At 39.6% G+C, this 119,920-nt stretch overlaps 6 long non-coding RNA genes across 6 annotated transcripts; all 6 read left to right on the top strand.

Moving 5' to 3' along the window:
* The first annotated feature begins 640 nt into the window (after window positions 1-640).
* LOC135611770 (uncharacterized) lies at window positions 641-1,283 on the top strand. Its single transcript, XR_010486656.1, has 2 exons — window positions 641-774; window positions 852-1,283. It is a non-coding gene; the product is annotated as an uncharacterized LOC135611770 (long non-coding RNA).
* Window positions 1,284-13,204: 11,921 nt separating this feature from the next.
* On the top strand, window positions 13,205-13,956 carry LOC135611769 (uncharacterized). Its single transcript, XR_010486655.1, has 2 exons — window positions 13,205-13,447; window positions 13,525-13,956. It is a non-coding gene; the product is annotated as an uncharacterized LOC135611769 (long non-coding RNA).
* An 11,324-nt stretch (window positions 13,957-25,280) lies between these two features.
* On the top strand, window positions 25,281-26,032 carry LOC135611768 (uncharacterized). The gene is made up of 2 exons (XR_010486654.1): window positions 25,281-25,523; window positions 25,601-26,032. It is a non-coding gene; the product is annotated as an uncharacterized LOC135611768 (long non-coding RNA).
* A 16,092-nt stretch (window positions 26,033-42,124) lies between these two features.
* LOC135611931 (uncharacterized) lies at window positions 42,125-42,762 on the top strand. The gene is made up of 2 exons (XR_010486689.1): window positions 42,125-42,254; window positions 42,332-42,762. It is a non-coding gene; the product is annotated as an uncharacterized LOC135611931 (long non-coding RNA).
* Window positions 42,763-54,743: 11,981 nt separating this feature from the next.
* On the top strand, window positions 54,744-55,378 carry LOC103998218 (uncharacterized). Its single transcript, XR_010486688.1, has 2 exons — window positions 54,744-54,870; window positions 54,948-55,378. It is a non-coding gene; the product is annotated as an uncharacterized LOC103998218 (long non-coding RNA).
* A 12,012-nt stretch (window positions 55,379-67,390) lies between these two features.
* LOC135611933 (uncharacterized) lies at window positions 67,391-68,025 on the top strand. The gene is made up of 2 exons (XR_010486690.1): window positions 67,391-67,517; window positions 67,595-68,025. It is a non-coding gene; the product is annotated as an uncharacterized LOC135611933 (long non-coding RNA).
* The last annotated feature ends 51,895 nt before the right edge of the window (window positions 68,026-119,920 follow it).

The raw sequence follows: 119,920 nt of genomic DNA, 5'->3' as shown, positions 1-119,920 counted from the left end.
TCATGTTATTACATATGTAAAATATCTCTAAACAAATTAAATTTATTTTATTAATAAATTAATTTAATTGCTCATGCATCATATTGTTTTACTGTTTCTTTTTCATTTCTGCTATTGAGCGAGCATGCACATGTGGAGATTTTGGAATCGAATGAATTGTTCCTTTAAAGTCAGAGACGATTGAATTTGATTGGCCTAGATGCATGCATAGCAATTCATGTGCAGAGTATAGTTTCATCAAAACTAAAATTTTAATTTCATTCTTCCTCAAATTAGTGACTATATTATGGATATATTAGATGACATTTTGGTCTCTTTGGTGTTTATGTAGCATTTACATGATGCCTTTTGTGGAAGTTGTATGATATACTGCCATGGTTGTTTTGACCAAATACAAAGTTTAATATGCTAATGAGTTAGTTTTAGTTCCAGAGCATGCTTCTGATGATTCTTGGTGTGATGATGGGCTTCTGAATGAAATCTCAGATGCTGACTTAAACAGAGAACAGAAGAGGCGTTATGATCAATTTTATACAGTATCCTTGCAATCTATAAATGATATGCATATCCTTTGTCCAAAACTCTTCATAGTAAAACTTTTAGGGCTTTAAACTTGAGGATGTATCATATGGAACCCTTGACAAAAGTTTATATGGGTTATCGAGATGGTATATCTGCAGGAAAGGAAGCTTCTGCCCAAGAGGGCTTCAACATTGGGTTTAAGCAATCTGCAAGCAGTGGTTACAAATGGGGAATTGTTAGAGGCATCACAAGGTGAAAAGTGATAGTATTTACTGATCTCTTTCTGCAGAAGAATTTTGGTATCTTATTTTTCCTACATTATTTCGTAGTGCATTTGTAAACCTCCCAGATCAATTCAAAGAAAAGTTAGTTAAGAAGCTTGAAGACAGATGCACGTTTCAAAGTCTTTACAAGCCCGTTCAAGAGATTTCCACGGACGATGCTCTGAGAATGTATCACTTTCAACTACAACAAGAAAATAAACAATCTCATCAAAGATCAAAAGCGACAGTATCATCGGCAATCGAAGATTTTGACTGCAATAAGTTAGACTTCTTTTTCAAGGAGCTTATGTTACTTGTAAGTGAGTCTTCTGAAATCAAAGCAAGTGTTGATGTTGTAAAAGGAGAGGAAGAAGAATGACCTTGATGTTGAAGTACTTGGAGGGATCGTTCAAATTCACTTACGTCTGAATTTTCTGGACAGATTGTAATTTTTTGATGGCCTCAGATTGCAATGAAAAGAACTGAACCATTGCTCCATTGCAGCATAATATATTTTGAGATTTTGCTTCAGAAAAATAGGTTCCAAATTTCAGAGTATTGACTATTCTTCCACTGGAACTGTGCCGTCATTTTTGGGAACGTTGAAAGCACTCATGGTTTGATAATAATCTCCTTCCGAAATGCAATACTTTTTCATTGTGTTTGATGTTGAGCATGGCCTTTCTTTTTCCTCCTAGTTTTGCACACTGTAAATATAAGCATAAGATGCTTCTCCAACAATAACGATAGAATCTGATGAGAGGTTAATCAAGTAGCACTATATTGAAATGAATGAGATACTATTTTCAAACTAATACAAACAACTCTTACACTTTTTTCTTTCCTTTTTTCTGAATAAATTTCTACTTTCAGAATGCATTTACTTCAGCTTTAAATTAACATCGTATTTCATTAATTAGATTTTTTTTTACACTAAGTTAAAGTCATATGGTTGAGTTTTTCTGATCTTTCTTATGTATTTAGCAAGTCAATTCAATAGCCATAAATTTTTGATTTGCCAAATAAATCAGCAATTACCAACTTAACTCTCTTTGACCTTTAATTAATTGTAATCTTAGATGTCTAAGCATATTACAACTATGTCATGCTCCACAATATAGTATTTGTATAAATTATAAATTATAAAATATAAGTCTCATTAAATGTATTCATGTGTATAATTCTAGATTAATTATATATTATTTTTATAATTAATTATTATTTTTGAATGTGTCGGAGAATATTAAATCATATTGTCTTAGCATCTAGTAAAATCGGAGTCAGAATATCCAATGATCTTCAAATGGTCTGATCTCCCATATGATCTTTTGTTCTCTTTAAATATCTCATGACTCTTTTAGCTACATTCCAATGATTCATTCCATGATTGCTTAAGTATCTATCTAACATTCCAACAATGTACATTATATCTTGACGCGTACAAACCTGTGCATACATTAGACTCCCTAAAGCTAATGCATAGGAAATCTTCTGCATTTCTTAAGTTTCCAGATTTTTTTTAAGGCACTAATTGAGACTGAACTTGTCTCCCTTTGTGATAGGGGTGTCTCCTGGTTTACAATCCTATATGCTAAACCTTTTGAGTACTTTATCGATATAGTTCCTTTGTAATAATCCTAGAATACCTCGCGATCTATCTCGGTGTATCTTGATTCCTAATACAAAAGGGGTATCACCAAGATCTTTCATCTCAAAATTTCTAGATAAAAATCTCTTGGTTTCGTGCAATATGTCTATATCATTAGTGGCAAGCAGAATGTCATCCGTATAAAATATAAGTAAAATAAATTTGCTCCCACTGAATTTATGATACATGCAATCATCAACAACATTCATCTTAAAACCAAATGAGATAATTACTTGATGAAATTTGTGATACTACTAAAAGGATGTTTGTTTTGTTAGGATCGAAATCGGCACTAAGAGGGGGGGAGTGTGAATTAGTGCTTACGATAAAAATTACATCGATTCGAAAATTTCGTTCGATAAAATCATATTGGAAATATGTTTAACTCGAAAACGTTCATAAAAATGTAATGAGCAAGTAAAGCAGTTTGCAATAAAGGTAAACAACAAAATATAAATACAAACTAAGTTTTATAGTGGTTCGATCATCGTGACCTGCATCCACTCCTGATTCCTCTTCACTCAAGGCCATCGGCTTTCACTATCGATCTTCTTTCAACGGAGGAAGATCAACTATCCTTTTACACCCATTTTCTCCTTTTCACCGGTTTAGGAGATAACCTTTACAACCTCACCTCTCTCTTAAACTTCATATATAATACTGAGAGCTTGAGACGAGTTTTTATAATATTACTATAGCATTTTTCTTTTCTTTAACTCACAATTGATGTGTTTACTGAGTAAGGATGAGTAGGGCTTTTTTAGGCCCCAAATGAATTCAAATTTAGGGACCAAATGATCTCATCTTGGGTTTTCGGGGTACTAGCAATACCACCGCCTGCTAGTTTGAGACTAGGTGGTACCATCGCCTAACACAGTCTGGGAGATTGTATCTGAGCAATATTATCACCTAAACTGGCAGTGTCACAGCTTGGGCCAACTATGGGTCACTAATTGGGCCTTCCACTTGGCCCAAAATAACCCCAATTCAGGCCGAGTTAACCTATAATTGAGTTGGTCTAATTACATTCTAAACAATCCAATTAGAACTAAAACTACTTCGATCTAGACAAATTATTATAAGTAAGAATTCTAAGTTATCCAACATGTCATTGGTTCATCCGATGCTTCACCCGAACCTTCGGCATATCGTCCTCTCTTATGATGTATTGCCCAATCGACATGTTGATATCCGCAACACCCGATCTCCTTAGTGCAATGTCTGATCCTTTTGGCCCGATGCTCGAACTCATGGCACGAAGCCTTCTGCTGATATGTCGACCATTCCTCCGGTCCGACATCCAATCTTCTGACATGTTCCATTTTAGCCCAACTTTTGATTCCACCGCTTTAATCAATTTATCTTTCCTGATTGAATATAGTCCTACGTCACTTAAATGTACATTAGATCGTAAACTCATTAATTGATTTCATCGTCAAAATCCAAGATTCAATATGTTTTATCTCATAGATAGATTTTATCAATTTACATATTATTTTCTTTAGGTTCTTTTGATACAAAGTATTCTGGTTGTACCATATAAATTATTTCATCAATATTTCCATTGAGAATTGTTATTTTGACATCCATCTAAAAGAGCTCCAAATCAAAATGTGTGGCTAAAGCCATAATTATTCTAAAAGAGTCATTCGTTAAAACCGGAGAGGTTTATTTAAAGTCAATCCCTTCTTTTTGAGTATAGCCCTTTGCCACAAGACGTGCATTATATCTCTCCACATTACCATTAGAATCCCCTTTGGTTTTAAAAATTCATTTACAACCAATAGGTTTCACTCCTTCTAGTAATGGGACAAGTTCTCAAACTTTATTGTCTTGTATGGACTTATACTCTTGATTCATTGCTTTAATCCACTTATCAGAATTGGAATCCTCTATGGCTTGACAGAAGTTGATTGGATCATCTTCCATCATATCACTACTTTTTTCATGTTCCCAGAGAAATACCATATAATCATATGAAATGACACTCCTCCTTACCCTAATGGATCATCACAAAGGTGCTAGCTCTTGTGGCATATGTTCTTATGGATGTTGAGTTTGATCCTCATGAATAATTTTCTTATACTATATGAGAGTTGAAATAACTATATCCTTTTGAGGTATTGAATTTACCACATCAGTGGCAACTATATAAATTGGATTAAATTGAACCAATTCTTCCTCAAACGTAAAGTCTTTAACCTTATTTCTCCCCCCAAACTCAATATCCTTGTAGCAATACTCGTCTCAAAAATATTTATTGATTTGGGATTATAAAATTTGTACCCCTTAGATCGTTCAGAATAACCAATAAAATAATTGCTTATTGTTTGGGGTTCCAATTTCTTTTCGTTAGGCCTGTAAAGCCTTGTCTTAGATAGACAACCTATGAAAGTGTCTTAGACTAGGCTTTCTTCCGGTCCAAAGCTCATAAGGTGTTTTTGTAGTTGCTTTAATTGGTACTCTATAAGAATGTAAGCTATAGTTTTTATTGCTTCTCTTCAGGGTGACTCTGGCAAAGTAGATTAAAAAATCATATTTCTTACTATGTCTTTAAGTATGCAGTTTCGTCTTTCAACTACACCATTCATGTTAGGTGACCTTGGCATTTTATACAGAGGGATAATTCCACACTCCTCTAAGCATAGAGCAAATGGTCCTCGACGTTATTCACTTGAGCCGTCATTTCTGTTGTAATATTCCCCTCCACGGTTAGATCTAATGCTTTATATATATATATATATATATATATATATATATATATATATATATTCACTGTTGAATTAGATGCGGTCATCAAATTTGTGATCAAGATCGTAGGATCATGTGATCCTACGGCCCAGATTGAGATTTGGAGCTGGACCTGACGTTTGAATCGGATACAAAGCTTGACTAGAATGGAGTTACGAGTTGACTTAGAGTCGGTCGATTCAACTTAAGCAAGTTGGGATATAAATGTTTTGAAAAAGAAATAACGTGTCACGGCCTTCTTGGTGGTGCGCGATTGTAGGCGAACCCTAGTGGAAATACCAATCTCCAGCTCCGCAAACGAGATCAGGAATCACGGCCCACGCTCTCCTCTCCTCTCCTCCCTCTCTCTCCACCATCCTAAATACTTCACTCCTCCCTCTCCCGCGCAGCCAACCCCTTATTCCCAATGACTTGATTGAAGACGGCGGGTTTCAAAGTTGGTGAGGAGGTGCCGATGAAGGAGGAGGACGAGTTTATGCTTTTAAGAAATTGCTTCCTCGAGACCTCCTCGACATTAATCTCGTTGATGAAAGGTTCTGGTTCGATTCAAGTGATATGGATTGTTGTTATTTTGGTTTGCTCTTCATGGTATTGTTCTGTTATCGAGTGATGAGGGTTTGTTCATTTTTGTTTTCATATCCTCGTTGCCAAGAAAAAAGTTCTAAGACAGAGAGAGAGCGCCGACAAACATTTCAATTCGTGTCAAAACCGACGTAGACTAACTTACCAAAAATCGAAAGCTTAAAATAAATTAATTTTTTATAAATAAAATATTAATTTGATTATGTTGTTGTAAGCTCATTTACAAGATGAGTATTTGACCCTAAGGTTTTCTCCTTTGGCAAGTACCAAGAAAAATGGCGACGCACGGACGTGAGGGGATCATTAAAACGCACGGACGGACGTGAGGGGATCATTAAATCGCACGGACGTGAGGGGATCATTAAAACGCACGGACGTGAGGGGATCATTAAAACGCACGTCCGTGCGTCGCCACCAACAGCGAAATAGGAGCGGGCGAGGAACGTGAGGGGATCATTAAAACGCACGGACGTGAGGGGATCATTAAATCGCAACTACAGAGAGAAGCAGTGTAGAACGAGGAGGTCGAGGAGCAGTGACGGCCAGGACCGAAGAGCCAAGTAAGAATCCGCCATTTCCACCGTCTCTCTCTCTCACTCTCCCTGCCTCCGGGGGTAATATGGCGAGGGCGTCTCATGCTTAGTGACGCGGTTGATATCGGATTCGGGGAGTGGCCTCTGGAGCCGTCGGATCCGGGTGGGGTTGCAGCCGCCGCCGTTCTCCCTGTAGTTGCGATTTAATGATCCCCTCACGTCCGTGCGTTTTAATGATCCCCTCACGTTCCTCGCCCGCTCCTATTTCGCTGTTGGTGGCGACGCACGGACGTGCGTTTTAATGATCCCCTCACGTCCGTGCGTTTTAATGATCCCCTCACGTCCGTGCGATTTAATGATCCCCTCACGTCCGTCCGTGCGTTTTAATGATCCCCTCACGTCCGTGCGTCGCCATTTTGAGCGGAGAACGCACGGACGTGAGGGGATCATTAAAACGCACGGACGTGAGGGGATCATTAAAACGCACGTCCGTGCGTCGCCACCAACAGCGAAATAGGAGCGGGCGAGGAACGTGAGGGGATCATTAAAACGCACGGACGTGAGGGGATCATTAAATCGCAACTACAGGGAGAACGGCGGCGGCTGCAACCCCACCCGGATCCGACGGCTCCGGAGGCCACTCCCCGAATCCGATATCAATCGCGTCACTAAGCATGAGACGCCCTCGCCATATCACCCCCGGAGGCAGGGAGAGTGAGAGAGAGAGACGGTGGAAATGGCGGATTCTTACTTGGCTCTTCGGTCCTGGCCGTCACTGCTCCTCGACCTCCTCGTTCTACACTGCTTCTCTCTGTAGTTGCGATTTAATGATCCCCTCACGTCCGTGTGTCGCCACCAACAGCGAAATAGGAGCGGGCGAGGAAGACGAGATCGAGAGACGGAGCTTCACTCGTCCCACCCAGTTGTCCCGCTCGTCGAAAACCCCTACCTTTGCTCCTCAGGCGATCGATCCCGTCGTCGGGCCCTGCCCCCAGGTTTGCCTCCACTCCTTTCTCCTACCCCGTTCCTATTGCGACGCATTGATATGCTCTTGTTTCTTTTGCTATGGAGCTCGTCTCGATTTCCGTTTAATTGCTCAGGGTTGTATTTGTTCTGCGTGGATTCTCGGTTCTATTTGGATTACGCCTTTTCTTCTATGTTTCTCGTGAGGTTCATCGTGGCGGATCCTCTTGGGAAATCTCAATTAGGGTTTGGATTGTGGGGGCGTGGGGCTTTAATTTGATTAATTATGTTATTTGGATTGTTGATTGCACGAATTTGGATGGTGAATCACGGGAAGTGCCATTGTGTAACATTTATTTATGTTTTGTAGATAAGAGTTTTTGGTCCTTCCGCAGCTACTCAAGTGCTCGGCCTATTGTCAGAGCTGGAATGGAGGGCATAAATGGTATATAAACTTGGTCTTGTTTTTCATTGTTTAGCTATAAGTTGTTCTCAACTTGTTGTCAAAGCTTTGGGAGTTGAGATGCATTAAAGAGAGTTTGCAATTTTGTTACAAGCATTGATTGAAAAGGCGCTAGGTGCCAAAAGGTGCTCAGGTCCAAAAACGTTCGAGGTGCTAGGCGTTCGTCTGAGTGAAGCGAGACGCTAAAATATAAAAATATATAATATAATTAATAAATATATTTATTTAAATAAAAATATATCATTTATTCTGAAACCTAATAATAATTTTAAATAAATAAAAATTAATAGTATTAAAATCAAAATAATATATTATTAATCTAATAAATAAAAATACTATTACTAGTATATAGTTAGTAGCAAGGTCTATCATACCGAAGCGTACCATCCGTACCCGGCGGTACGTACCGATCCGATAGGTTACCGGTATGCGGATCGCCCGATACCGCTACAGTGCTACAGTATGAAAAAAGTATAAAATTGTTCGGTACGCCCTGATGTACCGCCCGGTACACCGGTACCGTACCGTACCGTACCGAGCTCGGGTCGAAACGCCTGTACGGTACGGTACGACGAACCTTGGTTAGTAGCATATTGTTAATATATTGATAACAGTATACTATTGAAGTAAGAAGAGTGTGAGTAAGAGGAAGACTGAGGCTACTGACTGAGAGCAGCGGCAGCGGTAGCAACGAGAAGCGATAGTGGCAGCGGCAGCGGTAGCGGCGAGCGATGGCAACGGGAGCGGCGACAGTGGCAACGACAGTGGTAGTAACGAGTAGCGGGAGTAGGAGCGGCGAGCGGCGATAGTGGCAGCAGCAGCAGTAGTAGCGAGCAGAGGCAGCGGGAGCGGCAACAGTGTCAACGGGAGCAGGAGTGGCGAGCGACGATAGTGGCAGCGACAGCAGTAACAGCGAGTAGTGGCAGCGGGAGCGGCGATAGTGGCAGCGGTAGCAGCGAGCAGGGGGGAGCGAGAGCGGGAGCGGCGAGCGACGACAGTGGCAGCGGCAGCGAGAGCAAGAGCGACGAGCGACGATAGTGGCAGCGATAGCGGTAGCAGTGGCAGCGGCAGTGGGAGTGGAAGTGGCGAGCGGGGTTAGAGTTGGGGAAGTCGTGAGAAGAAGGCTGATATCGGTGCTTTAGTTGGTTCGATTGGACCAACTAAAGCACCGGAGATTGAACCAGACCTAAAACGCTGGTTCGGTCGCTGGGTTTAACCCGGGTGCTCGCCCGACGCCTGGGCTCGGGCGAGCGCCCAAGCGACGCGCTTCGGGCCTCCCCTCGCTTAGGAAGATGAACTTGACTTCGATATTTTCTGTTTCTATATCACTTTATTTCAATGCTTGGCAACACTGATATATCTAAGCTTGCATGCTGCTTTACTTCACTTAAGAGGTATATCTTTTAGAAAGCTTTAATCTGATTTTGGATTCCAATTTTAGGCTGCAGTACACTAGAAACTTGTTATGGACTGCTAACAATCTTGACATGTTTATGTTTTATCAATGAAATCAACCATAAAATTGCTTTTATTTTCATATACAACAGTTCTTAACTCTGAAAATAAAAAGTATGTAATGTCAGCAGTAGGTTGACATAAAGGAAAACTTGCATATACCTCCATAGTATAATAGCAAGAAATAATGTGTGAAGAATAGGGTTTCAGTTTCCTCACCTTCTTAACCATTTGCATTTGCAAACATGGGATAATAGTGATGGACTATTCAACTCTACTATGCAACTCTAACAATTGTGACTTGTCTGTATATATTGTGCAATTGTGACTTCACGCAAGATGCACAAGATGACACAGGAGAGTTCAAGAATGAAGATATAAAGATATCTTGATGTATTTTTTTTCGAGATGATGTGGAATTTATAATTGTCTCACTTTGATATTGATTTTTGGATAAAATAAAGATTGTAATGTGAAGTTTCAAATATCAATAATTTTATCTTGAATTTATGAAAAAGTTTTGGTATGATTTTGAAATTATTAAAAATTGATAGGTAATTAATAAAATTATTATTGACAGTATAGTGACACTCAAATAATCCATTACTAATTTTTTTTATATTTTAGTGACAGGTCAAGCCATCACTAAATTATTATTATCTTTTCCATTTAATCAGTAAGAGTTAATTATATTGTCACTAAAATTGTTAGTCAATTCTTTTAGTGACAGAAGTGTTCATAACCAATTGTTGTCACAGAAATATTAATTTATCAATTTATTTATTTTTAGCGATAGAATTTAATGTTTTAGCTACAAATATAAACTATCACTAAAAACTATAATTTAATGACATATGTGTCTTTTTTTGTTACTAAAACTTTTAGCCACGAGATCTATGCTGACGGAAGCTAGTGATGGCTCATTTTGCACTAATTCTTTTAGTGACAACTTTTGTTCATGGTTAATAACTATTTTTCTTATAGTGTAGGGGGCATGTGACCTGTATGTGTGCCAATATCTCAAGGAGCAGAGGAAACCAATGGCCTCGATCGCTTCCTCGACATGGCACCACCCCACCCCCCTATTCCGATCGATTTCGATCAGCGTTGGCTTGGCTGTGCCGACGACCAATCGGGCAACGCTTCTCAACTTTAATCCATGGACCAAAGAGGTCCAGCTCTAAGTGAGAAGACCCAACCTCCCTTAGGGTAATAGAGCCATCTAAATCGGAAGGGGGTTGCTCCACACCCTTTTGGGGGTCGGCCTTGTGAGAAGAGTCCAGAAAAACAAGGGAGGAAGTCAAAGAAGTCATCGAAACTAGAGGGCAAATCCACTTTATGACCCACACAACTATACTTGAAACACACCAAAGGTAAATTCTCATATGAAACAGTTTGGAAAATTCCTTTCTTTAGGTGACCCAGTCATACTGCTTATGGGGTTTTGAAAGATCGATTTCTATACTAACCTTACATATCGACCCCTTTCAAACGAGAAAGAACATTCATCATTCTTTAGGGGACGACCTAGGAGAGAACCAAGATTAATAACACATTCTGTTCCAGTACTCCAAAGGAAGATTGACGAACTACACCTAGATAGGGACAGATGAGATCCTCTCTGTGAGAGGCTGGAAATTAGCTTTCTTGGGCATCATATACAAAACCTCCCCTCGAATGGTCCATGGTCCCTCGGTGAGGATGCGAACAACCTCCGCTTTAGAAAAAAATTGAAAGCAAATAAAAACCTTAAGCCAAATTGATCACTTGGGACACCAAAGAACATTTCCATTAGTGAGAAACCACATATTTCAAGAAATCCAAAGTCGAAGTCGGAGGAAATGATTGATCAAACTAGATATTCAAGGTTTTTGCCATTCATGAGGAGTTTTTTCGTCAAATTCGATGAAATCCTTAGAAGCATCATAGATCCGGTTAAACAAAGAAGAAGATAGTAGTGAACTTGCATCTGGCCCATATGAAGGACCAATTAACATCAATGCCTAAGAGATGCTCTTTCCAGTGAAAGGGTCATCCAATTGGCTCTTCTTGGAAGGCGGAGGGGCATTGGAAGGATCCCGATGGAGTGGCCCATTTTTCTTGGTACTTGCCAAAGGAGAAAACCTTAGGGGTCTGGCTTGGCATCACTCCAGGAACCCTAACTGAAGGGATCGACACCACAGAAGAAGATGATGACACCCTAGGGAGGGGAACAACAATGGATGCAAGGAGAGAGCCAAGTAGGGGATGTGAAGCCAGTAGTTGGGGGCGGGGGGGGGGTGGGGAAGGGTGTGGTTGGGTCGCATCAAAGGTGGAATTAAGGAGGGAGAAGGCAATGGGGTTGTCCTTATCGCCTTAGAAACCCAGAGCTTCTCTCTCTAAGGAAAGAAGAGAGTTCCCTACTCTCTCACAAATTTATTTAATGCATTACAATCGACCATATCTTGTTCAGAACTTCACGGTTAGCCCCCAATTCCCTTCTCGCACTTTTCTAGTTCGAAAACCCTAAAGAAGATGCAGTGCAAGATTCTTTTCCGCCATCAATCTGGTCCTCATGATTAATCTAGGACTATGTGTTTTTGCTGCTTATCGATCCGATTGATGTGATTCTCCCGATAAGCTCTAACTCTGATGGCTGCCCTCCCTCCGCAAGCGGACAACTTCTAGATCACCCTTGTTCTTTCCCTCAGTGAGCTTTTTTTTTCCTCATAAATTTGATACTTTTGGTCATATTTTTATATGAAAAAGGTTTACTTGGTGGAATTGGTGGCACCTGCTATTTCTATTCTTCTGTTTCTCTTTGGAACAAATTGATTTATTTGTAGGACATGCTTAGATCATCACAAGAGGATAAAGGTAAAAAGTTTGCTATGAGGTTTGTTACCAATACTAGATATTTGCAAAGTTTTTAGCATTGTGGTGAGGCACTGCGGTTATATCTCTGAGACTTATGTGATGGTATATTTAATTTTGAAGTGTTCAATATTGGTTGGCATGTAGGACGAGCAACAACAAATTACTTTCATAGTGGAGGAATAGAAAGAGAAAAGTGAAAGATAATAACTAAAAATAATAAGCAAATGTATAACTATCCAATTGGCTCAAAGATAACACTCCTAGGATAGAAGTCTTGCACCTCCGCATGCCTCACAAGGTGGGAAAGGAAAAAAACTTGATTCATGGATCCTTTTTTTATTCATACATTACAATGTTATAGCCCATTTTTATATGCTCAAGTATAAGAATAAAAAGAAAATTACAGAAATTTAAAAAATTACAATCGCATCAAATCAAATATATGATATCTTGTTCTTCGTTTCTGATTTGATTTGAGAAATAGTCTTCCTCTCTTCATGATATTTTTGATTGATAATCTTTCATCTTTATAGAGATGAATCTTTAAGATATTCAATCAAGATTTGTAATTTTCAATAATATGATTTCTTTTTTGTTGTATTTTTTCTTTCTTTTTCTCCTCGTTGAGTAGATATTTTCATGTTATTACATATGTAAAATATCTCTAAACAAATTAAATTTATTTTATTAATAAATTAATTTAATTGCTCATGCATCATATTGTTTTACTGTTTCTTTTTCATTTCTGCTATTGAGCGAGCATGCACATGTGGAGATTTTGGAATCGAATGAATTGTTCCTTTAAAGTCAGAGACGATTGAATTTGATTGGCCTAGATGCATGCATAGCAATTCATGTGCAGAGTATAGTTTCATCAAAACTAAAATTTTAATTTCATTCTTCCTCAAATTAGTGACTATATTATGGATATATTAGATGACATTTTGGTCTCTTTGGTGTTTATGTAGCATTTACATGATGCCTTTTGTGGAAGTTGTATGATATACTGCCATGGTTGTTTTGACCAAATACAAAGTTTAATATGCTAATGAGTTAGTTTTAGTTCCAGAGCATGCTTCTGATGATTCTTGGTGTGATGATGGGCTTCTGAATGAAATCTCAGATGCTGACTTAAACAGAGAACAGAAGAGGCGTTATGATCAATTTTATACAGTATCCTTGCAATCTATAAATGATATGCATATCCTTTGTCCAAAACTCTTCATAGTAAAACTTTTAGGGCTTTAAACTTGAGGATGTATCATATGGAACCCTTGACAAAAGTTTATATGGGTTATCGAGATGGTATATCTGCAGGAAAGGAAGCTTCTGCCCAAGAGGGCTTCAACATTGGGTTTAAGCAATCTGCAAGCAGTGGTTACAAATGGGGAATTGTTAGAGGCATCACAAGGTGAAAAGTGATAGTATTTACTGATCTCTTTCTGCAGAAGAATTTTGGTATCTTATTTTTCCTACATTATTTCGTAGTGCATTTGTAAACCTCCCAGATCAATTCAAAGAAAAGTTAGTTAAGAAGCTTGAAGACAGATGCACGTTTCAAAGTCTTTACAAGCCCGTTCAAGAGATTTCCACGGACGATGCTCTGAGAATGTATCACTTTCAACTACAACAAGAAAATAAACAATCTCATCAAAGATCAAAAGCGACAGTATCATCGGCAATCGAAGATTTTGACTGCAATAAGTTAGACTTCTTTTTCAAGGAGCTTATGTTACTTGTAAGTGAGTCTTCTGAAATCAAAGCAAGTGTTGATGTTGTAAAAGGAGAGGAAGAAGAATGACCTTGATGTTGAAGTACTTGGAGGGATCGTTCAAATTCACTTACGTCTGAATTTTCTGGACAGATTGTAATTTTTTGATGGCCTCAGATTGCAATGAAAAGAACTGAACCATTGCTCCATTGCAGCATAATATATTTTGAGATTTTGCTTCAGAAAAATAGGTTCCAAATTTCAGAGTATTGACTATTCTTCCACTGGAACTGTGCCGTCATTTTTGGGAACGTTGAAAGCACTCATGGTTTGATAATAATCTCCTTCCGAAATGCAATACTTTTTCATTGTGTTTGATGTTGAGCATGGCCTTTCTTTTTCCTCCTAGTTTTGCACACTGTAAATATAAGCATAAGATGCTTCTCCAACAATAACGATAGAATCTGATGAGAGGTTAATCAAGTAGCACTATATTGAAATGAATGAGATACTATTTTCAAACTAATACAAACAACTCTTACACTTTTTTCTTTCCTTTTTTCTGAATAAATTTCTACTTTCAGAATGCATTTACTTCAGCTTTAAATTAACATCGTATTTCATTAATTAGATTTTTTTTTACACTAAGTTAAAGTCATATGGTTGAGTTTTTCTGATCTTTCTTATGTATTTAGCAAGTCAATTCAATAGCCATAAATTTTTGATTTGCCAAATAAATCAGCAATTACCAACTTAACTCTCTTTGACCTTTAATTAATTGTAATCTTAGATGTCTAAGCATATTACAACTATGTCATGCTCCACAATATAGTATTTGTATAAATTATAAATTATAAATTATAAAATATAAGTCTCATTAAATGTATTCATGTGTATAATTCTAGATTAATTATATATTATTTTTATAATTAATTATTATTTTTGAATGTGTCGGAGAATATTAAATCATATTGTCTTAGCATCTAGTAAAATCGGAGTCAGAATATCCAATGATCTTCAAATGGTCTGATCTCCCATATGATCTTTTGTTCTCTTTAAATATCTCATGACTCTTTTAGCTACATTCCAATGATTCATTCCATGATTGCTTAAGTATCTATCTAACATTCCAACAATGTACATTATATCTTGACGCGTACAAACCTGTGCATACATTAGACTCCCTAAAGCTAATGCATAGGAAATCTTCTGCATTTCTTAAGTTTCCAGATTTTTTTTAAGGCACTAATTGAGACTGAACTTGTCTCCCTTTGTGATAGGGGTGTCTCCTGGTTTACAATCCTATATGCTAAACCTTTTGAGTACTTTATCGATATAGTTCCTTTGTAATAATCCTAGAATACCTCGCGATCTATCTCGGTGTATCTTGATTCCTAATACAAAAGGGGTATCACCAAGATCTTTCATCTCAAAATTTCTAGATAAAAATCTCTTGGTTTCGTGCAATATGTCTATATCATTAGTGGCAAGCAGAATGTCATCCATATAAAATATAAGTAAAATAAATTTGCTCCCACTGAATTTATGATACATGCAATCATCAACAACATTCATCTTAAAACCAAATGAGATAATTACTTGATGAAATTTGTGATACTACTAAAAGGATGTTTGTTTTGTTAGGATCGAAATCGGCACTAAGAGGGGGGGAGTGTGAATTAGTGCTTACGATAAAAATTACATCGATTCGAAAATTTCGTTCGATAAAATCATATTGGAAATATGTTTAACTCGAAAACGTTCATAAAAATGTAATGAGCAAGTAAAGCAGTTTGCAATAAAGGTAAACAACAAAATATAAATACAAACTAAGTTTTATAGTGGTTCGATCATCGTGACCTGCATCCACTCCTGATTCCTCTTCACTCAAGGCCATCGGCTTTCACTATCGATCTTCTTTCAACGGAGGAAGATCAACTATCCTTTTACACCCATTTTCTCCTTTTCACCGGTTTAGGAGATAACCTTTACAACCTCACCTCTCTCTTAAACTTCATATATAATACTGAGAGCTTGAGACGAGTTTTTATAATATTACTATAGCATTTTTCTTTTCTTTAACTCACAATTGATGTGTTTACTGAGTAAGGATGAGTAGGGCTTTTTTAGGCCCCAAATGAATTCAAATTTAGGGACCAAATGATCTCATCTTGGGTTTTCGGGGTACTAGCAATACCACCGCCTGCTAGTTTGAGACTAGGTGGTACCATCGCCTAACACAGTCTGGGAGATTGTATCTGAGCAATATTATCACCTAAACTGGCAGTGTCACAGCTTGGGCCAACTATGGGTCACTAATTGGGCCTTCCACTTGGCCCAAAATAACCCCAATTCAGGCCGAGTTAACCCATAATTGAGTTGGTCTAATTACATTCTAAACAATCCAATTAGAACTAAAACTACTTCGATCTAGACAAATTATTATAAGTAAGAATTCTAAGTTATCCAACATGTCATTGGTTCATCCGATGCTTCACCCGAACCTTCGGCATATCGTCCTCTCTTATGATGTATTGCCCAATCGACATGTTGATATCCGCAACACCCGATCTCCTTAGTGCAATGTCTGATCCTTTTGGCCCGATGCTCGAACTCATGGCACGAAGCCTTCTGCTGATATGTCGACCATTCCTCCGGTCCGACATCCAATCTTCTGACATGTTCCATTTTAGCCCAACTTTTGATTCCACCGCTTTAATCAATTTATCTTTCCTGATTGAATATAGTCCTACGTCACTTAAATGTACATTAGATCGTAAACTCATTAATTGATTTCATCGTCAAAATCCAAGATTCAATATGTTTTATCTCATAGATAGATTTTATCAATTTACATATTATTTTCTTTAGGTTCTTTTGATACAAAGTATTCTGGTTGTACCATATAAATTATTTCATCAATATTTCCATTGAGAATTGTTATTTTGACATCCATCTAAAAGAGCTCCAAATCAAAATGTGTGGCTAAAGCCATAATTATTCTAAAAGAGTCATTCGTTAAAACCGGAGAGGTTTATTTAAAGTCAATCCCTTCTTTTTGAGTATAGCCCTTTGCCACAAGACGTGCATTATATCTCTCCACATTACCATTAGAATCCCCTTTGGTTTTAAAAATTCATTTACAACCAATAAGTTTCACTCCTTCTAGTAATGGGACAAGTTCTCAAACTTTATTGTCTTGTATGGACTTATACTCTTGATTCATTGCTTTAATCCACTTATCAGAATTGGAATCCTCTATGGCTTGACAGAAGTTGATTGGATCATCTTCCATCATATCACTACTTTTTTCATGTTCCCAGAGAAATACCATATAATCATATGAAATGACACTCCTCCTTACCCTAATGGATCATCACAAAGGTGCTAGCTCTTGTGGCATATGTTCTTATGGATGTTGAGTTTGATCCTCATGAATAATTTTCTTATACTATATGAGAGTTGAAATAACTATATCCTTTTGAGGTATTGAATTTACCACATCAGTGGCAACTATATAAATTGGATTAAATTGAACCAATTCTTCCTCAAACGTAAAGTCTTTAACCTTATTTCTCCCCCCAAACTCAATATCCTTGTAGCAATACTCGTCTCAAAAATATTTATTGATTTGGGATTATAAAATTTGTACCCCTTAGATCGTTCAGAATAACCAATAAAATAATTGCTTATTGTTTGGGGTTCCAATTTCTTTTCGTTAGGCCTGTAAAGCCTTGTCTTAGATAGACAACCTATGAAAGTGTCTTAGACTAGGCTTTCTTCCGGTCCAAAGCTCATAAGGTGTTTTTGTAGTTGCTTTAATTGGTACTCTATAAGAATGTAAGCTATAGTTTTTATTGCTTCTCTTCAGGGTGACTCTGGCAAAGTAGATTAAAAAATCATATTTCTTACTATGTCTTTAAGTATGCAGTTTCGTCTTTCAACTACACCATTCATGTTAGGTGACATTGGCATTTTATACAGAGGGATAATTCCACACTCCTCTAAGCATAGAGCAAATGGTCCTCGACGTTATTCACTTGAGCCGTCATTTCTGTTGTAATATTCCCCTCCACGGTTAGATCTAATGCTTTATATATATATATATATATATATATATATATATATATATATATATATATATATAAATATATATATATATTCACTGTTGAATTAGATGCGGTCATCAAATTTGTGATCAAGATCGTAGGATCATGTGATCCTACGGCCCAGATTGAGATTTGGAGCTGGACCTGACGTTTGAATCGGATACAAAGCTTGACTAGAATGGAGTTACGAGTTGACTTAGAGTCGGTCGATTCAACTTAAGCAAGTTGGGATATAAATGTTTTGAAAAAGAAATAACGTGTCACGGCCTTCTTGGTGGTGCACGATTGTAGGCGAACCCTAGTGGAAATACCATTCTCCAGCTCCGCAAACGAGATCAGGAATCACGGCCCACGCTCTCCTCTCCTCTCCTCCCTCTCTCTCCACCATCCTAAATACTTCACTCCTCCCTCTCCCGCGCAGCCAACCCCTTATTCCCAATGACTTGATTGAAGACGGCGGGTTTCAAAGTTGGTGAGGAGGTGCCGATGAAGGAGGAGGACGAGTTTATGCTTTTAAGAAATTGCTTCCTCGAGACCTCCTCGACATTAATCTCGTTGATGAAAGGTTCTGGTTCGATTCAAGTGATATGGATTGTTGTTATTTTGGTTTGCTCTTCATGGTATTGTTCTGTTATCGAGTGATGAGGGTTTGTTCATTTTTGTTTTCATATTCTCGTTGCCAAGAAAATAGTTATAAGACAGAGAGAGAGCGCCGACAAACATTTCAATTCGTGTCAAAACCGACGTAGACTAACTTACCAAAAATCGAAAGCTTAAAATAAATTAATTTTTTATAAATAAAATATTAATTTGATTATGTTGTTGTAAGCTCATTTACAAGATGAGTATTTGACCCTAAGGTTTTCTCCTTTGGCAAGTACCAAGAAAAATGGCGACGCACGGACGTGAGGGGATCATTAAAACGCACGGACGGACGTGAGGGGATCATTAAATCGCACGGACGTGAGGGGATCATTAAAACGCACGGACGTGAGGGGATCATTAAAACGCACGTCCGTGCGTCGCCACCAACAGCGAAATAGGAGCGGGCGAGGAACGTGAGGGGATCATTAAAACGCACGGACGTGAGGGGATCATTAAATCGCAACTACAGAGAGAAGCAGTGTAGAACGAGGAGGTCGAGGAGCAGTGACGGCCAGGACCGAAGAGCCAAGTAAGAATCCGCCATTTCCACCGTCTCTCTCTCTCACTCTCCCTGCCTCCGGGGGTGATATGGCGAGGGCGTCTCATGCTTAGTGACGCGGTTGATATCGGATTCGGGGAGTGGCCTCCGGAGCCGTCGGATCCGGGTGGGGTTGCAGCCGCCGCCGTTCTCCCTGTAGTTGCGATTTAATGATCCCCTCACGTCCGTGCGTCGCCACCAACAGCGAAATAGGAGCGGGCGAGGAAGACGAGATCGAGAGACGGAGCTTCACTCGTCCCACCCAGTTGTCCCGCTCGTCGAAAACCCCTACCTTTGCTCCTCAGGCGATCGATCCCGTCGTCGGGCCCTGCCCCCAGGTTTGCCTCCACTCCTTTCTCCTACCCCGTTCCTATTGCGACGCATTGATATGCTCTTGTTTCTTTTGCTATGGAGCTCGTCTCGATTTCCGTTTAATTGCTCAGGGTTGTATTTGTTCTGCGTGGATTCTCGGTTCTGTTTGGATTACGCCTTTTCTTCTATGTTTCTCGTGAGGTTCATCGTGGCGGATCCTCTTGGGAAATCTCAATTAGGGTTTGGATTGTGGGGGCGTGGGGCTTTAATTTGATTAATTATGTTATTTGGATTGTTAATTGCTCGAATTTGGATGGTGAATCACGGGAAGTGCCATTGTGTAACATTTATTTATGTTTTGTAGATAAGAGTTTTTGGTCCTTCCGCAGCTACTCAAGTGCTCGGCCTATTGTCAGAGCTGGAATGGAGGGCATAAATGGTATATAAACTTGGTCTTGTTTTTCATTGTTTAGCTATAAGTTGTTGTGTTGTCAAAGCTTTGGGAGTTGAGATGCATTAAAGAGAGTTTGCAATTTTGTTACAAGCATTGATTGAAAAGGCGCTAGGTGCCAAAAGGTGCTAAGGTCCAAAAACGTCCGAGGTGCTAGGCGTTCGTCTGAGTGAAGCGAGACGCTAAAATATAAAAATATATAATATAATTAATAAATATATTTATTTAAATAAAAATATATCATTTATTTTGAAACCTAATAATAATTTTAAATAAATAAAAATTAATAGTATTAAAATCAAAATAATATATTATTAATCTAATAAATAAAAATACTATTACTAGTATATAGTTAGTAGCAAGGTCTATCATACCGAAGCGTACCATCCGTACCCGGCGGTATGTACCGATCCGATAGGTTACCGGTATGCGGATCGCCCGATACCGCTACAGTGCTACAGTATGAAAAAAGTATAAAATTGTTCGGTACGCCCTGATGTACCGCCCGGTACACCGGTACCGTACCGTACCGTACCGAGCTCGGGTCGAAACGCCTGTACGGTACGATACGACGAACCTTGGTTAGTAGCATATTGTTAATATATTGATAACAGTATACTATTGAAGTAAGAAGAGTGTGAGTAAGAGGAAGACTGAGGCTACTGACTGAGAGCAGCGGCAGCGGTAGCAACGAGAAGCGATAGTGGCAGCGGCAGCGGTAGCGGCGAGCGATGGCAACGGGAGCGGCGACAGTGGCAACGACAGTGGTAGTAACGAGTAGCGGGAGTAGGAGCGGCGAGCGGCGATAGTGGCAGCAGCAGCAGTAGTAGCGAGCAGAGGCAGCGGGAGCGGCAACAGTGTCAACGGGAGCAGGAGTGGCGAGCGACGATAGTGGCAGCGACAGCAGTAACAGCGAGTAGTGGCAGCGGGAGCGGCGATAGTGGCAGCGGTAGCAGCGAGCAGGGGGGAGCGAGAGCGGGAGCGGCGAGCGACGACAGTGGCAGCGGCAGCGAGAGCAAGAGCGACGAGCGACGATAGTGGCAGCGATAGCGGTAGGAGTGGCAGCGGCAGTGGGAGTGGAAGTGGCGAGCGGGGTTAGAGTTGAGGAAGTCGTGAGAAGAAGGCTGATATCGGTGCTTTAGTTGGTTCGATTGGACCAACTAAAGCACCGGAGATTGAACCAGACCTAAAACGCTGGTTCGGTCGCTGGGTTTAACCCGGGTGCTCGCCCGACGCCTGGGCTCGGGCGAGCGCCCAAGCGACGCGCTTCGGGCCTCCCCTCGCTTAGGAAGATGAACTTGACTTCGATATTTTCTGTTTCTATATCACTTTATTTCAATGCTTGGCAACACTGATATATCTAAGCTTGCATGCTGCTTTACTTCACTTAAGAGGTATATCTTTTAGAAAGCTTTAATCTGATTTTGGATTCCAATTTTAGGCTGCAGTACACTAGAAACTTGTTATGGACTGCTAACAATCTTGACATGTTTATGTTTTATCAATGAAATCAACCATAAAATTGCTTTTATTTTCATATACAACAGTTCTTAACTCTGAAAATAAAAAGTATGTAATGTCAGCAGTAGGTTGACATAAAGGAAAACTTGCATATACCTCCATAGTATAATAGCAAGAAATAATGTGTGAAGAATAGGGTTTCAGTTTCCTCACCTTCTTAACCATTTGCATTTGCAAACATGGGATAATAGTGATGGACTATTCAACTCTACTATGCAACTCTAACAATTGTGACTTGTCTGTATATATTGTGCAATTGTGACTTCACGCAAGATGCACAAGATGACACAGGAGAGTTCAAGAATGAAGATATAAAGATATCTTGATGTATTTTTTTTCGAGATGATGTGGAATTTATAATTGTCTCACTTTGATATTGATTTTTGGATAAAATAAAGATTGTAATGTGAAGTTTCAAATATCAATAATTTTATCTTGAATTTATGAAAAAGTTTTGGTATGATTTTGAAATTATTAAAAATTGATAGGTAATTAATAAAATTATTATTGACAGTATAGTGACACTCAAATAATCCATTACTAATTTTTTTTATATTTTAGTGACAGGTCAAGCCATCACTAAATTATTATTATCTTTTCCATTTAATCAGTAAGAGTTAATTATATTGTCACTAAAATTGTTAGTCAATTCTTTTAGTGACAGAAGTGTTCATAACCAATTGTTGTCACAGAAATATTAATTTATCAATTTATTTATTTTTAGCGATAGAATTTAATGTTTTAGCTACAAATATAAACTATCACTAAAAACTATAATTTAATGACATATGTGTCTTTTTTTGTTACTAAAACTTTTAGCCACGAGATCTATGCTGACGGAAGCTAGTGATGGCTCATTTTGCACTAATTCTTTTAGTGACAACTTTTGTTCATGGTTAATAACTATTTTTCTTATAGTGTAGGGGGCATGTGACCTGTATGTGTGCCAATATCTCAAGGAGCAGAGGAAACCAATGGCCTCGATCGCTTCCTCGACATGGCACCACCCCACCCCCCTATTCCGATCGATTTCGATCAGCGTTGGCTTGGCTGTGCCGACGACCAATCGGGCAACGCTTCTCAACTTTAATCCATGGACCAAAGAGGTCCAGCTCTAAGTGAGAAGACCCAACCTCCCTTAGGGTAATAGAGCCATCTAAATCGGAAGGGGGTTGCTCCACACCCTTTTGGGGGTCGGCCTTGTGAGAAGAGTCCAGAAAAACAAGGGAGGAAGTCAAAGAAGTCATCGAAACTAGAGGGCAAATCCACTTTATGACCCACACAACTATACTTGAAACACACCAAAGGTAAATTCTCATATGAAACAGTTTGGAAAATTCCTTTCTTTAGCTGACCCAGTCATACTGCTTATGGGGTTTTGAAAGATCGATTTCTATACTAACCTTACATATCGACCCCTTTCAAACGAGAAAGAACATTCATCATTCTTTAGGGGACGACCTAGGAGAGAACCAAGATTAATAACACATTCTGTTCCAGTACTCCAAAGGAAGATTGACGAACTACACCTAGATAGGGACAGATGAGATCCTCTCTGTGAGAGGCTGGAAATTAGCTTTCTTGGGCATCAGATACAAAACCTCCCCTCGAATGGTCCATGGTCCCTCGGTGAGGATGCGAACAACCTCCGCTTTAGAAAAAAATTGAAAGCAAATAAAAACCTTAAGCCAAATTGATCACTTGGGACACCAAAGAACATTTCCATTAGTGAGAAACCACATATTTCAGGAAATCCAAAGTCGAAGTCCGAGGAAATGATTGATCAAACTAGATATTCAAGGTTTTTGCCATTCATGAGGAGTTTTTTCGTCAAATTCGATGAAATCCTTAGAAGCATCATAGATCCGGTTAAACAAAGAAGAAGATAGTAGTGAACTTGCATCTGGCCCATATGAAGGACCAATTAACATCAATGCCTAAGAGATGCTCTTTCCAGTGAAAGGGCCATCCAATTGGCTCTTCTTGGAAGGCGGAGGGGCATTGGAAGGATCCCGATGGAGTGGCCCATTTTTCTTGGTACTTGCCAAAGGAGAAAACCTTAGGGGTCTGGCTTGGCATCACTCCAGGAACCCTAACTGAAGGGATCGACACCACAGAAGAAGATGATGACACCCTAGGGAGGGGAACAACAATGGATGCAAGGAGAGAGCCAAGTAGGGGATGTGAAGCCAGTAGTTGGGGGCGGGGGGGGGTGGGGAAGGGTGTGGTTGGGTCGCATCAAAGGTGGAATTAAGGAGGGAGAAGGCAATGGGGTTGTCCTTATCGCCTTAGAAACCCAGAGCTTCTCTCTCTAAGGAAAGAAGAGAGTTCCCTACTCTCTCACAAATTTATTTAATGCATTACAATCGACCATATCTTGTTCAGAACTTCACGGTTAGCCCCCAATTCCCTTCTCGCACTTTTCTAGTTCGAAAACCCTAAAGAAGATGCAGTGCAAGATTCTTTTCCGCCATCAATCTGGTCCTCATGATTAATCTAGGACTATGTGTTTTTGCTGCTTATCGATCCGATTGATGTGATTCTCCCGATAAGCTCTAACTCTGATGGCTGCCCTCCCTCCGCAAGCGGACAACTTCTAGATCACCCTTGTTCTTTCCCTCAGTGAGCTTTTTTTTTCCTCATAAATTTGATACTTTTGGTCATATTTTTATATGAAAAAGGTTTACTTGGTGGAATTGGTGGCACCTGCTATTTCTATTCTTCTGTTTCTCTTTGGAACAAATTGATTTATTTGTAGGACATGCTTAGATCATCACAAGAGGATGAAGGTAAAAAGTTTGCTATGAGGTTTGTTACCAATACTAGATATTTGCAAAGTTTTTAGCATTGTGGTGAGGCACTGCGGTTATATCTCTGAGACTTATGTGATGGTATATTTAATTTTGAAGTGTTCAATATTGGTTGGCATGTAGGACGAGCAACAACAAATTACTTTCATAGTGGAGGAATAGAAAGAGAAAAGTGAAAGATAATAACTAAAAATAATAAGCAAATGTATAACTATCCAATTGGCTCAAAGATAACACTCCTAGGATAGAAGTCTTGCACCTCCGCATGCCTCACAAGGTGGGAAAGGAAAAAAACTTGATTCATGGATCCTTTTTTTATTCATACATTACAATGTTATAGCCCATTTTTATATGCTCAAGTATAAGAATAAAAAGAAAATTACAGAAATTTAAAAAATTACAATCGCATCAAATCAAATATATGATATCTTGTTCTTCGTTTCTGATTTGATTTGAGAAATAGTCTTCCTCTCTTCATGATATTTTTGATTGATAATCTTTCATCTTTATAGAGATGAATCTTTAAGATATTCAATCAAGATTTGTAATTTTCAATAATATGATTTCTTTTTTGTTGTATTTTTTCTTTCTTTTTCTCCTCGTTGAGTAGATATTTTCATGTTATTACATATGTAAAATATCTCTAAACAAATTAAATTTATTTTATTAATAAATTAATTTAATTGCTCATGCATCATATTGTTTTACTGTTTCTTTTTCATTTCTGCTATTGAGCGAGCATGCACATGTGGAGATTTTGGAATCGAATGAATTGTTCCTTTAAAGTCAGAGACGATTGAATTTGATTGGCCTAGATGCATGCATAGCAATTCATGTGCAGAGTATAGTTTCATCAAAACTAAAATTTTAATTTCATTCTTCCTCAAATTAGTGACTATATTATGGATATATTAGATGACATTTTGGTCTCTTTGGTGTTTATGTAGCATTTACATGATGCCTTTTGTGGAAGTTGTATGATATACTGCCATGGTTGTTTTGACCAAATACAAAGTTTAATATGCTAATGAGTTAGTTTTAGTTCCAGAGCATGCTTCTGATGATTCTTGGTGTGATGATGGGCTTCTGAATGAAATCTCAGATGCTGACTTAAACAGAGAACAGAAGAGGCGTTATGATCAATTTTATACAGTATCCTTGCAATCTATAAATGATATGCATATCCTTTGTCCAAAACTCTTCATAGTAAAACTTTTAGGGCTTTAAACTTGAGGATGTATCATATGGAACCCTTGACAAAAGTTTATATGGGTTATCGAGATGGTATATCTGCAGGAAAGGAAGCTTCTGCCCAAGAGGGCTTCAACATTGGGTTTAAGCAATCTGCAAGCAGTGGTTACAAATGGGGAATTGTTAGAGGCATCACAAGGTGAAAAGTGATAGTATTTACTGATCTCTTTCTGCAGAAGAATTTTGGTATCTTATTTTTCCTACATTATTTCGTAGTGCATTTGTAAACCTCCCAGATCAATTCAAAGAAAAGTTAGTTAAGAAGCTTGAAGACAGATGCACGTTTCAAAGTCTTTACAAGCCCGTTCAAGAGATTTCCACGGACGATGCTCTGAGAATGTATCACTTTCAACTACAACAAGAAAATAAACAATCTCATCAAAGATCAAAAGCGACAGTATCATCGGCAATCGAAGATTTTGACTGCAATAAGTTAGACTTCTTTTTCAAGGAGCTTATGTTACTTGTAAGTGAGTCTTCTGAAATCAAAGCAAGTGTTGATGTTGTAAAAGGAGAGGAAGAAGAATGACCTTGATGTTGAAGTACTTGGAGGGATCGTTCAAATTCACTTACGTCTGAATTTTCTGGACAGATTGTAATTTTTTGATGGCCTCAGATTGCAATGAAAAGAACTGAACCATTGCTCCATTGCAGCATAATATATTTTGAGATTTTGCTTCAGAAAAATAGGTTCCAAATTTCAGAGTATTGACTATTCTTCCACTGGAACTGTGCCGTCATTTTTGGGAACGTTGAAAGCACTCATGGTTTGATAATAATCTCCTTCCGAAATGCAATACTTTTTCATTGTGTTTGATGTTGAGCATGGCCTTTCTTTTTCCTCCTAGTTTTGCACACTGTAAATATAAGCATAAGATGCTTCTCCAACAATAACGATAGAATCTGATGAGAGGTTAATCAAGTAGCACTATATTGAAATGAATGAGATACTATTTTCAAACTAATACAAACAACTCTTACACTTTTTTCTTTCCTTTTTTCTGAATAAATTTCTACTTTCAGAATGCATTTACTTCAGCTTTAAATTAACATCGTATTTCATTAATTAGATTTTTTTTTACACTAAGTTAAAGTCATATGGTTGAGTTTTTCTGATCTTTCTTATGTATTTAGCAAGTCAATTCAATAGCCATAAATTTTTGATTTGCCAAATAAATCAGCAATTACCAACTTAACTCTCTTTGACCTTTAATTAATTGTAATCTTAGATGTCTAAGCATATTACAACTATGTCATGCTCCACAATATAGTATTTGTATAAATTATAAATTATAAATTATAAAATATAAGTCTCATTAAATGTATTCATGTGTATAATTCTAGATTAATTATATATTATTTTTATAATTAATTATTATTTTTGAATGTGTCGGAGAATATTAAATCATATTGTCTTAGCATCTAGTAAAATCGGAGTTAGAATATCCAATGATCTTCAAATGGTCTGATCTCCCATATGATCTTTTGTTCTCTTTAAATATCTCATGACTCTTTTAGCTACATTCCAATGATTCATTCCATGATTGCTTAAGTATCTATCTAACATTCCAACAATGTACATTATATCTTGACGCGTACAAACCTGTGCATACATTAGACTCCCTAAAGCTAATGCATAGGAAATCTTCTGCATTTCTTAAGTTTCCAGATTTTTTTTAAGGCACTAATTGAGACTGAACTTGTCTCTCTTTGTGATAGGGGTGTCTCCTGGTTTACAATCCTATATGCTAAACCTTTTGAGTACTTTATCGATATAGTTCCTTTGTAATAATCCTAGAATACCTCGCGATCTATCTCGGTGTATCTGGATTCCTAATACAAAAGGGGCATCACCAAGATCTTTCATCTCAAAATTTCTAGATAAAAATCTCTTGGTTTCGTGCAATATGTCTATATCATTAGTGGCAAGCAGAATGTCATCCATATAAAATATTAGTAAAATAAATTTGCTCCCACTGAATTTATGATACATGCAATCATCAACAACATTCATCTTAAAACCAAATGAGATAATTACTTGATGAAATTTGTGATACTACTAAAAGGATGTTTGTTTTGTTAGGATCGAAATCGGCACTAAGAGGGGGGGAGTGTGAATTAGTGCTTACGATAAAAATTACATCGATTCGAAAATTTCGTTCGATAAAATCATATTGGAAATATGTTTAACTCGAAAACGTTCATAAAAATGTAATGAGCAAGTAAAGCAGTTTGCAATAAAGGTAAAAAACAAAATATAAATACAAACTAAGTTTTATAGTGGTTCGATCATCGTGACCTGCATCCACTCCTGATTCCTCTTCACTCAAGGCCATCGGCTTTCACTATCGATCTTCTTTCAACGGAGGAAGATCAACTATCCTTTTACACCCATTTTCTCCTTTTCACCGGTTTAGGAGATAACCTTTACAACCTCACCTCTCTCTTAAACTTCATATATAATACTGAGAGCTTGAGACGAGTTTTTATAATATTACTATAGCATTTTTCTTTTCTTTAACTCACAATTGATGTGTTTACTGAGTAAGGATGAGTAGGGCTTTTTTAGGCCCCAAATGAATTCAAATTTAGGGACCAAATGATCTCATCTTGGGTTTTCGGGGTACTAGCAATACCACCGCCTGCTAGTTTGAGACTAGGTGGTACCATCGCCTAACACAGTCTGGGAGATTGTATCTGAGCAATATTATCACCTAAACTGGCAGTGTCACAGCTTGGGCCAACTATGGGTCACTAATTGGGCCTTCCACTTGGCCCAAAATAACCCCAATTCAGGCCGAGTTAACCCATAATTGAGTTGGTCTAATTACATTCTAAACAATCCAATTAGAACTAAAACTACTTCGATCTAGACAAATTATTATAAGTAAGAATTCTAAGTTATCCAACATGTCATTGGTTCATCCGATGCTTCACCCGAACCTTCGGCATATCGTCCTCTCTTATGATGTATTGCCCAATCGACATGTTGATATCCGCAACACCCGATCTCCTTAGTGCAATGTCTGATCCTTTTGGCCCGATGCTCGAACTCATGGCACGAAGCCTTCTGCTGATATGTCGACCATTCCTCCGGTCCGACATCCAATCTTCTGACATGTTCCATTTTAGCCCAACTTTTGATTCCACCGCTTTAATCAATTTATCTTTCCTGATTGAATATAGTCCTACGTCACTTAAATGTACATTAGATCGTAAACTCATTAATTGATTTCATCGTCAAAATCCAAGATTCAATATGTTTTATCTCATAGATAGATTTTATCAATTTACATATTATTTTCTTTAGGTTCTTTTGATACAAAGTATTCTGGTTGTACCATATAAATTATTTCATCAATATTTCCATTGAGAATTGTTATTTTGACATCCATCTAAAAGAGCTCCAAATCAAAATGTGTGGCTAAAGCCATAATTATTCTAAAAGAGTCATTCGTTAAAACCGGAGAGGTTTATTTAAAGTCAATCCCTTCTTTTTGAGTATAGCCCTTTGCCACAAGACGTGCATTATATCTCTCCACATTACCATTAGAATCCCCTTTGGTTTTAAAAATTCATTTACAACCAATAGGTTTCACTCCTTCTAGTAATGGGACAAGTTCTCAAACTTTATTGTCTTGTATGGACTTATACTCTTGATTCAATGCTTTAATCCACTTATCAGAATTGGAATCCTCTATGGCTTGACAGAAGTTGATTGGATCATCTTCCATCATATCACTACTTTTTTCATGTTCCCAGAGAAATACCATATAATCATATGAAATGACACTCCTCCTTACCCTAATGGATCATCACAAAGGTGCTAGCTCTTGTGGCATATGTTCTTATGGATGTTGAGTTTGATCCTCATGAATAATTTTCTTATACTATATGAGAGTTGAAATAACTATATCCTTTTGAGGTATTGAATTTACCACATCAGTGGCAACTATATAAATTGGATTAAATTGAACCAATTCTTCCTCAAACGTAAAGTCTTTAACCTTATTTCTCCCCCCAAACTCAATATCCTTGTAGCAATACTCGTCTCAAAAATATTTATTGATTTGGGATTATAAAATTTGTACCCCTTAGATCGTTCAGAATAACCAATAAAATAATTGCTTATTGTTTGGGGTTCCAATTTCTTTTCGTTAGGCCTGTAAAGCCTTGTCTTAGATAGACAACCTATGAAAGTGTCTTAGACTAGGCTTTCTTCCGGTCCAAAGCTCATAAGGTGTTTTTGTAGTTGCTTTAATTGGTACTCTATAAGAATGTAAGCTATAGTTTTTATTGCTTCTCTTCAGGGTGACTCTGGCAAAGTAGATTAAAAAATCATATTTCTTACTATGTCTTTAAGTATGCAGTTTCGTCTTTCAACTACACCATTCATGTTAGGTGACCTTGGCATTTTATACAGAGGGATAATTCCACACTCCTCTAAGCATAGAGCAAATGGTCCTCGACGTTATTCACTTGAGCCGTCATTTCTGTTGTAATATTCCCCTCCACGGTTAGATCTAATGCTTTATATATATATATATATATATATATATATATATATATTCACTGTTGAATTAGATGCGGTCATCAAATTTGTGATCAAGATCGTAGGATCATGTGATCCTACGGCCCAGATTGAGATTTGGAGCTGGACCTGACGTTTGAATCGGATACAAAGCTTGACTAGAATGGAGTTACGAGTTGACTTAGAGTCGGTCGATTCAACTTAAGCAAGTTGGGATATAAATGTTTTGAAAAAGAAATAACGTGTCACGGCCTTCTTGGTGGTGCGCGATTGTAGGCGAACCCTATTGGAAATACCAATCTCCAGCTCCGCAAACGAGATCAGGAATCACGGCCCACGCTCTCCTCTCCTCCCTCTCTCTCCACCATCCTAAATACTTCACTCCTCCCTCTCCCGCGCAGCCAACCCCTTATTCCCAATGACTTGATTGAAGACGGCGGGTTTCAAAGTTGGTGAGGAGGTGCCGATGAAGGAGGAGGACGAGTTTATGCTTTTAAGAAATTGCTTCCTCGAGACCTCCTCGACATTAATCTCGTTGATGAAAGGTTCTGGTTCGATTCAAGTGATATGGATTGTTGTTATTTTGGTTTGCTCTTCATGGTATTGTTCTGTTATCGAGTGATGAGGGTTTGTTCATTTTTGTTTTCATATCCTCGTTGCCAAGAAAATAGTTCTAAGACAGAGAGAGAGCGCCGACAAACATTTCAATTCGTGTCAAAACCGACGTAGACTAACTTACCAAAAATCGAAAGCTTAAAATAAATTAATTTTTTATAAATAAAATATTAATTTGATTATGTTGTTGTAAGCTCATTTACAAGATGAGTATTTGACCCTAAGGTTTTCTCCTTTGGCAAGTACCAAGAAAAATGGCGACGCACGGACGTGAGGGGATCATTAAAACGCACGGACGGACGTGAGGGGATCATTAAATCGCACGGACGTGAGGGGATCATTAAAACGCACGGACGTGAGGGGATCATTAAAACGCACGTCCGTGCGTCGCCACCAACAGCGAAATAGGAGCGGGCGAGGAACGTGAGGGGATCATTAAAACGCACGGACGTGAGGGGATCATTAAATCGCAACTACAGAGAGAAGCAGTGTAGAACGAGGAGGTCGAGGAGCAGTGACGGCCAGGACCGAAGAGCCAAGTAAGAATCCGCCATTTCCACCGTCTCTCTCTCTCACTCTCCCTGCCTCCGGGGGTGATATGGCGAGGGCATCTCATGCTTAGTGACGCGGTTGATATCGGATTCGGGGAGTGGCCTCCGGAGCCGTCGGATCCTGGTGGGGTTGCAGCCGCCGCCGTTCTCCCTGTAGTTGCGATTTAATGATCCCCTCACGTCCGTGCGTTTTAATGATCCCCTCACGTTCCTCGCCCGCTCCTATTTCGCTGTTGGTGGCGACGCACGGACGTGCGTTTTAATGATCCCCTCACGTCCGTGCGTTTTAATGATCCCCTCACGTCCGTGCGATTTAATGATCCCCTCACGTCCGTCCGTGCGTTTTAATGATCCCCTCACGTCCGTGCGTCACCATTTTGAGCGGAGAACGCACGGACGTGAGGGGATCATTAAAACGCACGGACGTGAGGGGATCATTAAAACGCACGTCCGTGCGTCGCCACCAACAGCGAAATAGGAGCGGGCGAGGAACGTGAGGGGATCATTAAAACGTACGGACGTGAGGGGATCATTAAATCGCAACTACAGGGAGAACGGCGGCGGCTGCAACCCCACCCGGATCCGACGGCTCCGGAGGCCACTCCCCGAATCCGATATCAACCGCGTCACTAAGCATGAGACGCCCTCGCCATATCACCCCCGGAGGCAGGGAGAGTGAGAGAGAGAGACGGTGGGGTTCGGATTGGGTATCGAATCGGCAATAAGGAAGGATGAGTTGTGTCGACTTTAATCGTCCCAACTAGCTAAAAGGTTGAGAAAATTTAAAACTGATCTGAGTCATGTATGAAACTAAGCAAATTAGATTTGGGTTTGGTTTGATTAGACCTGATAAGTTTTGATATATCCCATAGACAAAAATTTAGGACCTTAGTTAAGTCGATTCGAATACCTTCGTTCTAGTTATAAGACATAGTTTTGTTCTGGATTGACTCATCACGGATGACCTTTATTGGCCATCTATATAGATCAGACTGATCCAACACACATGCATATACAAATAAATATTAGGTTTGGGTATCGAATTGAGGTTGAACCCAGATTGGGTCGGTGGGGTTCGGATTGAACCCAACCGCCGCTGCAGCTCTCAGGCTTATGGTCATCCACGTCTCCCATCGACAAGAATCCACGGACGAGGTTCCCTTACCTTTGCATCTTCTATATTGACGAGACCACTCTCATATCAATTTGAGACGCGCAACGCGGTCAATTGGCGTCCACGAGGCTGTCTATAATTATCATTCTTCGGTGTGATACGATGCGCTCGAGATGGGCCATATGAAGATGCAGCCAAAATTTTTTTACCGTTAGATTTACCAATCACACGAATCTCGATGCAATCACGCTGGCTTATACCCACTTCGATAGGATGCGCTCGACCTCACTGTATTGTTCCCTGGAAATACTTTTATGCACTTTAGCCCGGTACCTTACAAGCTACTCGCATTGTTATTGAAATCTTATGAACGGGGCCATTCTGGGTGGGCCATTGATGCGCTGGTATCTGCGCGGGTAACAATTTTGCATTCATGGGAATCGCTACAGATATGCCTCTCTTGTCCTCGTCTGCCTCTCCTTTCTCCGTTTCCATTTACCTCTTTATCTGTTGGTCGGAGAGGGGACCGCGAGATCCGCTTCTTCTCCATCGCCACCGCGAGATCCGCTTCTTCTCCATCGCCGCCGCCGCCTCTCTCCTCTCTCCTCTCTCACGGGGTTTCGTCGTTGCCTTCTAATCTGAGGTAGTTGTCGTGCTTGCCCTCTTGTGTTATTGGGTTTCTTCTACTTGTTTGTCTCAGAGGATGCAACCCTAGGTGTTGAATCGTCCTCGTGTGGTTAGATTCCCTTTATTGGGTTTTTTCTGGCTATGTTCTTGGATTGTTGTTTCTGCTTGCAACATCTTGTTAGTATTTTATTTTCTTGTCCTTGATTATTTGGTTGTTTCTTGGAAATCTAGGTTTTCATTTAATTGTACGCCTTTATAGCTTGCGAGTAGAATTAGCGCATAAGTTTAGGTAATATTGAGCTGAAATTGTCGCTATGCACATGATTGCTTCCAAATCTCCTTAAATGGTATCGTAATATAATACGAGAGATTAAATGGTGTGCAAATTTATATGAAATAAGGGTAATAGTTGGTGAATAATGTTTTTGATTCAATTTGTCTTAATAAATTAATTGATGTGGGATCTTTCAAGCTTATTATTACCTACCTAATTTTCTTTTTATATCTTATTTTTTGTCTGTTAGTTCGTTTCAGAATTTTTTGCCCTGGTACATGCTGTATGAGTGATTATATTACAATGAATTAGAATATCATTGACACCTTTTCAATTTTCCTATCCATCATTTAATTTTTCGACTCTGGAACATTGATGCACCTCATTTCCTTATGCATCGATTCCTTCACAATTTAATTGTTTCTTTTTTGCTGTCTTTAACTTGCTAGAAGGTATGATCCTTTCTAGATTCAAGATTAAATAAAAAAAGCAGCAGCATTAATTTGTTGTCTTTGATTGATAGATATGCACTAGGAACTCATATTTATAATGTTTATCACAAGGGACAAGGCATTTAATTTAGATCGACTAGTAGAGGGACTCATCATAAGAATCGAAGGATATCTGAAGCTGGTCCTTTTTATGATTCAGTACTGTACTGTTAGCTACTTTATATTATTCAGAACTATTGATAATGATACGACTTTATAAGGAACTCCCATGTAATACGATTTATACATTTGTACACATGCAAGTGGATTGCTATGGAAGACGAAATTCCTATTTCGTGATAAGAATTTTTTATGATTGTGACAGATTATACTTTACTTGACAAACACTATAATGATATATATATATATGTATATATATATATATATATATATATATATATATATATATATATATATATATATATATTCACTGTTGAATTAGATGCGGTCATCAAATTTGTGATCAAGATCGTAGGATCATGTGATCCTACGGCCCAGATTGAGATTTGGAGCTGGACCTGACGTTTGAATCGGATACAAAGCTTGACTAGAATGGAGTTACGAGTTGACTTAGAGTCGGTCGATTCAACTTAAGCAAGTTGGGATATAAATGTTTTGAAAAAGAAATAACGTGTCACGGCCTTCTTGGTGGTGCGCGATTGTAGGCGAACCCTAGTGGAAATACCAATCTCCAGCTCCGCAAACGAGATCAGGAATCACGGCCCACGCTCTCCTCTCCTCTCCTCCCTCTCTCTCCACCATCCTAAATACTTCACTCCTCCCTCTCCCGCGCAGCCAACCCCTTATTCCCAATGACTTGATTGAAGACGGCGGGTTTCAAAGTTGGTGAGGAGGTGCCGATGAAGGAGGAGGACGAGTTTATGCTTTTAAGAAATTGCTTCCTTGAGACCTCCTCGACATTAATCTCGTTGATGAAAGGTTCTGGTTCGATTCAAGTGATATGGATTGTTGTTATTTTGGTTTGCTCTTCATGGTATTGTTCTGTTATCGAGTGATGAGGGTTTGTTCATTTTTGTTTTCATATCCTCGTTGCCAAGAAAATAGTTATAAGACAGAGAGAGAGCGCCGACAAACATTTCAATTCGTGTCAAAACCGACGTAGACTAACTTACCAAAAATCGAAAGCTTAAAATAAATTAATTTTTTATAAATAAAATATTAATTTGATTATGTTGTTGTAAGCTCATTTACAAGATGAGTATTTGACCCTAAGGTTTTCTCCTTTGGCAAGTACCAAGAAAAATGGCGACGCACGGACGTGAGGGGATCATTAAAACGCACGGACGGACGTGAGGGGATCATTAAATCGCACGGACGTGAGGGGATCATTAAAACGCACGGACGTGAGGGGATCATTAAAACGCACGTCCGTGCGTCGCCACCAACAGCGAAATAGGAGCGGGCGAGGAACGTGAGGGGATCATTAAAACGCACGGACGTGAGGGGATCATTAAATCGCAACTACAGAGAGAAGCAGTGTAGAACGAGGAGGTCGAGGAGCAGTGACGGCCAGGACCGAAGAGCCAAGTAAGAATCCGCCATTTCCACCGTCTCTCTCTCTCACTCTCCCTGCCTCCGGGGGTGATATGGCGAGGGCGTCTCATGCTTAGTGACGCGGTTGATATCGGATTCGGGGAGTGGCCTCCGGAGCCGTCGGATCCTGGTGGGGTTGCAGCCGCCGCCGTTCTCCCTGTAGTTGCGATTTAATGATCCCCTCACGTCCGTGCGTTTTAATGATCCCCTCACGTTCCTCGCCCGCTCCTATTTCGCTGTTGGTGGCGACGCACGGACGTGCGTTTTAATGATCCCCTCACGTCCGTGCGTTTTAATGATCCCCTCACGTCCGTGCGATTTAATGATCCCCTCACGTCCGTCCGTGCGTTTTAATGATCCCCTCACGTCCGTGCGTCGCCATTTTGAGCGGAGAACGCACGGACGTGAGGGGATCATTAAAACGCACGGACGTGAGGGGATCATTAAAACGCACGTCCGTGCGTCGCCACCAACAGCGAAATAGGAGCGGGCGAGGAACGTGAGGGGATCATTAAAACGCACGGACGTGAGGGGATCATTAAATCGCAACTACAGGGAGAACGGCGGCGGCTGCAACCCCACCCGGATCCGACGGCTCCGGAGGCCACTCCCCGAATCCGATATCAACCGCGTCACTAAGCATGAGACGCCCTCGCCATATCACCCCCGGAGGCAGGGAGAGTGAGAGAGAGAGACGGTGGAAATGGCGGATTCTTACTTGGCTCTTCGGTCCTGGCCGTCACTGCTCCTCGACCTCCTCGTTCTACACTGCTTCTCTCTGTAGTTGCGATTTAATGATCCCCTCACGTCCGTGCGTCGCCACCAACAGCGAAATAGGAGCGGGCGAGGAAGACGAGATCGAGAGACGGAGCTTCACTCGTCCCACCCAGTTGTCCCGCTCGTCGAAAACCCCTACCTTTGCTCCTCAGGCGATCGATCCCGTCGTCGAGCCCTGCCCCCAGGTTTGCCTCCACTCCTTTCTCCTACCCCGTTCCTATTGCGACGCATTGATATGCTCTTGTTTCTTTTGCTATGGAGCTCGTCTCGATTTCCGTTTAATTGCTCAGGGTTGTATTTGTTCTGCGTGGATTCTCGGTTCTATTTGGATTACGCCTTTTCTTCTATGTTTCTCGTGAGGTTCATCGTGGCGGATCCTCTTGGGAAATCTCAATTAGGGTTTGGATTGTGGGGGCGTGGGGCTTTAATTTGATTAATTATGTTATTTGGATTGTTGATTGCTCGAATTTGGATGGTGAATCACGGGAAGTGCCATTGTGTAACATTTATTTATGTTTTGTAGATAAGAGTTTTTGGTCCTTCCGCAGCTACTCAAGTGCTCGGCCTATTGTCAGAGCTGGAATGGAGGGCATAAATGGTATATAAACTTGGTCTTGTTTTTCATTGTTTAGCTATAAGTTGTTGTCAACTTGTTGTCAAAGCTTTGGGAGTTGAGATGCATTAAAGAGAGTTTGCAATTTTGTTACAAGCATTGATTGAAAAGGCACTAGGTGCCAAAAGGTGCTAAGGTCCAAAAACGTCCGAGGTGCTAGGCGTTCGTCTGAGTGAAGCGAGACGCTAAAATATAAAAAATATAATATAATTAATAAATATATTTATTTAAATAAAAATATATCATTTATTCTGAAACCTAATAATAATTTTAAATAAATAAAAATTAATAGTATTAAAATCAAAATAATATATTATTAATCTAATAAATAAAAATACTATTACTAGTATATAGTTAGTAGCAAGGTCTATCATACCGAAGCGTACCATCCGTACCCGACGGTACGTACCGATCCGATAGGTTACCGGTATGCGGATCGCCCGATACCGCTACAGTGCTACAGTATGAAAAAAGTATAAAATTGTTCGGTACGCCCTGATGTACCGCCCGGTACACCGGTACCGTACCGTACCGTACCGAGCTCGGGTCGAAACGCCTGTACGGTACGGTACGACGAACCTTGGTTAGTAGCATATTGTTAATATATTGATAACAGTATACTATTGAAGTAAGAAGAGTGTGAGTAAGAGGAAGACTGAGGCTACTGACTGAGAGCAGCGGCAGCGGTAGCAACGAGAAGCGATAGTGGCAGCGGCAGCGGTAGCGGCGAGCGATGGCAACGGGAGCGGCGACAGTGGCAACGACAGTGGTAGTAACGAGTAGCGGGAGTAGGAGCGGCGAGCGGCGATAGTGGCAGCAGCAGCAGTAGTAGCGAGCAGAGGCAGCGGGAGCGGCAACAGTGTCAACGGGAGCAGGAGTGGCGAGCGACGATAGTGGCAGCGACAGCAGTAACAGCGAGTAGTGGCAGCGGGAGCGGCGATAGTGGCAGCGGTAGCAGCGAGCAGGGGGGAGCGAGAGCGGGAGCGACGAGCGACGACAGTGGCAGCGGCAGCGAGAGCAAGAGCGACGAGCGACGATAGTGGCAGCGATAGCGGTAGCAGTGGCAGCGGCAGTGGGAGTGGAAGTGGCGAGCGGGGTTAGAGTTGGGGAAGTCGTGAGAAGAAGGCTGATATCGGTGCTTTAGTTGGTTCGATTGGACCAACTAAAGCACCGGAGATTGAACCAGACCTAAAACGCTGGTTCGGTCGCTGGGTTTAACCCGGGTGCTCGCCCGACGCCTGGGCTCGGGCGAGCGCCCAAGCGACGCGCTTCGGGCCTCCCCTCGCTTAGGAAGATGAACTTGACTTCGATATTTTCTGTTTCTATATCACTTTATTTCAATGCTTGGCAACACTGATATATCTAAGCTTGCATGCTGCTTTACTTCACTTAAGAGGTATATCTTTTAGAAAGCTTTAATCTGATTTTGGATTCCAATTTTAGGCTGCAGTACACTAGAAACTTGTTATGGACTGCTAACAATCTTGACATGTTTATGTTTTATCAATGAAATCAACCATAAAATTGCTTTTATTTTCATATACAACAGTTCTTAACTCTGAAAATAAAAAGTATGTAATGTCAGCAGTAGGTTGACATAAAGGAAAACTTGCATATACCTCCATAGTATAATAGCAAGAAATAATGTGTGAAGAATAGGGTTTCAGTTTCCTCACCTTCTTAACCATTTGCATTTGCAAACATGGGATAATAGTGATGGACTATTCAACTCTACTATGCAACTCTAACAATTGTGACTTGTCTGTATATATTGTGCAATTGTGACTTCACGCAAGATGCACAAGATGACACAGGAGAGTTCAAGAATGAAGATATAAAGATATCTTGATGTATTTTTTTTCGAGATGATGTGGAATTTATAATTGTCTCACTTTGATATTGATTTTTGGATAAAATAAAGATTGTAATGTGAAGTTTCAAATATCAATAATTTTATCTTGAATTTATGAAAAAGTTTTGGTATGATTTTGAAATTATTAAAAATTGATAGGTAATTAATAAAATTATTATTGACAGTATAGTGACACTCAAATAATCCATTACTAATTTTTTTTATATTTTAGTGACAGGTCAAGCCATCACTAAATTATTATTATCTTTTCCATTTAATCAGTAAGAGTTAATTATATTGTCACTAAAATTGTTAGTCAATTCTTTTAGTGACAGAAGTGTTCATAACCAATTGTTGTCACAGAAATATTAATTTATCAATTTATTTATTTTTAGCGATAGAATTTAATGTTTTAGCTACAAATATAAATTATCACTAAAAACTATAATTTAATGACATATGTGTCTTTTTTTGTTACTAAAACTTTTAGCCACGAGATCTATGCTGACGGAAGCTAGTGATGGCTCATTTTGCACTAATTCTTTTAGTGACAACTTTTGTTCATGGTTAATAACTATTTTTCTTATAGTGTAGGGGGCATGTGACCTGTATGTGTGCCAATATCTCAAGGAGCAGAGGAAACCAATGGCCTCGATCGCTTCCTCGACATGGCACCACCCCACCCCCCTATTCCGATCGATTTCGATCAGCGTTGGCTTGGCTGTGTCGACGACCAATCGGGCAACGCTTCTCAACTTTAATCCATGGACCAAAGAGGTCCAGCTCTAAGTGAGAAGACCCAACCTCCCTTAGGGTAATAGAGCCATCTAAATCGGAAGGGGGTTGCTCCACACCCTTTTGGGGGTCGGCCTTGTGAGAAGAGTCCAGAAAAACAAGGGAGGAAGTCAAAGAAGTCATCGAAACTAGAGGGCAAATCCACTTATGACCCACACAACTATACTTGAAACACACCAAAGGTAAATTCTCATATGAAACAGTTTGGAAAATTCCTTTCTTTAGGTGACCCAGTCATACTGCTTATGGGGTTTTGAAAGATCGATTTCTATACTAACCTTACATATCGACCCCTTTCAAACGAGAAAGAACATTCATCATTCTTTAGGGGACGACCTAGGAGAGAACCAAGATTAATAACACATTCTGTTCCAGTACTCCAAAGGAAGATTGACGAACTACACCTAGATAGGGACAGATGAGATCCTCTCTGTGAGAGGCTGGAAATTAGCTTTCTTGGGCATCAGATACAAAACCTCCCCTCGAATGGTCCATGGTCCCTCGGTGAGGATGCGAACAACCTCCGCTTTAGAAAAAAATTGAAAGCAAAAAAAAACCTTAAGCCAAATTGATCACTTGGGACACCAAAGAACATTTCCATTAGTGAGAAACCACATATTTCAGGAAATCCAAAGTCGAAGTCGGAGGAAATGATTGATCAAACTAGATATTCAAGGTTTTTGCCATTCATGAGGAGTTTTTTCGTCAAATTCGATGAAATCCTTAGAAGCATCATAGATCCGGTTAAACAAAGAAGAAGATAGTAGTGAACTTGCATCTGGCCCATATGAAGGACCAATTAACATCAATGCCTAAGAGATGCTCTTTCCAGTGAAAGGGCCATCCAATTGGCTCTTCTTGGAAGGCGGAGGGGCATTGGAAGGATCCCGATGGAGTGGCCCATTTTTCTTGGTACTTGCCAAAGGAGAAAACCTTAGGGGTCTGGCTTGGCATCACTCCAGGAACCCTAACTGAAGGGATCGACACCACAGAAGAAGATGATGACACCCTAGGGAGGGGAACAACAATGGATGCAAGGAGAGAGCCAAGTAGGGGATGTGAAGCCAGTAGTTGGGGGCGGGGGGGGGGTGGGGAAGGGTGTGGTTGGGTCGCATCAAAGGTGGAATTAAGGAGGGAGAAGGCAATGGGGTTGTCCTTATCGCCTTAGAAACCCAGAGCTTCTCTCTCTAAGGAAAGAAGAGAGTTCCCTACTCTCTCACAAATTTATTTAATGCATTACAATCGACCATATCTTGTTCAGAACTTCACGGTTAGCCCCCAATTCCCTTCTCGCACTTTTCTAGTTCGAAAACCCTAAAGAAGATGCAGTGCAAGATTCTTTTCCGCCATCAATCTGGTCCTCATGATTAATCTAGGACTATGTGTTTTTGCTGCTTATCGATCCGATTGATGTGATTCTCCCGATAAGCTCTAACTCTGATGGCTGCCCTCCCTCCGCAAGCGGACAACTTCTAGATCACCCTTGTTCTTTCCCTCAGTGAGCTTTTTTTTTCCTCATAAATTTGATACTTTTGGTCATATTTTTATATGAAAAAGGTTTACTTGGTGGAATTGGTGGCACCTGCTATTTCTATTCTTCTGTTTCTCTTTGGAACAAATTGATTTATTTGTAGGACATGCTTAGATCATCACAAGAGGATGAAGGTAAAAAGTTTGCTATGAGGTTTGTTACCAATACTAGATATTTGCAAAGTTTTTAGCATTGTGGTGAGGCACTGCGGTTATATCTCTGAGACTTATGTGATGGTATATTTAATTTTGAAGTGTTCAATATTGGTTGGCATGTAGGACGAGCAACAACAAATTACTTTCATAGTGGAGGAATAGAAAGAGAAAAGTGAAAGATAATAACTAAAAATAATAAGCAAATGTATAACTATCCAATTGGCTCAAAGATAACACTCCTAGGATAGAAGTCTTGCACCTCCGCATGCCTCACAAGGTGGGAAAGGAAAAAAACTTGATTCATGGATCCTTTTTTTATTCATACATTACAATGTTATAGCCCATTTTTATATGCTCAAGTATAAGAATAAAAAGAAAATTACAGAAATTTAAAAAATTACAATCGCATCAAATCAAATATATGATATCTTGTTCTTCGTTTCTGATTTGATTTGAGAAATAGTCTTCCTCTCTTCATGATATTTTTGATTGATAATCTTTCATCTTTATAGAGATGAATCTTTAAGATATTCAATCAAGATTTGTAATTTTCAATAATATGATTTCTTTTTTGTTGTATTTTTTCTTTCTTTTTCTCCTCGTTGAGTAGATATTTTCATGTTATTACATATGTAAAATATCTCTAAACAAATTAAATTTATTTTATTAATAAATTAATTTAATTGCTCATGCATCATATTGTTTTACTGTTTCTTTTTCATTTCTGCTATTGAGCGAGCATGCACATGTGGAGATTTTGGAATCGAATGAATTGTTCCTTTAAAGTCAGAGACGATTGAATTTGATTGGCCTAGATGCATGCATAGCAATTCATGTGCAGAGTATAGTTTCATCAAAACTAAAATTTTAATTTCATTCTTCCTCAAATTAGTGACTATATTATGGATATATTAGATGACATTTTGGTCTCTTTGGTGTTTATGTAGCATTTACATGATGCCTTTTGTGGAAGTTGTATGATATACTGCCATGGTTGTTTTGACCAAATACAAAGTTTAATATGCTAATGAGTTAGTTTTAGTTCCAGAGCATGCTTCTGATGATTCTTGGTGTGATGATGGGCTTCTGAATGAAATCTCAGATGCTGACTTAAACAGAGAACAGAAGAGGCGTTATGATCAATTTTATACAGTATCCTTGCAATCTATAAATGATATGCATATCCTTTGTCCAAAACTCTTCATAGTAAAACTTTTAGGGCTTTAAACTTGAGGATGTATCATATGGAACCCTTGACAAAAGTTTATATGGGTTATCGAGATGGTATATCTGCAGGAAAGGAAGCTTCTGCCCAAGAGGGCTTCAACATTGGGTTTAAGCAATCTGCAAGCAGTGGTTACAAATGGGGAATTGTTAGAGGCATCACAAGGTGAAAAGTGATAGTATTTACTGATCTCTTTCTGCAGAAGAATTTTGGTATCTTATTTTTCCTACATTATTTCGTAGTGCATTTGTAAACCTCCCAGATCAATTCAAAGAAAAGTTAGTTAAGAAGCTTGAAGACAGATGCACGTTTCAAAGTCTTTACAAGCCCGTTCAAGAGATTTCCACGGACGATGCTCTGAGAATGTATCACTTTCAACTACAACAAGAAAATAAACAATCTCATCAAAGATCAAAAGCGACAGTATCATCGGCAATCGAAGATTTTGACTGCAATAAGTTAGACTTCTTTTTCAAGGAGCTTATGTTACTTGTAAGTGAGTCTTCTGAAATCAAAGCAAGTGTTGATGTTGTAAAAGGAGAGGAAGAAGAATGACCTTGATGTTGAAGTACTTGGAGGGATCGTTCAAATTCACTTACGTCTGAATTTTCTGGACAGATTGTAATTTTTTGATGGCCTCAGATTGCAATGAAAAGAACTGAACCATTGCTCCATTGCAGCATAATATATTTTGAGATTTTGCTTCAGAAAAATAGGTTCCAAATTTCAGAGTATTGACTATTCTTCCACTGGAACTGTGCCGTCATTTTTGGGAACGTTGAAAGCACTCATGGTTTGATAATAATCTCCTTCCGAAATGCAATACTTTTTCATTGTGTTTGATGTTGAGCATGGCCTTTCTTTTTCCTCCTAGTTTTGCACACTGTAAATATAAGCATAAGATGCTTCTCCAACAATAACGATAGAATCTGATGAGAGGTTAATCAAGTAGCACTATATTGAAATGAATGAGATACTATTTTCAAACTAATACAAACAACTCTTACACTTTTTTCTTTCCTTTTTTCTGAATAAATTTCTACTTTCAGAATGCATTTACTTCAGCTTTAAATTAACATCGTATTTCATTAATTAGATTTTTTTTTACACTAAGTTAAAGTCATATGGTTGAGTTTTTCTGATCTTTCTTATGTATTTAGCAAGTCAATTCAATAGCCATAAATTTTTGATTTGCCAAATAAATCAGCAATTACCAACTTAACTCTCTTTGACCTTTAATTAATTGTAATCTTAGATGTCTAAGCATATTACAACTATGTCATGCTCCACAATATAGTATTTGTATAAATTATAAATTATAAAATATAAGTCTCATTAAATGTATTCATGTGTATAATTCTAGATTAATTATATATTATTTTTATAATTAATTATTATTTTTGAATGTGTCGGAGAATATTAAATCATATTGTCTTAGCATCTAGTAAAATCGGAGTCAGAATATCCAATGATCTTCAAATGGTCTGATCTCCCATATGATCTTTTGTTCTCTTTAAATATCTCATGACTCTTTTAGCTACATTCCAATGATTCATTCCATGATTGCTTAAGTATCTATCTAACATTCCAACAATGTACATTATATCTTGACGCGTACAAACCTGTGCATACATTAGACTCCCTAAAGCTAATGCATAGGAAATCTTCTGCATTTCTTAAGTTTCCAGATTTTTTTTAAGGCACTAATTGAGACTGAACTTGTCTCCCTTTGTGATAGGGGTGTCTCCTGGTTTACAATCCTATATGCTAAACCTTTTGAGTACTTTATCGATATAGTTCCTTTGTAATAATCCTAGAATACCTCGCGATCTATCTCGGTGTATCTTGATTCCTAATACAAAAGGGGCATCACCAAGATCTTTCATCTCAAAATTTCTAGATAAAAATCTCTTGGTTTCGTGCAATATGTCTATATCATTAGTGGCAAGCAGAATGTCATCCATATAAAATATTAGTAAAATAAATTTGCTCCCACTGAATTTATGATACATGCAATCATCAACAACATTCATCTTAAAACCAAATGAGATAATTACTTGATGAAATTTGTGATACTACTAAAAGGATGTTTGTTTTGTTAGGATCGAAATCGGCACTAAGAGGGGGGGAGTGTGAATTAGTGCTTACGATAAAAATTACATCGATTCGAAAATTTCGTTCGATAAAATCATATTGGAAATATGTTTAACTCGAAAACGTTCATAAAAATGTAATGAGCAAGTAAAGCAGTTTGCAATAAAGGTAAAAAACAAAATATAAATACAAACTAAGTTTTATAGTGGTTCGATCATCGTGACCTGCATCCACTCCTGATTCCTCTTCACTCAAGGCCATCGGCTTTCACTATCGATCTTCTTTCAACGGAGGAAGATCAACTATCCTTTTACACCCATTTTCTCCTTTTCACCGGTTTAGGAGATAACCTTTACAACCTCACCTCTCTCTTAAACTTCATATATAATACTGAGAGCTTGAGACGAGTTTTTATAATATTACTATAGCATTTTTCTTTTCTTTAACTCACAATTGATGTGTTTACTGAGTAAGGATGAGTAGGGCTTTTTTAGGCCCCAAATGAATTCAAATTTAGGGACCAAATGATCTCATCTTGGGTTTTCGGGGTACTAGCAATACCACCGCCTGCTAGTTTGAGACTAGGTGGTACCATCGCCTAACACAGTCTGGGAGATTGTATCTGAGCAATATTATCACCTAAACTGGCAGTGTCACAGCTTGGGCCAACTATGGGTCACTAATTGGGCCTTCCACTTGGCCCAAAATAACCCCAATTCAGGCCGAGTTAACCCATAATTGAGTTGGTCTAATTACATTCTAAACAATCCAATTAGAACTAAAACTACTTCGATCTAGACAAATTATTATAAGTAAGAATTCTAAGTTATCCAACATGTCATTGGTTCATCCGATGCTTCACCCGAACCTTCGGCATATCGTCCTCTCTTATGATGTATTGCCCAATCGACATGTTGATATCCGCAACACCCGATCTCCTTAGTGCAATGTCTGATCCTTTTGGCCCGATGCTCGAACTCATGGCACGAAGCCTTCTGCTGATATGTCGACCATTCCTCCGGTCCGACATCCAATCTTCTGACATGTTCCATTTTAGCCCAACTTTTGATTCCACCGCTTTAATCAATTTATCTTTCCTGATTGAATATAGTCCTACGTCACTTAAATGTACATTAGATCGTAAACTCATTAATTGATTTCATCGTCAAAATCCAAGATTCAATATGTTTTATCTCATAGATAGATTTTATCAATTTACATATTATTTTCTTTAGGTTCTTTTGATACAAAGTATTCTGGTTGTACCATATAAATTATTTCATCAATATTTCCATTGAGAATTGTTATTTTGACATCCATCTAAAAGAGCTCCAAATCAAAATGTGTGGCTAAAGCCATAATTATTCTAAAAGAGTCATTCGTTAAAACCGGAGAGGTTTATTTAAAGTCAATCCCTTCTTTTTGAGTATAGCCCTTTGCCACAAGACGTGCATTATATCTCTCCACATTACCATTAGAATCCCCTTTGGTTTTAAAAATTCATTTACAACCAATAGGTTTCACTCCTTCTAGTAATGGGACAAGTTCTCAAACTTTATTGTCTTGTATGGACTTATACTCTTGATTCATTGCTTTAATCCACTTATCAGAATTGGAATCCTCTATGGCTTGACAGAAGTTGATTGGATCATCTTCCATCATATCACTACTTTTTTCATGTTCCCAGAGAAATACCATATAATCATATGAAATGACACTCCTCCTTACCCTAATGGATCATCACAAAGGTGCTAGCTCTTGTGGCATATGTTCTTATGGATGTTGAGTTTGATCCTCATGAATAATTTTCTTATACTATATGAGAGTTGAAATAACTATATCCTTTTGAGGTATTGAATTTACCACATCAGTGGCAACTATATAAATTGGATTAAATTGAACCAATTCTTCCTCAAACGTAAAGTCTTTAACCTTATTTCTCCCCCCAAACTCAATATCCTTGTAGCAATACTCGTCTCAAAAATATTTATTGATTTGGGATTATAAAATTTGTACCCCTTAGATCGTTCAGAATAATCAATAAAATAATTGCTTATTGTTTGGGGTTCCAATTTCTTTTCGTTAGGCCTGTAAAGCCTTGTCTTAGATAGACAACCTATGAAAGTGTCTTAGACTAGGCTTTCTTCCGGTCCAAAGCTCATAAGGTGTTTTTGTAGTTGCTTTAATTGGTACTCTATAAGAATGTAAGCTATAGTTTTTATTGCTTCTCTTCAGGGTGACTCTGGCAAAGTAGATTAAAAAATCATATTTCTTACTATGTCTTTAAGTCTGCAGTTTCGTCTTTCAACTACACCATTCATGTTAGGTGACCTTGGCATTTTATACAGAGGGATAATTCCACACTCCTCTAAGCATAGAGCAAATGGTCCTCGACGTTATTCACTTGAGCCGTCATTTCTGTTGTAATATTCCCCTCCACGGTTAGATCTAATGCTTTATATATATATATATATATATATTCACTGTTGAATTAGATGCGGTCATCAAATTTGTGATCAAGATCGTAGGATCATGTGATCCTACGGCCCAGATTGAGATTTGGAGCTGGACCTGACGTTTGAATCGGATACAAAGCTTGACTAGAATGGAGTTACGAGTTGACTTAGAGTCGGTCGATTCAACTTAAGCAAGTTGGGATATAAATGTTTTGAAAAAGAAATAACGTGTCACGGCCTTCTTGGTGGTGCGCGATTGTAGGCGAACCCTAGTGGAAATACCAATCTCCAGCTCCGCAAACGAGATCAGGAATCACGGCCCACGCTCTCCTCTCCTCTCCTCCCTCTCTCTCCACCATCCTAAATACTTCACTCCTCCCTCTCCCGCGCAGCCAACCCCTTATTCCCAATGACTTGATTGAAGACGGCGGGTTTCAAAGTTGGTGAGGAGGTGCCGATGAAGGAGGAGGACGAGTTTATGCTTTTAAGAAATTGCTTCCTCGAGACCTCCTCGACATTAATCTCGTTGATGAATGGTTCTGGTTCGATTCAAGTGATATGGATTGTTGTTATTTTGGTTTGCTCTTCATGGTATTGTTCTGTTATCGAGTGATGAGGGTTTGTTCATTTTTGTTTTCATATCCTCGTTGCCAAGAAAATAGTTCTAAGACAGAGAGAGAGCGCCGACAAACATTTCAATTCGTGTCAAAACCGACGTAGACTAACTTACCAAAAATCGAAAGCTTAAAATAAATTAATTTTTTATAAATAAAATATTAATTTGATTATGTTGTTGTAAGCTCATTTACAAGATGAGTATTTGACCCTAAGGTTTTCTCCTTTGGCAAGTACCAAGAAAAATGGCGACGCACGGACGTGAGGGGATCATTAAAACGCACGGACGGACGTGAGGGGATCATTAAATCGCACGGACGTGAGGGGATCATTAAAACGCACGGACGTGAGGGGATCATTAAAACGCACGTCCGTGCGTCGCCACCAACAGCGAAATAGGAGCGGGCGAGGAACGTGAGGGGATCATTAAAACGCACGGACTTGAGGGGATCATTAAATCGCAACTACAGAGAGAAGCAGTGTAGAACGAGGAGGTCGAGGAGCAGTGACGGCCAGGACCGAAGAGCCAAGTAAGAATCCGCCATTTCCACCGTCTCTCTCTCTCACTCTCCCTGCCTCCGGGGGTGATATGGCGAGGGCGTCTCATGCTTAGTGACGCGGTTGATATCGGATTCGGGGAGTGGCCTCCGGAGCTGTCGGATCCGGGTGGGGTTGCAGCCGCCGCCGTTCTCCCTGTAGTTGCGATTTAATGATCCCCTCACGTCCGTGCGTTTTAATGATCCCCTCACGTTCCTCGCCCGCTCCTATTTCGCTGTTGGTGGCGACGCACGGACGTGCGTTTTAATGATCCCCTCACGTCCGTGCGTTTTAATGATCCCCTCACGTCCGTGCGATTTAATGATCCCCTCACGTCCGTCCGTGCGTTTTAATGATCCCCTCACGTCCGTGCGTCGCCATTTTGAGCGGAGAACGCACGGACGTGAGGGGATCATTAAAACGCACGGACGTGAGGGGATCATTAAAACGCACGTCCGTGCGTCGCCACCAACAGCGAAATAGGAGCGGGCGAGGAACGTGAGGGGATCATTAAAACGCACGGACGTGAGGGGATCATTAAATCGCAACTACAGGGAGAACGGCGGCGGCTGCAACCCCACCCGGATCCGACGGCTCCGGAGGCCACTCCCCGAATCCGATATCAACCGCGTCACTAAGCATGAGACGCCCTCGCCATATCACCCCCGGAGGCAGGGAGAGTGAGAGAGAGAGACGGTGGAAATGGCGGATTCTTACTTGGCTCTTCGGTCCTGGCCGTCACTGCTCCTCGACCTCCTCGTTCTACACTGCTTCTCTCTGTAGTTGCGATTTAATGATCCCCTCACGTCCGTGCGTCGCCACCAACAGCGAAATAGGAGCGGGCGAGGAAGACGAGATCGAGAGACGGAGCTTCACTCGTCCCACCCAGTTGTCCCGCTCGTCGAAAACCCCTACCTTTGCTCCTCAGGCGATCGATCCCGTCGTCGGGCCCTGCCCCCAGGTTTGCCTCCACTCCTTTCTCCTACCCCGTTCCTATTGCGACGCATTGATATGCTCTTGTTTCTTTTGCTATGGAGCTCGTCTCGATTTCCGTTTAATTGCTCAGGGTTGTATTTGTTCTGCGTGGATTCTCGGTTCTATTTGGATTACGCCTTTTCTTCTATGTTTCTCGTGAGGTTCATCGTGGCGGATCCTCTTGGGAAATCTCAATTAGGGTTTGGATTGTGGGGGCGTGGGGCTTTAATTTGATTAATTATGTTATTTGGATTGTTGATTGCTCGAATTTGGATGGTGAATCACGGGAAGTGCCATTGTGTAACATTTATTTATGTTTTGTAGATAAGAGTTTTTGGTCCTTCCGCAGCTACTCAAGTGCTCGGCCTATTGTCAGAGCTGGAATGGAGGGCATAAATGGTATATAAACTTGGTCTTGTTTTTCATTGTTTAGCTATAAGTTGTTCTCAACTTGTTGTCAAAGCTTTGGGAGTTGAGATGCATTAAAGAGAGTTTGCAATTTTGTTACAAGCATTGATTGAAAAGGCGCTAGGTGCCAAAAGGTGCTAAGGTCCAAAAACGTCCGAGGTGCTAGGCGTTCGTCTGAGTGAAGCGAGACGCTAAAATATAAAAATATATAATATAATTAATAAATATATTTATTTAAATAAAAATATATCATTTATTCTGAAACCTAATAATAATTTTAAATAAATAAAAATTAATAGTATTAAAATCAAAATAATATATTATTAATCTAATAAATAAAAATACTATTACTAGTATATAGTTAGTAGCAAGGTCTATCATACCGAAGCGTACCATCCGTACCCGGCGGTACGTACCGATCCGATAGGTTACCGGTATGCGGATCGCCCGATACCGCTACAGTGCTACAGTATGAAAAAAGTATAAAATTGTTCGGTACGCCCTGATGTACCGCCCGGTACACCGGTACCGTACCGTACCGTACCGAGCTCGGGTCGAAACGCCTGTACGGTACGGTACGACGAACCTTGGTTAGTAGCATATTGTTAATATATTGATAACAGTATACTATTGAAGTAAGAAGAGTGTGAGTAAGAGGAAGACTGAGGCTACTGACTGAGAGCAGCGGCAGCGGTAGCAACGAGAAGCGATAGTGGCAGCGGCAGCGGTAGCGGCGAGCGATGGCAACGGGAGCGGCGACAGTGGCAACGACAGTGGTAGTAACGAGTAGCGGGAGTAGGAGCGGCGAGCGGCGATAGTGGCAGCAGCAGCAGTAGTAGCGAGCAGAGGCAGCGGGAGCGGCAACAGTGTCAACGGGAGTAGGAGTGGCGAGCGACGATAGTGGCAGCGACAGCAGTAACAGCGAGTAGTGGCAGCGGGAGCGGCGATAGTGGCAGCGGTAGCAGCGAGCAGGGGGGAGCGAGAGCGGGAGCGGCGAGCGACGACAGTGGCAGCGGCAGCGAGAGCAAGAGCGACGAGCGACGATAGTGGCAGCGATAGCGGTAGCAGTGGCAGCGGCAGTGAGAGTGGAAGTGGCGAGCGGGGTTAGAGTTGGGGAAGTCGTGAGAAGAAGGCTGATATCGGTGCTTTAGTTGGTTCGATTGGACCAACTAAAGCACCGGAGATTGAACCAGACCTAAAACGCTGGTTCGGTCGCTGGGTTTAACCCGGGTGCTCGCCCGACGCCTGGGCTCGGGCGAGCGCCCAAGCGACGCGCTTCGGGCCTCCCCTCGCTTAGGAAGATGAACTTGACTTCGATATTTTCTGTTTCTATTTCACTTTATTTCATTGCTTGGCAACACTGATATATCTAAGCTTGCATGCTGCTTTACTTCACTTAAGAGGTATATCTTTTAGAAAGCTTTAATCTGATTTTGGATTCCAATTTTAGGCTGCAGTACACTAGAACTTGTTATGGACTGCTAACAATCTTGACATGTTTATGTTTTATCAGTGAAATCAACCATAAAATTGCTTTTATTTTCATATACAACATTTCTTAACTCTGAAAATAAAAAGTATGTAATGTCAGCAGTAGGTTGACATAAAGGAAAACTTGCATATACCTCCATAGTATAATAGCAAGAAATAATGTGTGAAGAATAGGGTTTCAGTTTCCTCACCTTCTTAACCATTTGCATTTGCAAACATGGGATAATAGTGATGGACTATTCAACTCTACTATGCAACTCTAACAATTGTGACTTGTCTGTATATATTGTGCAATTGTGACTTCACGCAAGATGCACAAGATGACACAGGAGAGTTCAAGAATGAAGATATAAAGATATCTTGATGTATTTTTTTTCGAGATGATGTGGAATTTATAATTGTCTCACTTTGATATTGATTTTTGGATAAAATAAAGATTGTAATGTGAAGTTTCAAATATCAATAATTTTATCTTGAATTTATGAAAAAGTTTTGGTATGATTTTGAAATTATTAAAAATTGATAGGTAATTAATAAAATTATTATTGACAGTATAGTGACACTCAAATAATCCATTACTAATTTTTTTTATATTTTAGTGACAGGTCAAGCCATCACTAAATTATTATTATCTTTTCCATTTAATCAGTAAGAGTTAATTATATTGTCACTAAAATTGTTAGTCAATTCTTTTAGTGACAGAAGTGTTCATAACCAATTGTTGTCACAGAAATATTAATTTATCAATTTATTTATTTTTAGCGATAGAATTTAATGTTTTAGCTACAAATATAAACTATCACTAAAAACTATAATTTAATGACATATGTGTCTTTTTTGTTACTAAAACTTTTAGCCACGAGATCTATGCTGACGGAAGCTAGTGATGGCTCATTTTGCACTAATTCTTTTAGTGACAACTTTTGTTCATGGTTAATAACTATTTTTCTTATAGTGTAGGGGGCATGTGACCTGTATGTGTGCCAATATCTCAAGGAGCAGAGGAAACCAATGGCCTCGATCGCTTCCTCGACATGGCACCACCCCACCCCCCTATTCCGATCGATTTCGATCAGCGTTGGCTTGGCTGTGCCGACGACCAATCGGGCAACGCTTCTCAACTTTAATCCATGGACCAAAGAGGTCCAGCTCTAAGTGAGAAGACCCAACCTCCCTTAGGGTAATAGAGCCATCTAAATCGGAAGGGGGTTGCTCCACACCCTTTTGGGGGTCGGCCTTGTGAGAAGAGTCCAGAAAAACAAGGGAGGAAGTCAAAGAAGTCATCGAAACTATACTTGAAACACACCAAAGGTAAATTCTCATATGAAACAGTTTGGAAAATTCCTTTCTTTAGCTGACCCAGTCATACTGCTTATGGGGTTTTGAAAGATCGATTTCTATACTAACCTTACATATCGACCCCTTTCAAACGAGAAAGAACATTCATCATTCTTTAGGGGACGACCTAGGAGAGAACCAAGATTAATAACACATTCTGTTCCAGTACTCCAAAGGAAGATTGACGAACTACACCTAGATAGGGACAGATGAGATCCTCTCTGTGAGAGGCTGGAAATTAGCTTTCTTGGGCATCAGATACAAAACCTCCCCTCGAATGGTCCATGGTCCCTCGGTGAGGATGCGAACAACCTCCGCTTTAGAAAAAAATTGAAAGCAAAAAAAAACCTTAAGCCAAATTGATCACTTGGGACACCAAAGAACATTTCCATTAGTGAGAAACCACATATTTCAGGAAATCCAAAGTCGAAGTCGGAGGAAATGATTGATCAAACTAGATATTCAAGGTTTTTGCCATTCATGAGGAGTTTTTTCGTCAAATTCGATGAAATCCTTAGAAGCATCATAGATCCGGTTAAACAAAGAAGAAGATAGTAGTGAACTTGCATCTGGCCCATATGAAGGACCAATTAACATCAATGCCTAAGAGATGCTCTTTCCAGTGAAAGGGCCATCCAATTGGCTCTTCTTGGAAGGCGGAGGGGCATTGGAAGGATCCCGATGGAGTGGCCCATTTTTCTTGGTACTTGCCAAAGGAGAAAACCTTAGGGGTCTGGCTTGGCATCACTCCAGGAACCCTAACTGAAGGGATCGACACCACAGAAGAAGATGATGACACCCTAGGGAGGGGAACAACAATGGATGCAAGGAGAGAGCCAAGTAGGGGATGTGAAGCCAGTAGTTGGGGGCGGGGGGGGGGTGGGGAAGGGTGTGGTTGGGTCGCATCAAAGGTGGAATTAAGGAGGGAGAAGGCAATGGGGTTGTCCTTATCGCCTTAGAAACCCAGAGCTTCTCTCTCTAAGGAAAGAAGAGAGTTCCCTACTCTCTCACAAATTTATTTAATGCATTACAATCGACCATATCTTGTTCAGAACTTCACGGTTAGCCCCCAATTCCCTTCTCGCACTTTTCTAGTTCGAAAACCCTAAAGAAGATGCAGTGCAAGATTCTTTTCCGCCATCAATCTGGTCCTCATGATTAATCTAGGACTATGTGTTTTTGCTGCTTATCGATCCGATTGATGTGATTCTCCCGATAAGCTCTAACTCTGATGGCTGCCCTCCCTCCGCAAGCGGACAACTTCTAGATCACCCTTGTTCTTTCCCTCAGTGAGCTTTTTTTTTCCTCATAAATTTGATACTTTTGGTCATATTTTTATATGAAAAAGGTTTACTTGGTGGAATTGGTGGCACCTGCTATTTCTATTCTTCTGTTTCTCTTTGGAACAAATTGATTTATTTGTAGGACATGCTTAGATCATCACAAGAGGATGAAGGTAAAAAGTTTGCTATGAGGTTTGTTACCAATACTAGATATTTGCAAAGTTTTTAGCATTGTGGTGAGGCACTGCGGTTATATCTCTGAGACTTATGTGATGGTATATTTAATTTTGAAGTGTTCAATATTGGTTGGCATGTAGGACGAGCAACAACAAATTACTTTCATAGTGGAGGAATAGAAAGAGAAAAGTGAAAGATAATAACTAAAAATAATAAGCAAATGTATAACTATCCAATTGGCTCAAAGATAACACTCCTAGGATAGAAGTCTTGCACCTCCGCATGCCTCACAAGGTGGGAAAGGAAAAAAACTTGATTCATGGATCCTTTTTTTATTCATACATTACAATGTTATAGCCCATTTTTATATGCTCAAGTATAAGAATAAAAAGAAAATTACAGAAATTTAAAAAATTACAATCGCATCAAATCAAATATATGATATCTTGTTCTTCGTTTCTGATTTGATTTGAGAAATAGTCTTCCTCTCTTCATGATATTTTTGATTGATAATCTTTCATCTTTATAGAGATGAATCTTTAAGATATTCAATCAAGATTTGTAATTTTCAATAATATGATTTCTTTTTTGTTGTATTTTTTCTTTCTTTTTCTCCTCGTTGAGTAGATATTTTCATGTTATTACATATGTAAAATATCTCTAAACAAATTAAATTTATTTTATTAATAAATTAATTTAATTGCTCATGCATCATATTGTTTTACTGTTTCTTTTTCATTTCTGCTATTGAGCGAGCATGCACATGTGGAGATTTTGGAATCGAATGAATTGTTCCTTTAAAGTCAGAGACGATTGAATTTGATTGGCCTAGATGCATGCATAGCAATTCATGTGCAGAGTATAGTTTCATCAAAACTAAAATTTTAATTTCATTCTTCCTCAAATTAGTGACTATATTATGGATATATTAGATGACATTTTGGTCTCTTTGGTGTTTATGTAGCATTTACATGATGCCTTTTGTGGAAGTTGTATGATATACTGCCATGGTTGTTTTGACCAAATACAAAGTTTAATATGCTAATGAGTTAGTTTTAGTTCCAGAGCATGCTTCTGATGATTCTTGGTGTGATGATGGGCTTCTGAATGAAATCTCAGATGCTGACTTAAACAGAGAACAGAAGAGGCGTTATGATCAATTTTATACAGTATCCTTGCAATCTATAAATGATATGCATATCCTTTGTCCAAAACTCTTCATAGTAAAACTTTTAGGGCTTTAAACTTGAGGATGTATCATATGGAACCCTTGACAAAAGTTTATATGGGTTATCGAGATGGTATATCTGCAGGAAAGGAAGCTTCTGCCCAAGAGGGCTTCAACATTGGGTTTAAGCAATCTGCAAGCAGTGGTTACAAATGGGGAATTGTTAGAGGCATCACAAGGTGAAAAGTGATAGTATTTACTGATCTCTTTCTGCAGAAGAATTTTGGTATCTTATTTTTCCTACATTATTTCGTAGTGCATTTGTAAACCTCCCAGATCAATTCAAAGAAAAGTTAGTTAAGAAGCTTGAAGACAGATGCACGTTTCAAAGTCTTTACAAGCCCGTTCAAGAGATTTCCACGGACGATGCTCTGAGAATGTATCACTTTCAACTACAACAAGAAAATAAACAATCTCATCAAAGATCAAAAGCGACAGTATCATCGGCAATCGAAGATTTTGACTGCAATAAGTTAGACTTCTTTTTCAAGGAGCTTATGTTACTTGTAAGTGAGTCTTCTGAAATCAAAGCAAGTGTTGATGTTGTAAAAGGAGAGGAAGAAGAATGACCTTGATGTTGAAGTACTTGGAGGGATCGTTCAAATTCACTTACGTCTGAATTTTCTGGACAGATTGTAATTTTTTGATGGCCTCAGATTGCAATGAAAAGAACTGAACCATTGCTCCATTGCAGCATAATATATTTTGAGATTTTGCTTCAGAAAAATAGGTTCCAAATTTCAGAGTATTGACTATTCTTCCACTGGAACTGTGCCGTCATTTTTGGGAACGTTGAAAGCACTCATGGTTTGATAATAATCTCCTTCCGAAATGCAATACTTTTTCATTGTGTTTGATGTTGAGCATGGCCTTTCTTTTTCCTCCTAGTTTTGCACACTGTAAATATAAGCATAAGATGCTTCTCCAACAATAACCATAGAATCTGATGAGAGGTTAATCAAGTAGCACTATATTGAAATGAATGAGATACTATTTTCAAACTAATACAAACAACTCTTACACTTTTTTCTTTCCTTTTTTCTGAATAAATTTCTACTTTCAGAATGCATTTACTTCAGCTTTAAATTAACATCGTATTTCATTAATTAGATTTTTTTTTACACTAAGTTAAAGTCATATGGTTGAGTTTTTCTGATCTTTCTTATGTATTTAGCAAGTCAATTCAATAGCCATAAATTTTTGATTTGCCAAATAAATCAGCAATTACCAACTTAACTCTCTTTGACCTTTAATTAATTGTAATCTTAGATGTCTAAGCATATTACAACTATGTCATGCTCCACAATATAGTATTTGTATAAATTATAAATTATAAAATATAAGTCTCATTAAATGTATTCATGTGTATAATTCTAGATTAATTATATATTATTTTTATAATTAATTATTATTTTTGAATGTGTCGGAGAATATTAAATCATATTGTCTTAGCATCTAGTAAAATCGGAGTCAGAATATCCAATGATCTTCAAATGGTCTGATCTCCCATATGATCTTTTGTTCTCTTTAAATATCTCATGACTCTTTTAGCTACATTCCAATGATTCATTCCATGATTGCTTAAGTATCTATCTAACATTCCAACAATGTACATTATATCTTGACGCGTACAAACCTGTGCATACATTAGACTCCCTAAAGCTAATGCATAGGAAATCTTCTGCATTTCTTAAGTTTCCAGATTTTTTTTAAGGCACTAATTGAGACTGAACTTGTCTCCCTTTGTGATAGGGGTGTCTCCTGGTTTACAATCCTATATGCTAAACCTTTTGAGTACTTTATCGATATAGTTCCTTTGTAATAATCCTAGAATACCTCGCGATCTATCTCGGTGTATCTTGATTCCTAATACAAAAGGGGTATCACCAAGATCTTTCATCTCAAAATTTCTAGATAAAAATCTCTTGGTTTCGTGCAATATGTCTATATCATTAGTGGCAAGCAGAATGTCATCCGTATAAAATATAAGTAAAATAAATTTGCTCCCACTGAATTTATGATACATGCAATCATCAACAACATTCATCTTAAAACCAAATGAGATAATTACTTGATGAAATTTGTGATACTACTAAAAGGATGTTTGTTTTGTTAGGATCGAAATCGGCACTAAGAGGGGGGGAGTGTGAATTAGTGCTTACGATAAAAATTACATCGATTCGAAAATTTCGTTCGATAAAATCATATTGGAAATATGTTTAACTCGAAAACGTTCATAAAAATGTAATGAGCAAGTAAAGCAGTTTGCAATAAAGGTAAACAACAAAATATAAATACAAACTAAGTTTTATAGTGGTTCGATCATCGTGACCTGCATCCACTCCTGATTCCTCTTCACTCAAGGCCATCGGCTTTCACTATCGATCTTCTTTCAACGGAGGAAGATCAACTATCCTTTTACACCCATTTTCTCCTTTTCACCGGTTTAGGAGATAACCTTTACAACCTCACCTCTCTCTTAAACTTCATATATAATACTGAGAGCTTGAGACGAGTTTTTATAATATTACTATAGCATTTTTCTTTTCTTTAACTCACAATTGATGTGTTTACTGAGTAAGGATGAGTAGGGCTTTTTTAGGCCCCAAATGAATTCAAATTTAGGGACCAAATGATCTCATCTTGGGTTTTCGGGGTACTAGCAATACCACCGCCTGCTAGTTTGAGACTAGGTGGTACCATCGCCTAACACAGTCTGGGAGATTGTATCTGAGCAATATTATCACCTAAACTGGCAGTGTCACAGCTTGGGCCAACTATGGGTCACTAATTGGGCCTTCCACTTGGCCCAAAATAACCCCAATTCAGGCCGAGTTAACCCATAATTGAGTTGGTCTAATTACATTCTAAACAATCCAATTAGAACTAAAACTACTTCGATCTAGACAAATTATTATAAGTAAGAATTCTAAGTTATCCAACATGTCATTGGTTCATCCGATGCTTCACCCGAACCTTCGGCATATCGTCCTCTCTTATGATGTATTGCCCAATCGACATGTTGATATCCGCAACACCCGATCTCCTTAGTGCAATGTCTGATCCTTTTGGCCCGATGCTCGAACTCATGGCACGAAGCCTTCTGCTGATATGTCGACCATTCCTCCGGTCCGACATCCAATCTTCTGACATGTTCCATTTTAGCCCAACTTTTGATTCCACCGCTTTAATCAATTTATCTTTCCTGATTGAATATAGTCCTACGTCACTTAAATGTACATTAGATCGTAAACTCATTAATTGATTTCATCGTCAAAATCCAAGATTCAATATGTTTTATCTCATAGATAGATTTTATCAATTTACATATTATTTTCTTTAGGTTCTTTTGATACAAAGTATTCTGGTTGTACCATATAAATTATTTCATCAATATTTCCATTGAGAATTGTTATTTTGACATCCATCTAAAAGAGCTCCAAATCAAAATGTGTGGCTAAAGCCATAATTATTCTAAAAGAGTCATTCGTTAAAACCGGAGAGGTTTATTTAAAGTCAATCCCTTCTTTTTGAGTATAGCCCTTTGCCACAAGACGTGCATTATATCTCTCCACATTACCATTAGAATCCCCTTTGGTTTTAAAAATTCATTTACAACCAATAGGTTTCACTCCTTCTAGTAATGGGACAAGTTCTCAAACTTTATTGTCTTGTATGGACTTATACTCTTGATTCATTGCTTTAATCCACTTATCAGAATTGGAATCCTCTATGGCTTGACAGAAGTTGATTGGATCATCTTCCATCATATCACTACTTTTTTCATGTTCCCAGAGAAATACCATATAATCATATGAAATGACACTCCTCCTTACCCTAATGGATCATCACAAAGGTGCTAGCTCTTGTGGCATATGTTCTTATGGATGTTGAGTTTGATCCTCATGAATAATTTTCTTATACTATATGAGAGTTGAAATAACTATATCCTTTTGAGGTATTGAATTTACCACATCAGTGGCAACTATATAAATTGGATTAAATTGAACCAATTCTTCCTCAAACGTAAAGTCTTTAACCTTATTTCTCCCCCCAAACTCAATATCCTTGTAGCAATACTCGTCTCAAAAATATTTATTGATTTGGGATTATAAAATTTGTACCCCTTAGATCGTTCAGAATAACCAATAAAATAATTGCTTATTGTTTGGGGTTCCAATTTCTTTTCGTTAGGCCTGTAAAGCCTTGTCTTAGATAGACAACCTATGAAAGTGTCTTAGACTCGGCTTTCTTCCGGTCCAAAGCTCATAAGGTGTTTTTGTAGTTGCTTTAATTGGTACTCTATAAGAATGTAAGCTATAGTTTTTATTGCTTCTCTTCAGGGTGACTCTGGCAAAGTAGATTAAAAAATCATATTTCTTACTATGTCTTTAAGTATGCAGTTTCGTCTTTCAACTACACCATTCATGTTAGGTGACCTTGGCATTTTATACAGAGGGATAATTCCACACTCCTCTAAGCATAGAGCAAATGGTCCTCGACGTTATTCACTTGAGCCGTCATTTCTGTTGTAATATTCCCCTCCACGGTTAGATCTAATGCTTTATATATATATATATATATATTCACTGTTGAATTAGATGCGGTCATCAAATTTGTGATCAAGATCGTAGGATCATGTGATCCTACGGCCCAGATTGAGATTTGGAGCTGGACCTGACGTTTGAATCGGATACAAAGCTTGACTAGAATGGAGTTACGAGTTGACTTAGAGTCGGTCGATTCAACTTAAGCAAGTTGGGATATAAATGTTTTGAAAAAGAAATAACGTGTCACGGCCTTCTTGGTGGTGCGCGATTGTAGGCGAACCCTAGTGGAAATACCAATCTCCAGCTCCGCAAACGAGATCAGGAATCACGGCCCACGCTCTCCTCTCCTCTCCTCCCTCTCTCTCCACCATCCTAAATACTTCACTCCTCCCTCTCCCGCGCAGCCAACCCCTTATTCCCAATGACTTGATTGAAGACGGCGGGTTTCAAAGTTGGTGAGGAGGTGCCGATGAAGGAGGAGGACGAGTTTATGCTTTTAAGAAATTGCTTCCTCGAGACCTCCTCGACATTAATCTCGTTGATGAAAGGTTCTGGTTCGATTCAAGTGATATGGATTGTTGTTATTTTGGTTTGCTCTTCATGGTATTGTTCTGTTATCGAGTGATGAGGGTTTGTTCATTTTTGTTTTCATATCCTCGTTGCCAAGAAAAAAGTTCTAAGACAGAGAGAGAGCGCCGACAAACATTTCAATTCGTGTCAAAACCGACGTAGACTAACTTACCAAAAATCGAAAGCTTAAAATAAATTAATTTTTTATAAATAAAATATTAATTTGATTATGTTGTTGTAAGCTCATTTACAAGATGAGTATTTGACCCTAAGGTTTTCTCCTTTGGCAAGTACCAAGAAAAATGGCGACGCACGGACGTGAGGGGATCATTAAAACGCACGGACGGACGTGAGGGGATCATTAAATCGCACGGACGTGAGGGGATCATTAAAACGCACGGACGTGAGGGGATCATTAAAACGCACGTCCGTGCGTCGCCACCAACAGCGAAATAGGAGCGGGCGAGGAACGTGAGGGGATCATTAAAACGCACGGACGTGAGGGGATCATTAAATCGCAACTACAGAGAGAAGCAGTGTAGAACGAGGAGGTCGAGGAGCAGTGACGGCCAGGACCGAAGAGCCAAGTAAGAATCCGCCATTTCCACCGTCTCTCTCTCTCACTCTCCCTGCCTCCGGGGGTGATATGGCGAGGGCGTCTCATGCTTAGTAACGCGGTTAATATTGGATTCGGGGAGTGGCCTCTGGAGCCGTCGGATCCGGGTGGGGTTGCAGCCGCCGCCGTTCTCCCTGTAGTTGCGATTTAATGATCCCCTCACGTCCGTGCGTTTTAATGATCCCCTCACGTTCCTCGCCCGCTCCTATTTCGCTGTTGGTGGCGACGCACGGACGTGCGTTTTAATGATCCCCTCACGTCCGTGCGTTTTAATGATCCCCTCACGTCCGTGCGATTTAATGATCCCCTCACGTCCGTCCGTGCGTTTTAATGATCCCCTCACGTCCGTGCGTCGCCATTTTGAGCGGAGAACGCACGGACGTGAGGGGATCATTAAAACGCACGGACGTGAGGGGATCATTAAAACGCACGTCCGTGCGTCGCCACCAACAGCGAAATAGGAGCGGGCGAGGAACGTGAGGGGATCATTAAAACGCACGGACGTGAGGGGATCATTAAATCGCAACTACAGGGAGAACGGCGGCGGCTGCAACCCCACCCGGATCCGACGGCTCCGGAGGCCACTCCCCGAATCCGATATCAACCGCGTCACTAAGCATGAGACGCCCTCGCCATATCACCCCCGGAGGCAGGGAGAGTGAGAGAGAGAGACGGTGGAAATGGCAGATTCTTACTTGGCTCTTCGGTCCTGGCCGTCACTGCTCCTCGACCTCCTCGTTCTACACTGCTTCTCTCTGTAGTTGCGATTTAATGATCCCCTCACGTCCGTGCGTCGCCACCAACAGCGAAATAGGAGCGGGCGAGGAAGACGAGATCGAGAGACGGAGCTTCACTCGTCCCACCCAGTTGTCCCGCTCGTCGAAAACCCCTACCTTTGCTCCTCAGGCGATCGATCCCGTCGTCGGGCCCTGCCCCCAGGTTTGCCTCCACTCCTTTCTCCTACCCCGTTCCTATTGCGACGCATTGATATGCTCTTGTTTCTTTTGCTATGGAGCTCGTCTCGATTTCCGTTTAATTGCTCAGGGTTGTATTTGTTCTGCGTGGATTCTCGGTTCTATTTGGATTACGCCTTTTCTTCTATGTTTCTCTTGAGGTTCATCGTGGCGGATCCTCTTGGGAAATCTCAATTAGGGTTTGGATTGTGGGGGCGTGGGGCTTTAATTTGATTAATTATGTTATTTGGATTGTTGATTGCTCGAATTTGGATGGTGAATCACGGGAAGTGCCATTGTGTAACATTTATTTATGTTTTGTAGATAAGAGTTTTTGGTCCTTCCGCAGCTACTCAAGTGCTCGGCCTATTGTCAGAGCTGGAATGGAGGGCATAAATGGTATATAAACTTGGTCTTGTTTTTCATTGTTTAGCTATAAGTTGTTGTCAACTTGTTGTCAAAGCTTTGGGAGTTGAGATGCATTAAAGAGAGTTTGCAATTTTGTTACAAGCATTGATTGAAAAGGCGCTAGGTGCCAAAAGGTGCTAAGGTCCAAAAACGTCCGAGGTGCTAGGCGTTCGTCTGAGTGAAGCGAGACGCTAAAATATAAAAATATATAATATAATTAATAAATATATTTATTTAAATAAAAATATATCATTTATTCTGAAACCTAATAATAATTTTAAATAAATAAAAATTAATAGTATTAAAATCAAAATAATATATTATTAATCTAATAAATAAAAATACTATTACTAGTATATAGTTAGTAGCAAGGTCTATCATACCGAAGCGTACCATCCGTACCCGGCGGTACGTACCGATCCGATAGGTTACCGGTATGCGGATCGCCCGATACCGCTACAGTGCTACAGTATGAAAAAAGTATAAAATTGTTCGGTACGCCCTGATGTACCGCCCGGTACACCGGTACCGTACCGTACCGTACCGAGCTCGGGTCGAAACGCCTGTACGGTACGGTACGACGAACCTTGGTTAGTAGCATATTGTTAATATATTGATAACAGTATACTATTGAAGTAAGAAGAGTGTGAGTAAGAGGAAGACTGAGGCTACTGACTGAGAGCAGCGGCAGCGGTAGCAACGAGAAGCGATAGTGGCAGCGGCAGCGGTAGCGGCGAGCGATGGCAACGGGAGCGGCAACAGTGGCAACGACAGTGGTAGTAACGAGTAGCGGGAGTAGGAGCGGCGAGCGGCGATAGTGGCAGCAGCAGTAGTAGTAGCGAGCAGAAGCAGCGGGAGCGGCAACAGTGTCAACGGGAGCAGGAGTGGCGAGCGACGATAGTGGCAGCGACAGCAGTAACAGCGAGTAGTGGCAGCGGGAGCGGCGATAGTGGCAGCGGTAGCAGCGAGCAGGGGGGAGCGAGAGCGGGAGCGGCGAGCGACGACAGTGGCAGCGGCAGCGAGAGCAAGAGCGACGAGCGACGATAGTGGCAGCGATAGCGGTAGCAGTGGCAGCGGCAGTGGGAGTGGAAGTGGCGAGCGGGGTTAGAGTTGGGGAAGTCGTGAGAAGAAGGCTGATATCGGTGCTTTAGTTGGTTCGATTGGACCAACTAAAGCACCGGAGATTGAACCAGACCTAAAACGCTGGTTCGGTCGCTGGGTTTAACCCGGGTGCTCGCCCGACGCCTGGGCTCGGGCGAGCGCCCAAGCGACGCGCTTCGGGCCTCCCCTCGCTTAGGAAGATGAACTTGACTTCGATATTTTCTGTTTCTATATCACTTTATTTCAATGCTTGGCAACACTGATATATCTAAGCTTGCATGCTGCTTTACTTCACTTAAGAGGTATATCTTTTAGAAAGCTTTAATCTGATTTTGGATTCCAATTTTAGGCTGCAGTACACTAGAACTTGTTATGGACTGCTAACAATCTTGACATGTTTATGTTTTATCAATGAAATCAACCATAAAATTGCTTTTATTTTCATATACAACAGTTCTTAACTCTGAAAATAAAAAGTATGTAATGTCAGCAGTAGGTTGACATAAAGGAAAACTTGCATATACCTCCATAGTATAATAGCAAGAAATAATGTGTGAAGAATAGGGTTTCAGTTTCCTCACCTTCTTAACCATTTGCATTTGCAAACATGGGATAATAGTGATGGACTATTCAACTCTACTATGCAACTCTAACAATTGTGACTTGTCTGTATATATTGTGCAATTGTGACTTCACGCAAGATGCACAAGATGACACAGGAGAGTTCAAGAATGAAGATATAAAGATATCTTGATGTATTTTTTTTCGAGATGATGTGGAATTTATAATTGTCTCACTTTGATATTGATTTTTGGATAAAATAAAGATTGTAATGTGAAGTTTCAAATATCAATAATTTTATCTTGAATTTATGAAAAAGTTTTGGTATGATTTTGAAATTATTAAAAATTGATAGGTAATTAATAAAATTATTATTGACAGTATAGTGACACTCAAATAATCCATTACTAATTTTTTTTATATTTTAGTGACAGGTCAAGCCATCACTAAATTATTATTATCTTTTCCATTTAATCAGTAAGAGTTAATTATATTGTCACTAAAATTGTTAGTCAATTCTTTTAGTGACAGAAGTGTTCATAACCAATTGTTGTCACAGAAATATTAATTTATCAATTTATTTATTTTTAGCGATAGAATTTAATGTTTTAGCTACAAATATAAACTATCACTAAAAACTATAATTTAATGACATATGTGTCTTTTTTTGTTACTAAAACTTTTAGCCACGAGATCTATGCTGACGGAAGCTAGTGATGGCTCATTTTGCACTAATTCTTTTAGTGACAACTTTTGTTCATGGTTAATAACTATTTTTCTTATAGTGTAGGGGGCATGTGACCTGTATGTGTGCCAATATCTCAAGGAGCAGAGGAAACCAATGGCCTCGATCGCTTCCTCGACATGGCACCACCCCACCCCCCTATTCCGATCGATTTCGATCAGCGTTGGCTTGGCTGTGCCGACGACCAATCGGGCAACGCTTCTCAACTTTAATCCATGGACCAAAGAGGTCCAGCTCTAAGTGAGAAGACCCAACCTCCCTTAGGGTAATAGAGCCATCTAAATCGGAAGGGGGTTGCTCCACACCCTTTTGGGGGTCGGCCTTGTGAGAAGAGTCCAGAAAAACAAGGGAGGAAGTCAAAGAAGTCATCGAAACTAGAGGGCAAATCCACTTTATGACCCACACAACTATACTTGAAACACACCAAAGGTAAATTCTCATATGAAACAGTTTGGAAAATTCCTTTCTTTAGGTGACCCAGTCATACTGCTTATGGGGTTTTGAAAGATCGATTTCTATACTAACCTTACATATCGACCCCTTTCAAACGAGAAAGAACATTCATCATTCTTTAGGGGACGACCTAGGAGAGAACCAAGATTAATAACACATTCTGTTCCAGTACTCCAAAGGAAGATTGACGAACTACACCTAGATAGGGACAGATGAGATCCTCTCTGTGAGAGGCTGGAAATTAGCTTTCTTGGGCATCAGATACAAAACCTCCCCTCGAATGGTCCATGGTCCCTCGGTGAGGATGCGAACAACCTCCGCTTTAGAAAAAAATTGAAAGCAAATAAAAACCTTAAGCCAAATTGATCACTTGGGACACCAAAGAACATTTCCATTAGTGAGAAACCACATATTTCAGGAAATCCAAAGTCGAAGTCGGAGGAAATGATTGATCAAACTAGATATTCAAGGTTTTTGCCATTCATGAGGAGTTTTTTCGTCAAATTCGATGAAATCCTTAGAAGCATCATAGATCCGGTTAAACAAAGAAGAAGATAGTAGTGAACTTGCATCTGGCCCATATGAAGGACCAATTAACATCAATGCCTAAGAGATGCTCTTTCCAGTGAAAGGGCCATCCAATTGGCTCTTCTTGGAAGGCGGAGGGGCATTGGAAGGATCCCGATGGAGTGGCCCATTTTTCTTGGTACTTGCCAAAGGAGAAAACCTTAGGGGTCTGGCTTGGCATCACTCCAGGAACCCTAACTGAAGGGATCGACACCACAGAAGAAGATGATGACACCCTAGGGAGGGGAACAACAATGGATGCAAGGAGAGAGCCAAGTAGGGGATGTGAAGCCAGTAGTTGGGGGCGGGGGGGGGTGGGGAAGGGTGTGGTTGGGTCGCATCAAAGGTGGAATTAAGGAGGGAGAAGGCAATGGGGTTGTCCTTATCGCCTTAGAAACCCAGAGCTTCTCTCTCTAAGGAAAGAAGAGAGTTCCCTACTCTCTCACAAATTTATTTAATGCATTACAATCGACCATATCTTGTTCAGAACTTCACGGTTAGCCCCCAATTCCCTTCTCGCACTTTTCTAGTTCGAAAACCCTAAAGAAGATGCAGTGCAAGATTCTTTTCCGCCATCAATCTGGTCCTCATGATTAATCTAGGACTATGTGTTTTTGCTGCTTATCGATCCGATTGATGTGATTCTCCCGATAAGCTCTAACTCTGATGGCTGCCCTCCCTCCGCAAGCGGACAACTTCTAGATCACCCTTGTTCTTTCCCTCAGTGAGCTTTTTTTTTCCTCATAAATTTGATACTTTTGGTCATATTTTTATATGAAAAAGGTTTACTTGGTGGAATTGGTGGCACCTGCTATTTCTATTCTTCTGTTTCTCTTTGGAACAAATTGATTTATTTGTAGGACATGCTTAGATCATCACAAGAGGATGAAGGTAAAAAGTTTGCTATGAGGTTTGTTACCAATACTAGATATTTGCAAAGTTTTTAGCATTGTGGTGAGGCACTGCGGTTATATCTCTGAGACTTATGTGATGGTATATTTAATTTTGAAGTGTTCAATATTGGTTGGCATGTAGGACGAGCAACAACAAATTACTTTCATAGTGGAGGAATAGAAAGAGAAAAGTGAAAGATAATAACTAAAAATAATAAGCAAATGTATAACTATCCAATTGGCTCAAAGATAACACTCCTAGGATAGAAGTCTTGCACCTCCGCATGCCTCACAAGGTGGGAAAGGAAAAAAACTTGATTCATGGATCCTTTTTTTATTCATACATTACAATGTTATAGCCCATTTTTATATGCTCAAGTATAAGAATAAAAAGAAAATTACAGAAATTTAAAAAATTACAATCGCATCAAATCAAATATATGATATCTTGTTCTTCGTTTCTGATTTGATTTGAGAAATAGTCTTCCTCTCTTCATGATATTTTTGATTGATAATCTTTCATCTTTATAGAGATGAATCTTTAAGATATTCAATCAAGATTTGTAATTTTCAATAATATGATTTCTTTTTTGTTGTATTTTTTCTTTCTTTTTCTCCTCGTTGAGTAGATATTTTCATGTTATTACATATGTAAAATATCTCTAAACAAATTAAATTTATTTTATTAATAAATTAATTTAATTGCTCATGCATCATATTGTTTTACTGTTTCTTTTTCATTTCTGCTATTGAGCGAGCATGCACATGTGGAGATTTTGGAATCGAATGAATTGTTCCTTTAAAGTCAGAGACGATTGAATTTGATTGGCCTAGATGCATGCATAGCAATTCATGTGCAGAGTATAGTTTCATCAAAACTAAAATTTTAATTTCATTCTTCCTCAAATTAGTGACTATATTATGGATATATTAGATGACATTTTGGTCTCTTTGGTGTTTATGTAGCATTTACATGATGCCTTTTGTGGAAGTTGTATGATATACTGCCATGGTTGTTTTGACCAAATACAAAGTTTAATATGCTAATGAGTTAGTTTTAGTTCCAGAGCATGCTTCTGATGATTCTTGGTGTGATGATGGGCTTCTGAATGAAATCTCAGATGCTGACTTAAACAGAGAACAGAAGAGGCGTTATGATCAATTTTATACAGTATCCTTGCAATCTATAAATGATATGCATATCCTTTGTCCAAAACTCTTCATAGTAAAACTTTTAGGGCTTTAAACTTGAGGATGTATCATATGGAACCCTTGACAAAAGTTTATATGGGTTATCGAGATGGTATATCTGCAGGAAAGGAAGCTTCTGCCCAAGAGGGCTTCAACATTGGGTTTAAGCAATCTGCAAGCAGTGGTTACAAATGGGGAATTGTTAGAGGCATCACAAGGTGAAAAGTGATAGTATTTACTGATCTCTTTCTGCAGAAGAATTTTGGTATCTTATTTTTCCTACATTATTTCGTAGTGCATTTGTAAACCTCCCAGATCAATTCAAAGAAAAGTTAGTTAAGAAGCTTGAAGACAGATGCACGTTTCAAAGTCTTTACAAGCCCGTTCAAGAGATTTCCACGGACGATGCTCTGAGAATGTATCACTTTCAACTACAACAAGAAAATAAACAATCTCATCAAAGATCAAAAGCGACAGTATCATCGGCAATCGAAGATTTTGACTGCAATAAGTTAGACTTCTTTTTCAAGGAGCTTATGTTACTTGTAAGTGAGTCTTCTGAAATCAAAGCAAGTGTTGATGTTGTAAAAGGAGAGGAAGAAGAATGACCTTGATGTTGAAGTACTTGGAGGGATCGTTCAAATTCACTTACGTCTGAATTTTCTGGACAGATTGTAATTTTTTGATGGCCTCAGATTGCAATGAAAAGAACTGAACCATTGCTCCATTGCAGCATAATATATTTTGAGATTTTGCTTCAGAAAAATAGGTTCCAAATTTCAGAGTATTGACTATTCTTCCACTGGAACTGTGCCGTCATTTTTGGGAACGTTGAAAGCACTCATGGTTTGATAATAATCTCCTTCCGAAATGCAATACTTTTTCATTGTGTTTGATGTTGAGCATGGCCTTTCTTTTTCCTCCTAGTTTTGCACACTGTAAATATAAGCATAAGATGCTTCTCCAACAATAACGATAGAATCTGATGAGAGGTTAATCAAGTAGCACTATATTGAAATGAATGAGATACTATTTTCAAACTAATACAAACAACTCTTACACTTTTTTCTTTCCTTTTTTCTGAATAAATTTCTACTTTCAGAATGCATTTACTTCAGCTTTAAATTAACATCGTATTTCATTAATTAGATTTTTTTTTACACTAAGTTAAAGTCATATGGTTGAGTTTTTCTGATCTTTCTTATGTATTTAGCAAGTCAATTCAATAGCCATAAATTTTTGATTTGCCAAATAAATCAGCAATTACCAACTTAACTCTCTTTGACCTTTAATTAATTGTAATCTTAGATGTCTAAGCATATTACAACTATGTCATGCTCCACAATATAGTATTTGTATAAATTATAAATTATAAAATATAAGTCTCATTAAATGTATTCATGTGTATAATTCTAGATTAATTATATATTATTTTTATAATTAATTATTATTTTTGAATGTGTCGGAGAATATTAAATCATATTGTCTTAGCATCTAGTAAAATCGGAGTCAGAATATCCAATGATCTTCAAATGGTCTGATCTCCCATATGATCTTTTGTTCTCTTTAAATATCTCATGACTCTTTTAGCTACATTCCAATGATTCATTCCATGATTGCTTAAGTATCTATCTAACATTCCAACAATGTACATTATATCTTGACGCGTACAAACCTGTGCATACATTAGACTCCCTAAAGCTAATGCATAGGAAATCTTCTGCATTTCTTAAGTTTCCAGATTTTTTTTAAGGCACTAATTGAGACTGAACTTGTCTCCCTTTGTGATAGGGGTGTCTCCTGGTTTACAATCCTATATGCTAAACCTTTTGAGTACTTTATCGATATAGTTCCTTTGTAATAATCCTAGAATACCTCGCGATCTATCTCGGTGTATCTTGATTCCTAATACAAAAGGGGTATCACCAAGATCTTTCATCTCAAAATTTCTAGATAAAAATCTCTTGGTTTCGTGCAATATGTCTATATCATTAGTGGCAAGCAGAATGTCATCCATATAAAATATAAGTAAAATAAATTTGCTCCCACTGAATTTATGATACATGCAATCATCAACAACATTCATCTTAAAACCAAATGAGATAATTACTTGATGAAATTTGTGATACTACTAAAAGGATGTTTGTTTTGTTAGGATCGAAATCGGCACTAAGAGGGGGGGAGTGTGAATTAGTGCTTACGATAAAAATTACATCGATTCGAAAATTTCGTTCGATAAAATCATATTGGAAATATGTTTAACTCGAAAACGTTCATAAAAATGTAATGAGCAAGTAAAGCAGTTTGCAATAAAGGTAAACAACAAAATATAAATACAAACTAAGTTTTATAGTGGTTCGATCATCGTGACCTGCATCCACTCCTGATTCCTCTTCACTCAAGGCCATCGGCTTTCACTATCGATCTTCTTTCAACGGAGGAAGATCAACTATCCTTTTACACCCATTTTCTCCTTTTCACCGGTTTAGGAGATAACCTTTACAACCTCACCTCTCTCTTAAACTTCATATATAATACTGAGAGCTTGAGACGAGTTTTTATAATATTACTATAGCATTTTTCTTTTCTTTAACTCACAATTGATGTGTTTACTGAGTAAGGATGAGTAGGGCTTTTTTAGGCCCCAAATGAATTCAAATTTAGGGACCAAATGATCTCATCTTGGGTTTTCGGGGTACTAGCAATACCACCGCCTGCTAGTTTGAGACTAGGTGGTACCATCGCCTAACACAGTCTGGGAGATTGTATCTGAGCAATATTATCACCTAAACTGGCAGTGTCACAGCTTGGGCCAACTATGGGTCACTAATTGGGCCTTCCACTTGGCCCAAAATAACCCCAATTCAGGCCGAGTTAACCCATAATTGAGTTGGTCTAATTACATTCTAAACAATCCAATTAGAACTAAAACTACTTCGATCTAGACAAATTATTATAAGTAAGAATTCTAAGTTATCCAACATGTCATTGGTTCATCCGATGCTTCACCCGAACCTTCGGCATATCGTCCTCTCTTATGATGTATTGCCCAATCAACATGTTGATATCCGCAACACCCGATCTCCTTAGTGCAATGTCTGATCCTTTTGGCCCGATGCTCGAACTCATGGCACGAAGCCTTCTGCTGATATGTCGACCATTCCTCCGGTCCGACATCCAATCTTCTGACATGTTCCATTTTAGCCCAACTTTTGATTCCACCGCTTTAATCAATTTATCTTTCCTGATTGAATATAGTCCTACGTCACTTAAATGTACATTAGATCGTAAACTCATTAATTGATTTCATCGTCAAAATCCAAGATTCAATATGTTTTATCTCATAGATAGATTTTATCAATTTACATATTATTTTCTTTAGGTTCTTTTGATACAAAGTATTCTGGTTGTACCATATAAATTATTTCATCAATATTTCCATTGAGAATTGTTATTTTGACATCCATCTAAAAGAGCTCCAAATCAAAATGTGTGGCTAAAGCCATAATTATTCTAAAAGAGTCATTCGTTAAAACCGGAGAGGTTTATTTAAAGTCAATCCCTTCTTTTTGAGTATAGCCCTTTGCCACAAGACGTGCATTATATCTCTCCACATTACCATTAGAATCCCCTTTGGTTTTAAAAATTCATTTACAACCAATAGGTTTCACTCCTTCTAGTAATGGGACAAGTTCTCAAACTTTATTGTCTTGTATGGACTTATACTCTTGATTCATTGCTTTAATCCACTTATCAGAATTGGAATCCTCTATGGCTTGACAGAAGTTGATTGGATCATCTTCCATCATATCACTACTTTTTTCATGTTCCCAGAGAAATACCATATAATCATATGAAATGACACTCCTCCTTACCCTAATGGATCATCACAAAGGTGCTAGCTCTTGTGGCATATGTTCTTATGGATGTTGAGTTTGATCCTCATGAATAATTTTCTTATACTATATGAGAGTTGAAATAACTATATCCTTTTGAGGTATTGAATTTACCACATCAGTGGCAACTATATAAATTGGATTAAATTGAACCAATTCTTCCTCAAACGTAAAGTCTTTAACCTTATTTCTCCCCCCAAACTCAATATCCTTGTAGCAATACTCGTCTCAAAAATATTTATTGATTTGGGATTATAAAATTTGTACCCCTTAGATCGTTCAGAATAACCAATAAAATAATTGCTTATTGTTTGGGGTTCCAATTTCTTTTCGTTAGGCCTGTAAAGCCTTGTCTTAGATAGACAACCTATGAAAGTGTCTTAGACTAGGCTTTCTTCCGGTCCAAAGCTCATAAGGTGTTTTTGTAGTTGCTTTAATTGGTACTCTATAAGAATGTAAGCTATAGTTTTTATTGCTTCTCTTCAGGGTGACTCTGGCAAAGTAGATTAAAAAATCATATTTCTTACTATGTCTTTAAGTATGCAGTTTCGTCTTTCAACTACACCATTCATGTTAGGTGACCTTGGCATTTTATACAGAGGGATAATTCCACACTCCTCTAAGCATAGAGCAAATGGTCCTCGACGTTATTCACTTGAGCCGTCATTTCTGTTGTAATATTCCCCTCCACGGTTAGATCTAATGCTTTATATATATATATATATATATATATATATATATATATATATATATATATATATATATATATTCACTGTTGAATTAGATGCGGTCATCAAATTTGTGATCAAGATCGTAGGATCATGTGATCCTACGGCCCAGATTGAGATTTGGAGCTGGACCTGACGTTTGAATCGGATACAAAGCTTGACTAGAATGGAGTTACGAGTTGACTTAGAGTCGGTCGATTCAACTTAAGCAAGTTGGGATATAAATGTTTTGAAAAAGAAATAACGTGTCACGGCCTTCTTGGTGGTGCACGATTGTAGGCGAACCCTAGTGGAAATACCAATCTCCAGCTCCGCAAACGAGATCAGGAATCACGGCCCACGCTCTCCTCTCCTCTCCTCCCTCTCTCTCCACCATCCTAAATACTTCACTCCTCCCTCTCCCGCGCAGCCAACCCCTTATTCCCAATGACTTGATTGAAGACGGCGGGTTTCAAAGTTGGTGAGGAGGTGCCGATGAAGGAGGAGGACGAGTTTATGCTTTTAAGAAATTGCTTCCTCGAGACCTCCTCGACATTAATCTCGTTGATGAAAGGTTCTGGTTCGATTCAAGTGATATGGATTGTTGTTATTTTGGTTTGCTCTTCATGGTATTGTTCTGTTATCGAGTGATGAGGGTTTGTTCATTTTTGTTTTCATATTCTCGTTGCCAAGAAAATAGTTATAAGACAGAGAGAGAGCGCCGACAAACATTTCAATTCGTGTCAAAACCGACGTAGACTAACTTACCAAAAATCGAAAGCTTAAAATAAATTAATTTTTTATAAATAAAATATTAATTTGATTATGTTGTTGTAAGCTCATTTACAAGATGAGTATTTGACCCTAAGGTTTTCTCATTTGGCAAGTACCAAGAAAAATGGCGACGCACGGACGTGAGGGGATCATTAAAACGCACGGACGGACGTGAGGGGATCATTAAATCGCACGGACGTGGGGGGATCATTAAAACGCACGGACGTGAGGGGATCATTAAAACGCACGTCCGTGCGTCGCCACCAACAGCGAAATAGGAGCGGGCGAGGAACGTGAGGGGATCATTAAAACGCACGGACGTGAGGGGATCATTAAATCGCAACTACAGAGAGAAGCAGTGTAGAACGAGGAGGTCGAGGAGCAGTGACGGCCAGGACCGAAGAGCCAAGTAAGAATCCGCCATTTCCACCGTCTCTCTCTCTCACTCTCCCTGCCTCCGGGGGTGATATGGCGAGGGCGTCTCATGCTTAGTGACGCGGTTGATATCGGATTCGGGGAGTGGCCTCCGGAGCCGTCGGATCCGGGTGGGGTTGCAGCCGCCGCCGTTCTCCCTGTAGTTGCGATTTAATGATCCCCTCACGTCCGTGCGTTTTAATGATCCCCTCACGTTCCTCGCCCGCTCCTATTTCGCTGTTGGTGGCGACGCACGGACGTGCGTTTTAATGATCCCCTCACGTCCGTGCGTTTTAATGATCCCCTCACGTCCGTGCGATTTAATGATCCCCTCACGTCCGTCCGTGCGTTTTAATGATCCCCTCACGTCCGTGCGTCGCCATTTTGAGCGGAGAACGCACGGACGTGAGGGGATCATTAAAACGCACGGACGTGAGGGGATCATTAAAACGCACGTCCGTGCGTCGCCACCAACAGCGAAATAGGAGCGGGCGAGGAACGTGAGGGGATCATTAAAACGCACGGACGTGAGGGGATCATTAAATCGCAACTACAGGGAGAACGGCGGCGGCTGCAACCCCACCCGGATCCGACGGCTCCGGAGGCCACTCCCCGAATCCGATATCAATCGCGTCACTAAGCATGAGACGCCCTCGCCATATCACCCCCGGAGGCAGGGAGAGTGAGAGAGAGAGACGGTGGAAATGGCGGATTCTTACTTGGCTCTTCGGTCCTGGCCGTCACTGCTCCTCGACCTCCTCGTTCTACACTGCTTCTCTCTGTAGTTGCGATTTAATGATCCCCTCACGTCCGTGTGTCGCCACCAACAGCGAAATAGGAGCGGGCGAGGAAGACGAGATCGAGAGACGGAGCTTCACTCGTCCCACCCAGTTGTCCCGCTCGTCGAAAACCCCTACCTTTGCTCCTCAGGCGATCGATCCCGTCGTCGGGCCCTGCCCCCAGGTTTGCCTCCACTCCTTTCTCCTACCCCGTTCCTATTGCGACGCATTGATATGCTCTTGTTTCTTTTGCTATGGAGCTCGTCTCGATTTCCGTTTAATTGCTCAGGGTTGTATTTGTTCTGCGTGGATTCTCGGTTCTATTTGGATTACGCCTTTTCTTCTATGTTTCTCGTGAGGTTCATCGTGGCGGATCCTCTTGGGAAATCTCAATTAGGGTTTGGATTGTGGGGGCGTGGGGCTTTAATTTGATTAATTATGTTATTTGGATTGTTGATTGCACGAATTTGGATGGTGAATCACGGGAAGTGCCATTGTGTAACATTTATTTATGTTTTGTAGATAAGAGTTTTTGGTCCTTCCGCAGCTACTCAAGTGCTCGGCCTATTGTCAGAGCTGGAATGGAGGGCATAAATGGTATATAAACTTGGTCTTGTTTTTCATTGTTTAGCTATAAGTTGTTCTCAACTTGTTGTCAAAGCTTTGGGAGTTGAGATGCATTAAAGAGAGTTTGCAATTTTGTTACAAGCATTGATCGAAAAGGCGCTAGGTGCCAAAAGGTGCTCAGGTCCAAAAACGTTCGAGGTGCTAGGCGTTCGTCTGAGTGAAGCGAGACGCTAAAATATAAAAATATATAATATAATTAATAAATATATTTATTTAAATAAAAATATATCATTTATTCTGAAACCTAATAATAATTTTAAATAAATAAAAATTAATAGTATTAAAATCAAAATAATATATTATTAATCTAATAAATAAAAATACTATTACTAGTATATAGTTAGTAGCAAGGTCTATCATACCGAAGCGTACCATCCGTACCCGGCGGTACGTACCGATCCGATAGGTTACCGGTATGCGGATCGCCCGATACCGCTACAGTGCTACAGTATGAAAAAAGTATAAAATTGTTCGGTACGCCCTGATGTACCGCCCGGTACACCGGTACCGTACCGTACCGTACCGAGCTCGGGTCGAAACGCCTGTACGGTACGGTACGACGAACCTTGGTTAGTAGCATATTGTTAATATATTGATAACAGTATACTATTGAAGTAAGAAGAGTGTGAGTAAGAGGAAGACTGAGGCTACTGACTGAGAGCAGCGGCAGCGGTAGCAACGAGAAGCGATAGTGGCAGCGGCAGCGGTAGCGGCGAGCGATGGCAACGGGAGCGGCGACAGTGGCAACGACAGTGGTAGTAACGAGTAGCGGGAGTAGGAGCGGCGAGCGGCGATAGTGGCAGCAGCAGCAGTAGTAGCGAGCAGAGGCAGCGGGAGCGGCAACAGTGTCAACGGGAGCAGGAGTGGCGAGCGACGATAGTGGCAGCGACAGCAGTAACAGCGAGTAGTGGCAGCGGGAGCGGCGATAGTGGCAGCGGTAGCAGCGAGCAGGGGGGAGCGAGAGCGGGAGCGGCGAGCGACGACAGTGGCAGCGGCAGCGAGAGCAAGAGCGACGAGCGACGATAGTGGCAGCGATAGCGGTAGCAGTGGCAGCGGCAATGGGAGTGGAAGTGGCGAGCGGGGTTAGAGTTGGGGAAGTCGTGAGAAGAAGGCTGATATCGGTGCTTTAGTTGGTTCGATTGGACCAACTAAAGCACCGGAGATTGAACCAGACCTAAAACGCTGGTTCGGTCGCTGGGTTTAACCCGGGTGCTCGCCCGACGCCTGGGCTCGGGCGAGCGCCCAAGCGACGCGCTTCGGGCCTCCCCTCGCTTAGGAAGATGAACTTGACTTCGATATTTTCTGTTTCTATATCACTTTATTTCAATGCTTGGCAACACTGATATATCTAAGCTTGCATGCTGCTTTACTTCACTTAAGAGGTATATCTTTTAGAAAGCTTTAATCTGATTTTGGATTCCAATTTTAGGCTGCAGTACACTAGAAACTTGTTATGGACTGCTAACAATCTTGACATGTTTATGTTTTATCAATGAAATCAACCATAAAATTGCTTTTATTTTCATATACAACAGTTCTTAACTCTGAAAATAAAAAGTATGTAATGTCAGCAGTAGGTTGACATAAAGGAAAACTTGCATATACCTCCATAGTATAATAGCAAGAAATAATGTGTGAAGAATAGGGTTTCAGTTTCCTCACCTTCTTAACCATTTGCATTTGCAAACATGGGATAATAGTGATGGACTATTCAACTCTACTATGCAACTCTAACAATTGTGACTTGTCTGTATATATTGTGCAATTGTGACTTCACGCAAGATGCACAAGATGACACAGGAGAGTTCAAGAATGAAGATATAAAGATATCTTGATGTATTTTTTTTCGAGATGATGTGGAATTTATAATTGTCTCACTTTGATATTGATTTTTGGATAAAATAAAGATTGTAATGTGAAGTTTCAAATATCAATAATTTTATCTTGAATTTATGAAAAAGTTTTGGTATGATTTTGAAATTATTAAAAATTGATAGGTAATTAATAAAATTATTATTGACAGTATAGTGACACTCAAATAATCCATTACTAATTTTTTTTATATTTTAGTGACAGGTCAAGCCATCACTAAATTATTATTATCTTTTCCATTTAATCAGTAAGAGTTAATTATATTGTCACTAAAATTGTTAGTCAATTCTTTTAGTGACAGAAGTGTTCATAACCAATTGTTGTCACAGAAATATTAATTTATCAATTTATTTATTTTTAGCGATAGAATTTAATGTTTTAGCTACAAATATAAACTATCACTAAAAACTATAATTTAATGACATATGTGTCTTTTTTTGTTACTAAAACTTTTAGCCACGAGATCTATGCTGACGGAAGCTAGTGATGGCTCATTTTGCACTAATTCTTTTAGTGACAACTTTTGTTCATGGTTAATAACTATTTTTCTTATAGTGTAGGGGGCATGTGACCTGTATGTGTGCCAATATCTCAAGGAGCAGAGGAAACCAATGGCCTCGATCGCTTCCTCGACATGGCACCACCCCACCCCCCTATTCCGATCGATTTCGATCAGCGTTGGCTTGGCTGTGCCGACGACCAATCGGGCAACGCTTCTCAACTTTAATCCATGGACCAAAGAGGTCCAGCTCTAAGTGAGAAGACCCAACCTCCCTTAGGGTAATAGAGCCATCTAAATCGGAAGGGGGTTGCTCCACACCCTTTTGGGGGTCGGCCTTGTGAGAAGAGTCCAGAAAAACAAGGGAGGAAGTCAAAGAAGTCATCGAAACTAGAGGGCAAATCCACTTTATGACCCACACAACTATACTTGAAACACACCAAAGGTAAATTCTCATATGAAACAGTTTGGAAAATTCCTTTCTTTAGGTGACCCAGTCATACTGCTTATGGGGTTTTGAAAGATCGATTTCTATACTAACCTTACATATCGACCCCTTTCAAACGAGAAAGAACATTCATCATTCTTTAGGGGACGACCTAGGAGAGAACCAAGATTAATAACACATTCTGTTCCAGTACTCCAAAGGAAGATTGACGAACTACACCTAGATAGGGACAGATGAGATCCTCTCTGTGAGAGGCTGGAAATTAGCTTTCTTGGGCATCAGATACAAAACCTCCCCTCGAATGGTCCATGGTCCCTCGGTGAGGATGCGAACAACCTCCGCTTTAGAAAAAAATTGAAAGCAAATAAAAACCTTAAGCCAAATTGATCACTTGGGACACCAAAGAACATTTCCATTAGTGAGAAACCACATATTTCAGGAAATCCAAAGTCGAAGTCGGAGGAAATGATTGATCAAACTAGATATTCAAGGTTTTTGCCATTCATGAGGAGTTTTTTCGTCAAATTCGATGAAATCCTTAGAAGCATCATAGATCCGGTTAAACAAAGAAGAAGATAGTAGTGAACTTGCATCTGGCCCATATGAAGGACCAATTAACATCAATGCCTAAGAGATGCTCTTTCCAGTGAAAGGGCCATCCAATTGGCTCTTCTTGGAAGGCGGAGGGGCATTGGAAGGATCCCGATGGAGTGGCCCATTTTTCTTGGTACTTGCCAAAGGAGAAAACCTTAGGGGTCTGGCTTGGCATCACTCCAGGAACCCTAACTGAAGGGATCGACACCACAGAAGAAGATGATGACACCCTAGGGAGGGGAACAACAATGGATGCAAGGAGAGAGCCAAGTAGGGGATGTGAAGCCAGTAGTTGGGGGCGGGGGGGGGGTGGGGAAGGGTGTGGTTGGGTCGCATCAAAGGTGGAATTAAGGAGGGAGAAGGCAATGGGGTTGTCCTTATCGCCTTAGAAACCCAGAGCTTCTCTCTCTAAGGAAAGAAGAGAGTTCCCTACTCTCTCATAAATTTATTTAATGCATTACAATCGACCATATCTTGTTCAGAACTTCACGGTTAGCCCCCAATTCCCTTCTCGCACTTTTCTAGTTCGAAAACCCTAAAGAAGATGCAGTGCAAGATTCTTTTCCGCCATCAATCTGGTCCTCATGATTAATCTAGGACTATGTGTTTTTGCTGCTTATCGATCCGATTGATGTGATTCTCCCGATAAGCTCTAACTCTGATGGCTGCCCTCCCTCCGCAAGCGGACAACTTCTAGATCACCCTTGTTCTTTCCCTCAGTGAGCTTTTTTTTTCCTCATAAATTTGATACTTTTGGTCATATTTTTATATGAAAAAGGTTTACTTGGTGGAATTGGTGGCACCTGCTATTTCTATTCTTCTGTTTCTCTTTGGAACAAATTGATTTATTTGTAGGACATGCTTAGATCATCACAAGAGGATGAAGGTAAAAAGTTTGCTATGAGGTTTGTTACCAATACTAGATATTTGCAAAGTTTTTAGCATTGTGGTGAGGCACTGCAGTTATATCTCTGAGACTTATGTGATGGTATATTTAATTTTGAAGTGTTCAATATTGGTTGGCATGTAGGACGAGCAACAACAAATTACTTTCATAGTGGAGGAATAGAAAGAGAAAAGTGAAAGATAATAACTAAAAATAATAAGCAAATGTATAACTATCCAATTGGCTCAAAGATAACACTCCTAGGATAGAAGTCTTGCACCTCCGCATGCCTCACAAGGTGGGAAAGGAAAAAAACTTGATTCATGGATCCTTTTTTTATTCATACATTACAATGTTATAGCCCATTTTTATATGCTCAAGTATAAGAATAAAAAGAAAATTACAGAAATTTAAAAAATTATAATCGCATCAAATCAAATATATGATATCTTGTTCTTCGTTTCTGATTTGATTTGAGAAATAGTCTTCCTCTCTTCATGATATTTTTGATTGATAATCTTTCATCTTTATAGAGATGAATCTTTAAGATATTCAATCAAGATTTGTAATTTTCAATAATATGATTTCTTTTTTGTTGTATTTTTTCTTTCTTTTTCTCCTCGTTGAGTAGATATTTTCATGTTATTACATATGTAAAATATCTCTAAACAAATTAAATTTATTTTATTAATAAATTAATTTAATTGCTCATGCATCATATTGTTTTACTGTTTCTTTTTCATTTCTGCTATTGAGCGAGCATGCACATGTGGAGATTTTGGAATCGAATGAATTGTTCCTTTAAAGTCAGAGACGATTGAATTTGATTGGCCTAGATGCATGCATAGCAATTCATGTGCAGAGTATAGTTTCATCAAAACTAAAATTTTAATTTCATTCTTCCTCAAATTAGTGACTATATTATGGATATATTAGATGACATTTTGGTCTCTTTGGTGTTTATGTAGCATTTACATGATGCCTTTTGTGGAAGTTGTATGATATACTGCCATGGTTGTTTTGACCAAATACAAAGTTTAATATGCTAATGAGTTAGTTTTAGTTCCAGAGCATGCTTCTGATGATTCTTGGTGTGATGATGGGCTTCTGAATGAAATCTCAGATGCTGACTTAAACAGAGAACAGAAGAGGCGTTATGATCAATTTTATACAGTATCCTTGCAATCTATAAATGATATGCATATCCTTTGTCCAAAACTCTTCATAGTAAAACTTTTAGGGCTTTAAACTTGAGGATGTATCATATGGAACCCTTGACAAAAGTTTATATGGGTTATCGAGATGGTATATCTGCAGGAAAGGAAGCTTCTGCCCAAGAGGGCTTCAACATTGGGTTTAAGCAATCTGCAAGCAGTGGTTACAAATGGGGAATTGTTAGAGGCATCACAAGGTGAAAAGTGATAGTATTTACTGATCTCTTTCTGCAGAAGAATTTTGGTATCTTATTTTTCCTACATTATTTCGTAGTGCATTTGTAAACCTCCCAGATCAATTCAAAGAAAAGTTAGTTAAGAAGCTTGAAGACAGATGCACGTTTCAAAGTCTTTACAAGCCCGTTCAAGAGATTTCCACGGACGATGCTCTGAGAATGTATCACTTTCAACTACAACAAGAAAATAAACAATCTCATCAAAGATCAAAAGCGACAGTATCATCGGCAATCGAAGATTTTGACTGCAATAAGTTAGACTTCTTTTTCAAGGAGCTTATGTTACTTGTAAGTGAGTCTTCTGAAATCAAAGCAAGTGTTGATGTTGTAAAAGGAGAGGAAGAAGAATGACCTTGATGTTGAAGTACTTGGAGGGATCGTTCAAATTCACTTACGTCTGAATTTTCTGGACAGATTGTAATTTTTTGATGGCCTCAGATTGCAATGAAAAGAACTGAACCATTGCTCCATTGCAGCATAATATATTTTGAGATTTTGCTTCAGAAAAATAGGTTCCAAATTTCAGAGTATTGACTATTCTTCCACTGGAACTGTGCCGTCATTTTTGGGAACGTTGAAAGCACTCATGGTTTGATAATAATCTCCTTCCGAAATGCAATACTTTTTCATTGTGTTTGATGTTGAGCATGGCCTTTCTTTTTCCTCCTAGTTTTGCACACTGTAAATATAAGCATAAGATGCTTCTCCAACAATAACGATAGAATCTGATGAGAGGTTAATCAAGTAGCACTATATTGAAATGAATGAGATACTATTTTCAAACTAATACAAACAACTCTTACACTTTTTTCTTTCCTTTTTTCTGAATAAATTTCTACTTTCAGAATGCATTTACTTCAGCTTTAAATTAACATCGTATTTCATTAATTAGATTTTTTTTTACACTAAGTTAAAGTCATATGGTTGAGTTTTTCTGATCTTTCTTATGTATTTAGCAAGTCAATTCAATAGCCATAAATTTTTGATTTGCCAAATAAATCAGCAATTACCAACTTAACTCTCTTTGACCTTTAATTAATTGTAATCTTAGATGTCTAAGCATATTACAACTATGTCATGCTCCACAATATAGTATTTGTATAAATTATAAATTATAAAATATAAGTCTCATTAAATGTATTCATGTGTATAATTCTAGATTAATTATATATTATTTTTATAATTAATTATTATTTTTGAATGTGTCGGAGAATATTAAATCATATTGTCTTAGCATCTAGTAAAATCGGAGTCAGAATATCCAATGATCTTCAAATGGTCTGATCTCCCATATGATCTTTTGTTCTCTTTAAATATCTCATGACTCTTTTAGCTACATTCCAATGATTCATTCCATGATTGCTTAAGTATCTATCTAACATTCCAACAATGTACATTATATCTTGACGCGTACAAACCTGTGCATACATTAGACTCCCTAAAGCTAATGCATAGGAAATCTTCTGCATTTCTTAAGTTTCCAGATTTTTTTTAAGGCACTAATTGAGACTGAACTTGTCTCCCTTTGTGATAGGGGTGTCTCCTGGTTTACAATCCTATATGCTAAACCTTTTGAGTACTTTATCGATATAGTTCCTTTGTAATAATCCTAGAATACCTCGCGATCTATCTCGGTGTATCTTGATTCCTAATACAAAAGGGGTATCACCAAGATCTTTCATCTCAAAATTTCTAGATAAAAATCTCTTGGTTTCGTGCAATATGTCTATATCATTAGTGGCAAGCAGAATGTCATCCATATAAAATATAAGTAAAATAAATTTGCTCCCACTGAATTTATGATACATGCAATCATCAACAACATTCATCTTAAAACCAAATGAGATAATTACTTGATGAAATTTGTGATACTACTAAAAGGATGTTTGTTTTGTTAGGATCGAAATCGGCACTAAGAGGGGGGGAGTGTGAATTAGTGCTTACGATAAAAATTACATCGATTCGAAAATTTCGTTCGATAAAATCATATTGGAAATATGTTTAACTCGAAAACGTTCATAAAAATGTAATGAGCAAGTAAAGCAGTTTGCAATAAAGGTAAACAACAAAATATAAATACAAACTAAGTTTTATAGTGGTTCGATCATCGTGACCTGCATCCACTCCTGATTCCTCTTCACTCAAGGCCATCGGCTTTCACTATCGATCTTCTTTCAACGGAGGAAGATCAACTATCCTTTTACACCCATTTTCTCCTTTTCACCGGTTTAGGAGATAACCTTTACAACCTCACCTCTCTCTTAAACTTCATATATAATACTGAGAGCTTGAGACGAGTTTTTATAATATTACTATAGCATTTTTCTTTTCTTTAACTCACAATTGATGTGTTTACTGAGTAAGGATGAGTAGGGCTTTTTTAGGCCCCAAATGAATTCAAATTTAGGGACCAAATGATCTCATCTTGGGTTTTCGGGGTACTAGCAATACCACCGCCTGCTAGTTTGAGACTAGGTGGTACCATCGCCTAACACAGTCTGGGAGATTGTATCTGAGCAATATTATCACCTAAACTGGCAGTGTCACAGCTTGGGCCAACTATGGGTCACTAATTGGGCCTTCCACTTGGCCCAAAATAACCCCAATTCAGGCCGAGTTAACCCATAATTGAGTTGGTCTAATTACATTCTAAACAATCCAATTAGAACTAAAACTACTTCGATCTAGACAAATTATTATAAGTAAGAATTCTAAGTTATCCAACATGTCATTGGTTCATCCGATGCTTCACCCGAACCTTCGGCATATCGTCCTCTCTTATGATGTATTGCCCAATCGACATGTTGATATCCGCAACACCCGATCTCCTTAGTGCAATGTCTGATCCTTTTGGCCCGATGCTCGAACTCATGGCACGAAGCCTTCTGCTGATATGTCGACCATTCCTCCGGTCCGACATCCAATCTTCTGACATGTTCCATTTTAGCCCAACTTTTGATTCCACCGCTTTAATCAATTTATCTTTCCTGATTGAATATAGTCCTACGTCACTTAAATGTACATTAGATCGTAAACTCATTAATTGATTTCATCGTCAAAATCCAAGATTCAATATGTTTTATCTCATAGATAGATTTTATCAATTTACATATTATTTTCTTTAGGTTCTTTTGATACAAAGTATTCTGGTTGTACCATATAAATTATTTCATCAATATTTCCATTGAGAATTGTTATTTTGACATCCATCTAAAAGAGCTCCAAATCAAAATGTGTGGCTAAAGCCATAATTATTCTAAAAGAGTCATTCGTTAAAACCGGAGAGGTTTATTTAAAGTCAATCCCTTCTTTTTGAGTATAGCCCTTTGCCACAAGACGTGCATTATATCTCTCCACATTACCATTAGAATCCCCTTTGGTTTTAAAAATTCATTTACAACCAATAGGTTTCACTCCTTCTAGTAATGGGACAAGTTCTCAAACTTTATTGTCTTGTATGGACTTATACTCTTGATTCATTGCTTTAATCCACTTATCAGAATTGGAATCCTCTATGGCTTGACAGAAGTTGATTGGATCATCTTCCATCATATCACTACTTTTTTCATGTTCCCAGAGAAATACCATATAATCATATGAAATGACACTCCTCCTTACCCTAATGGATCATCACAAAGGTGCTAGCTCTTGTGGCATATGTTCTTATGGATGTTGAGTTTGATCCTCATGAATAATTTTCTTATACTATATGAGAGTTGAAATAACTATATCCTTTTGAGGTATTGAATTTACCACATCAGTGGCAACTATATAAATTGGATTAAATTGAACCAATTCTTCCTCAAACGTAAAGTCTTTAACCTTATTTCTCCCCCCAAACTCAATATCCTTGTAGCAATACTCGTCTCAAAAATATTTATTGATTTGGGATTATAAAATTTGTACCCCTTAGATCGTTCAGAATAACCAATAAAATAATTGCTTATTGTTTGGGGTTCCAATTTCTTTTCGTTAGGCCTGTAAAGCCTTGTCTTAGATAGACAACCTATGAAAGTGTCTTAGACTAGGCTTTCTTCCGGTCCAAAGCTCATAAGGTGTTTTTGTAGTTGCTTTAATTGGTACTCTATAAGAATGTAAGCTATAGTTTTTATTGCTTCTCTTCAGGGTGACTCTGGCAAAGTAGATTAAAAAATCATATTTCTTACTATGTCTTTAAGTATGCAGTTTCGTCTTTCAACTACACCATTCATGTTAGGTGACCTTGGCATTTTATACAGAGGGATAATTCCACACTCCTCTAAGCATAGAGCAAATGGTCCTCGACGTTATTCACTTGAGCCGTCATTTCTGTTGTAATATTCCCCTCCACGGTTAGATCTAATGCTTTATATATATATATATATATATATATATATATATATATATATATATATATATATATATATATATATATATATATATATATATATATATATATATATATATATATATATTCACTGTTGAATTAGATGCGGTCATCAAATTTGTGATCAAGATCGTAGGATCATGTGATCCTACGGCCCAGATTGAGATTTGGAGCTGGACCTGACGTTTGAATCGGATACAAAGCTTGACTAGAATGGAGTTACGAGTTGACTTAGAGTCGGTCGATTCAACTTAAGCAAGTTGGGATATAAATGTTTTGAAAAAGAAATAACGTGTCACGGCCTTCTTGGTGGTGCGCGATTGTAGGCGAACCCTAGTGGAAATACCAATCTCCAGCTCCGCAAACGAGATCAGGAATCACGGCCCACGCTCTCCTCTCCTCTCCTCCCTCTCTCTCCACCATCCTAAATACTTCACTCCTCCCTCTCCCGCGCAGCCAACCCCTTATTCCCAATGACTTGATTGAAGACGGCGGGTTTCAAAGTTGGTGAGGAGGTGCCGATGAAGGAGGAGGACGAGTTTATGCTTTTAAGAAATTGCTTCCTCGAGACCTCCTCGACATTAATCTCGTTGATGAAAGGTTCTGGTTCGATTGAAGTGATATGGATTGTTGTTATTTTGGTTTGCTCTTCATGGTATTGTTCTGTTATCGAGTGATGAGGGTTTGTTCATTTTTGTTTTCATATCCTCGTTGCCAAGAAAATAGTTCTAAGACAGAGAGAGAGCGCCGACAAACATTTCAATTCGTGTCAAAACCGACGTAGACTAACTTACCAAAAATCGAAAGCTTAAAATAAATTAATTTTTTATAAATAAAATATTAATTTGATTATGTTGTTGTAAGCTCATTTACAAGATGAGTATTTGACCCTAAGGTTTTCTCCTTTGGCAAGTACCAAGAAAAATGGCGACGCACGGACGTGAGGGGATCATTAAAACGCACGGACGGACGTGAGGGGATCATTAAATCGCACGGACGTGAGGGGATCATTAAAACGCACGGACGTGAGGGGATCATTAAAACGCACGTCCGTGCGTCGCCACCAACAGCGAAATAGGAGCGGGCGAGGAACGTGAGGGGATCATTAAAACGCACGGACGTGAGGGGATCATTAAATCGCAACTACAGAGAGAAGCAGTGTAGAACGAGGAGGTCGAGGAGCAGTGACGGCCAGGACCGAAGAGCCAAGTAAGAATCCGCCATTTCCACCGTCTCTCTCTCTCACTCTCCCTGCCTCCGGGGGTGATATGGTGAGGGCGTCTCATGCTTAGTGACGCGGTTGATATCGGATTCGGGGAGTGGCCTCCGGAGCCGTCGGATCCGGGTGGGGTTGCAGCCGCCGCCGTTCTCCCTGTAGTTGCGATTTAATGATCCCCTCACGTCCGTGCGTTTTAATGATCCCCTCACGTTCCTCGCCCGCTCCTATTTCGCTGTTGGTGGCGACGCACGGACGTGCGTTTTAATGATCCCCTCACGTCCGTGCGATTTAATGATCCCCTCACGTCCGTCCGTGCGTTTTAATGATCCCCTCACGTCCGTGCGTCGCCATTTTGAGCGGAGAACGCACGGACGTGAGGGGATCATTAAAACGCACGGACGTGAGGGGATCATTAAAACGCACGTCCGTGCGTCGCCACCAACAGCGAAATAGGAGCGGGCGAGGAACGTGAGGGGATCATTAAAACGCACGGACGTGAGGGGATCATTAAATCGCAACAACAGGGAGAACGGCGGCGGCTGCAACCCCACCCGGATCCGACGGCTCCGGAGGCCACTCCCCGAATCCGATATCAATCGCGTCACTAAGCATGAGACGCCCTCGCCATATCACCCCCGGAGGCAGGGAGAGTGAGAGAGAGAGACGGTGGAAATGGCGGATTCTTACTTGGCTCTTCGGTCCTGGCCGTCACTGCTCCTCGACCTCCTCGTTCTACACTGCTTCTCTCTGTAGTTGCGATTTAATGATCCCCTCACGTCCGTGTGTCGCCACCAACAGCGAAATAGGAGCGGGCGAGGAAGACGAGATCGAGAGACGGAGCTTCACTCGTCCCACCCAGTTGTCCCGCTCGTCGAAAACCCCTACCTTTGCTCCTCAGGCGATCGATCCCGTCGTCGGGCCCTGCCCCCAGGTTTGCCTCCACTCCTTTCTCCTACCCCGTTCCTATTGCGACGCATTGATATGCTCTTGTTTCTTTTGCTATGGAGCTCGTCTCGATTTCCGTTTAATTGCTCAGGGTTGTATTTGTTCTGCGTGGATTCTCGGTTCTATTTGGATTACGCCTTTTCTTCTATGTTTCTCGTGAGGTTCATCGTGGCGGATCCTCTTGGGAAATCTCAATTAGGGTTTGGATTGTGGGGGCGTGGGGCTTTAATTTGATTAATTATGTTATTTGGATTGTTGATTGCACGAATTTGGATGGTGAATCACGGGAAGTGCCATTGTGTAACATTTATTTATGTTTTGTAGATAAGAGTTTTTGGTCCTTCCGCAGCTACTCAAGTGCTCGGCCTATTGTCAGAGCTGGAATGGAGGGCATAAATGGTATATAAACTTGGTCTTGTTTTTCATTGTTTAGCTATAAGTTGTTCTCAACTTGTTGTCAAAGCTTTGGGAGTTGAGATGCATTAAAGAGAGTTTGCAATTTTGTTACAAGCATTGATTGAAAAGGCGCTAGGTGCCAAAAGGTGCTCAGGTCCAAAAACGTTCGAGGTGCTAGGCGTTCGTCTGAGTGAAGCGAGACGCTAAAATATAAAAATATATAATATAATTAATAAATATATTTATTTAAATAAAAATATATCATTTATTCTGAAACCTAATAATAATTTTAAATAAATAAAAATTAATAGTATTAAAATCAAAATAATATATTATTAATCTAATAAATAAAAATACTATTACTAGTATATAGTTAGTAGCAAGGTCTATCATACCGAAGCGTACCATCCGTACCCGGCGGTACGTACCGATCCGATAGGTTACCGGTATGCGGATCGCCCGATACCGCTACAGTGCTACAGTATGAAAAAAGTATAAAATTGTTCGGTACGCCCTGATGTACCGCCCGGTACACCGGTACCGTACCGTACCGTACCGAGCTCGGGTCGAAACGCCTGTACGGTACGGTACGACGAACCTTGGTTAGTAGCATATTGTTAATATATTGATAACAGTATACTATTGAAGTAAGAAGAGTGTGAGTAAGAGGAAGACTGAGGCTACTGACTGAGAGCAGCGGCAGCGGTAGCAACGAGAAGCGATAGTGGCAGCGGCAGCGGTAGCGGCGAGCGATGGCAACGGGAGCGGCGACAGTGGCAACGACAGTGGTAGTAACGAGTAGCGGGAGTAGGAGCGGCGAGCGGCGATAGTGGCAGCAGCAGCAGTAGTAGCGAGCAGAGGCAGCGGGAGCGGCAACAGTGTCAACGGGAGCAGGAGTGGCGAGCGACGATAGTGGCAGCGACAGCAGTAACAGCGAGTAGTGGCAGCGGGAGCGGCGATAGTGGCAGCGGTAGCAGCGAGCAGGGGGGAGCGAGAGCGGGAGCGGCGAGCGACGACAGTGGCAGCGGCAGCGAGAGCAAGAGCGACGAGCGACGATAGTGGCAGCGATAGCGGTAGCAGTGGCAGCGGCAATGGGAGTGGAAGTGGCGAGCGGGGTTAGAGTTGGGGAAGTCGTGAGAAGAAGGCTGATATCGGTGCTTTAGTTGGTTCGATTGGACCAACTAAAGCACCGGAGATTGAACCAGACCTAAAACGCTGGTTCGGTCGCTGGGTTTAACCCGGGTGCTCGCCCGACGCCTGGGCTCGGGCGAGCGCCCAAGCGACGCGCTTCGGGCCTCCCCTCGCTTAGGAAGATGAACTTGACTTCGATATTTTCTGTTTCTATATCACTTTATTTCAATGCTTGGCAACACTGATATATCTAAGCTTGCATGCTGCTTTACTTCACTTAAGAGGTATATCTTTTAGAAAGCTTTAATCTGATTTTGGATTCCAATTTTAGGCTGCAGTACACTAGAAACTTGTTATGGACTGCTAACAATCTTGACATGTTTATGTTTTATCAATGAAATCAACCATAAAATTGCTTTTATTTTCATATACAACAGTTCTTAACTCTGAAAATAAAAAGTATGTAATGTCAGCAGTAGGTTGACATAAAGGAAAACTTGCATATACCTCCATAGTATAATAGCAAGAAATAATGTGTGAAGAATAGGGTTTCAGTTTCCTCACCTTCTTAACCATTTGCATTTGCAAACATGGGATAATAGTGATGGACTATTCAACTCTACTATGCAACTCTAACAATTGTGACTTGTCTGTATATATTGTGCAATTGTGACTTCACGCAAGATGCACAAGATGACACAGGAGAATTCAAGAATGAAGATATAAAGATATCTTGATGTATTTTTTTTCGAGATGATGTGGAATTTATAATTGTCTCACTTTGATATTGATTTTTGGATAAAATAAAGATTGTAATGTGAAGTTTCAAATATCAATAATTTTATCTTGAATTTATGAAAAAGTTTTGGTATGATTTTGAAATTATTAAAAATTGATAGGTAATTAATAAAATTATTATTGACAGTATAGTGACACTCAAATAATCCATTACTAATTTTTTTTATATTTTAGTGACAGGTCAAGCCATCACTAAATTATTATTATCTTTTCCATTTAATCAGTAAGAGTTAATTATATTGTCACTAAAATTGTTAGTCAATTCTTTTAGTGACAGAAGTGTTCATAACCAATTGTTGTCACAGAAATATTAATTTATCAATTTATTTATTTTTAGCGATAGAATTTAATGTTTTAGCTACAAATATAAACTATCACTAAAAACTATAATTTAATGACATATGTGTCTTTTTTTGTTACTAAAACTTTTAGCCACGAGATCTATGCTGACGGAAGCTAGTGATGGCTCATTTTGCACTAATTCTTTTAGTGACAACTTTTGTTCATGGTTAATAACTATTTTTCTTATAGTGTAGGGGGCATGTGACCTGTATGTGTGCCAATATCTCAAGGAGCAGAGGAAACCAATGGCCTCGATCGCTTCCTCGACATGGCACCACCCCACCCCCCTATTCCGATCGATTTCGATCAGCGTTGGCTTGGCTGTGCCGACGACCAATCGGGCAACGCTTCTCAACTTTAATCCATGGACCAAAGAGGTCCAGCTCTAAGTGAGAAGACCCAACCTCCCTTAGGGTAATAGAGCCATCTAAATCGGAAGGGGGTTGCTCCACACCCTTTTGGGGGTCGGCCTTGTGAGAAGAGTCCAGAAAAACAAGGGAGGAAGTCAAAGAAGTCATCGAAACTAGAGGGCAAATCCACTTTATGACCCACACAACTATACTTGAAACACACCAAAGGTAAATTCTCATATGAAACAGTTTGGAAAATTCCTTTCTTTAGGTGACCCAGTCATACTGCTTATGGGGTTTTGAAAGATCGATTTCTATACTAACCTTACATATCGACCCCTTTCAAACGAGAAAGAACATTCATCATTCTTTAGGGGACGACCTAGGAGAGAACCAAGATTAATAACACATTCTGTTCCAGTACTCCAAAGGAAGATTGACGAACTACACCTAGATAGGGACAGATGAGATCCTCTCTGTGAGAGGCTGGAAATTAGCTTTCTTGGGCATCAGATACAAAACCTCCCCTCGAATGGTCCATGGTCCCTCGGTGAGGATGCGAACAACCTCCGCTTTAGAAAAAAATTGAAAGCAAATAAAAACCTTAAGCCAAATTGATCACTTGGGACACCAAAGAACATTTCCATTAGTGAGAAACCACATATTTCAGGAAATCCAAAGTCGAAGTCGGAGGAAATGATTGATCAAACTAGATATTCAAGGTTTTTGCCATTCATGAGGAGTTTTTTCGTCAAATTCGATGAAATCCTTAGAAGCATCATAGATCCGGTTAAACAAAGAAGAAGATAGTAGTGAACTTGCATCTGGCCCATATGAAGGACCAATTAACATCAATGCCTAAGAGATGCTCTTTCCAGTGAAAGGGCCATCCAATTGGCTCTTCTTGGAAGGCGGAGGGGCATTGGAAGGATCCCGATGGAGTGGCCCATTTTTCTTGGTACTTGCCAAAGGAGAAAACCTTAGGGGTCTGGCTTGGCATCACTCCAGGAACCCTAACTGAAGGGATCGACACCACAGAAGAAGATGATGACACCCTAGGGAGGGGAACAACAATGGATGCAAGGAGAGAGCCAAGTAGGGGATGTGAAGCCAGTAGTTGGGGGCGGGGGGGGGTGGGGAAGGGTGTGGTTGGGTCGCATCAAAGGTGGAATTAAGGAGGGAGAAGGCAATGGGGTTGTCCTTATCGCCTTAGAAACCCAGAGCTTCTCTCTCTAAGGAAAGAAGAGAGTTCCCTACTCTCTCACAAATTTATTTAATGCATTACAATCGACCATATCTTGTTCAGAACTTCACGGTTAGCCCCCAATTCCCTTCTCGCACTTTTCTAGTTCGAAAACCCTAAAGAAGATGCAGTGCAAGATTCTTTTCCGCCATCAATCTGGTCCTCATGATTAATCTAGGACTATGTGTTTTTGCTGCTTATCGATCCGATTGATGTGATTCTCCCGATAAGCTCTAACTCTGATGGCTGCCCTCCCTCCGCAAGCGGACAACTTCTAGATCACCCTTGTTCTTTCCCTCAGTGAGCTTTTTTTTTCCTCATAAATTTGATACTTTTGGTCATATTTTTATATGAAAAAGGTTTACTTGGTGGAATTGGTGGCACCTGCTATTTCTATTCTTCTGTTTCTCTTTGGAACAAATTGATTTATTTGTAGGACATGCTTAGATCATCACAAGAGGATGAAGGTAAAAAGTTTGCTATGAGGTTTGTTACCAATACTAGATATTTGCAAAGTTTTTAGCATTGTGGTGAGGCACTGCGGTTATATCTCTGAGACTTATGTGATGGTATATTTAATTTTGAAGTGTTCAATATTGGTTGGCATGTAGGACGAGCAACAACAAATTACTTTCATAGTGGAGGAATAGAAAGAGAAAAGTGAAAGATAATAACTAAAAATAATAAGCAAATGTATAACTATCCAATTGGCTCAAAGATAACACTCCTAGGATAGAAGTCTTGCACCTCCGCATGCCTCACAAGGTGGGAAAGGAAAAAAACTTGATTCATGGATCCTTTTTTTATTCATACATTACAATGTTATAGCCCATTTTTATATGCTCAAGTATAAGAATAAAAAGAAAATTACAGAAATTTAAAAAATTACAATCGCATCAAATCAAATATATGATATCTTGTTCTTCGTTTCTGATTTGATTTGAGAAATAGTCTTCCTCTCTTCATGATATTTTTGATTGATAATCTTTCATCTTTATAGAGATGAATCTTTAAGATATTCAATCAAGATTTGTAATTTTCAATAATATGATTTCTTTTTTGTTGTATTTTTTCTTTCTTTTTCTCCTCGTTGAGTAGATATTTTCATGTTATTACATATGTAAAATATCTCTAAACAAATTAAATTTATTTTATTAATAAATTAATTTAATTGCTCATGCATCATATTGTTTTACTGTTTCTTTTTCATTTCTGCTATTGAGCGAGCATGCACATGTGGAGATTTTGGAATCGAATGAATTGTTCCTTTAAAGTCAGAGACGATTGAATTTGATTGGCCTAGATGCATGCATAGCAATTCATGTGCAGAGTATAGTTTCATCAAAACTAAAATTTTAATTTCATTCTTCCTCAAATTAGTGACTATATTATGGATATATTAGATGACATTTTGGTCTCTTTGGTGTTTATGTAGCATTTACATGATGCCTTTTGTGGAAGTTGTATGATATACTGCCATGGTTGTTTTGACCAAATACAAAGTTTAATATGCTAATGAGTTAGTTTTAGTTCCAGAGCATGCTTCTGATGATTCTTGGTGTGATGATGGGCTTCTGAATGAAATCTCAGATGCTGACTTAAACAGAGAACAGAAGAGGCGTTATGATCAATTTTATACAGTATCCTTGCAATCTATAAATGATATGCATATCCTTTGTCCAAAACTCTTCATAGTAAAACTTTTAGGGCTTTAAACTTGAGGATGTATCATATGGAACCCTTGACAAAAGTTTATATGGGTTATCGAGATGGTATATCTGCAGGAAAGGAAGCTTCTGCCCAAGAGGGCTTCAACATTGGGTTTAAGCAATCTGCAAGCAGTGGTTACAAATGGGGAATTGTTAGAGGCATCACAAGGTGAAAAGTGATAGTATTTACTGATCTCTTTCTGCAGAAGAATTTTGGTATCTTATTTTTCCTACATTATTTCGTAGTGCATTTGTAAACCTCCCAGATCAATTCAAAGAAAAGTTAGTTAAGAAGCTTGAAGACAGATGCACGTTTCAAAGTCTTTACAAGCCCGTTCAAGAGATTTCCACGGACGATGCTCTGAGAATGTATCACTTTCAACTACAACAAGAAAATAAACAATCTCATCAAAGATCAAAAGCGACAGTATCATCGGCAATCGAAGATTTTGACTGCAATAAGTTAGACTTCTTTTTCAAGGAGCTTATGTTACTTGTAAGTGAGTCTTCTGAAATCAAAGCAAGTGTTGATGTTGTAAAAGGAGAGGAAGAAGAATGACCTTGATGTTGAAGTACTTGGAGGGATCGTTCAAATTCACTTACGTCTGAATTTTCTGGACAGATTGTAATTTTTTGATGGCCTCAGATTGCAATGAAAAGAACTGAACCATTGCTCCATTGCAGCATAATATATTTTGAGATTTTGCTTCAGAAAAATAGGTTCCAAATTTCAGAGTATTGACTATTCTTCCACTGGAACTGTGCCGTCATTTTTGGGAACGTTGAAAGCACTCATGGTTTGATAATAATCTCCTTCCGAAATGCAATACTTTTTCATTGTGTTTGATGTTGAGCATGGCCTTTCTTTTTCCTCCTAGTTTTGCACACTGTAAATATAAGCATAAGATGCTTCTCCAACAATAACGATAGAATCTGATGAGAGGTTAATCAAGTAGCACTATATTGAAATGAATGAGATACTATTTTCAAACTAATACAAACAACTCTTACACTTTTTTCTTTCCTTTTTTCTGAATAAATTTCTACTTTCAGAATGCATTTACTTCAGCTTTAAATTAACATCGTATTTCATTAATTAGATTTTTTTTTACACTAAGTTAAAGTCATATGGTTGAGTTTTTCTGATCTTTCTTATGTATTTAGCAAGTCAATTCAATAGCCATAAATTTTTGATTTGCCAAATAAATCAGCAATTACCAACTTAACTCTCTTTGACCTTTAATTAATTGTAATCTTAGATGTCTAAGCATATTACAACTATGTCATGCTCCACAATATAGTATTTGTATAAATTATAAATTATAAAATATAAGTCTCATTAAATGTATTCATGTGTATAATTCTAGATTAATTATATATTATTTTTATAATTAATTATTATTTTTGAATGTGTCGGAGAATATTAAATCATATTGTCTTAGCATCTAGTAAAATCGGAGTCAGAATATCCAATGATCTTCAAATGGTCTGATCTCCCATATGATCTTTTGTTCTCTTTAAATATCTCATGACTCTTTTAGCTACATTCCAATGATTCATTCCATGATTGCTTAAGTATCTATCTAACATTCCAACAATGTACATTATATCTTGACGCGTACAAACCTGTGCATACATTAGACTCCCTAAAGCTAATGCATAGGAAATCTTCTGCATTTCTTAAGTTTCCAGATTTTTTTTAAGGCACTAATTGAGACTGAACTTGTCTCCCTTTGTGATAGGGGTGTCTCCTGGTTTACAATCCTATATGCTAAACCTTTTGAGTACTTTATCGATATAGTTCCTTTGTAATAATCCTAGAATACCTCGCGATCTATCTCGGTGTATCTTGATTCCTAATACAAAAGGGGTATCACCAAGATCTTTCATCTCAAAATTTCTAGATAAAAATCTCTTGGTTTCGTGCAATATGTCTATATCATTAGTGGCAAGCAGAATGTCATCCATATAAAATATAAGTAAAATAAATTTGCTCCCACTGAATTTATGATACATGCAATCATCAACAACATTCATCTTAAAACCAAATGAGATAATTACTTGATGAAATTTGTGATACTACTAAAAGGATGTTTGTTTTGTTAGGATCGAAATCGGCACTAAGAGGGGGGGAGTGTGAATTAGTGCTTACGATAAAAATTACATCGATTCGAAAATTTCGTTCGATAAAATCATATTGGAAATATGTTTAACTCGAAAACGTTCATAAAAATGTAATGAGCAAGTAAAGCAGTTTGCAATAAAGGTAAACAACAAAATATAAATACAAACTAAGTTTTATAGTGGTTCGATCATCGTGACCTGCATCCACTCCTGATTCCTCTTCACTCAAGGCCATCGGCTTTCACTATCGATCTTCTTTCAACGGAGGAAGATCAACTATCCTTTTACACCCATTTTCTCCTTTTCACCGGTTTAGGAGATAACCTTTACAACCTCACCTCTCTCTTAAACTTCATATATAATACTGAGAGCTTGAGACGAGTTTTTATAATATTACTATAGCATTTTTCTTTTCTTTAACTCACAATTGATGTGTTTACTGAGTAAGGATGAGTAGGGCTTTTTTAGGCCCCAAATGAATTCAAATTTAGGGACCAAATGATCTCATCTTGGGTTTTCGGGGTACTAGCAATACCACCGCCTGCTAGTTTGAGACTAGGTGGTACCATCGCCTAACACAGTCTGGGAGATTGTATTTGAGCAATATTATCACCTAAACTGGCAGTGTCACAGCTTGGGCCAACTATGGGTCACTAATTGGGCCTTCCACTTGGCCCAAAATAACCCCAATTCAGGCCGAGTTAACCCATAATTGAGTTGGTCTAATTACATTCTAAACAATCCAATTAGAACTAAAACTACTTCGATCTAGACAAATTATTATAAGTAAGAATTCTAAGTTATCCAACATGTCATTGGTTCATCCGATGCTTCACCCGAACCTTCGGCATATCGTCCTCTCTTATGATGTATTGCCCAATCGACATGTTGATATCCGCAACACCCGATCTCCTTAGTGCAATGTCTGATCCTTTTGGCCCGATGCTCGAACTCATGGCACGAAGCCTTCTGCTGATATGTCGACCATTCCTCCGGTCCGACATCCAATCTTCTGACATGTTCCATTTTAGCCCAACTTTTGATTCCACCGCTTTAATCAATTTATCTTTCCTGATTGAATATAGTCCTACGTCACTTAAATGTACATTAGATCGTAAACTCATTAATTGATTTCATCGTCAAAATCCAAGATTCAATATGTTTTATCTCATAAATAGATTTTATCAATTTACATATTATTTTCTTTAGGTTCTTTTGATACAAAGTATTCTGGTTGTACCATATAAATTATTTCATCAATATTTCCATTGAGAATTGTTATTTTGACATCCATCTAAAAGAGCTCCAAATCAAAATGTGTGGCTAAAGCCATAATTATTCTAAAAGAGTCATTCGTTAAAACCGGAGAGGTTTATTTAAAGTCAATCCCTTCTTTTTGAGTATAGCCCTTTGCCACAAGACGTGCATTATATCTCTCCACATTACCATTAGAATCCCCTTTGGTTTTAAAAATTCATTTACAACCAATAGGTTTCACTCCTTCTAGTAATGGGACAAGTTCTCAAACTTTATTGTCTTGTATGGACTTATACTCTTGATTCATTGCTTTAATCCACTTATCAGAATTGGAATCCTCTATGGCTTGACAGAAGTTGATTGGATCATCTTCCATCATATCACTACTTTTTTCATGTTCCCAGAGAAATACCATATAATCATATGAAATGACACTCCTCCTTACCCTAATGGATCATCACAAAGGTGCTAGCTCTTGTGGCATATGTTCTTATGGATGTTGAGTTTGATCCTCATGAATAATTTTCTTATACTATATGAGAGTTGAAATAACTATATCCTTTTGAGGTATTGAATTTACCACATCAGTGGCAACTATATAAATTGGATTAAATTGAACCAATTCTTCCTCAAACGTAAAGTCTTTAACCTTATTTCTCCCCCCAAACTCAATATCCTTGTAGCAATACTCGTCTCAAAAATATTTATTGATTTGGGATTATAAAATTTGTACCCCTTAGATCGTTCAGAATAACCAATAAAATAATTGCTTATTGTTTGGGGTTCCAATTTCTTTTCGTTAGGCCTGTAAAGCCTTGTCTTAGATAGACAACCTATGAAAGTGTCTTAGACTAGGCTTTCTTCCGGTCCAAAGCTCATAAGGTGTTTTTGTAGTTGCTTTAATTGGTACTCTATAAGAATGTAAGCTATAGTTTTTATTGCTTCTCTTCAGGGTGACTCTGGCAAAGTAGATTAAAAAATCATATTTCTTACTATGTCTTTAAGTATGCAGTTTCGTCTTTCAACTACACCATTCATGTTAGGTGACCTTGGCATTTTATACAGAGGGATAATTCCACACTCCTCTAAGCATAGAGCAAATGGTCCTCGACGTTATTCACTTGAGCCGTCATTTCTGTTGTAATATTCCCCTCCACAGTTAGATCTAATGCTTTATATATATATATATATATATATATATATATATATATTCACTGTTGAATTAGATGCGGTCATCAAATTTGTGATCAAGATCGTAGGATCATGTGATCCTACGGCCCAGATTGAGATTTGGAGCTGGACCTGACGTTTGAATCGGATACAAAGCTTGACTAGAATGGAGTTACGAGTTGACTTAGAGTCGGTCGATTCAACTTAAGCAAGTTGGGATATAAATGTTTTGAAAAAGAAATAACGTGTCACGGCCTTCTTGGTGGTGCGCGATTGTAGGCGAACCCTAGTGGAAATACCAATCTCCAGCTCCGCAAACGAGATCAGGAATCACGGCCCACGCTCTCCTCTCCTCTCCTCCCTCTCTCTCCACCATCCTAAATACTTCACTCCTCCCTCTCCCGCGCAGCCAACCCCTTATTCCCAATGACTTGATTGAAGACGGCGGGTTTCAAAGTTGGTGAGGAGGTGCCGATGAAGGAGGAGGACGAGTTTATGCTTTTAAGAAATTGCTTCCTCGAGACCTCCTCGACATTAATCTCGTTGATGAAAGGTTCTGGTTCGATTGAAGTGATATGGATTGTTGTTATTTTGGTTTGCTCTTCATGGTATTGTTCTGTTATCGAGTGATGAGGGTTTGTTCATTTTTGTTTTCATATCCTCGTTGCCAAGAAAATAGTTCTAAGACAGAGAGAGAGCGCCGACAAACATTTCAATTCGTGTCAAAACCGACGTAGACTAACTTACCAAAAATCGAAAGCTTAAAATAAATTAATTTTTTATAAATAAAATATTAATTTGATTATGTTGTTGTAAGCTCATTTACAAGATGAGTATTTGACCCTAAGGTTTTCTCCTTTGGCAAGTACCAAGAAAAATGGCGACGCACGGACGTGAGGGGATCATTAAAACGCACGGACGGACGTGAGGGGATCATTAAATCGCACGGACGTGAGGGGATCATTAAAACGCACGGACGTGAGGGGATCATTAAAACGCACGTCCGTGCGTCGCCACCAACAGCGAAATAGGAGCGGGCGAGGAACGTGAGGGGATCATTAAAACGCACGGACGTGAGGGGATCATTAAATCGCAACTACAGAGAGAAGCAGTGTAGAACGAGGAGGTCGAGGAGCAGTGACGGCCAGGACCGAAGAGCCAAGTAAGAATCCGCCATTTCCACCGTCTCTCTCTCTCACTCTCCCTGCCTCCGGGGGTGATATGGCGAGGGCGTCTCATGCTTAGTGACGCGGTTGATATCGGATTCGGGGAGTGGCCTCCGGAGCCGTCGGATCCTGGTGGGGTTGCAGCCGCCACCGTTCTCCCTGTAGTTGCGATTTAATGATCCCCTCACGTCCGTGCGTTTTAATGATCCCCTCACGTTCCTCGCCCGCTCCTATTTCGCTGTTGGTGGCGACGCACGGACGTGCGTTTTAATGATCCCCTCACGTCCGTGCGATTTAATGATCCCCTCACGTCCGTCCGTGCGTTTTAATGATCCCCTCACGTCCGTGCGTCACCATTTTGAGCGGAGAACGCACGGACGTGAGGGGATCATTAAAACGCACGGACGTGAGGGGATCATTAAAACGCACGTCCGTGCGTCGCCACCAACAGCGAAATAGGAGCGGGCGAGGAACGTGAGGGGATCATTAAAACGCACGGACGTGAGGGGATCATTAAATCGCAACTACAGGGAGAACGGCGGCGGCTGCAACCCCACCCGGATCCGACGGCTCCGGAGGCCACTCCCCGAATCCGATATCAACCGCGTCACTAAGCATGAGACGCCCTCGCCATATCACCCCCGGAGGCAGGGAGAGTGAGAGAGAGAGACGGTGGGGTTCGGATTGGGTATCGAATCAGCAATAAGGAAGGATGAGTTGTGTCGACTTTAATCGTCCCAACTAGCTAAAAGGTTGAGAAAATTTAAAACTGATCTGAGTCATGTATGAAACTAAGCAAATTAGATTTGGGTTTGGTTTGATTAGACCTGATAAGTTTTGATATATCCCATAGACAAAAATTTAGGACCTTAGTTAAGTCGATTCGAATACCTTCGTTCTAGTTATAAGACATAGTTTTGTTCTGGATTGACTCATCACGGATGACCTTTATTGGCCATCTATATAGATCAGACTGATCCAACACACATGCATATACAAATAAATATTAGGTTTGGGTATCGAATTGAGGTTGAACCCAGATTGGGTCGGTGGGGTTCGGATTGAACCCAACCGCCGCTGCAGCTCTCAGGCTTATGGTCATCCACGTCTCCCATCGACAAGAATCCACGGACGAGGTTCCCTTACCTTTGCATCTTCTATATTGACGAGACCACTCTCATATCAATTTGAGACGCGCAACGCGGTCAATTGGCGTCCACGAGGCTGTCTATAATTATCATTCTTCGGTGTGATACGATGCGCTCGAGATGGGCCATATGAAGATGCAGCCAAAATTTTTTTACCGTTAGATTTACCAATCACACGAATCTCGATGCAATCACGCTGGCTTATACCCACTTCGATAGGATGCGCTCGACCTCACTGTATTGTTCCCTGGAAATACTTTTATGCACTTTAGCCCGGTACCTTACAAGCTACTCGCATTGTTATTGAAATCTTATGAACGGGGCCATTCTGGGTGGGCCATTGATGCGCTGGTATCTGCGCGGGTAACAATTTTGCATTCATGGGAATCGCTACAGATATGCCTCTCTTGTCCTCGTCTGCCTCTCCTTTCTCCGTTTCCATTTACCTCTTTATCTGTTGGTCGGAGAGGGGACCGCGAGATCCGCTTCTTCTCCATCGCCACCGCGAGATCCGCTTCTTCTCCATCGCCGCCGCCGCCTCTCTCCTCTCTCCTCTCTCACGGGGTTTCGTCGTTGCCTTCTAATCTGAGGTAGTTGTCGTGCTTGCCCTCTTGTGTTATTGGGTTTCTTCTACTTGTTTGTCTCAGAGGATGCAACCCTAGGTGTCGAATCGTCCTCGTGTGGTTAGATTCCCTTTATTGGGTTTTTTCTGGCTATGTTCTTGGATTGTTGTTTCTGCTTGCAACATCTTGTTAGTATTTTATTTTCTTGTCCTTGATTATTTGGTTGTTTCTTGGAAATCTAGGTTTTCATTTAATTGTACGCCTTTATAGCTTGCGAGTAGAATTAGCGCATAAGTTTAGGTAATATTGAGCTGAAATTGTCGCTATGCACATGATTGCTTCCAAATCTCCTTAAATGGTATCGTAATATAATACGAGAGATTAAATGGTGTGCAAATTTATATGAAATAAGGGTAATAGTTGGTGAATAATGTTTTTGATTCAATTTGTCTTAATAAATTAATTGATGTGGGATCTTTCAAGCTTATTATTACCTACCTAATTTTCTTTTTATATCTTATTTTTTGTCTGTTAGTTCGTTTCAGAATTTTTTGCCCTGGTACATGCTGTATGAGTGATTATATTACAATGAATTAGAATATCATTGACACCTTTTCAATTTTCCTATCCATCATTTAATTTTTCGACTCTGGAACATTGATGCACCTCATTTCCTTATGCATCGATTCCTTCACAATTTAATTGTTTCTTTTTTGCTGTCTTTAACTTGCTAGAAGGTATGATCCTTTCTAGATTCAAGATTAAATAAAAAAAGCAGCAGCATTAATTTGTTGTCTTTGATTGATAGATATGCACTAGGAACTCATATTTATAATGTTTATCACAAGGGACAAGGCATTTAATTTAGATCGACTAGTAGAGGGACTCATCATAAGAATCGAAGGATATCTGAAGCTGGTCCTTTTTATGATTCAGTACTGTACTGTTAGCTACTTTATATTATTCAGAACTAATGATAATGATACGACTTTATAAGGAACTCCCATGTAATACGATTTATACATTTGTACACATGCAAGTGGATTGCTATGGAAGACGAAATTCCTATTTCGTGATAAGAATTTTTTATGATTGTGACAGATTATACTTTACTTGACAAACACTATAATGATATATATATATATGTATATATATTTATATATATATATATATATATATATATATATATATATATATATATATATATATATATATATATATATATATATATATATATATATATATATATATATATATATATATATATTCACTGTTGAATTAGATGCGGTCATCAAATTTGTGATCAAGATCGTAGGATCATGTGATCCTACGGCCCAGATTGAGATTTGGAGCTGGACCTGACGTTTGAATCGGATACAAAGCTTGACTAGAATGGAGTTACGAGTTGACTTAGAGTCGGTCGATTCAACTTAAGCAAGTTGGGATATAAATGTTTTGAAAAAGAAATAACGTGTCACGGCCTTCTTGGTGGTGCGCGATTGTAGGCGAACCCTAGTGGAAATACCAATCTCCAGCTCCGCAAACGAGATCAGGAATCACGGCCCACGCTCTCCTCTCCTCTCCTCCCTCTCTCTCCACCATCCTAAATACTTCACTCCTCCCTCTCCCGCGCAGCCAACCCCTTATTCCCAATGACTTGATTGAAGACGGCGGGTTTCAAAGTTGGTGAGGAGGTGCCGATGAAGGAGGAGGACGAGTTTATGCTTTTAAGAAATTGCTTCCTCGAGACCTCCTCGACATTAATCTCGTTGATGAAAGGTTCTGGTTCGATTGAAGTGATATGGATTGTTGTTATTTTGGTTTGCTCTTCATGGTATTGTTCTGTTATCGAGTGATGAGGGTTTGTTCATTTTTGTTTTCATATCCTCGTTGCCAAGAAAATAGTTCTAAGACAGAGAGAGAGCGCCGACAAACATTTCAATTCGTGTCAAAACCGACGTAGACTAACTTACCAAAAATCGAAAGCTTAAAATAAATTAATTTTTTATAAATAAAATATTAATTTGATTATGTTGTTGTAAGCTCATTTACAAGATGAGTATTTGACCCTAAGGTTTTCTCCTTTGGCAAGTACCAAGAAAAATGGCGACGCACGGACGTGAGGGGATCATTAAAACGCACGGACGGACGTGAGGGGATCATTAAATCGCACGGACGTGAGGGGATCATTAAAACGCACGGACGTGAGGGGATCATTAAAACGCACGTCCGTGCGTCGCCACCAACAGCGAAATAGGAGCGGGCGAGGAACGTGAGGGGATCATTAAAACGCACGGACGTGAGGGGATCATTAAATCGCAACTACAGAGAGAAGCAGTGTAGAACGAGGAGGTCGAGGAGCAGTGACGGCCAGGACCGAAGAGCCAAGTAAGAATCCGCCATTTCCACCGTCTCTCTCTCTCACTCTCCCTGCCTCCGGGGGTGATATGGCGAGGGCGTCTCATGCTTAGTGACGCGGTTGATATCGGATTCGGGGAGTGGCCTCCGGAGCCGTCGGATCCTGGTGGGGTTGCAGCCGCCACCGTTCTCCCTGTAGTTGCGATTTAATGATCCCCTCACGTCCGTGCGTTTTAATGATCCCCTCACGTTCCTCGCCCGCTCCTATTTCGCTGTTGGTGGCGACGCACGGACGTGCGTTTTAATGATCCCCTCACGTCCGTGCGATTTAATGATCCCCTCACGTCCGTCCGTGCGTTTTAATGATCCCCTCACGTCCGTCCGTGCGTTTTAATGATCCCCTCACGTCCGTGCGTCACCATTTTGAGCGGAGTACGCACGGACGTGAGGGGATCATTAAAACGCACGGACGTGAGGGGATCATTAAAACGCACGTCCGTGCGTCGCCACCAACAGCGAAATAGGAGCGGGCGAGGAACGTGAGGGGATCATTAAAACGCACGGACGTGAGGGGATCATTAAATCGCAACTACAGGGAGAACGGCGGCGGCTGCAACCCCACCCGGATCCGACGGCTCCGGAGGCCACTCCCCGAATCCGATATCAACCGCGTCACTAAGCATGAGACGCCCTCGCCATATCACCCCCGGAGGCAGGGAGAGTGAGAGAGAGAGACGGTGGAAATGGCGGATTCTTACTTGGCTCTTCGGTCCTGGCCGTCACTGCTCCTCGACCTCCTCGTTCTACACTGCTTCTCTCTGTAGTTGCGATTTAATGATCCCCTCACGTCCGTGCGTCGCCACCAACAGCGAAATAGGAGCGGGCGAGGAAGACGAGATCGAGAGACGGAGCTTCACTCGTCCCACCCAGTTGTCCCGCTCGTCGAAAACCCCTACCTTTGCTCCTCAGGCGATCGATCCCGTCGTCGGGCCCTGCCCCCAGGTTTGCCTCCACTCCTTTCTCCTACCCCGTTCCTATTGCGACGCATTGATATGCTCTTGTATCTTTTGCTATGGAGCTCGTCTCGATTTCCGTTTAATTGCTCAGGGTTGTATTTGTTCTGCGTGGATTCTCGGTTCTATTTGGATTACGCCTTTTCTTCTATGTTTCTCGTGAGGTTCATCGTGGCGGATCCTCTTGGGAAATCTCAATTAGGGTTTGGATTGTGGGGGCGTGGGGCTTTAATTTGATTAATTATGTTATTTGGATTGTTGATTGCTCGAATTTGGATGGTGAATCACGGGAAGTGCCATTGTGTAACATTTATTTATGTTTTGTAGATAAGAGTTTTTGGTCCTTCCGCAGCTACTCAAGTGCTCGGCCTATTGTCAGAGCTGGAATGGAGGGCATAAATGGTATATAAACTTGGTCTTGTTTTTCATTGTTTAGCTATAAGTTGTTGTCAACTTGTTGTCAAAGCTTTGGGAGTTGAGATGCATTAAAGAGAGTTTGCAATTTTGTTACAAGCATTGATTGAAAAGGCGCTAGGTGCCAAAAGGTGCTAAGGTCCAAAAACGTCCGAGGTGCTAGGCGTTCGTCTGAGTGAAGCGAGACGCTAAAATATAAAAATATATAATATAATTAATAAATATATTTATTTAAATAAAAATATATCATTTATTCTGAAACCTAATAATAATTTTAAATAAATAAAAATTAATAGTATTAAAATCAAAATAATATATTATTAATCTAATAAATAAAAATACTATTACTAGTATATAGTTAGTAGCAAGGTCTATCATACCGAAGCGTACCATCCGTACCCGGCGGTACGTACCGATCCGATAGGTTACCGGTATGCGGATCGCCCGATACCGCTACAGTGCTACAGTATGAAAAAAGTATAAAATTGTTCGGTACGCCCTGATGTACCGCCCGGTACACCGGTACCGTACCGTACCGTACCGAGCTCGGGTCGAAACGCCTGTACGGTACGGTACGACGAACCTTGGTTAGTAGCATATTGTTAATATATTGATAACAGTATACTATTGAAGTAAGAAGAGTGTGAGTAAGAGGAAGACTGAGGCTACTGACTGAGAGCAGCGGCAGCGGTAGCAACGAGAAGCGATAGTGGCAGCGGCAGCGGTAGCGGCGAGCGATGGCAACGGGAGCGGCGACAGTGGCAACGACAGTGGTAGTAACGAGTAGCGGGAGTAGGAGCGGCGAGCGGCGATAGTGGCAGCAGCAGCAGTAGTAGCGAGCAGAGGCAGCGGGAGCGGCAACAGTGTCAACGGGAGCAGGAGTGGCGAGCGACGATAGTGGCAGCGACAGCAGTAACAGCGAGTAGTGGCAGCGGGAGCGGCGATAGTGGCAGCGGTAGCAGCGAGCAGGGGGGAGCGAGAGCGGGAGCGGCGAGCGACGACAGTGGCAGCGGCAGCGAGAGCAAGAGCGACGAGCGACGATAGTGGCAGCGATAGCGGTAGCAGTGGCAGCGGCAGTGGGAGTGGAAGTGGCGAGCGGGGTTAGAGTTGGGGAAGTCGTGAGAAGAAGGCTGATATCGGTGCTTTAGTTGGTTCGATTGGACCAACTAAAGCACCGGAGATTGAACCAGACCTAAAACGTTGGTTCGGTCGCTGGGTTTAACCCGGGTGCTCGCCCGACGCCTGGGCTCGGGCGAGCGCCCAAGCGACGCGCTTCGGGCCTCCCCTCGCTTAGGAAGATGAACTTGACTTCGATATTTTCTGTTTCTATATCACTTTATTTCAATGCTTGGCAACACTGATATATCTAAGCTTGCATGCTGCTTTACTTCACTTAAGAGGTATATCTTTTAGAAAGCTTTAATCTGATTTTGGATTCCAATTTTAGGCTGCAGTACACTAGAAACTTGTTATGGACTGCTAACAATCTTGACATGTTTATGTTTTATCAATGAAATCAACCATAAAATTGCTTTTATTTTCATATACAACAGTTCTTAACTCTGAAAATAAAAAGTATGTAATGTCAGCAGTAGGTTGACATAAAGGAAAACTTGCATATACCTCCATAGTATAATAGCAAGAAATAATGTGTGAAGAATAGGGTTTCAGTTTCCTCACCTTCTTAACCATTTGCATTTGCAAACATGGGATAATAGTGATGGACTATTCAACTCTACTATGCAACTCTAACAATTGTGACTTGTCTGTATATATTGTGCAATTGTGACTTCACGCAAGATGCACAAGATGACACAGGAGAGTTCAAGAATGAAGATATAAAGATATCTTGATGTATTTTTTTTCGAGATGATGTGGAATTTATAATTGTCTCACTTTGATATTGATTTTTGGATAAAATAAAGATTGTAATGTGAAGTTTCAAATATCAATAATTTTATCTTGAATTTATGAAAAAGTTTTGGTATGATTTTGAAATTATTAAAAATTGATAGGTAATTAATAAAATTATTATTGACAGTATAGTGACACTCAAATAATCCATTACTAATTCTTTTTATATTTTAGTGACAGGTCAAGCCATCACTAAATTATTATTATCTTTTCCATTTAATCAGTAAGAGTTAATTATATTGTCACTAAAATTGTTAGTCAATTCTTTTAGTGACAGAAGTGTTCATAACCAATTGTTGTCACAGAAATATTAATTTATCAATTTATTTATTTTTAGCGATAGAATTTAATGTTTTAGCTACAAATATAAACTATCACTAAAAACTATAATTTAATGACATATGTGTCTTTTTTTGTTACTAAAACTTTTAGCCACGAGATCTATGCTGACGGAAGCTAGTGATGGCTCATTTTGCACTAATTCTTTTAGTGACAACTTTTGTTCATGGTTAATAACTATTTTTCTTATAGTGTAGGGGGCATGTGACCTGTATGTGTGCCAATATCTCAAGGAGCAGAGGAAACCAATGGCCTCGATCGCTTCCTCGACATGGCACCACCCCACCCCCCTATTCCGATCGATTTCGATCCGCGTTGGCTTGGCTGTGTCGACGACCAATCGGGCAACGCTTCTCAACTTTAATCCATGGACCAAAGAGGTCCAGCTCTAAGTGAGAAGACCCAACCTCCCTTAGGGTAATAGAGCCATCTAAATCGGAAGGGGGTTGCTCCACACCCTTTTGGGGGTCGGCCTTGTGAGAAGAGTCCAGAAAAACAAGGGAGGAAGTCAAAGAAGTCATCGAAACTAGAGGGCAAATCCACTTTATGACCCACACAACTATACTTGAAACACACCAAAGGTAAATTCTCATATGAAACAGTTTGGAAAATTCCTTTCTTTAGGTGACCCAGTCATACTGCTTATGGGGTTTTGAAAGATCGATTTCTATACTAACCTTACATATCGACCCCTTTCAAACGAGAAAGAACATTCATCATTCTTTAGGGGACGACCTAGGAGAGAACCAAGATTAATAACACATTCTGTTCCAGTACTCCAAAGGAAGATTGACGAACTACACCTAGATAGGGACAGATGAGATCCTCTCTGTGAGAGGCTGGAAATTAGCTTTCTTGGGCATCAGATACAAAACCTCCCCTCGAATGGTCCATGGTCCCTCGGTGAGGATGCGAACAACCTCCGCTTTAGAAAAAAATTGAAAGAAAAAAAAAACCTTAAGCCAAATTGATCACTTGGGACACCAAAGAACATTTCCATTAGTGAGAAACCACATATTTCAGGAAATCCAAAGTCGAAGTCGGAGGAAATGATTGATCAAACTAGATATTCAAGGTTTTTGCCATTCATGAGGAGTTTTTTCGTCAAATTCGATGAAATCCTTAGAAGCATCATAGATCCGGTTAAACAAAGAAGAAGATAGTAGTGAACTTGCATCTGGCCCATATGAAGGACCAATTAACATCAATGCCTAAGAGATGCTCTTTCCAGTGAAAGGGCCATCCAATTGGCTCTTCTTGGAAGGCGGAGGGGCATTGGAAGGATCCCGATGGAGTGGCCCATTTTTCTTGGTACTTGCCAAAGGAGAAAACCTTAGGGGTCTGGCTTGGCATCACTCCAGGAACCCTAACTGAAGGGATCGACACCACAGAAGAAGATGATGACACCCTAGGGAGGGGAACAACAATGGATGCAAGGAGAGAGCCAAGTAGGGGATGTGAAGCCAGTAGTTGGGGGCGGGGGGGGGTGGGGAAGGGTGTGGTTGGGTCGCATCAAAGGTGGAATTAAGGAGGGAGAAGGCAATGGGGTTGTCCTTATCGCCTTAGAAACCCAGAGCTTCTCTCTCTAAGGAAAGAAGAGAGTTCCCTACTCTCTCACAAATTTATTTAATGCATTACAATCGACCATATCTTGTTCAGAACTTCACGGTTAGCCCCCAATTCCCTTCTCGCACTTTTCTAGTTCGAAAACCCTAAAGAAGATGCAGTGCAAGATTCTTTTCCGCCATCAATCTGGTCCTCATGATTAATCTAGGACTATGTGTTTTTGCTGCTTATCGATCCGATTGATGTGATTCTCCCGATAAGCTCTAACTCTGATGGCTGCCCTCCCTCCGCAAGCGGACAACTTCTAGATCACCCTTGTTCTTTCCCTCAGTGAGCTTTTTTTTTCCTCATAAATTTGATACTTTTGGTCATATTTTTATATGAAAAAGGTTTACTTGGTGGAATTGGTGGCACCTGCTATTTCTATTCTTCTGTTTCTCTTTGGAACAAATTGATTTATTTGTAGGATATGCTTAGATCATCACAAGAGGATGAAGGTAAAAAGTTTGCTATGAGGTTTGTTACCAATACTAGATATTTGCAAAGTTTTTAGCATTGTGGTGAGGCACTGCGGTTATATCTCTGAGACTTATGTGATGGTATATTTAATTTTGAAGTGTTCAATATTGGTTGGCATGTAGGACGAGCAACAACAAATTACTTTCATAGTGGAGGAATAGAAAGAGAAAAGTGAAAGATAATAACTAAAAATAATAAGCAAATGTATAACTATCCAATTGGCTCAAAGATAACACTCCTAGGATAGAAGTCTTGCACCTCCGCATGCCTCACAAGGTGGGAAAGGAAAAAAACTTGATTCATGGATCCTTTTTTTATTCATACATTACAATGTTATAGCCCATTTTTATATGCTCAAGTATAAGAATAAAAAGAAAATTACAGAAATTTAAAAAATTACAATCGCATCAAATCAAATATATGATATCTTGTTCTTCGTTTCTGATTTGATTTGAGAAATAGTCTTCCTCTCTTCATGATATTTTTGATTGATAATCTTTCATCTTTATAGAGATGAATCTTTAAGATATTCAATCAAGATTTGTAATTTTCAATAATATGATTTCTTTTTTGTTGTATTTTTTCTTTCTTTTTCTCCTCGTTGAGTAGATATTTTCATGTTATTACATATGTAAAATATCTCTAAACAAATTAAATTTATTTTATTAATAAATTAATTTAATTGCTCATGCATCATATTGTTTTACTGTTTCTTTTTCATTTCTGCTATTGAGCGAGCATGCACATGTGGAGATTTTGGAATCGAATGAATTGTTCCTTTAAAGTCAGAGACGATTGAATTTGATTGGCCTAGATGCATGCATAGCAATTCATGTGCAGAGTATAGTTTCATCAAAACTAAAATTTTAATTTCATTCTTCCTCAAATTAGTGACTATATTATGGATATATTAGATGACATTTTGGTCTCTTTGGTGTTTATGTAGCATTTACATGATGCCTTTTGTGGAAGTTGTATGATATACTGCCATGGTTGTTTTGACCAAATACAAAGTTTAATATGCTAATGAGTTAGTTTTAGTTCCAGAGCATGCTTCTGATGATTCTTGGTGTGATGATGGGCTTCTGAATGAAATCTCAGATGCTGACTTAAACAGAGAACAGAAGAGGCGTTATGATCAATTTTATACAGTATCCTTGCAATCTATAAATGATATGCATATCCTTTGTCCAAAACTCTTCATAGTAAAACTTTTAGGGCTTTAAACTTGAGGATGTATCATATGGAACCCTTGACAAAAGTTTATATGGGTTATCGAGATGGTATATCTGCAGGAAAGGAAGCTTCTGCCCAAGAGGGCTTCAACATTGGGTTTAAGCAATCTGCAAGCAGTGGTTACAAATGGGGAATTGTTAGAGGCATCACAAGGTGAAAAGTGATAGTATTTACTGATCTCTTTCTGCAGAAGAATTTTGGTATCTTATTTTTCCTACATTATTTCGTAGTGCATTTGTAAACCTCCCAGATCAATTCAAAGAAAAGTTAGTTAAGAAGCTTGAAGACAGATGCACGTTTCAAAGTCTTTACAAGCCCGTTCAAGAGATTTCCACGGACGATGCTCTGAGAATGTATCACTTTCAACTACAACAAGAAAATAAACAATCTCATCAAAGATCAAAAGCGACAGTATCATCGGCAATCGAAGATTTTGACTGCAATAAGTTAGACTTCTTTTTCAAGGAGCTTATGTTACTTGTAAGTGAGTCTTCTGAAATCAAAGCAAGTGTTGATGTTGTAAAAGGAGAGGAAGAAGAATGACCTTGATGTTGAAGTACTTGGAGGGATCGTTCAAATTCACTTACGTCTGAATTTTCTGGACAGATTGTAATTTTTTGATGGCCTCAGATTGCAATGAAAAGAACTGAACCATTGCTCCATTGCAGCATAATATATTTTGAGATTTTGCTTCAGAAAAATAGGTTCCAAATTTCAGAGTATTGACTATTCTTCCACTGGAACTGTGCCGTCATTTTTGGGAACGTTGAAAGCACTCATGGTTTGATAATAATCTCCTTCCGAAATGCAATACTTTTTCATTGTGTTTGATGTTGAGCATGGCCTTTCTTTTTCCTCCTAGTTTTGCACACTGTAAATATAAGCATAAGATGCTTCTCCAACAATAACGATAGAATCTGATGAGAGGTTAATCAAGTAGCACTATATTGAAATGAATGAGATACTATTTTCAAACTAATACAAACAACTCTTACACTTTTTTCTTTCCTTTTTTCTGAATAAATTTCTACTTTCAGAATGCATTTACTTCAGCTTTAAATTAACATCGTATTTCATTAATTAGATTTTTTTTTACACTAAGTTAAAGTCATATGGTTGAGTTTTTCTGATCTTTCTTATGTATTTAGCAAGTCAATTCAATAGCCATAAATTTTTGATTTGCCAAATAAATCAGCAATTACCAACTTAACTCTCTTTGACCTTTAATTAATTGTAATCTTAGATGTCTAAGCATATTACAACTATGTCATGCTCCACAATATAGTATTTGTATAAATTATAAATTATAAAATATAAGTCTCATTAAATGTATTCATGTGTATAATTCTAGATTAATTATATATTATTTTTATAATTAATTATTATTTTTGAATGTGTCGGAGAATATTAAATCATATTGTCTTAGCATCTAGTAAAATCGGAGTCAGAATATCCAATGATCTTCAAATGGTCTGATCTCCCATATGATCTTTTGTTCTCTTTAAATATCTCATGACTCTTTTAGCTACATTCCAATGATTCATTCCATGATTGCTTAAGTATCTATCTAACATTCCAACAATGTACATTATATCTTGACGCGTACAAACCTGTGCATACATTAGACTCCCTAAAGCTAATGCATAGGAAATCTTCTGCATTTCTTAAGTTTCCAGATTTTTTTTAAGGCACTAATTGAGACTGAACTTGTCTCCCTTTGTGATAGGGGTGTCTCCTGGTTTACAATCCTATATGCTAAACCTTTTGAGTACTTTATCGATATAGTTCCTTTGTAATAATCCTAGAATACCTCGCGATCTATCTCGGTGTATCTTGATTCCTAATACAAAAGGGGTATCACCAAGATCTTTCATCTCAAAATTTCTAGATAAAAATCTCTTGGTTTCGTGCAATATGTCTATATCATTAGTGGCAAGCAGAATGTCATCCATATAAAATATTAGTAAAATAAATTTGCTCCCACTGAATTTATGATACATGCAATCATCAACAACATTCATCTTAAAACCAAATGAGATAATTACTTGATGAAATTTGTGATACTACTAAAAGGATGTTTGTTTTGTTAGGATCGAAATCGGCACTAAGAGGGGGGGAGTGTGAATTAGTGCTTACGATAAAAATTACATCGATTCGAAAATTTCGTTCGATAAAATCATATTGGAAATATGTTTAACTCGAAAACGTTCATAAAAATGTAATGAGCAAGTAAAGCAGTTTGCAATAAAGGTAAACAACAAAATATAAATACAAACTAAGTTTTATAGTGGTTCGATCATCGTGACCTGCATCCACTCCTGATTCCTCTTCACTCAAGGCCATCGGCTTTCACTATCGATCTTCTTTCAACGGAGGAAGATCAACTATCCTTTTACACCCATTTTCTCCTTTTCACCGGTTTAGGAGATAACCTTTACAACCTCACCTCTCTCTTAAACTTCATATATAATACTGAGAGCTGGAGACGAGTTTTTATAATATTACTATAGCATTTTTCTTTTCTTTAACTCACAATTGATGTGTTTACTGAGTAAGGATGAGTAGGGCTTTTTTAGGCCCCAAATGAATTCAAATTTAGGGACCAAATGATCTCATCTTGGGTTTTCGGGGTACTAGCAATACCACCGCCTGCTAGTTTGAGACTAGGTGGTACCATCGCCTAACACAGTCTAGGAGATTGTATCTGAGCAATATTATCACCTAAACTGGCAGTGTCACAGCTTGGGCCAACTATGGGTCACTAATTGGGCCTTCCACTTGGCCCAAAATAACCCCAATTCAGGCCGAGTTAACCCATAATTGAGTTGGTCTAATTACATTCTAAACAATCCAATTAGAACTAAAACTACTTCGATCTAGACAAATTATTATAAGTAAGAATTCTAAGTTATCCAACATGTCATTGGTTCATCCGATGCTTCACCCGAACCTTCGGCATATCGTCCTCTCTTATGATGTATTGCCCAATCGACATGTTGATATCCGCAACACCCGATCTCCTTAGTGCAATGTCTGATCCTTTTGGCCCGATGCTCGAACTCATGGCACGAAGCCTTCTGCTGATATGTCGACCATTCCTCCGGTCCGACATCCAATCTTCTGACATGTTCCATTTTAGCCCAACTTTTGATTCCACCGCTTTAATCAATTTATCTTTCCTGATTGAATATAGTCCTACGTCACTTAAATGTACATTAGATCGTAAACTCATTAATTGATTTCATCGTCAAAATCCAAGATTCAATATGTTTTATCTCATAGATAGATTTTATCAATTTACATATTATTTTCTTTAGGTTCTTTTGATACAAAGTATTCTGGTTGTACCATATAAATTATTTCATCAATATTTCCATTGAGAATTGTTATTTTGACATCCATCTAAAAGAGCTCCAAATCAAAATGTGTGGCTAAAGCCATAATTATTCTAAAAGAGTCATTCGTTAAAACCGGAGAGGTTTATTTAAAGTCAATCCCTTCTTTTTGAGTATAGCCCTTTGCCACAAGACGTGCATTATATCTCTCCACATTACCATTAGAATCCCCTTTGGTTTTAAAAATTCATTTACAACCAATAGGTTTCACTCCTTCTAGTAATGGGACAAGTTCTCAAACTTTATTGTCTTGTATGGACTTATACTCTTGATTCATTGCTTTAATCCACTTATCAGAATTGGAATCCTCTATGGCTTGACAGAAGTTGATTGGATCATCTTCCATCATATCACTACTTTTTTCATGTTCCCAGAGAAATACCATATAATCATATGAAATGACACTCCTCCTTACCCTAATGGATCATCACAAAGGTGCTAGCTCTTGTGGCATATGTTCTTATGGATGTTGAGTTTGATCCTCATGAATAATTTTCTTATACTATATGAGAGTTGAAATAACTATATCCTTTTGAGGTATTGAATTTACCACATCAGTGGCAACTATATAAATTGGATTAAATTGAACCAATTCTTCCTCAAACGTAAAGTCTTTAACCTTATTTCTCCCCCCAAACTCAATATCCTTGTAGCAATACTCGTCTCAAAAATATTTATTGATTTGGGATTATAAAATTTGTACCCCTTAGATCGTTCAGAATAATCAATAAAATAATTGCTTATTGTTTGGGGTTCCAATTTCTTTTCGTTAGGCCTGTAAAGCCTTGTCTTAGATAGACAACCTATGAAAGTGTCTTAGACTAGGCTTTCTTCCGGTCCAAAGCTCATAAGGTGTTTTTGTAGTTGCTTTAATTGGTACTCTATAAGAATGTAAGCTATAGTTTTTATTGCTTCTCTTCAGGGTGACTCTGGCAAAGTAGATTAAAAAATCATATTTCTTACTATGTCTTTAAGTATGCAGTTTCGTCTTTCAACTACACCATTCATGTTAGGTGACCTTGGCATTTTATACAGAGGGATAATTCCACACTCCTCTAAGCATAGAGCAAATGGTCCTCGACGTTATTCACTTGAGCCGTCATTTCTGTTGTAATATTCCCCTCCACGGTTAGATCTAATGCTTTATATATATATATATATATATATATTCACTGTTGAATTAGATGCGGTCATCAAATTTGTGATCAAGATCGTAGGATCATGTGATCCTACGGCCCAGATTGAGATTTGGAGCTGGACCTGACGTTTGAATCGGATACAAAGCTTGACTAGAATGGAGTTACGAGTTGACTTAGAGTCGGTCGATTCAACTTAAGCAAGTTGGGATATAAATGTTTTGAAAAAGAAATAACGTGTCACGGCCTTCTTGGTGGTGCGCGATTGTAGGCGAACCCTAGTGGAAATACCAATCTCCAGCTCCGCAAACGAGATCAGGAATCACGGCCCACGCTCTCCTCTCCTCTCCTCCCTCTCTCTCCACCATCCTAAATACTTCACTCCTCCCTCTCCCGCGCAGCCAACCCCTTATTCCCAATGACTTGATTGAAGACGGCGGGTTTCAAAGTTGGTGAGGAGGTGCCGATGAAGGAGGAGGACGAGTTTATGCTTTTAAGAAATTGCTTCCTCGAGACCTCCTCGACATTAATCTCGTTGATGAAAGGTTCTGGTTCGATTCAAGTGATATGGATTGTTGTTATTTTGGTTTGCTCTTCATGGTATTGTTCTGTTATCGAGTGATGAGGGTTTGTTCATTTTTGTTTTCATATCCTCGTTGCCAAGAAAATAGTTCTAAGACAGAGAGAGAGCGCCGACAAACATTTCAATTCGTGTCAAAACCGACGTAGACTAACTTACCAAAAATCGAAAGCTTAAAATAAATTAATTTTTTATAAATAAAATATTAATTTGATTATGTTGTTGTAAGCTCATTTACAAGATGAGTATTTGACCCTAAGGTTTTCTCCTTTGGCAAGTACCAAGAAAAATGGCGACGCACGGACGTGAGGGGATCATTAAAACGCACGGACGGACGTGAGGGGATCATTAAATCGCACAGACGTGAGGGGATCATTAAAACGCACGGACGTGAGGGGATCATTAAAACGCACGTCCGTGCGTCGCCACCAACAGCGAAATAGGAGCGGGCGAGGAACGTGAGGGGATCATTAAAACGCACGGACGTGAGGGGATCATTAAATCGCAACTACAGAGAGAAGCAGTGTAGAACGAGGAGGTCGAGGAGCAGTGACGGCCAGGACCGAAGAGCCAAGTAAGAATCCGCCATTTCCACCGTCTCTCTCTCTCACTCTCCCTGCCTCCGGGGGTGATATGGCGAGGGCGTCTCATGCTTAGTGACGCGGTTGATATCGGATTCGGGGAGTGGCCTCCGGAGCCGTCGGATCCGGGTGGGGTTGCAGCCGCCGCCGTTCTCCCTGTAGTTGCGATTTAATGATCCCCTCACGTCCGTGCGTTTTAATGATCCCCTCACGTTCCTCGCCCGCTCCTATTTCGCTGTTGGTGGCGACGCACGGACGTGCGTTTTAATGATCCCCTCACGTCCGTGCGTTTTAATGATCCCCTCACGTCCGTGCGATTTAATGATCCCCTCACGTCCGTCCGTGCGTTTTAATGATCCCCTCACGTCCATGCGTCGCCATTTTGAGCGGAGAACGCACGGACGTGAGGGGATCATTAAAACGCACGGACGTGAGGGGATCATTAAAACGCACGTCCGTGCGTCGCCACCAACAGCGAAATAGGAGCGGGCGAGGAACGTGAGGGGATCATTAAAACGCACGGACGTGAGGGGATCATTAAATCGCAACTACAGGGAGAACGGCGGCGGCTGCAACCCCACCCGGATCCGACGGCTCCGGAGGCCACTCCCCGAATCCGATATCAACCACGTCACTAAGCATGAGACGCCCTCGCCATATCACCCCCGGAGGCAGGGAGAGTGAGAGAGAGAGACGGTGGAAATGGCGGATTCTTACTTGGCTCTTCGGTCCTGGCCGTCACTGCTCCTCGACCTCCTCGTTCTACACTGCTTCTCTCTGTAGTTGCGATTTAATGATCCCCTCACGTCCGTGCGTCGCCACCAACAGCGAAATAGGAGCGGGCGAGGAAGACGAGATCGAGAGACGGAGCTTCACTCGTCCCACCCAGTTGTCCCGCTCGTCGAAAACCCCTACCTTTGCTCCTCAGGCGATCGATCCCGTCGTCGGGCCCTGCCCCCAGGTTTGCCTCCACTCCTTTCTCCTACCCCGTTCCTATTGCGACGCATTGATATGCTCTTGTTTCTTTTGCTATGGAGCTCGTCTCGATTTCCGTTTAATTGCTCAGGGTTGTATTTGTTCTGCGTGGATTCTCGGTTCTATTTGGATTATGCCTTTTCTTCTATGTTTCTCGTGAGGTTCATCGTGGCGGATCCTCTTGGGAAATCTCAATTAGGGTTTGGATTGTGGGGGCGTGGGGCTTTAATTTGATTAATTATGTTATTTGGATTGTTGATTGCTCGAATTTGGATGGTGAATCACGGGAAGTGCCATTGTGTAACATTTATTTATGTTTTGTAGATAAGAGTTTTTGGTCCTTCCGCAGCTACTCAAGTGCTCGGCCTATTGTCAGAGCTGGAATGGAGGGCATAAATGGTATATAAACTTGGTCTTGTTTTTCATTGTTTAGCTATAAGTTGTTGTCAACTTGTTGTCAAAGCTTTGGGAGTTGAGATGCATTAAAGAGAGTTTGCAATTTTGTTACAAGCATTGATTGAAAAGGCGCTAGGTGCCAAAAGGTGCTAAGGTCCAAAAACGTCCGAGGTGCTAGGCGTTCGTCTGAGTGAAGCGAGACGCTAAAATATAAAAATATATAATATAATTAATAAATATATTTATTTAAATAAAAATATATCATTTATTCTGAAACCTAATAATAATTTTAAATAAATAAAAATTAATAGTATTAAAATCAAAATAATATATTATTAATCTAATAAATAAAAATACTATTACTAGTATATAGTTAGTAGCAAGGTCTATCATACCGAAGCGTACCATCCGTACCCGGCGGTACGTACCGATCCGATAGGTTACCGGTATGCGGATCGCCCGATACCGCTACAGTGCTACAGTATGAAAAAAGTATAAAATTGTTCGGTACGCCCTGATGTACCGCCCGGTACACCGGTACCGTACCGTACCGTACCGAGCTCGGGTCGAAACGCCTGTACGGTACGGTACGACGAACCTTGGTTAGTAGCATATTGTTAATATATTGATAACAGTATACTATTGAAGTAAGAAGAGTGTGAGTAAGAGGAAGACTGAGGCTACTGACTGAGAGCAGCGGCAGCGGTAGCAACGAGAAGCGATAGTGGCAGCGGCAGCGGTAGCGGCGAGCGATGGCAACGGGAGCGGCGACAGTGGCAACGACAGTGGTAGTAACGAGTAGCGGGAGTAGGAGCGGCGAGCGGCGATAGTGGCAGCAGCAGTAGTAGTAGCGAGCAGAAGCAGCGGGAGCGGCAACAGTGTCAACGGGAGCAGGAGTGGCGAGCGACGATAGTGGCAGCGACAGCAGTAACAGCGAGTAGTGGCAGCGGGAGCGGCGATAGTGGCAGCGGTAGCAGCGAGCAGGGGGGAGCGAGAGCGGGAGCGGCGAGCGACGACAGTGGCAGCGGCAGCGAGAGCAAGAGCGACGAGCGACGATAGTGGCAGCGATAGCGGTAGCAGTGGCAGCGGCAGTGGGAGTGGAAGTGGCGAGCGGGGTTAGAGTTGGGGAAGTCGTGAGAAGAAGGCTGATATCGGTGCTTTAGTTGGTTCGATTGGACCAACTAAAGCACCGGAGATTGAACCAGACCTAAAACGCTGGTTCGGTCGCTGGGTTTAACCCGGGTGCTCGCCCGACGCCTGGGCTCGGGCGAGCGCCCAAGCGACGCGCTTCGGGCCTCCCCTCGCTTAGGAAGATGAACTTGACTTCGATATTTTCTGTTTCTATTTCACTTTATTTCATTGCTTGGCAACACTGATATATCTAAGCTTGCATGCTGCTTTACTTCACTTAAGAGGTATATCTTTTAGAAAGCTTTAATCTGATTTTGGATTCCAATTTTAGGCTGCAGTACACTAGAACTTGTTATGGACTGCTAACAATCTTGACATGTTTATGTTTTATCAGTGAAATCAACCATAAAATTGCTTTTATTTTCATATACAACATTTCTTAACTCTGAAAATAAAAAGTATGTAATGTCAGCAGTAGGTTGACATAAAGGAAAACTTGCATATACCTCCATAGTATAATAGCAAGAAATAATGTGTGAAGAATAGGGTTTCAGTTTCCTCACCTTCTTAACCATTTGCATTTGCAAACATGGGATAATAGTGATGGACTATTCAACTCTACTATGCAACTCTAACAATTGTGACTTGTCTGTATATATTGTGCAATTGTGACTTCACGCAAGATGCACAAGATGACACAGGAGAGTTCAAGAATGAAGATATAAAGATATCTTGATGTATTTTTTTTTCGAGATGATGTGGAATTTATAATTGTCTCACTTTGATATTGATTTTTGGATAAAATAAAGATTGTAATGTGAAGTTTCAAATATCAATAATTTTATCTTGAATTTATGAAAAAGTTTTGGTATGATTTTGAAATTATTAAAAATTGATAGGTAATTAATAAAATTATTATTGACAGTATAGTGACACTCAAATAATCCATTACTAATTTTTTTTATATTTTAGTGACAGGTCAAGCCATCACTAAATTATTATTATCTTTTCCATTTAATCAGTAAGAGTTAATTATATTGTCACTAAAATTGTTAGTCAATTCTTTTAGTGACAGAAGTGTTCATAACCAATTGTTGTCACAGAAATATTAATTTATCAATTTATTTATTTTTAGCGATAGAATTTAATGTTTTAGCTACAAATATAAACTATCACTAAAAACTATAATTTAATGACATATGTGTCTTTTTTTGTTACTAAAACTTTTAGCCACGAGATCTATGCTGACGGAAGCTAGTGATGGCTCATTTTGCACTAATTCTTTTAGTGACAACTTTTGTTCATGGTTAATAACTATTTTTCTTATAGTGTAGGGGGCATGTGACCTGTATGTGTGCCAATATCTCAAGGAGCAGAGGAAACCAATGGCCTCGATCGCTTCCTCGACATGGCACCACCCCACCCCCCTATTCCGATCGATTTCGATCAGCGTTGGCTTGGCTGTGCCGACGACCAATCGGGCAACGCTTCTCAACTTTAATCCATGGACCAAAGAGGTCCAGCTCTAAGTGAGAAGACCCAACCTCCCTTAGGGTAATAGAGCCATCTAAATCGGAAGGGGGTTGCTCCACACCCTTTTGGGGGTCGGCCTTGTGAGAAGAGTCCAGAAAAACAAGGGAGGAAGTCAAAGAAGTCATCGAAACTAGAGGGCAAATCCACTTTATGACCCACACAACTATACTTGAAACACACCAAAGGTAAATTCTCATATGAAACAGTTTGGAAAATTCCTTTCTTTAGGTGACCCAGTCATACTGCTTATGGGGTTTTGAAAGATCGATTTCTATACTAACCTTACATATCGACCCCTTTCAAACGAGAAAGAACATTCATCATTCTTTAGGGGACGACCTAGGAGAGAACCAAGATTAATAACACATTCTGTTCCAGTACTCCAAAGGAAGATTGACGAACTACACCTAGATAGGGACAGATGAGATCCTCTCTGTGAGAGGCTGGAAATTAGCTTTCTTGGGCATCAGATACAAAACCTCCCCTCGAATGGTCCATGGTCCCTCGGTGAGGATGCGAACAACCTCCGCTTTAGAAAAAAATTGAAAGCAAATAAAAACCTTAAGCCAAATTGATCACTTGGGACACCAAAGAACATTTCCATTAGTGAGAAACCACATATTTCAGGAAATCCAAAGTCGAAGTCGGAGGAAATGATTGAT

Source organism: Musa acuminata, chromosome BXJ2-5, assembly GCF_036884655.1.
Source record: "Musa acuminata AAA Group cultivar baxijiao chromosome BXJ2-5, Cavendish_Baxijiao_AAA, whole genome shotgun sequence".
Classification (NCBI taxonomy): Eukaryota; Viridiplantae; Streptophyta; class Magnoliopsida; order Zingiberales; family Musaceae; genus Musa; species Musa acuminata.
Note: the sequence above shows the minus strand (reverse complement) of the source record. Positions and strands in the feature narration are given on the sequence as shown.